The sequence below is a fragment of the Balaenoptera musculus genome, chromosome 15, assembly GCF_009873245.2.
Source record: "Balaenoptera musculus isolate JJ_BM4_2016_0621 chromosome 15, mBalMus1.pri.v3, whole genome shotgun sequence".
Classification (NCBI taxonomy): Eukaryota; Metazoa; Chordata; class Mammalia; order Artiodactyla; family Balaenopteridae; genus Balaenoptera; species Balaenoptera musculus.
Genome location: NC_045799.1, coordinates 73,486,913 through 73,602,113, shown reverse-complemented (window position 1 = coordinate 73,602,113; position 115,201 = coordinate 73,486,913). Strand labels below are relative to the sequence as shown.

At 41.3% G+C, this 115,201-nt stretch overlaps 2 protein-coding genes and 1 pseudogene across 9 annotated transcripts; all 3 read right to left on the bottom strand.

The window, feature by feature from the left end:
- Positions 1-20,033: 20,033 nt before the first annotated feature.
- Positions 20,034-110,059, bottom strand: RABGEF1 (RAB guanine nucleotide exchange factor 1). 8 transcript variants are annotated; one of them, XM_036824195.1, is made up of 12 exons: positions 109,701-110,057; positions 107,105-107,274; positions 103,513-103,691; positions 102,699-103,071; positions 56,777-56,962; positions 53,974-54,140; positions 41,110-41,276; positions 32,332-32,413; positions 31,311-31,443; positions 29,913-30,004; positions 24,908-25,164; positions 20,034-22,348 (listed from the first exon to the last, which is right to left on the bottom strand). In XM_036824195.1, exons 1-12 carry the CDS (start codon positions 109,842-109,844, stop codon positions 21,950-21,952), a joined length of 2,349 nt encoding a protein of 782 aa, XP_036680090.1. In that variant the 5' UTR covers positions 109,845-110,057; the 3' UTR covers positions 20,034-21,949. The 8 variants fall into 8 exon arrangements, with proteins under 8 accessions (XP_036680090.1, XP_036680095.1, XP_036680089.1 ...); XM_036824194.1 differs by having other exon boundaries at positions 21,462-22,348; positions 41,110-41,279; positions 109,701-110,058; XM_036824196.1 differs by lacking the exon at positions 20,034-22,348 and adding an exon at positions 22,366-23,094 and having other exon boundaries at positions 41,110-41,279; positions 109,701-110,059.
- On the bottom strand, positions 32,926-38,428 carry LOC118880551 (annotated as a pseudogene).
- Positions 88,589-88,968, bottom strand: LOC118880552 (60S ribosomal protein L31-like). Its single transcript, XM_036824203.1, has one exon. The coding sequence runs from the start codon at positions 88,964-88,966 to the stop codon at positions 88,589-88,591; it is 378 nt and encodes a 125-aa protein (XP_036680098.1). The 5' UTR covers positions 88,967-88,968.
- Positions 110,060-115,201: the final 5,142 nt, after the last annotated feature.

The following is a 115,201-nucleotide window of genomic DNA, read 5'->3' as shown; positions in this document are numbered from 1 at the left end:
AAGGCTCATGGGTACACAGCTATTTAATGAATTTAAGTTACTGTTTATATTTTACGTGTAACTTAAAATTTTAATTTTGTATCTACTAGATAGCTAATAAAAACGAAAAACGGGGAGGAGGGATAAATTGGGAGATTGGGATCGACATATACACACTACTATATATAAAATAGATAACTAATAAGGACCTGCTGTATAGCACAGGGAATGCTTCTCAATACTCTGTAATGACGTACATGGGAAAAGAATTTTAAAAAGAGTGGATAAACGTAAATGTATAACTGATTCACTTTGCTGTACAGCAGGAACTAACACAACATTGTAAATCAACTATACTCCAATAAAAATTAATTAAAAATAATTTTAAAAAAGAAAAACATTGATTCACCATTGAACTAGAAATTTGTTGAGTGTCCAGAAGATGGCCTGTCACGTGACAAAGGCAGAAGAAGTTGCTAAGTATCCTAAAATAAGTCAAACTGAGGAGATGTCGATGTGAAGTCATTCAAGAGTCATGAAAGAGAATGACTGTACCCCAAAACATATGTTTTTGACAAAGGTATTAATAGCTTTCAGCTGGCTTTCAACAGAAGCTGCTTAACTTGCAGTAGAAAGTAATTAAACCAAAGATAAAATTTCTATCCTCAAGATTATACCCTCAACCTTAAAGTTGTCGAAGCAAATTATGTGGAGGCTTTGACAAGCATGCCAATACAAGTAGTGAACAACTGCAAGTGGCCAAGGGTCATTTAAATCAGTTGGTGAATATGGATTAAACTTAAACTTGGACTGTGAAGGTGAAGAGCAGTGTGGTGGGTCATTGTGTCAGGATAAATATATGCTGCCATAAATTAAAAATAAGTCTTCTCAATTCTGTGCATCAAAGTCCAAATAGAAATAAAAAGTTTTTGGAATTCCCTGGTGGTCCAGTGGTTAGGACTTCACCCTTCCACTGCAGGGGGCACAGGTTCGATCCCTGGTCAGGGAACTAAGATCCTACAAGGCATGTGGAGCGGCAAAAAAAAAAAAAAGCTAGAAAAGAAATAAAAAATTTTAACTCCGCTATTTTCATGCACACTTATGTAATTTTTTTCTGAAAAGCTGTTATTGAATCAATGAATGTCTTACACTCAATGAAATAAATCAATAAATACTTGTTGAATAAGTGAAAGAACAGTAAACATTTCATAAAAGAAGAAATATGGATTCCAACAGATAGAAAAAGATGTCATTGGTAATAGCGATGAGGGACTCACTGACGATAAGCAGATAGCTTGCTGGGAGGGAGGGTATTCCGCAGCTGAAAGGAGAACAGGAGGCTCTGGTCAGAGGCGGGATTTGGGGTCAGTCCTGGCTTTGCTGCTCACTGTCTGGATGCCCTCGAGCAAGTCACAAACACACTGAACCTCACGCTCTTCATTCCTAAGGTGGAGATGATAATATCAGCTTATTCAGGTTGGTAAAAATCCTCCAAACGCTCTGTACGCTGTAAAGCGCCATCCAAAGATAAGTTACGTGCTGTGAGAGTAGATTGTAGTGGGACCAGAGCTAAGCTGAGCTGTTTTGGAAAGTTCAGGCAGGGTCCCAACCCCTGGTCGTCATACTGATTATAATAGTGTTGCTTTGTAACCCTTGGGTTCAAGGAGCTTCAGAATTGTTTATGTCAGATTTTCAGCATTATTTATTGGTAATAATCAGACTGATGATTTACACCTGGTCTCAGTGAGACCCCCCCCCACAAAGGGCTCTGCAATTGAGGAATGTAGCAGGATTATGCCTATGTGACCAGCAAGATTTTTTTTTAAAGCACTCCACTTTGGGCTCCCTGTTCCAAGGTGTTCCATGCACATGTTGATGGTTCGGGATCTAAGAGAGAAAGTGAGTTCTGCCTTGGCTCTTACAAAAAACGTATAATAGGACCTGGCCTTTCCAGACCTCTTGCTATGAAACAGCCTTTGGCTATGATGCATGTCCTTACTTTAATACTGTTGCTGTGGGGTTTTTCCCTGTAATAAATTGTAGCATTGTCATTTAGGGTCCTGTGAGTTTTTTGAGCAACCCAACCCTGTTAAACCCTTCTTAATTGCCACCATTCCTGCAGCTGGTGTCAGAAGTAGGATTTACTGAAAACCCCCTCACTCATTCTTTACTCAAAATATGGCTAAGGCATTATTTAAAAAGAAAAAGGATGACTCTGATAAAGCGGATGAAAATGAACAAGCTACCCTTGGTTTGAAGTAGCACAGACTGAAATGAGATACTTATTAATAATAAAACTTTCTAGTGAAACCTGGAAATGAAAGAATCTGAACTTCAGGAGCTAGAAAGATGGATTAGAAGGGAAATGCAAACCGACGTCAGGGCAGCTAAAAATTCAGTTCCATGGCTGCTGCTTCGAGCAGTAGCAAAATGTGAGCAAGTTCAGAATCTCCACGGGTTGAGCTATGCCCTCTCTGGCTGGCACTATAATTTTTGATAATAAGCGAAGCCTGTGACACCCATGACAACTAAGAAGATAATTCAAGTGGGGCAAGATGACGATGGAGGGCAGGAAACCATGGAAATAAGGGATTATTCAGGGAAGGAATGGAGTCATTTTGTAGATCATTACAGACATCATCCTGATAAACCTTTGTTGAAACGACTCCTGAGAAATTTAGAACAAGGGGCATTGTCTCTGCTTTGAACACTGCTGACCAGAGGGGGAATATCTGGGCCACCCCCGATTCTCTGTTGGCTAAAACCTTTGTGAGGATGGTTCATGGGGAAGCCCCATAGATTAGCAGAATAGCATAAGAGAAGGGTCCATCATACATATCCAAAGACGGACAATTTTACTGCCCCTCCTTTTGTCCACACATACTGAAGCTGCAGAAGCACTGCAGGTGCAGGCAGGATTGGGCTATCTATATAATTGTAGACCAAGTCACCCGGGCTAAGACCAAAACCATAATGGAAGGAATCCCACTGGCATTGGCACCATGTATGACTTTGCTATTGAGACCACAAGAGAAGGTAAAAGAGGCAACCTCAAATCCTTTATCCCAATGACCACATAGGGAATTTCAAAATTAAAAAAAAAAAAAAGTTAGATGGTGTAGGCACTTTGGAAAACAGACTGGCAGTTCCTCAAAATGTTAAACATAGAGTTCATATCTGACCCTGCAATTCCACTCCTAGAGACTCAGCAGAACGGAAAACCTGTCTGTGACACAAAAATGTGACACAAATGTTCACAACAGCATCATCATAGCCCAAAAGTGGAAACAGCCCAATGTTCACCAGCTGATGAATGGATAAACAAAATGTGCTATCTCCATGTAATGGAACATTATTCACCCATAAAGGATTAAGAAGTGTAGATACATGCCATAATACGGGTGAATCTTGAAAACATATTAAGTGAAAGAAGCCAGTAACAAAAGACCACATATTATATGATTCCATTGACATGAAATGTCCAGAACAAGCAAATCTATGGAGACAGAAACTAGATTAAAAGCTGCCTAAGGTGGGAGGCAACTGGAGGGTGATAACTAAAGGGGAGTTCCTTTGGGGGCAATGAAAATGTTCAAAAATTAACTGTGGTAATGGTTGCGCAACTCTGTGAATATACTGAAAACCACTGAACTGTACACTTTAATTGGATGATTGTATGGTATATGAACTATATCTCCCTAAAACTGTTTTTAAAAAGATTAGCACTGGACTTCCCTGGTGGTGCAGTGGTTAAGAATCTGCTTGCCAACGCAGGGGATACGGGTTCGAGCCCTGGTCCGGGAAGATCCCACATGCCGCGGAGCAATTAAGCCCATGTGCCACAACTACTGAACCTGCGCTCTAGAGCCCACATGCCACAACTATTGAGCCCACGTGCCACAACTACTGAAGCCCGTGTGCCTAGAGCCCGCGCTCTGCAACAAGAGAAGCCACGACAATGAGAAGCCCATGCACCTCAACAAAGAGTAGCCCCTGCTCGCCACAACTAGAGAAAGCCCGTGTGCAGCAACGAAGACCCAACTCAGCCAAAAATAATAAATAAATAAATAATAAATAAATAAAAAAATAATAAAAAGATTAGGACTTTACAAAAGAAAGAAAATCAAAACACGAAAGGGAGTAATTTTCAGGCTCTAATCATGTGAAAATCTTTAGACAGTTAATGTTTAAATGAAAATGAAATAGGAGGAAATTGACAGAGTGCCATCGAAACCTGGAGAGAAATTTTATGGGAATCTGAGGTTCCCACAACTGTCTCCTCAAAGCCCCTAGGATGTAAAATCCCAAGGCTTAGAGAAATTTCAGAAAGAAAAAGTTTCCAATGAACCTACAGCATTGAGTTCTATACCCATTTTTAATATAAAGGCAGTAGTTCTTTGTCCCGTACTTGCAAATTTTCCTTAAGATCGAGATTATTTCAAATTTTAAAATAATTGACATTTCTTATTTAAAAAACAAAATCAAGGCCATGATGGAGGAAGAAGATTGACATAAAGGCTGGGGTCTCTTAACTCCCTGTGGGGTTCCTAAGGCCTTTACCCATGTGTGGGTGAAATGACCAGGGGTGGAAGAATAAGTCTTCTAATTCTATTGGGCACAGGAGCAGCTCCAGTACTGCCTAGGCCTGCTCATGAGCCCCTTAGGGGCAACAGAATTCATCTAGGGGGCTACGGGGATGCTACTGAGAGGGATCAAAATTGAAGTCTAGGGGCTTCCCTGGTGGCGCAGTGGTTGAGAGTCTGCCTGCCAATGCAGGGGACACGGGTTCGAGCCCTGGTCTGGGAAGATCCCACATGCCACGGAGCAACTAGGCCCGTGAGCCACAATTGCTGAGCTTGCGTGTCTGGAGCCTGTGCTCCACAACAAAAGAGGCCGCGATAGTGAGAGGCCCGCGCACCGTGATGAGGAGTGGCCCCCGCTTGCCACAACTGGAGAAAGCCCTCGCACAGAAACGAAGACCCAACACAGCCATAAATAAATAAATAAATAAATAAATAAACAAATAATTTAAAAAAAAAATTGAAGTCTGGTTAAAAGTAGAATATGTGATTTTTTTTTTAAATGTACACTGTGGCGGTGTCTCCCTTACCCGCTATGCTCTTATAGTGGAACTGGGGTGGGGGGAGCCATGATAGAGAAATCTTCATAGGAGTCTTCCCTGCTGTACCCAGTTTTCTTTATCAATATTAGACCTGGTAGTCTTTGCACTTAGAACTACGGTTAAGGGCTCCAGAGGCTGGAATATTTCCTGACAAGATACCACATCTATTAATTTGGACCTAACTGCAGGAATTCCAAAGGGATTGATGGGACTGATGGTCCGTTCCCCACACCCTGCCATGTTGGAGATGACTGTCGAAAATGTTTTGTTGCCTAGTGGATGGGATAGTTGTATTTCTCTGCATTTATCCAATCAGAACCTCAAGATGACAAGAAGCGGAGGCCCTTCCGTGTCTCGTCCTGTTGCTACCACCCATACAACTTGCCCAGTGGGAAACCAGAGGGTCCTGCTTCAGAGGGGGAAAAAAAATGGATTGAAATTAATGATATATGGAAGATGATGAGATTGCTGCTGAGGGAGAGGGAGAGAATAAATTGTTGTTAATCTGATGACTTGTGAGAAGCTTAGAGCAAGAGAATAAATATGGTCTCTTAGTTCTCACTCACAAGATCCTTGGGGCAAAGTACCTGTTTACCAAAACCTCTTCCAACAAGCGATCTGACCGCTGTGGAAAACAGTTTGGCCTCAGAGAGTTAAACATAGAATTATCGTATGATCCAGCAATTCTCTTCCTAGGTACACATCCAGAAGAATTAAAAGCAGGAATTAAACAGATACTTGTATATCAATGTTCATCACACCATTATCTGCAAGAGCCAAAATGCAGGAACAACCTAAATGTCTACCAACAGATGAATAAAGAAAATGATATATACATACAATGGAATATAATCTTAAAAAGGAATGAAGCGCTGGTACATGCTACAACACGATGAGCCGTGAAAACATTATGATCAATGAAATAAGCCAGACACACAAGAATACATATTGTATGATTTCACTTACACGAAGCCACTAGAATAGGCAAATTCGTTAAGACAGAAAGTAGAATAGAGGTCACTGGGGGCTCCCGCGGGGGTGGGGAGTGAGGAGTTACTGTTTGATGGGTACAGAGTTTCTGCTCGAGATGATGAACAAGTTCTAGAAATGGGTAGTGGTGACGGCTGCACACCATTGTGAATGTACTTTAATGCCACTGAATTATACACTTGAAAATGGTCAATTTTATGTTATGTATACATCCCACCAAATTAAAAAAACAAGTGAGCTTACAGCATGGTACCTCGCGAACTTCGGGGGTGGCCTGTGTCCTCACAACGGATGCACAGGTGGGAGGCCTGACTGTGTGACCATCTGGACCAGGACAAGTGTGGCTATGCCTGTGAGTTCCCATTTCCTCTATATGTGTTAGTATACTGGATCTGTGTTGGGAAGCAGCCTGTGGGAACATTTCCCTGGTTAAACTCAGAGTATACCAATCAATCATGATCTGAACGAACACTACATGGTCACTCTGTAAACCTAAAACTGTCCTTTAAAAAAGTTTATTTAAAAAATTGTGTGGGTATTGGGACTTCCCTGGTGGTCCAGTGGCTAAGACTCCGTGCTCCCAATGCAGGGGGCATGGGTTCAATCCCTGGTCAGGGAACTGGATCCCACATGCCGCAACTAAGAGTTCGCATGCCGCAACTAAAGATCCTGCATGCTGCAACTAAGACCTGGCGCAGCCAAATAAATAAATAAGTATTTCAAAAATAAAAATAAAAATTTGTGTGGGTATTAATTGTGTTGATGAAGGTTTAAGAAAAGTACCAAAATATAAAGGTAGAAGGTTATCCGCTACAGGACCCATCTGTCATTATGTGTAAAAATAGCTCTCTCGTTGTGGGTGGAAAAAACATAAGGAAGTGGAGGGGCAATTGGGACATTTGAATCATTGACAAAAGGAAAAGAATTAGGTATAATTTGGTGGGCCTATCTTCCTGAGAATGAAAAGCCAGAAATGCACACGGATGGTTATGAGGAACACTGCCTCATATGCAAACCAAAGTGTATTTAGGAATATAGTCAATAACTATGTAATATCTTTGTATGGTGACAGAGGACAGCTAGACTTACCATGGTGATCATTTTGAAATGTATAGAAACATCGAATCACTATGTTGTGTGCCAGGCACTAACATAGTGTCGTAGGTCAATTATACTTCAAAAACAAACTCATAGAAAAAGGGATCAGATTTGTGGCTACCAGAGGCAAGGGTTGGGGGAGGGGCATGAAGATGAAGGTGGTCAAAAGGTACAAACTGGGCTTCCCTGGTGGCGCAGTGGTTGAGAATCCGCCTGCCAATGCAGGGGACACGGGTTCGAGCCCTGGTCTGGGAGGATCCCACATGCCGCGGAGCAACTGGGCCCGTGAGTCACACCCACTGAGCCTGCGCGTCTGGAGCCTGTGCTCCGCAACAAGAGAGGCCGCGATAGTGAGAGGCCCGCGCACCGCAATGAAGAGTGGCCTCCGCTCGCCGCAACTAGAGAAAGCCCTCGCACAGAAACGAAGACCCAACACAGCCAAAAATGGATAAATAAATAAATTTAAAAAAAAAAAAAAATTTAAAAATTAAAAAAAAAAAAAAAAAGGTACAAACTTCCAGATATAAGATAAGTAAGTACTAGGGATATAATGCACAATATGATAAATATAATTAACACAGCTGGATGTTATATATGACTATTGAGAGTAAATCCTAAGAGTTCTCATCACAAGGAAAAGAAATCACTTTTTTCTATTTCTTTAATGTTGTATCTATACCAGATGATGGCTGTTTGCTAAACTTATTGTGGTATCATTTCATGATGTGTGTATGTCAAATCAGTATGCTGTACACCTTGAACTTATACAGCACCATATGTCAATTATAATTCAATAAAACTGGAAGAAGAAAACGAAGTCTGTTTAGGAGGGACTGCTCCGTTGATCTTACCCTGGGGGGACTCCACATTTTCGAGTTTCATGTTTATTTCCTAAATGTACTAAAGCGATTAGTGCTCAATGGCTACCACATGTCTGAGGGTTGAAAGAGCCCTGGGAGTATAAGCAGCTGGGCTAGGCGTAGCTGGCCAGGTGGAAATCGCTTTGAATGAGGATTCAAACGCACCGATGAAAAAGGTCTCGGAACACACGTTGCCTCAAAGGCATCCTATTCCAGGAGGAAGGACAGGGGTGTGCGAGCTTCCCACAGTGGGAACAGCTGGCACATCAACACAGCTGGGTCGGTCCCTGGGTCAGGGCGACCCAGGCACAATGGCCAGGAATTCTCGTAGCAGCAGCCCAGGCTCTGCACTTACAGGAGAGGCATCTCAGCGGATGGAATTTTTACTGGCAAATGCAACCTATCAGAGTGCCACGACTTTGGTCCCACAGCTGAGCGCTAACCATTTTTTCCCTAAAAATCCAAGTCACAGGTATTGGATAGATTTTAACCAGACCAGAGTGCTCCCCACTGCAAACACCTGGGCCCTGTCGAGGGATTCCTCCTACTGGGAACCAATATCTGTCAAAGCACATGACCCAAGGAAAGGAGTTTGGTTACATCCTCAAAATGCCTGGAACCTGAAATAACAAGAGACAAAGCCTCTAACCTATACTCCCATGAGAAATAATATACGGTACATGAGAAAAGGTAGATTTTGTTGGGAGGGGCAAAAAAAATCAATGATAGATCGTCACGGATCAGGGAGGAAAAGAACAGTCAAGTATAAAAAAGTTTGTGCTGGTATTACTGGATGGAGCAGCTGTCTAAGTGAATACCAACCCCTCAAATGATTGCAAACATTGGGAATCTGTGTGCACATTTGGACTCTACATGAACAGGGTCCCTGTTCCCAGGTGTTCTGTACTCATAGGGTGACAGCCTTTGGCTGTGATACCTTTCCTTACATTAATAGCTGTTGCTATCTTGTACCCTTTTCCTGAGATAAACTCTAGATTTGTAAGCATTGCCATTTTGAGTCCTGCCATTTTGGGTCTTTAGCAATTCAAACCTGTTTAACTACCACCGTTGGGGCAGTTTTCCTGCACTAAAAATCACAGTCTCCTGATGGGTGCGTATCCCCTCTCTGGTATTCCCAAATGCTAAAACCCGAATCTAGTCACCAGGAAATGATCAAACAAATCCAGGATGAGGGACGTTCTGTAAAACATCAAGCCCACACTCTTCAAATATATCAATGTCATGAAAAACAAAAAACAGTCCTTTCACAATGTTTATGTACGTTGAATCATCCTGATGTACACGTTAAACATCTTACAATTTTATGTGTCAATTACACCTCAATAAAGCTGGAAAAACAAACCCAAACAAATAAGGCTGCGCAATTGTTTAAAGGAGACTAGAGACATGACTGCTAAATGAGTGATTAATCCTGCACAGGAAACTGGATTAAAAAAAAATCTATTAAAGACATTATTTGGAGAATTTGGAGTTGGTCTGTTTATTGCCTCAAGGTTAAATTTCTGTTGTTATGTAAAAGACTGTCCTTATTCTTAGGAGATATGTATCTAATGTATTTAGGGATATTAAATTATTATACCTGCACCTAACTCTCAAATACTGTAGCCAGAGAGTGATTACATGCGCATGGTGGGGGGACGGGCATCAGGGGAGAAAGAGAAAGAGGAAAAGAGAGAGGGAGATGGGGAGAGAGGGAGGGAGGGAGGGAGAGAGAGAGGAGCGCGCACAAATGAGGCAAAATGTTAAGGACTGAATCAAGGAGAAGGGCACGTAGGTTGTTTATTATAGTATTCTTGCAATATTTCTGTAGATTTGACATTTTTCAAAATAAAAAATTTAGGAGGAAAAATAACAATTACTGTACTACATTAGGCCAGAGGTCAACAAACTTTTTAGCAAAAAATATTTTAGGCTTTACGGGCCATGGGGTCTCTCTTGTAACTGTTCATCTCTGCCATGCAGCATGAAAGCAACAGAATGAATGGGAGCAGCTGTGTTCTAATAAAACTTTATTTACAAAAGCAGGTGGTGGGCCAGATTTGGCTGCCGGCCATATTTTCTGACCCCTGCTTTAGGCTGTGAGAAACTCAAGGCTGCATCCCATGGTCGACTGGAAATTCATGGCTGAAAGTGACAAATTCTCTTAAAACATGAATCAAATATTACAGCTTGAAATGCTGTAATCCTAATTGCCTAATAACTAAGAACCTCTCAGCCATGTCTCACTTAAAAAATTCTCTCCTCTTGTTCAACTTTTCTCTAACAAAAACTCTTCAAATCTCATTATCTTCCTGAAGTCCAAGGTCTAAAGCACCAATGCCTACCATCCTCTCCCTTCTCAGTTCTCTGGGGAGAGTTGGTATAAAACGGTGCTTTGAAGTGGGAACTCTGTGCGGGTGTAAAACGGGGTGGCTGCTATGAAAAACAGTACGGTGGTTGCAAAGAATTAAAAAGAGACCCACCATATGATCCAGCACTTCTGGGTATACATATTAAAAAAATAGAATCAGGATATTGAAGAGATATCTGCACTGCCGTGTTCACTGCAGCACTATTCACAATCGCTGAGACGTGGAAACAACCTAAATGTCCACCGACGAATGAATAAAGAAAATGTGTATACAAATGATGGAATGCTACTCAGCCTTAAAAAAATAAGGAAATTCTGTGCAAGCTATTATATATAAAACAGATAAACTGCAAGGTCCTACTATATAGCCCGGGCAACTATATTCAATATCCTGTGATAAACCATAATGGAAAAGAATATGAAAAAGAATGTATATATATGTATAACTGAATCGCTTTGCTGTATAGTAGAAATTAACACAACATTGTAAATCAACTATACTTCAATTAAATGAATTAAAAATAAAAAAGATTTTTTAAAAAAAAGGGAAGTTCTGCAATATGGGACATGGATGGACCTTAAGGACATTATGCTAAATGAAATAAGCCAGACACAGAAAGACATGTACTGCCTGATTCTACCTCCATGTGGTACCTAAAAGAGCCAAATTCATAAAATCAAAGATGGGAAGCAGAGGTTACCAGGGGCTGGGGAAATGGGAGATAGGGAGTTATTCATCAATAGGCGTAAAGTTTCAGTTAAGCAAGATGAAGAATAAGCTCCAGAGATCTGCTGTGCAACACTACCTAGAGTCAACAATCACGTACAAAATTTAACAAAAAATTGTTCGGAGGATAAATCTCACGTTAAAAGGATAGATCTCACGTTAAGTGTTGTTACCACAATAAAAAGTAAAAAAAAAACACCTAAGAAGAGTGGGGCTGGAGCTAGAGGCCTGGATTTGAATCCTGGCTTCCCACTTCAGCTCTGTGACCTTGGGCAAGACACTCACATCTCTGTGCGTCAGCTTCCTTTACGTGCCTCAGGGTAATAGTAATACTTCCCCGCAGGGTACCTGAGATTAAATGTATTGCTCTAGGTGAAGCACTTAGCACAGTGCCTAGCACGTATTAAGCACTAATTAAGGCTACCTATTATTATTCCCGCTAGACTAGGTTTATTAGACACATTCAAGAAGTAATACATTTTACAGGCTTGCTTAAGGGTACCTTGTACATAACAGCTGAATACATGGGAGATGCTATAATTACTCCACTGGGCAGTTAAATCCACATTTGGTGCTTTTGTCACTTTCGTTGTATCTTACACTCATTTAAGTCTTGAGCTATTTGACTTTTCATATTTTTACAGCTTCCTATTTCTACTGGATTGTAAATAGGCTGAAGGCACTGTCCAGGACATGTGCCTTTTTACAGTCCCACCAGCACTGCTCTATATATGTAGCCTGGACTCCGCCTATATTTAGGGCAGAGAATTCATATGGTTTAAAGGAAGACCCTTCCACAGACCACCTCGTCCAGCCCCCTGCTGACTGGTTCACTTAAACACACAGAAAGGGCTCATTTCAGAATGAGTCACTCTTATTTACAAAGTACTAAGAGAAAGTTTCCACTTGAAATGGTGACCGTGTGCATCACCCCCTCACTTTCCAAATCAGGAGAAAATGACCAGACTCCTCCCGCACCCCGCCTGTCCACCACCCAGAGCAGATGCCACCAGAATTTCAGGTTATTTCTGACGACAGACTCTTCTTAGTGCTTAGAGGAGATTCCTCTATATTTAAGAATGCTTACCAGTCTTCTGGCTGCCACTCCACATCCAAGAAACTAGGTTTCTTTCAGCTTCAGTGACTTTTTATTAAGGGAACAAGCAATTTTCTTCTGGCAGGGAAACCATGGAGCAGGTGTGTACTTCTGTAGAAGAAATTTAAACCAGATACCTATCCCTGCAGACAACTCATTATTCTTTTAAAGAGGGGCAGGCCTCAGAACCTTCCAAGAGGGTGATGCCATCCCTAGAGGTGGCATTCTGTATTGGCAACCACCGAGAGGTTGCCTGGGAAACCCTGTTCAGAGACAGTTGTGTCACTTTTAAAACAAACTTCTCCCTTTAAGAGCTAATGTGTATTATTACAGTTCTGTGTCATGCAGTGGTTTGGAGCTTTTGTTTTTATATTCTGAGAATAATTTTTTCCTGTTTTCTGATGACTAAACAACCATGGTATTGTATAAAGTTAGGAAAACTTAGAAAACATTAAAAAGGAAAATTAAAACCATCTGTAATCCCCTAACCCAATGGTAACTACTGATGAGATTTTGCTGTATTTCTTTTTTTTCCTCTAGCATTGCTTGGGATTTTAAAACAAATTTGGAACTATGCTTAATATTATGCAAGGATAGCTATCTTCATAATTACTCTTTAATTAAAACATTCCCCTCTACACACTTTAAACACTGAATTTTTTAACTTCTGTACTTAATATTTTTATATAAATTTTTGTTTTTTTATTATTTTCTTAGCATAGCTTTATAGAAATAGGATTATTGCACCAAAAGAGTAAAAAGATTTTTAAGGCTCTTGACATGCAGCCCTGATCTGCTCTCGGCAAATGTTATAATTTGTGCTTTCATCAATGAGGTACATTTCTCTGGACATTCATAGTCATAAAATGCTATATTTGCCATAAGATGTTCACCTTTGCCGATTTGACAAGAAAAACATTACTTTTGTTATTGAATTATTTTCTATTTCTTTGATTATTAATGAGGTTGAATATTTTTCATCTGTTGTCCGTTTTTAAGTCTAAATGGTGAATTTTTCATGTCCTTTGTTGTATTTTTAAATGTTTGAATTTTCTTACATTTTCTTATTTGAAAAAGTACTTAATTTTTTTTTCATATTGGTATTGGTAATTTGTCTTTCTTTTTCTCCCCCAGCTTCATGGTGATATAATTGACATATCACATTGTGTAAGTTTAAGGTGTACAACATGATGATTTGATACAATATGAATATTGTGAAATGATTACCACAATACAGTTAGTTAACACATCCATCACTTCACATAATGACCCTGTTTTTTTTGGTGAGAATATTTAAGATCTACTCTCTCGGCAACTTTCAAGTATACAATACAGCATTGTTAACTATAATCACTAAACTGTACGTTAGATCCTCAGAACTTATTCATCTTATAACTGGGAGTTTGTACCCTTTGACTGACATCTCCCCATTTCCCCCAGCTCTCAGCCTCTGGCAGCCACTGACTCTTTCTATGAATTCAGCTGTTTTAGATTCAAATATAAGTGAGATCATACAGTATCTGTCTTTCTGTCTGACTTATTTCACTTAGTATAATACTCTCAAGTTTCGTCCATGTTGTTGCAAATGACAGGATTTCCTTTTTTTAAAAAAAAAAATTTTATTTATGTGGCTGTGCCGGTCTTAGTTGCGGCCCGCAGGATCTAGTTCCCTGACCAGGGATCGAACCTGGGCCCCTTGCACTGGGAACGCGAGTCTAAACCACTGCACGGCCAGGGAAGTCCCAGGATTTCCTTTTTATGGCCAAATAACATTCCATTGTGTATATGTGCCACATTTTCTTTATCCATTGATCCTTTGTTGGCCACTTACCTTGTTTACATGTATTGGCTATTGTGAATAATGCTGCAATGAACACAGGAGTACAGGTATCTCTTCAAGATGCTAATTTCATTTCCTTCACATCTATACCCAGAAGTGGAATTGCTGGATCATAAAGTAGTTGTATTTTTAATTCTTTGAGGAACCCCATACTATTTTCCATGGTGACTGAACCAATTTACATTCCCTCCAGCAGTGCACAGGGTTCCCTTTTCTGCACATACTTGCCAACACTTATTTGTCTTTTTAATAACAGTCATTCTAACAGGTATAAGGTGAAAGCTCATTGTGGTTTTGACTTGCATTTCCCCAATGATTAATGATGTTGAGTACCTTTATGTATCTTTTGGCCATTTGTATGTCCGCTTTTGAAAAATGTCTATTCAGGTTCTCTGCCCATTTTTGTTGTTGTTGTTGAATTGTTTGGTTCTTCTTTTTTTTTTTTTTTGCAATTGAGCTGTATGAACTTTTTATGTATTTTGGATATTAACTCTTTATCAAATATATGATTTACAAATATTTTCTCCTATTCCATAGGTTGCTTTTAATTTTCTTGATGGTTTCCTTTGCTGTGTACACGCTTCTTCATTTGAGGTAGTCCCTCTTGTTCATTTTTGCTTTAGTTGCCTTTGCTTTTGGTGCCAAATTCAAAAAATCATCACCAAGACCAATGTCAAAAAGCTTACCCCTATGTTTTCTTCTGGGAGTTTTATGGTTTCAGCGCTATGTTCTTTCCCCATTGAATGGCCTTGTATATATCTTCTTTGGTTAAGTTTCTTTTCAAGACTTTTGCCCATTTTCTAACTGAATTCTTTTTAAAACTGTTGAGTTCAGAGTGTTCTTTATATATTTACCATGGATATTAGTTATTTGTTGAATATGTAATTTGCAAATATTTTTCTTTCAGTCTCTAGCTAGTCCTTTAATTCTATTAACAGGGTCTTTCATACAGCCAAAGTTTTAGATTTTGATTAAGTTTTATTGATTTTTTTCTTTTATGGATTATGATTCTCTTGGCCTCGCCCTAAGGTTCCAAAGATTTTCTTCTGTTTTCTTCTAAAAGTATTATAGAAATTATAACGTATATTTAGGTGGAAGTTCTTTTTTTTTTGCCGATGGATGTCCAATTGCTACAGCACCATTTGTTGAAAGCCTATCCTTCTTCCATTTAATTGCTCTTACACCTCTGTCAAATATCAGTTGGAAAAAATCAACTGGTCATACTTGTATGTGTCCATTTTGTGTTCTTTATTCTTTTCTATTGATCTATGTGTCTATCCACTAATATTGTACTGTCTAGATTACTATAAATATATAGCAAATCTTAAAATTGGATAGAGTGATTCCTCCCACTTTATTCTTCTTTTTCAAATTTCTTTTAGCTGTTCCAGTTCATTTGCCATTTCATTTGAATTTTAGAATAAGCTCATCTATATCTATAAAAAATTTTTGCTAGAATTTGATAGGAATTACATTAAACCTATAGAAGTTTGGGGAGAATTGCTATCTTTACTATGTTGAGTATTCCAATGTATGAACACAGTATGTCTCTCCATTTATTTAGCTCTTTTTTGATTTCTTCATCAGCATTTTGCAGTTTTCAGCATTGATGTCCAGAACATGTATTATTATATTTATACCTTAATAAATTGTTTTTTGAACATTTATAAATAGTAGTGTATTTTATACTTGATTCTACCTGTTCACTGCTGGCATATATACATATATTTTTTGTATCTGCATAACTTAATTTTTATTTAAGCAAAAGAAATCAACTTTTAGCATCCACTTTCACTGCAAAGCGCCTATTTACCTTCTATTTATGTTTGTATTCTTTGCTAACATATTTCTTTTTTCAGCAAATATTTATTCCTATAAATATCTTAGCAAAATCACCAGGGGAACTTTAAGAAAACAAAAGGAAAGCTGCTAAAATTATGCTCAGTGTATTTTCCTTAAAGCACATCAACTTTTAGTATCCCGAAGTCAAGACAGAAATCTTAAAGTAAACGCCACAATTCAGCCTGGAGGATTTGTCAGAAAAAAATTTTAGATGCTAACAATGAGGTCCACAGCTGCCATTCTGATATTTTAAAGCTTTGAGAAAACACAACTCACCATAAAATTCATCCTTTTAAAGTGTACAATTCAATATTTTGAGTATATTCACAAAGTTGTGGGAAACCCTTATCACTATCTAATTCCAGATCATTTTCATCACCCCCAAAAGAAACCTTGTACCTCTTAGCAGTCACTCCCATTCTCCCCTCCACCCAGCCCCCGACAACCTAATCTCTTTTCTGTCTCTATGAATTTGCCTATTCTGGACATTTCATATAAATGGAATCATACAATATGTGGTATTTTATGTCTGGCTTCTTTCCCTCACCATAATGTTTTCAAAGTTTATCAATGCTGTAGAATGTATCAGTATTTCATTCTTTTTTTATGGCCGAATAGTATTCCATTGAATGGATATACCATTTTTGTTTGTCCATGCATCACCTGATGGGCATTTAGCTTTTTTCTACGTGATTTTAGATTTTAAAAATTAAACTTTTTATTTTGAGATCATCATTGATTCACATGTAGGAGTAAGAAATAATAGATCCCTCCAATGGTAACGTCTTGCATAACTATGGTACAATACCGCAACCAGGAAATTTACACTGCAACAATACACTGGTTTTTTACAGATTTCACCAGTTTTGCCTAACATTGTGGTTTAGCTCTAGGCAATTTTATCCCATGTGTACATTTGTGTAATCACCCCCGCAGACACGGCACAGATCGATTCCACACCAAAGAATCCATTGTGCTGCTCTCTTATGACATTCAGCTCCCTTCTCACCCTATTCTGAATCCCTGTAAACCACTAATCTGTTCTCCATCTCTATAACTGTCATTTTAAGTTATATATTTTAAAAATTATGTGTATAAATGGACTCATACAATATGTAACCCTCTGAGATTGTTTTTTTTCCACTCAGTATATATCCTTTGAGATCCATCCAAGCAGTTTTATCGGTAGTTCATTCTTTTTATTACTGAATAGTGTTCCATTGTATGAATGTACCACACTTTGTTTAATCATTCATCTGTTGAAGGATATTTGGATTGTTTCCAGTTTGGAGTTAACATGAATAAAGGCACGATGAGCATTTGTGTATATGCCTTTGTGTAAATGTAAGTTTTCACTTCTCTGGGATAAAAGTCCAACAATGCAGTTGGTGGGTTGTATGATAATTACATGTTTGGTTTACAAGAAGTTAACTATTTTCCAGAGTGGTTTTACCATATTAAATTTCCATCACGATTGTATGAGCGATTCACTTTCTCCACATCGTTGTCAGCATTTCCTTCTAGGCACCATGGTTTCTGATGAGAAATCCAATGTCATGCAAGTCATTGCTCCATTACAGGTAATGTGTCCTTACTACCTACTTTTAAGTTTTGCCTTTAATTTGGAGAAGTTTGTGATGTGTCTTTGCATGGATTTCTTTGGGTTATCTTGTTTGTGGTTCACTCAGCTTCTTGAATCTATAGGTTTATGCCTTTGGCCAAATTTGGTGAACTTTCAGACACTATTTATTTTAATATTTTTTTAGCCATAGACTTTTTCTTCTCTCCTTCTGGGACTCCGATGACAAGAATGCTAGATTTCTCATTATTGTCCCAGAGGCCCCCAAGGCTATCACTTTTTAATTTCAGTCTATTTTGTGTTTAGCAGATTGCGTAACTTCTATTGATCTATCTTCAGTTCGCAAATTCATTTCACTGTCATCTCCTCTCTGATATGTAGCCCATCAGTGAGGTTTTATTTTTTAAATTTCAGTTGTTGTAGTTTTCAGTTCTAACATTTCCATTTGTTCTTTTTTTTTTTTTAAGATTTTATTTATTTATTTATTTATTTATTTGCTCTGGGTCTTAGTTGAGGCAGGCAGGCTCCTTAGTTGCGGCTTGCCAGCTCTTTAGTTGCGGCAGGCGGGCTCCTTAGTTGTGGCATGCAAACTCTTAGTTGCGGCATGCATGTGGGATCTAGCTCCCTGACCAGGGATCGAACCCGGGCCCCCTGTATTGGGAGTGCGGAGTCTTATCCACTGCACCACCAGGGAAGTCCCCTTGTTTCTTCCTCGTATCTTTGTTTTGCTGGGACTTGCTCATTTGTTTCTTTCCTTCCCCAGTCCTGGATTCAGGCTTTTCTCCAAGGAGCATGCTGAATTGGGGTGGCCGAGAGGTTTGTCCTCACCACCAACCCCCTCCCAAATGGCCAGCTAGCTAACAGCCAGATGCACCTTCATGCCCTGGCCCAAGACACCACAGGCATGCACACCCAGCCCCAACCTTTCCTGAGTGCCCAGGCCTTGGCTAGAGTGTCCTCAGGGTGGGAGCAGGGAGATCAAGAACCTAGCCTGGGGTTTGAGGAGGGGGAGACAGGACTGTGCATGAGTTGGACTCCAAGCCCCCGTCAGGCTCCACTGTCCCATCAGGCTCCACTGTCCCATCAGGCTTCACTTGAAAACACAAATCCAAAGATAAAATCAAGAATTCCAAAACGGCAAAGATAGAGCATTAAAGTCCAAGTGCAGGGAACTTCTGGGCACAAGCCCTGTGTATGTTTATTCTTTTGTTTCTCACTCAGTTTTGTAATTTTGTTTCATATAAATGCTAAAAGCTCTTGTTACTTACAGGTGATTTACATTTGTTTCTATTGTGAATAAAATTCCCATTATAATTTGCTAACTGGCTAGTAATGAGAATATAGAAAAGTCATTTTTTAGTTACTTTTGATGGCTATTTTAGTATTTCTTATCTCACCATTTTAGTAAAATTTAATAAAAGTTTTAGTATCAGTTCTTAGGTCTTCTACATATAAAAGTCATGTACAGGGGCTTCCCTGGTGGCGCAGTGGTTGAGAATCTGCCTGCCAATGCAGGGGACACGGGTTCGAGCCCTGGTCTGGGAAGATCCCACATGCCGCGGAGCAACTAGCCCCGTGAGCCACAATTACTGAGCCTGCGCGTCTGGAGCCTGTGCTCCGCAACAAGAGAGGCCGCGATAGTGAGAGGCCCGCGCACCGCGATGAAGAGTGGCCCCCGCTCTCCGCAGCTAGAGAAAGCCCTCGCACAGAAATGAAGACCCAGCACAGCCAAAAATAAATAAATAAATAAATAAATAAAAAAAAAAAAAAAAAAAAAAAGTCATGTACAAGTAACAGCTATCACTTGAGCACTTAGCATTGCTAGGTACTGTTCTAAGTCATTTAATCCTCACAACCCTTTGAAGCAGGTACCATTATTACCCCCATTTCACAGATGAGGAATGCGAAACATCAGAGGCTTGCCCACGGCCAAAGAGCTAATAAGTAAGTGGCAGAGTCTAAATTCAAAACCAAATCCAAGCTTTTTAGCTGGAGTCCATGTCCTCAAACACCATGCTACAATAACTGTATATTGATTAGATTAACCCCCTTTACTTCTGTCTGAAGACTGAGTGCCTTGGGTAAAACTGTCAGAAAAAGGCTAATTGTAGTGACAGCAAACATCCTTCTCTTGTTCTTAATTTTAATTAATTTAATGTCTGTTTCATTTTTAAGTATGATAATGATGGCTGTGGCTTAAAAGGGAAACCTTTATAACATGAGAATATTAATAATGTATATTTTCCTAAGATGAAGAACCAAGAATTAACCTATTTGGAAGAGGAATGGATCAGGAAACTTTATTGATAAGGACTTCTGTTCCAAAAGTTTATTCTAATCACATTTATAGTACATAAAATATCAATACTTTCTTGTTGAGAAAACAGAAACTCTGGCCATAGTACTGATGCTAACTTAAGAGAAATATAAGAGTCCAAATATGAAGAACTCAACCAATATGAGATATATACAAAAAAACCAATTCAACAATTTACTTTAAACATAGGCAAGAAGTCAAAAGAAGACAGCTTTTTGGGGAGGCTGATATGCATTTTATTTAACAAACATAATGTACAACGACTAAAAGAACGGTATATTCCCAGGAGAATTAAGAGTGTGTATACCTGGATTAGCACCTAGAAAGTACATAGAAAAGAAAAAAGAGGAAAGCTTTCTACGAAGACCATCTGGGCCCAGGTTTCTGTGAGCAGATTCTCCCCTTATTTGATGGTAACTCATTACATTCCAAGTCAGCTTGGCAATCAGCTGACTCAGTTAACTGCTTCATGTCTTCAGTGCTTTAGGACAATAGATGTGTCAACGTGATGGATTTTATACGTTAATTTAAGTAAAGGGTAAAAAGTTTTATACCCACCCCCAGTTTTATTCCAAAACTACTGCACTACAGATTTGTGGTACACCATTAGAAAGATATTGGAAAAGCAAAGGAAGCTTTCTTAACTGCTTGTGTGATGTGATCTTGTTCAAAAATGGTGCCCTGGGAATTACAATTTCACAGGTACACTGACAATTTGTAGAAATCACTGAATGCAAGGAGGATCATAATGGTGTATTTAGGTTATGAAAGGTTCCATTAGGATTAGAAAAGGTTCCACGCTGCCAGGGGCTGTAGAGCCTCACTGAATGAGCTATCAGTTCACGTTATACTGTGCATTTGGTGCAATATTCTTTGGTTACATCATATTACCCACCAGGAGGAAAACTCCTTTGCTTACAAAGTAGATCAGTAGTTCCTAACTGGGGGCAATTCTGTCCCCCAGGAGACATTTGGCAATGTCTGGAGACGATTTTTCACAACTGGGGGGGTTGCTACTAGCGTCTAGTGGGTGTAGAGGCCAGGGACACCGCTAAACACAACGCATGGGGCGGCACTCAAACAAAAAAGTCCTCAGGCTCCAAGTAGTACTGAGGTTGAGAAATCCTGAAAGAGGCTTATATGATGTGTGTCTGGGTTGTCCATAAAATCAAAATTACACCATGGAGGCAGAAAGGCCCCCCTGCACTGTAAAGCTCAGAGGGATTCCCCATCAGCTCTCATCTGCAGAGACCTATTCAGTCCTGTCTTCTGACCCAGACCCAGGGCCACCTCCCTTACCAAGAGCTCAGTAAATATTTGCTGAATGAAAGGAGCAAAGAGGTGCCGAAAGCACGGTTCAACCTTCAATTGACAAGTTACTTCAGTAACTTTATATGACCTAAAAAGTGTCCTCAACCTCAACAGTGTCACATTCTCTGTACAGGACCTCAAAGTTAGGGCTAACGCATTGTAACGATGGAGTTAACATTTTAGGGGAGTATGTCTAAATATTTCTAGATTCATTTTAGTGGGGCAAACCAAATAAAATGGTGTTAAAGGCAAACATTCAAAATACTTCATTTTAAACTAAAAAAAAAAAAATTAACACATGACATGCCATGCACAGCAGACACCATTCCTTTTTTTTTTTTACATATTTACAATTTTACATATTTACTTAGCAATATATCTTCTATCTTTACAATTATAAAATTATTTCAAACTGTAGAACAGTGGTACCGTTGTATTTTCTTAAACATACATTTTTGTAGCATTCATTTGTTTTATCCTTTAAAAGGCAATTATTTAACCAAATCCAAAACACACTGAATGCCACAGAGAAAGCACGTAGGAAAATCATGGAGAAAAAACAGATTTACAGACAAAACTTTCAAACAAGTCTTAAATGAATCTATTCAGTGACTCAAATAAATAGTACTTTTTTACTAAGTCTCCCCAGACAGGAAAAACAAAACAAAATGAACAAAACAATCCCCACAAACTGTACCTTTAAAAATGCTCCGATATTTATAAGCAATTAAGTTATACTCTAGACCCCAATCAGTGGACTGTAGTAAGGGCTGGCTATAATTTAGGCTCAAATAAATACTATCCATGTAAATTTTCATCATCCTGCATAAACCTGAGGTTGCAACGGTGGAGGAAGTTTATCATTTTCAACATTTTCAGAGTCAATAGATGCTAAAGACTGATTTGGGGGCCTAATTTCAAGCGGGTATTTCTCAACAATGTCTTGAACCTCTTTTGCGATTCCATCCGTCCAATCTATTAGGTCTTTCTCAAGCTTCTTGGCTTCATTCATAATCCTTTCCTGCCGTTCATTCAATTGAGACAGGAGATCCAAATTCTTATACATCTGCTTAACACCTAAACAAGCATCAGGAGACCAATTCTCAGATTCCTGCTTCCTGGGAGAAGTCTGGCCAGACATGTATCGATCAAAATCTTCCTGACTTAAATTCAAAGATTGAGCATCTAATTTCTCAATGAAAGCCACGGCACAACACTATAAATATAAAGAAGAGAATGTTATTTATTATAGTTGTATGAGGAAAGCTACAAATATTCAAATAGAATGTTAAAAATCCTTTTATTATGGAGAATTTAAAACAGAATCAAAAGTTGACAAAATAATCTCATGAGCCTCCATGGACTTGAGCTTCAAAAATTACCAACTCATAGCCACTCATGTTGTTTCCTTTATACTCCCATCTGCAATAATACATTTCTTCCTTAAAAAAAAAAAAATTAAATCTAATTGTCATCTTCATCGAGTCTGTCAGAAACTCCATCCTCTCCTTGGGTTGTTTGCAGGTCCTAGGGTCTTGTACAGAGTGAAATATTTGAAGAGGCACCTTCAGTATTTGTTCTGCAATGGTTATCACAGGGTTTCCTGTGTGGTTCCTTGAGGTCAGAGGCTCTCTGCTTCCCTGCCGTGCTGCAGGGCAGAGGAATCCCTGTTGTGGCCAGGAGCTCCAGGGCCAAGGATCTGGGGGCCATGCCCCGTAAGGCCCTTCGCTGGCCGTGCCAGCTCCACAAGGCCCACCCAGTGCACGGCCAGCCACTGAGCATGCCCTCAGGTACTGGTGTGGCACACAGATCTCTGGTCCTCAGAGATATTTTAACAACAAACGGTTAAAAGAATAAGCTTAGAAATCAGACAGCCTGAGTGAATTGCCACCTCTGTCACTTTGACAGCCCAGAGTTGTGTGACCCTAGAAAAGTTACCTTAGCCCTCTGTGGTTTCTGCATCTGTAAAATGGGGGAAATACCACCCAGATTTATTGTGAGAATTAAACAACATAACACATGTAACATGCTTAGCTCATAGGTCTGTAGTAAGCAATGAATAAATGGTAGCAATTATTAGTACAACAAATACAAATGTTGAGTGACACAGACATGGTAGTTATACTTTCTTATACTAATTAAATTTTTCTACAAGGAGCACATACCATTTACACACTTTTTTTCAAAAAGCTATTTTCATAAGAAAAACATGCACTATAAACAGGAGAAAATAGGCAGCTCTCAGAACTTCTTCTGAGAAACTCATTCATGGGATCTTACCTTATTATTCATAAAAAAGCAAATCACCTCCTTAAAGAATATTTAGCAAATCTATTTCAACAGACTCATCTGATGAGAATGTGCCCGTGTGACCCTGCCCCATGGGCTCACACTATGTGTGTGGAATCGCTGCAGCCTGTTATCTGGAAAGAGGAGGCATCGAAGACGATTCTAACATTCCTGGCTTAGGGGAGCAGATGTGCGGTACTGCCACTAATGGAGATAGTGTATATTGGAAAAGAAAGAAACATTTGATGGGAAAGCAGTTTCAGTTTTGAACAAATTAAATCTGAGGCACGATAAACAGCTGGGAGTGGAGCTCAGTGTGAGGTCAAAACAGGTGACCTGCGGGTCCTCACTGTACAGGTGACCGGCAGAATTACGACCAGAGGAGACAGTCTAGGGAGAGAGATGCACAGAGGACAGAACCCCAGGGAATAACACATTCGAGGGGAAGTGGAGGACACGAGGCCTAAGAAGAGCCCAGGAAAATGGAGTGGAATTGTGGAAGCCAAGGCACATGAGAAGTTCCAGAAGGAAGGAGTCATAAGGAGTGTTAAAGAAGTGAAGTGAAACTGAGAGTTCCCATGGGATTTGGCAACTGGCAGATTTTTTTACTTTTGCCACAGCAGTTTCATTGGGGCAGTGGGAGCAGAAGCCAGACTCTGAGTCAGGCAAGAAAAGGATGAAGAAAGAAGATGCAAACACAGTTAAGGCTGTAGGTCAGGGGGCTGGGAAGCTGCAGAGTGTAGGTGATTCAAGTACCCATCTTTTTTAGACAATTCACCAGAAATGCTTCCTTATGTAACCTGGCCTCCCCTGCCTACCTATCAGCCTGTACAACTTCCAGCACAGGAAACAGAGAACACAGGGTGTCTCGAGGCTCAAATTCACTGGCTGGACAATAAATCTAGTCTAAAGCAAACAGGCAGGAATCCAGCGGTCAGTAAAAGGAAGTATTCTGCCTTATGACTTAGCTGTGCATACTTTACTACTGTTCTGCCTAGAGTTAATTAGCACTGTAAAAAAACAATAGCTGAAAATCATTTCACATCCTCTAACCTGATGCTTTCTTAAAATATCTCAGTATTCAGTTTTAAGATGTAACTTGTAAAAATAAAACAAAAAATAAATATTAAGTCTTTTAATAAAGGAATCAGTCCAAGATCTGACTTATTCATGGCTGAAACAACCAACTAAGTGAATGGCTCTGACACCCAGGAGCCCAGAGAGCAAATGCCCAGCAGCAGCAGAGACTCCTCAGTGTGGCCGTCATGTGTCCTGTAGGGGAACCACAATGGCCAAGTCCCAGGAGGTGGCATGTGTGCATGGCCTGGTCACATGTGCTCTGTGACACCAAGCAAGCATCCTCAGCTATGCTGACCCCTCAACTCAGGAGCACTAATGTGTCACAGGCCTGTGAGTGACCTGTCACATCCTTAAAATAAATACCTTCTTGGTTCTTCTCTGCAACACCAAGAAACCAAATACTCACCAGGTTGGTGAAATAGTAGCCATCCTCTCCGGTCATCAATCGGCTTGGGTTGCAGAAGCGGGTGATATACTGGATATTGGACTGAAGGCGTGGGGGGTTGCCCTTCAAAACAATGTAGATGAGAGTGGGTAAGAAGTCATCAGCTGAAGCTGGCTCGTTCTTGGTGATCTTGATGGCATTGAAGATGTGCTTGCTGCACTTGGTGATGCAGGCCAACTTATCCCGGGGCACACGCTTCGAATCCATTTCAATGATATCTGTAGAGGAGAAAAGATGCTGCTTCCAGTGAGAAAGTCCTTACATCAAAGAGGCATCAGAATAATCATATCTTATCTATTAAGTTACAGAGGTACCCTCGCTAACCCCTTCTCCACCAGTTAACTTAGTGTATGAAACACTTAGACTGTAACAACAGTAGACACTAGCTCACACTTAGGGAATACATGACGATGAGCCAGGCCCTACTCACTGTGCTCTACAAGCGTATTTCTCTCCATCCCCAGATTATGCATGTGCACTATTATTATTAAGGGAACTGAGGTTCAGAAAGGTTCAGTGATTTGCCCAAGATCATACAATGAAAAGGGACATAGGGGGGATTTGAAGCCAAGTCTATCTGACTCTAAAGCCCATTCTTTTAATCATGATGGTAAAGTGTTTATGAGCTCCACAGAGAAATAAGCAGAGTCTCTTTACTGTTTTTTTTCCTCTTAATACATTGTAAAACGCAGTTTAGAAGGCCTCATTTACATAATGCTTTTTAGAAATGTGGCTATTATATTGATACAAGGCATCTCTGTACTGGATATCAAAGTGCAAGCAGCTGAAATCCATCACATGGAGGTCCATGGAGGCCAGTCCTCGCGGCATGTAAATCTCCACTAGCAACGAATATCTACAACACCTTTATGACACTTATAACCTGCTGGTTAGCAGAGAGGATGAGCATGGGTATACACTTAACCTCATAAACAATATTTTATTTCTCTCAGAAAAAAATTATTTCAGTGCCCTTAACTACCATTAAGTCCAAATGGTGGGCTCTTATAAGTTCATTCTTTGTCACAAAGTCTAGGAGGCCATGAGGAATGATCAAGTACAAACTCAGCACCGTCAGCACAACACAAGAGGAGGGCAGGTGCGTGCCTCTGAGACGGACACGTCTGTCGCAGTCCAGAACATCACGAAAGAAAAGAGCTGAGGCAGCTTAATTTGACACCAATTGCTTGCCATTAGCAGGAATGTAAGTCGCAGATTTACGTGGGATGGTGGTGCACGCCAGAGTTCTTTCTGCTCTTAGCTCTCATCCCCGAGGTCAGCTACCTGGGGAAACCCTCACAGGACCACCAGCCATGGAAGACTAATGTGTGTGGGACAGGAACACGGGACAGTGCAGAGGCCTTATTGTAACTTATTAATATCTCTATTCCCCCACTTACCTGTCTACTGTATGAATGATACAATTTTTGTTTGTTTTATTGTTTAGTTCCTTTAATCTTTTAATTCTGGGCTGTAATTATTGTTACTATGTCTCAGTCTATTTCTTTTTCTTTTTCTATTTAAATAGAACTTATTACCAAAAAGATCTGGGGAAATGCATATTTTTTATACCATTTTCACCCTATTTAGCCTTCTGCCTTTTACTGTTGGTTTTCATTCTCTATTTCAAACATTTCACCATTTTCTCATTAATCTTTATTCTTTAAGTTTTAAAATGAATGAAATGTGAATTACAGGCATACGTCATGTTATTGCGCTTCACAGATATTGTGTTTTTTTACAGATTGAAGGTTTGTGGCAACCTGCGTCAAGCACGCCTCTCAGCACCATTTTTCCAACAGCATTTGCTCACTTCATGTCTCTGTGTCACATTTTGGTAATTCTTGCATATTTCGAACCTTTTCATTACTATTATATTTGCTATCATGATCTATGATCTTTGATGTTATCATAGTAACTGCTTTGGCATTTTTAGCAATAAAGTATTTTTTAATTAAGGTATGTATATTGTTTTTTAAGACATAATGCTATTGCACACTGAACAGACTACAGTATAGTGTAAACCTAACTTTTATTTTATGCACTGGGAAACCAAAAAATTCGTGTGACTCACTTTATTGCGATATTTGCTTTATTGCAGTGGTCGGGAACCGAACCCGCAGTATCTCCGAGGCCTATCTGTACTTTTTATCTGGATGCATGTGTAGCTGCCACTGCCAAGGAGCAGGGCCAGTAGTGTAAAAAGGAAGAGAAAAGAAGGAAAAGGAAGGAGAATAAAGGGGAAAACCCAAGGGATTTCTCCCACACTCTTCATCTTGTAGTGAACACCACCCTTCCTAAGTATCCTTTAGTCTGAGAGAAGTTTCTTTTTGTTTTTGGATCGCCCACCCCAATGAGCAGTTCCATGATTTGCACTGCGCTGAAGTCTAAACTAGGAGACATGGAAAGAAAAGTAAACATAACAGGAAACTCACCACTGTATTAGTTGTTCCTCTAGTAATGACCTTCCCTTCCCAATCTACCTGCTATTATTTACTTTTCAGAGTCCTCAGATACTGCTTTGCACCTTCTGTTCAGGGCTTTTAATTAGTAGGAAAGACAGGGTTGAGTGTGGGTACTCTATCTTAGCAGATGTCCAGGCTTATCTTTAATGGGGCTTTGAAAACGAAGTAGGCTGTACTTCTAGGTCAGTCAACCTGGGCACTACTGACATCTGGGCTGGATAATTCTGTTGTAGTGGACTGTCCTGTGCACTGCAGGATATTTAGTAGCATCCGGGGGTTCTACCCACTAGAAGACAGAGGTCAACAGAAATGGCAAAGGCCTCAGCTCAGTGTATTTATAAACAAAACTGACAGTCCTGATTAGTAGCACACAGGACAATTTGGAGAAATTTCACTGATTATCTCCATATTTAAGACCGTTGTTACAGACTGTCCTTTCTAAGGCTGACAAGTTTAGAGTAGGAGGAAAGTGATCATATAAACTTTGGTCCTCAGAGACAGAATGTGTCTGCACTTGGACTGGCAAGAAGAGGGGGCTAAGATGAGAGAGTAAGAAGGCTTTTAAAATTTTGTGGCTGTATTTTTACTATCAAAAGATCTCTTGAAACACCATCTTAGATGCCTCAAGAGAAAAGTTCCACCTCTCAAATTCTTTTTTTTAACATCCTTATTGGAGTATAGTTGCTTTACAATGGTGTGTTAGTTTCTGCTGTACAACAAAGTGAATCAGCTATATGTGTACATATATCCCCATATCTCCTTCCTCTTGCGTCTCCCACCCCCCCTCCCTATCTCCCTCCCACCCTCCATGCTTTGTGACCACCTAGAGGGGTCACAAAGCACGGAGCTGATCTCCCTGTGCTATGCAGCTGCTTCCCACTAACTATCTATTTTACATTTGGTAGTGTATACATGTCAGTGCTACTCTCTCACTTCATCCCAGCTTACCCTTCCCCCTCCCCGTGTCCTCAAGTCCATTCTTTACGTCTGTGTCTTTATTCCTGTCCTGCCCCTAGGTTCTTTAGAACCATTTTTTGGGGAAAACTTAAGTACAAGTTTCAGGCTTCATCTCTGATCTCTTATGGATGTTCCCTGAGCAAAAGGTGGGGTTGGAGGTGGGTCTTGACCCAAAGTAGTCATTCATGGGACCCATGAGTAGCCTAGAAGAAAAGCTCTGAACAACAAAGTGGACAGTATTTAGTGAGGCCAATTAAACCCTACACAGGGAAATACAGAAAATAATTCATTTCTTAATGAGAGCTGAAATGCAAAGACGTACAAAGAGAAGCAGAACCTGAGAAAGTGGAAGAATCATGTTAACCAGAGATAATTCAGTCCCTAAAGGGGCCTTGAAGCTAAGTTTCTGTGACAGCCTCACCTCCCTTCCAACCCTGAGAGTATGTTAAGCAAACCCCCATTTCTTCCCGTAACTTGAGTCTCTGGTTCTGAAAACCAGCGGAGCCTACTTAATGGCGCGCCTCCAGCACGGCTAACATCAGCTGGCCCGCTCTCCTTCCCAGCAGGATTTCATTAACAGTCTCTAAAGCAGCAAGTCTTTCCAACTCTTCTCCTTAATTAAGAAGTTGGGCAAGTTGGATGTCTTCTCCATTAGGAGGTTTTTTTTTTGTTTTTTTGTTTTCTTTTTTTTAAACTTTTGTATTGCACTTCTGCTGGATTATTCTTATGAATAAGAAACAGAAGCCTTATTAGATGCCTGGACCTGTCCAGAATGTCAGAGCCACATCGATTTCGGGCACTTCATTTACTTCTTGAACAAACCAGAAAAGTAATTCAAAGCACATCTCTGATGAACCAATTAGAGGCATCATTTTTTTTTTAAACTTTATGATCTTGTCATAAACAAAGATTTCTTAGATTTCTTTAAAAATATATATATATATATATATTTTATTTTATTTTATTTATTTAGTTGTGCCGGGTCTTAGTTGCGGCACATGGGCTCCTTAGTGGCGGCTTGAGGGCTCCTTAGTTGTGGCATGCGAACTCTTAGCTGCAGCATGCATGTGGCATCTAGTTCCCCGACCAGGGATCGAACCTGGGCCCCCTGCATTGGGAGGCCAGAGTCTTAACCACTGCGCCACCAGGGAAGTCCCTAGAGGCATCATTTTAATATATAGCTCTAGCTTGGGGATGACCCTACCTCACCAAGTCCACCTCTCAAAATTATTTTGAATATATAAATGCAACTGGTTTTAAGAAATTTACCCTAGCTGTATTTGACTTTAGTTCAATGCTCAAGAAATAAGTCATGGAAAATGAAGGGGGAAAGTGGTTTACCTGCCAATCTGCATGCTTCAAATTCATAAAACTAACACTCTTAAATCACTTTTACCACATTCCAACATAGCTTTGGCAGTTTGTATTTTAAAAGTACTTTAGGAACACTGTCTTTTTACTCACTGAAATAAGTATAGATTTATAAAGCCAAATGCTAACTTCAAGGGAAAAGCATCCAAATATAAAAGCTCTGTTTCACTGACCTGTAATTGCTTTCACCACCATATCAGACACTTCTGGAATTTCTTCATTAACAGGGACACAAAGCATCTGAGGTGTAACCCAGTGCAGGGCTCTACCAAGAGAGAGAGAGAGAGAGAGAGAGAGAGAGAGAGAGAGGGAGACAGTGAAAACAAGTTCCAAGGATGGACTGTAAGCAATTATCTTGCCATTTCCTCAGTTAAGGGAATGGGGATGGGGCACCGCTGACTAACCAGGCAATCCTAGGCGCACGCACATACTAGGAGCTCAGCTGATGGGCCGAAGTAACTGGAATCCTAAAACGAGGCTTCTCTTCTGCACTTATCACAAGGAAGCAGAAGACAATTTTACCAGTTGAAATGAGATTACCCTATGACTGCAAAGCACCTGATACTGGAGAATGAGGGTCTGAGAAGACTCTGCTGCTCTCTGTCCTAACTGCTGCCTTTTCGGCTCTGCCCTCGACTTCTGAGGCACACCAGAGCCTGAGCAAGAGGTCAACAAGCATGTGTCACTTCTGCCTGAATCACTGAGGTTCCTGGCCACATGGTACCTTTGCTCCAGAGATTCTGCTGCTGACCCTCACCACTTGCTTGACTAACACTCTCACCCTGCACCTCAGTCCAAAGCCCACCTAGTTACTTCTGGCTCTGCCTTCCATCTTCCCAAGATCAACTCCTCACTTCTGGTGAGACACCATCAAGTCCAAAGCTACCAACTACCAGCCCCGCTGTCTGGGAACCCCATTTGCGATTGCTAGGCCCCTCTCCTCCAGAAGCACCTCATCATGCTCAGGCTTGGCCCTGTTCCCACATGTAGATGGCCTCTTTCCTCAGTGTTTTGCTGCCATTGGAATGCAGAGCACTGGGGCTCACTCTTCTGGCCATGGAAGAGTGGGTGCTTTGCAAAGTGTTAGCAACCCAGTGGTAGAGGAAAGATGCGACTGGAGGAATGGCTGAATCAAATCAGAATGTCACATTCTGGTAAAAATCCGTGGTAGGAATGAGGAAAAACGACACACACTGCCTTGATAGGGATACTCACAGCTTCCTGCCTGACAAGGTAGTTAGTGCAGTGAAATGAGAAAACAATGAAATTTCCTCCGGTTCCTTGTAGATTTTGGAGATGTAAACAGTCTCACATATCAAACATGATTCTTATCTAAAGCTGCCTGGATTCAAATGAATAAGCAAGATGGTGACTTGAGCCTTTTCATCCTGTCAATTTACCACATTCCTTTTCTTTCTGACGCCACAAAGGAGTTTATATGCTAAGGATGGCAGGTACCTAAGCTGTTACTTGCTCTGAAGGTTTGAAACTCAAGTGTCCTGTTTTCCTGCAATGTGTTCTTCCAACAGGAGGTAGTAAATATAACAAGAAAAAGCAGAACAATCAGCTACCTGATCCTTTTTTGAATAGCGAGATCTTTCTTCTCATCATCAGTAGTTTCTGGACAGAACACATATTTATAGAGACGAGTCATGATGTACTTTTCAATCTGATCCATTATCTTCTCAACTCTTTCCGGAGGCACTGAAATACCCCAATGGATATTTGAATGAAGGATGAACATTTAAAATTAAGAGTATGTTTTCACAGTACTTTCAATGTAGCAGAAAACTAATTTACCAGAAATACATTAAATATACTCAGAAACAAAAGTATAAGATGTTACATTAAAAAGTACCCTTTAAAAAATTACCTCAACTTTTGGGGCTGCCTTTTATAGAATCCCTACTTCTAACTTAAGCTGTTTGGCGGGACCTAACAGCTGTACACCCTGCCAAGTGGGCAGACCTCAGCATGGGTCATTCCCTACTGCTACATCGGAAAAGCACATGAAATTCCCAAGACTGATGAATGCTGGCAAGACTCACCCTTTCATTTTTCTGAGGTTTCCTATGAAACCTTAGGGGTTGCTCTGAGGTATACATATAGGGCAGATTTCTCAGATATACATGTACGCTAAGTACACCCTAAAATCTACATCAATGCAAGTCAAATTCAAGAATCCCTAAAAACCTAAAGCATGGCCAGTGGTTCGCAATTTCTTTCCTGCCCCAACTCACACGAGGAATACATGGTCATGAATAATGACTCACCAAGATGGCAATTCCAAGATGGGGGTTTCATTTAGAAGCCTCCCAAGGGGTTTTAATCTGTCCCTACCCCTAATGAAATTATTAAACATTGCTCAAGAAATTATCCAATTGCTTAATTATCTTGGAATGATATACATGGTGGTATTCAAAGACACTGCTAGTATAACACCAGCTACCTGAATGTCAGTGGAGTAATTTACAGAACAGAGCAGGCAAACCAACCAAGGCTTTTGAGAAAGAGGGAAACTGCTAAGAGACTCAGCAGCAGGCCCTATGCGACTACCAGCAATCCCTCAAAGGCAGGCCAACAAGGTATCACCTTTCCCACGAGTCTGCATTCTCTCAGCCACATTCTGGTAAAAATCCTGAGTACACTCTGACTGCTCCTCAATGCTGAAATCCTGAAACAAAGGGACAAAGAGTCTGCTTAGTAGCTGAAGAAAGATCACGAGGAAAGCTCTAAATTTTACAAAACCCACTCCTTGAACTAATCTCAAAAGTACTTACAAATTAAATTAATGCTGCAGGGGAGAAAAGCCTGTCCATTAATATTATTTACAACATTCCATGACCTCTCACTTCTTTTTGCTGTATATACACATTCTTATATGGGTACAATGCATATTTTGATAATTTGCATGTTTATGTACCTTTTTTTTTACAATTATTTATTTATTTATTTATTTTTGGCTGCGTTGGGTCTTCGTTTCTGTGCCAGGGCTTTCTCCAGTTGCGGCAAGTGGGGGCCACTCTTCATCGCGGTGCGCGGGCCTCTCACCATCGTGGCCTCTCTTGTTGCGGAGCACAGGCTCCAGACGTGCAGGCTCAGTAATTGTGGCTCACGGGCCTAGTCGCTCTGCGGCATGTGGGATCCTCCCAGACCAGGGCTCGAACCCGTGTCCCCTGTATTGGCAGGCAGACTCTCAACCACTGCGCCACCAGGGAAGCCCCTGTATATTTTGATTTATCTAATCTACTTAACTATCTGACGGCTTTATAATATTCCATTATATTAACCGATTTATTTAACCACTTCTATCACTGTGTATTAGGGTTCTTTCCCTTTTTTCACTAATTACATATTGCAGCTATAAACAACTATGCGAAGACTGTTTCTTTTAGGTTATTTCTTTGTGATTCATTTTCAAAAGCGGCATTAACAGCTTAATAAGTCTGGACAACTTTACAGCTCTAAATATCCATTGCTAGATATATAACCCTCAGAAACTCCAAGTACAGTCATTAGCTACATAGGTGTGCTTGTTTCTCCACAGCCCCTCTAACACTGGGCTTTATCATTTTTATTTGGTTTTACTGATTTTATACGTGTAACACAAATATATATATTCACATATACTTTCTTCCAAAGAATATCTGAAGTCTATATAAAAGATAAACACAGTTCAGCGCAATAAGCTAGAAAATGATAAACAAAACAAAACACGGAGAGAAACAGAAACAGAAAGTAGAGCCAGGAAAGATAACACAAAAATGTATTCCTTGAAGATACAGAAGTTAGCAAAAAGTCAGCCCATAAATTTGTCTCTAACTAAACTTTCTAGCAATCATCACTAAGATGAGAAGAGTCACATAACTGAGTGTCCAAAATGTAAAAGCAAACTAATTCTTCAGGTGAAATTCTGACACCAAAATCAGGAATTTCTCCAAGGGTTCTCATAAAGATTTCATCACAGATGGGCATGAATACCGCCCAAGACAAATTCCACAGGACTGCATCTCACAGACCACCTCTGCACAGGCCAATGACACGGGCCAATAAAGCCCTGATGAAGCACGCAGACCCTGATGCTTTGGCTACCTTAGAAAAGATGCCTTGGGGTGAGGGACAGTGACCAAACCTTGCCTATCTGCCTTCACAGTGTCTCTCCCGTCAATCCTTCCCTGGTTTGGGTCCTCATTATCTCTCACCTGGAGTTCAGCTGCTCTCCCCATGTTTGATCTTTCTCTTCTCAACTGATCGTCTTATCTTATGATCTGGTCCCCACTTACCTTGCCAGGTTACCTATTGTTGAGAATCTGCATTTAGTTTTCCCGCCTCTCTAACACTGTGAAATTATTCTCTGTCCAGATGACTTTTACTCCTCTCCAATCCTCCAACAGCTGCCCAAGGAAGTTCCACAGTTATCTCCTTGAAGGCTCAGTCCACATCTTGCCTCCTCTAAGAAGGTGCCCTCCATTCCTTCGGTCAAAATAACTTTGCAGGCCTCACGGCACTCAGAGCGCTCTGTGACCACCTTGACTGCACACTTGTTACTGCCTGAATGTTTTTTTAATACCGTTATACCTTTCTCTGGTCATTAAGAACAATTCTTCAACAGCTGAATTTAGCTCCTCTCTGTAGGTGAAACAAATCTTAATCTGCTTTCTTCTAAGTTTTTTCCTGCTTAGCTCTTTTATTTGGCTGGCATGTAAGGTTCATAGTATGAAAAACAGACCTTAAATAATCTGCATACAAACTTCCCTTTTTCAGCGGCAATTAGTAAAAAGCAATCCTGTTCCCCTTTGTTTTCCAATTCTCATATAATTTGCTCCTGAGAAACTGAATTTATTTCTGGAATCCCTAGTTTATTTCACTGCTCTCTTTCTCTTCTCTATCTCTCTACATATTGAATATATATATATATATATATATATGAAAATCATATCTAGTTGTGGTAACTTTCAGTTTAGTATATTTTGAAGTCTGCTACATTTAGAAACCTTCCCTCACAAACCCCTGCTTCCTTCTTTTTCTAGAATAAACAGTGTAACATTGTGATTTAATATTTTAAGTGTTCATATTGACCTGCAAAGTACTTGTAAATTTATCTTTTTGTTTTCCTCAGCTAGATCCAGGATATTATACTTCCTCAGCTAAATCCAAGATAAAATCCAGAAACAGTCTTTTAATTCTTTGAATGAGCCTCTAACTTTCTATATTAGATTAAGTTATTATTTAATATTTAATCTTTTTATTGCTATTGTCTTTAAAAATTGCTATTTTTAAAAAAATGTGCTAGGCTCTTTAGCTTTTTATCTCTGGCATCTTGTACTATAACTAAATTTTGTGGATTTATCTCACCCATGTTGCTAAATTTATACCTCTATTAGTATTCTGTTCTCCCTCGGATTTTCTGGTAAGATTATTTTTCCCCAATTTCTGGAAAATGATATTTCTATCCATTTTAAAAACATTTACTACATGGTTAATAGACTTGCCAGCCACTGTACAAGACAATAATATAAAAAATATTAAAATTCTCAGAGGGCATTCAGGTTAAACAGGAAGACTGAATGCACATAATTCAGTACTTTCTGCAATGGATTATCTACTTAGGTAGCTTACACATGGCTACCTTTCATTTGCACCAAATCGTAACACTAAGAACACACTTCATTCTTGTGATTATTACTAGTACTTACTTCTAACCAGAAACCGTGACCTCCTTTTAAAGGCCTAAATGGCCTGTTTTACAGGTGGCAATGGATCACCTATTCCTACACCAGTTCCACACAATCACTAATTTTGTTACAATTCAGAAAACTCCTTTTTATATTTCTATTTCTCTTGCACAGATTTACACTTCAGTACAGTGTTTAATTCGTAATGTGAACTCCCTTGCCACTCTGTCCTCTTTTCCTGCTTTAGATTATTTGGAGGACTTACCACTGTTATATATCATAAATTAGTTTATTGTCTATCTCCTCCACTAAAATGCCAGCTCCATGAGGGCACTGTTCACTACCGCATCCTTGGTGCCTACAACAGAGCCAGGCACAGTGCTCAACACTAGTTGAATGAAAGAAAGAATGAAAGTGGCCATGTACTATTGTTCCACCCTTTATAATATTGTAAAGATGTGGGGAGACAATTCTACATAGACCTCTCCTATTTCTACACATCTTGTGAGGAGAGACACTGACTGCCTTTGTTCTGCACCCTTTTCAAGGATAGCTGTATAGCAGACAGGCCTGGAAGACAGAGGTAGAGCCTCCCTTAAGTGAAAAGGGTAGATTGTTTACTGTCTAGTATAATAATGTTTCCCTCTGGGGCAAAGGTCAGGCAAGCTCATGGCCCTATAAAAGATCCTCTTCTCTATCATAACTTACTGCATGTGCAGGCATTACCTGGTCTTCTTTGCACTGCCCTGTGGAAACTGATACGTAGGGAATTGGTACAAATGCTGATATACTCTCGTTACTGCTAGTGCTGCAATAAACTGGCCTCTTTTTTTTCTGACCCAGGAGGCTTGTGTCTTCTGCCTATATCCATGAAACTATGGCAGGCTAACTTTTAACTTGCAAGGAGAGTACCTCTCAGATCCTTCAAAGTTCTTGCCAAAGGAGCTAAGTGATATGATTGCAGGTTTGTGCTGGTAAATTCTTTTAAAGGTTTTTTCATAGTTTTCTAAGAAAAAACACCGTCTAGCAGTGTAAATGAACGCTTTTCTTTAAGTATTCTCTAGCCAATGCCTGGGATCATCTTTTCTATAATGTCTGTGTAAAGCCACTTTATTTTTTTTCCTAAAAAACTTTTTCTTTGTAGTGTAAAAGTTTGACAAGTGGGTATATTCCTTTCAATATTCCGAGAGGTTCTCTGTATTCTTTCTTAACTGTCTGGCTGAAATCTTTTTTCTTTTTTTCCACCCCCATTTTGAAAATCTTTGACTATTTCCTTAATTACGTTTGCTGTGTATTTCATCTTTAAAAACTGGATCTCCATGATCTGTTTTCCGGATTAATTTTCTTTTGTACTACAGTTAACTGTTTGATCTATTTAGGTTTTAACTTTAATGTTCATTTTTTTTTTTTTTTTTTTTTTTTACTTTCTGCTGCCTTCAATAATTCTTTTTAGGAAACTAAACATATTAGGGCTTTACTCCTCCTAAATAAAACTTAAAATTAAACATTAACATTTAAAGTACAACAACCATGCAGTCCTCAGATTTTAAGATAGTCCACCTTATCAGGGAATGTAGCTAGTCATGTAGCTAGTTGAATACAGATTGAAACATTTCTACCTTTAGATGAACAAAACAGAGCAAAAGTAATTGATTTTTGTCAAATTCAATTATTGGCAAAATGAAGGTGGTAAGAAGTGTTAAGGTACGTATGTTCATTTCATATCTCTAAGGAAGAGCCTGCAGTCTATCACTTTCAGGAGCTAGATAGTTACAAATTACAAATGAACTCAAATATGCTCTGTATAAACATCATCATATCATTTTTCAGCAACAGAAATGTTTAAACTTGTGCCTTTCCTTCAATGAATGAAATGTGTAGGGGGCTAAGTGTTCCAGTAACTCTCATTTTACAGTGAGATGCAGAAGAATCAGTGCAGTTGGTGCAGTCAGGTAGCCAAACTGCAGAATTCCCAAAGACGCTGCATTCATTTAAAACACTCTGATGTTACCAGAGTTCGAGCAGATACAGCGTTATTCATGACACTCTAGAGGCCCAATAGTGTCCTGTTGGCCTCTTCTGCAAGTACGTGACATTACTAAACATGTAGTCCTAAAAATCAGTGAACAGACTCCCGAATTAGAGCTCCTTAATGCAATTGTGTGTTTAGCCATTGGTTACTTGAGTTTTCCAACAAGGTTTAGGAAAAGATCAAAAGTACTCATAGATGAGTAAAGTGAACCAGGCTTTCAAGGAGTATAGCAGCTAGTTTTAAAAAATCTCTTCAGGAGGCTGCTACATTTCTTTCACCACCCGCAGCAGGGTGGGCCTTTGGGTGTGCCCGTGCAGTTGTACCCCACACTAGCACCACTGAGCCCGGTTCCTTCCCCTCAACCAGCACGTGGAACAAGGTCTCACGCCTGTAAGAGTCAAAACTTGGCTAGATCTGAACCATAACTGGTTCAAGTTAAGTAAGCCATGCTTCATGAACACCTTCTGAATGTGGACTTTAGTCCTTACGAGGCCCTCATAGAGGCTCTTCAGGTGAGGGTTATCGTCTTTTACTTCTTCACTGTGTTGCCTTCTCCAAAATGTCTGCAGCCTCTCACAAGCCCTTGCAGAAGCTCTGAAAACCATTTCCCATGGTCTCTTCCAGCTGCTCTTCTAGCTTGACCTTCCTATCCATGAGGATCTTCTCTGCAGAAGGAGTATCTCTCTTCTGGTCCACTTTGACCCACATCCTCTTCCATCCTGGCCACTGTTCTTTTGTTTTGCAGCTGTGCACAATAGGAAAGGGCCTGAGAAACAATGTCAAAGCTGGGAGACTATATCGCACCAGCCTCACCCACTGAGCCATCAAGGCTGCCTTGTATGACATGTTCTTGATTATTTTTCTTCATTCATTACTTTTAACATAGTTATCAACTCAATCTTTTACCTAGTTTTCTTTCTTATGATGTACACATTCCATCACCTCAGATGTTTTCCCATTGTCCCGCTGCCTCACTTCTCACCCTTAATGCCTCTAATTTTAAAATTAACCCCGAACCGGGCTTCCCTGGTGGCGCAGTGGTTGAGAATCTGCCTGCCAATGCAGGGGACACGGGTTCGAGCCCTGGTCTGGGAGGATCCCACATGCCGCGGAGCAGCTGGGCCCGTGAGCCACAATTACTGAGCCTGCGTGTCTGGAGCCTGTGCTCCGCAACAAGAGAGGCCGCGATAGTGAGAGGCCCGCGCACCGCGATGAAGAGTGGCCCCCGCTCGCCGCAACTAGAGAAAGCCCTCACACAGAAACGAAGACCCAACACAGCCAAAAATAAATTAATTAATTAATTAAAAAAAACAACAACAACAACAACAACAAAAAAAAAAAAAAAAAAAAAAATTAACCCCGAACCATTAGGTCCTGGGTTACTTCCCCCAACCCCCTGATTTTCTTACCATAATTAAAGCCTACTTTGTTGATTAAAGTTTCTTTGTTTTGAATACATGCTTCTGCTCTCCTAACAGTAATTACATAGCAGGGCAAACTACTCCTTGCACACACATATGGTTTAGAATTGTAAAGCTATTTTAAAATATAGGAGAACACCTATCTTTTTACTTATTTTGGGGAAGAGAAGATCTAGCCATATTTTAAATTATTATATTTTCTTTCTCCTCATTCAGGTTTAGAAAACAGTTTTTCAGGAGAATTAATATCAGAAAAACTTTAAGTATATAATATAATCAATACCAGACTTTTACAGAATGAATGGCTGGGAAAAGAACACTGAAATCAGCAAAAGGTCTTAATATTGTGCTTGACCGCTTCCTTCGCAAGGAAAAAGAGCATATTTGAACTACTACTAATAAAGAAATCGTGTTTTAAAAACAGCATTGAAAAACCCAGAAAGTTCATTTATTAAAAAGCTTTAAGGCAATATCCAATAAATTAAAGGGTCTAAATTTTGAGGTAGCAGAGGGTTACAAAGGTTATACTTTTAAAAATGGGGCAAGCTACACTTTCAGAACAGGGGAAAATGTATGTGAGGGATTTATCAACAATTAGCAAGGGCAGGATTTAAACAGTTTGGGCAGCAAAACAGTTTCTCTAGGAGTCTTATTTACTTTGATTTAACTGTGGTCTGTGTGTTTCGAAAATATTTTCATATGAATAAATTTGTGGAAAAAATTTTTTTACCAAGTCAGGGAGCTCATTAAGTTAGAAAATATGGTTTCCAAGTTATGATGGGAAAGGTGAACATCTAGCTGGGTCTATATAATGCTTTAAAATTACCCTGGGCACATACAGTTTTTCATCCAAATGACAAAGAAATCTAGACATTCTTCATTTCACTGGCGACCATATACAACCTTGAGTCCATGGCCACTCTTAAACCTATTTGAAGCTTGGTTCTCACAGTGAGATTCTTAAATTCTAGTTATGTAAACTAAATATGTAACAATAATAAGTTTAAAAAACTAAACCTTGTAAATTCTTCTTTAGCTTCTTCTTAGCACCCCACTCCCTCCCCCACCTTCCCATTTTCTCAATAAAATTTAAATTCTTGCTGTGGTGACTTCGAAGAAGAAAAAAGTAGCTGATGACAACTGTATGTTCAACATAAATGAATTCTGTGTTAATCATGTCACTGCCTGTCTCGTGTGTAATAGAAATATCTCTTAAAGAATGTGAAAAGGGACTACAAGGGACTATTAAGTAGCTAATGAGATTAATCAAAAAGAAAAAAGAGTAAAAAAATAAACCCTTCAGCTTCCAAAGAGTCTTAGCAAACAACATTTGTTGAAAAGTCAAGCGTTACATTGCAATACTGCAATGTGTGTGGATTATGTAGGTGCTGAATGAAATTTCAGCCAAAAGAGATGTCTTCTGGGAATGAGGAAATTAAAAAAAAAAAAAACTCAGTAGAGACATTAAATGCTTCCTGATAAAGACAAAATGGCTGAAAAAAATTTAATGCAATTCTGAAAATACTTAATTTTCTAGACTTGACCCATATGTGGTAAAAAGGTTGCTCACCACTGGGCATACACTAGGACTGGAGAAAATAGGAATGAAGAGGAAAAAGATGTGGGCAAGAGTGGTTCATTGTTGAAATTATGGGTTAGAAAGTACAGGTCAAAGACACATGTGTGGAAGACACAAGGTGTTATCCAAGTGACCTTGGACAAGTCACTTATCCTCTCTGGCTCTCAACTTCCCCACCTGTAAAATAAAGGGACGGTAACTTAGTTGCTAAGGTCCCTTTCAATGTTTAAATTTTAGCTTTCCCTTCTCTACCTGAGCAAGGAGAGGAAAATTAAAAATCAATACAAAACTAAAAAAACCTAAAATGACTACTATTGGTCTAATGATTGTTACTTAGAGTTCAAGGTCTACTATGGCTCTCTTGGCAGTTTACACTATTTACAAGGCGACAAGTTAGGAAGGCTTATTACTAAAGTACACAACACAAGTAGCTCTGATGCCAGACGTTCCATGCGAAGATGATCCAAACACCATTAAGTTGCAGAGGAAAAGTATTAGCCTGGGAGGCGTGTTTAACTTGGTTCAGTGACATTTCTCAGGTAAGTCACTTAACATTTCTGGTTCTTTATTTTCTCAGTTGTAAAGTGACAAAGTTGCACTACATTATCTCTGAGACCTTTCCTAAAACCAAAACTCTATGTTTCTAAGTGGTTCTCAACCTACCCTTTTGTAATGCATTGCTTCCAAAAACAGCTTCGTCTGCTTATAGATTTCTTGGCCTGTCTTGTGGAAGGTCTTGAGAAATTCTATGAACTCTTTAGACACTCTATCCGTTTCAATGCTGGTTTGCCGGTTTATAGAAGGACTGGGAGCTTTTGGTTCCTGAATTTCTGCTGGGAAAATTAAACATAGTAAGTTTCATTACACAGAAGAGCCATGCATGGAATTACTTTCAGTATCTAATTTAAGATTATTTAAATTATGCTAAATCAAAGTTAAACTTGAATTTAAATTATTTTATGTTTAAATATTTGGATTTTCCTTAAAGTAAGCTAAATCTATTTTATGAGTAGGAAGTACAATTAGATAAAACTGCATATCTACAAGATACTCCTATTCAAATAAAGGTGCTCTATCAGTATCTTCTTAGCCAAAATATGTCATGCTTTGATCTATATATTTAATCATTAACACTGAAATGGCACTGCTATCTTGAACAACTCTCTCAAAGACTGCATGAATTTACAAAACCAGTCAACATATAAAATAACAATCAGTAGAAGCACAAAAATTATAGATGACTTATGCTAGACAACCTTCCCAAATCCACTTGATTTGCCAAAAAGGCAAAGGCTAATTTATTTATGTGGAGATGAACAATTATTTACCCACCATTCAAACTTCAAGTCATACTGCTCAAAGTGAAAGTATGCATCCCAAGTAGCACAGTGACCATGACAGAGCAGAGGCAAGAGAAGCAAAAAAAAAAAACTGTCTAATCAGTTGGCCACACAACTCTTTGCCCTCTTCAAATAAATACACTGAAAGGAAAATAAGACCTTTACACACAGAGATAAGGGTGTTGTAATAGGGTAAGTGCTCTCAGAAAACATGAAATATCACTTGGTCTCTGATCACCTTCTAAGCCTCCTGATTTTGAATTGTGCTCTCTAATGCAATACCTGAAAGGAATTAAAGTATCTCATATACCCATGATCCTTTTCTATACACACACAAAAAAAGATAATTAGGAAGAAAAAGTACCTTTTGTAGGTATTAAAATTTAAAATCAACCTATTACATGCTTTCTCAGAGCAATTTCTTTTTTTTTAACTGAAGTATAGTTGATTTACAATGCTGTGTTAGTTTCTTGTGTACAGCAAAGTGATTCAGTTATATATACATATAAATATATTCTTTTTCATATTCTTTTCCATTATGGTTTATTACAGGATATTGAATATAGTTCCCTGTGCTATACAGTAGGACCTTGTTGTTTATTTTATATACAATAGTTTGTATCTGCTAATCCCAAACTCCTAATTTATTCCTCCCTTACCCCCTTTCTCCTTTGGTAACCGTAAGTTTGTTCCTATGTCTGTGAATCTGTTTCAGAGTAATTTCTTACAATCTTATTTTTTGAACTTTAGTATCTGAAATACATTTTAATGATGTAGTGGCAATAAAGTTTTAAGATAATAAAAGCATTACCCCTATTAGAGTGACTGGTTTATTCAAGTGAGACAAACACACACAGATCATGTAAAAATATACCTTAACTACATAGGTCAAACTAAAGATTCCACCTCTCACTTCAAAAAAAACCTTTTTCCAACGTACACAAATCAATGTGATACACCACATCAACAAAAGAAAAGACAAAACCACATGATCATCTCAACAGATGCAGAAAAAGCATTTGATAAAATTCAACATCTATTCACAATAAAAACTTTTACCAAAATGGCTATACAGGCAACATATCTCAACATAATAAAGCTATTTATGACAAACCCACAACCAACATAATACTCAACGGTGAAATGCTGAAAGCCTTCCTGCTAAAATCTGTAACAAGACAAGGATACCCATTCTTACCACTTCTATTCAACATAGTATTGGAAGTCCTAGCCACAGAAATCAGACAAGAAAAAGAAATAAAAGGTACCCAAACTGAAAGAGGTAAAATTGTCATTATATGCAGACGACATAATACTATACACAGAAAACCCTGAAGACTCCACACAAAAACTACTAGAACTGATAAACAAATTCAGCATGGTAGCAGGATACAGGATTAACATAAAGGAATCTGTTGCATTTCTTTACACTAACAATGAAATATCAGAAAAGTAAAAACAAACAAACAAAACCCTTTAAAATCACATAAAAAAAAAGAAAACTTAGGCATAAACCTGACCAAGGAAGTAAAAGACTTACATGCTGAGAACTATAAAACACTGATAAAGAAAACTGAAGATAATTCAAATAAATGGAAAGACATCCCATGCTCTTGGATTGGAAGAATTAATATTGTTAAAATGGCCATACTACCCAAAGCAATCTACAGAGTTAATGTGATCCCTATCAAATTATCCAAGACATTTTTCACAGAACTAGAATAAAAATCCTAAAATTTATATGGAACTATAAAAGACCCAGAATTGCCAAAGCAATCCTAAGTAAAAAGAACAAAGCTGAGGCATAACCCTCTGAGACTTCAGACAATACTACAAAGCTACAGTAATCAAAACAGTGTGGTACGGGCACAAAAACAGACATATGGATCAATGGCACAGAATAGAGAGCCCAGAAATAAACCCACACACCTACAGTCAATTAATCTTCGACAAAGGAGGCAAGAGGGACTTCCCTGGTGGTTCAGTGGTTAAGACTTCACGCTTCCACTGCAGGGGGTGCGGGTTCAATCCCTGGTTAGGGAACTAAGATCCCACATGCCAAGCAGTGCAGCCACAAAACAAACAAAACAAAAACAAACACACACACACACACACAAAAAACAAAACAAAGACAAAGGAGGCAAGAATATACAATGGAGAAAAGATAGTCTCTTCAGCAAGTGGTGTTGGGAAAGCTGGACAGCTACACGCAAATCATGAAGTTAGAACACATTCTCACACCAGACACAAAAATAACTCAAAATGGCTTTAAGACTTAAGTGTAAGACATGACACCATAAAACTCCTAGAAGAGAACATAGGGAAAACATTCTCTGACATAAATCGCACCCATGTTTTCCTGGGTCAGTCTCCCAAGGCAATAGAAATAAAAGCAAAAATAAACAAATGGAACCTAATCAAACCCATAATATTTTGCACAGCAAAGGAAACCAAAAGGCACAAAATGACAACCTACGGACTGGGAGAAAATATTTGCAAACAAAGCAACTGACAAGAGCTTAATTTCCAAAATATACAAACAGCTCATACAACTCAGTAACAAAAAACAAACAACCCCAATCAAAAAATGGGGAAAAGACCTAAACAGACATTTCTCCAAAGAAGACAAACAGATGGCCAAAAGGCACATGAAAAGATGCTCACCATTGCTAATTATTAGAGAAATGCAAATCAAAACTACAATGAGGTACCACCTCACACTGGTCAGAATGGCCATCATTAAAAAGTCTACAGGAATTCCCTGGCAGTCCTGTGGTTAGGATTCCATGCTTCCACTGCAGGGAGCACAGGTTCAATCCCTGGTCAGGAAACTAAGATCCTGCATGCAGCACTGTGCAGCCAAAAAAAAAAAAAAATTCAATTAAAAAGTCTACAAATAACAAATGCTGGAGAGGGTGTGGAGAAAAGGGAACCCTCCTACACTGTTGGTGGAAATGTAAATTCGTGCAGCCACTATGGAAAACAGTATGGAGGTTCCTCCAGAAACTAAAAATAGAGTTGCCATATGATCCAGCAATCCCACTCCTGGGCATATATCCAGACAAAACTGTAATTCAAAAAGATACATGCACCACAATGTTCACAGCAGCACTATGTACAATAGCCAAGACATGGAAGCAACCTAAATGTCCATCAAACAGATGAGTGGATAAAGAAGTGGTGTATATACACAATGGAATACTATTCAGCCATGAAAAAGAAAGAAAGAATGCCATTTGCAGCAACATGGATGGACCTAGAGATTATTATACTAAGTGAAGTAAGTCAGAAAGAGTAAGACAAATACCATATGATATCACTTATATGTGGAACCTAAAATATGACACAAATAAGCTTATTTACCAAACAGAAACAGACTCACAGACATGGAAAACAAACTTATGGTTACCAAAGGGGGGAGAGGGTGAGGGAGGGATGAAGTGGGAGTTTGGGATTAGCAGATACAAACTACCATATATAAAAATAAACAACAAGGATATAATGTATAGCACAGGGAACGAAATTCAATATCCTGTAATAAACCGTAATGGACAAGAATATGAAAAAATAAACAAACAAAAAACCCCCTTTTCCCCTCTAAACTGCATATTGATATTAAGTAGTTAGCAGATCAAAATTGCACTTTATAGTTATCTTTCCAAATCACATATTTGCCTATCTTCTAAAGTATCAGGTGCTTCCTAACTATGATGCAGAATGGAGAAGCCCTGGGACTTCCCTGGTGGTCCAGTGGTTAAACCCATGCTCCCAATGCAGGGGGCTCAGGTTCGATCCCTGATCAGGGAACTAGATCCCACATGTCGCAACTAAGAGCCCGCATGCCACAAATGAAGATTCTGCATGCCGCAACTAAAAGATCCTGAGTGCCGCAACTAAAAGATCCCGAGTGCCACAACTAAGACCTGGCGCAGCCGAATGAATGAATAAATAAATTAATTAATTAAATAAAATTAAAGAAAAAAATTTTTTTAAGTTATGAAAAAAAATGTAGACGCCCTAAAAGAATTCATCATATTAAAAGAAACATGAAGAAGAGAAGAAGGGCACATAAAACACCCTATATGTATGGCTAAAAATACTGTCAAAAGTCAGACAACAAACTGGAAAAAATGTCTGTAAGCTACATCACAAAGGGCTGCTCTCCCTAATATACAAGGACTCCTATAAATACAGAGAAGAAAAATCAAACGGTTCAATTGAAAAATGCGTGAATAATACTAACACTGCACAGAAGGGAAACATAGATGGATCTTAAGCATAGGATATACTCAATCTCACACACGGTAACAATGTGCAATTAAACCTACTAGTATTGTTGTATGGCAGAAACTAACACATTGTAAAGTAATTATACTCCAATAAGATTAAAAAAAAAAAGACAAAGAAAACAAACTATTATTAGATGCCATTTTAAAAATTAACAAGTCGACAAAAATCTGAAGTTTGATGTTGATGAGGATATAGGGGAAAAGGCACTTATATTATGGAGGTGGGAATGTAAAATGATATACCTGCAATGGAATGCAATTGGCAATATCATCAAAATTAAAAATACATTTATCCTATGACCCAACAATTGCATTCTGAGAAATTTTCCTCTGACATAACTGCACATGTACAAAAATGAAATATGTACAAGGCTACTCATTTTAGTACTTGTAAAAGCAGAGGTCTGAAGATGGCATAAATGGCCACTATGAAGGGACTAAATAAACTTTGGCTTATCCATAAAGTGGAATATTACGTAGCTTAAATTTTAAAAGTATCCTTTTTATGTACGGATAAGGAAAGAGTTCTTAAATATATTGCTAAGCTAAAAAAGCAGGGTATGCGTAGTGTGCTTTTATGTAAAATAGGAGGATTGGGATAAGAACAAATGTGTTTATAAATGAAAACAAAAGCAAAGAATGATACACAAACTAGCAACAAAAGTTGTCTGAATATGGGGGAAGAATGGTGGTAGTGGCTGGGAACTAGACGGGTGAGGGACCATATATACCTTTTATTTTTGAGCCATTTGGATGTACTACTTTTTTTTTTTTAAGCAAATAAGGCACAATTTAACTCAAAACAAAAACTGGCACATCTTTTCTGAAACATTTTTTTATCAATATGGAAAACCTAAAATTATATTTGACACCCTGTACAATTAGAAAAAATTCTTTAATACTTGGAATTTAATCTTTCACTCAATCTGATAAATTCCACTCCTAGTCGTGATGGAACAACAGGGATTAGGTTTACCCTACTGCCTTAACAACTAGAAAAATCAGACAAAACATATGAAAAAATGGTTTTCAGACACAGGCCAACAGGCAACGGGGAGAGTAACCCCTGAGAGAAGGGGACAAACATGGTAAATCCTACAAGTGCCTCAGCTCACTGCAGGTAGAGTTTTTAGGCCTTGGCACAGGGAGAGGCAACTCAAACAGAGACTAGCAGACTTGCTGAATTGGGGAAACAATATTTAGAGCTCAAGAAGGCCAAAGTTTGCGTGGCAAAACACATAGAGGATGGGCTGTAAAGAAAAAACTCCAGATAACTGCAGAGGGGTTCCCTTGAATCTCTGACTGAGTACTGCACATGCACGTGAGGAAACAACCCACAACTGGGTAAAGGAGTGGGCAGAACAATCTCCTGAGCACACATGACAGGAAATAATTCATTTTTCCTACTAGCCACAAACAAAGAGTATCAGCAATGGCAAATATGTGGGCAACTATAAAAGACATTTTCTCATTCAAAAATTTACTTAAGGGCTTCCCTGGTGGCGCAGTGGTTAAGAATCCACCTGCCAATGCAGGGGACACGGGTTCAAGCCCTGGTCCGGGAAGATCCCACATGCCGCGGAGCAACTAAGACCATGCACCACAACTACTGAGCCTGTGCCCTAGAGCCTGTGAGCCACAACTACTGAGCCCACGCGCCTAGAGCCTGTGCTCCACAACAAAAGAAGCCACCGCAATGAGAAGCCTGCACACCGCAACGAAGAGTAGCCCCCGCTCTCCGCAACTACAGGAAAGCCTGCACGCAGCAACGAAGACCCAACACAGCCAAAAATAAATAAATAAATTTATAAAAAAAAAACACACACAAAACACAAAAAGAAGGCAAGAAAAGAGGAGAGAAAGAATTATATCCAGATGGGATAAATAGAAAACAGAGCAAAATGGTAGGTTTAAGCTCCATCTTATCAAACATTTCATTAAATATAAGTAGTCTAAATAGCCCTGTGTTTTTAATATAGAAGCAAAGCTTGTATTTCAAGTATAGCCAGTCTGTTATGATTATCAAGCTTTCCATTTTCCAATCCAAACACTGTTTTAAAAAGTCTTGCCAGCAGAACAAAATGTGCTCTTGAATTATAATGATAATGTTTAAGCTATCATTCAATGACAATTTTCTACATGGCAGACACTGTGCTTTACTCCACATTCTCATCAACCCTTAACAATTTTGTTATATTCCTGAAACCATATGAAATAATAAATGTACACACCAATAAAATTTTTTTGTTAGGTAGGTGGAATTATCACTTTACACATGAATATAATGAGGTTAGAGGTTAAGTAATTTACGTGAGACATGTTACACAGGTTAAGAAGAAAAGCTGGGACTTAAATCCAGATCTGTTTGACTCCCAAGCCCAAGTTCTTCACAGTCACACCATAATTCCCTCCTATCATTACAGCATATTTATTCCTGTTTAAATTAAGCAACGAGTATCAACTGAGCACCTACTACGTAAGGCTGTCTGCAAGCCAGATGACATATTAAATCGAATTAAATCTTCAATAAAGTAAACCTATAAAAGCAAAATCTTCAAGAGGCTTCCCTGGTGGTGCAGTGGTTAAGAATCCACCTGCCAATGCAGGGGACAGGGGTTCGAGCCCTGGTCCGGGAAGATCCCACATGCCGCAGAGCAACTACGCCCGTGCACCACAACTACTGAGCCTGCGCTCTAGAGCCCACGAGCCATAACTACTGAGTCCGCATGCCACAACCACTGAAGCCCACGCGCCTAGAGAAGCCACTGCAATGAGAAGCCCGCGCACCGTTCGCAGTTGTGCAAAGAGTAGCCCCCTCTCGCCGCAACTAGAGAAAGCCCACGTGCAGCAACAAGGATCCAACGCAGCCAAAAGTAAATAAATAAATTTATAAAAGCAAAATCTTCAACAAAAAGGCTATTTGAAGGATAGCTGTGAAAGAGTAAACACAACCCAAAAATGTCAATATCAAAATAGAGCATGATCATGTAGTAAAGATGATTAACACCATTTTAGTACTAAAAACATATTTTGTATCTCAATGTTAAAAAAATTTACTGAAAATCCCACGTTTCTCAGATTATCCAAATAGAATAAGGACAGTTCAGTAGAATATTATAGTTCTTCTGACTTTTTCAGCTGTTTTGACCATAGATGTATAATATGGACTAAAAGGCAGATAGTCTGTAGTATAATAAAAAAAATATATATTAGGTTTTTGGCCCAGGGATGGATATTTTTGATCACCAATGGCCAATGATTTGATCAGCCATGCCTACAAAATGAAACCTCCATAAAAACCCTTATATGACAAGGTTTGGGGAGCTTCCACATTGATGAACGCATCGAGGTGCTGGGAGCAAATGCCCAGAGGGCATGGAAGCTTGGTGCCCCCCTCCCCTACCTTGCCCTATGCATCTCTCTTCCATGTGGCTGTTCCTGAGTTGTATTCTTTAATAAACCCATAAGCATAAACAAACTGTCTTCCTGAGTTCTGTGAGTCGTTCTAACAAATTATCAAACCTAAGGAGAAGGTTGTGGGAACCCCTGATTTACAGCTGGTCGGTCAGAAGTACGGGTGTCCCCACTCCTGGGGATTGCAACTGGCATCTGAGGTGGGGGCAGTCTTGTGGGGTCCAGCCCTTAACCTATGGACTCTGTGCTGACTCTGCGTAGTTAGGGTCAGAACAGGACTGACTTGCTGGATATCCAGTTGGTATTGTAAAATAAAAGAAACCACGTACTTGGTTCAGGGAAAAAATTTCTCATTGTCCTTATCAATGAAAGTCAGAAGCTGATCATGTTCCAAATACATTATATTCAAAACATGATAAAAGATGATTTTACAAGATAAAAAACTTTCTGGAGTAGACAAGAAAAGGCCATGGAGCTGAGTTAGCTGAGAACTGACTGCGACAGCAGGCACAGCTGTAAAACCGGTTCCAAATTCAACCGGGGGAATCGTTACTTCAGTTTCATCTAAGTACCAAAGAGGCCCTCGTGATTAAAGTAGCAATTCATTAGTAATTCTTCAAATGATGTAATTAACACTATGCTTCAACTTAATTAACATCTGAAGTTCGGGTCTTGGGATAGCACTGAATGTAAGAGGATTATAGTTTTGTTTTTTAAATCTTATTTTGAAATAACTTCAAATTTACAGAAAATCTGCAAGATTGTTACAAAGAATTCCTTTATACCCTTTCTCCAGATTTACAAAATTTTAACATTTTGTTCCATGTCTGTGTGTATTATTTTTCTAAATTTTTTCAGAGTAGATTGTATGTTTCATGCGCTTTACCCCTTAGTATGAGTATTTCTCAGCAACAAGGATATTCTGTTGCTAACTGTAGTTATTGAAAAAAAGTATTTGTTTTCTACACAGGATCAAATTGAGGGTCACAGGTTCATTTAGTGGTCATGTATACTTAGTCTCCTCTCATTTGGAAATGTTCCCCAGACTGCCTTTGTTTTTTTATGACACTGACAATTTTGAAGAATACAGGCTAGTTTATTTTATTCAATGCACTTCAATTTGGGCTTCTCTACTATTTCCTCATGACTGGATTTCAGGTTATAAATTTTCAGCTTAAATATTACACAATTCATGTTGTGTTCTTCTCAAAGTATCATATCTAGAGGCACAGGATGTCCATTTCCCCCCATCGTTATGTAGCTGCCATTTCTCTACTTGGAATTAATAAATAAGTTGTGGGAGTTAATTTGAAATCATGTTCATAACTTGTTCCTCAGGAAACTCCCTCCTCTCATCCCAGACTTAGCATCCACACTGAGGAAACTTGTCTGAACCAATTCTTATTAGGATGACTACAAAATGGTGATTTTCTATCTCCATCACTCCTATATTTATTAGTCAAGATTCTATGGTAAGGTTCTCCTCTTCTTTATTTAATTATTTATCTGTTTTATTAGTTGGACGGACTAATGGATTATTGTTTTATTCATTTACACTCCATTTATTGTCTTTATTTATTTTAATACCCAAATTTGGCCAGTGGGAACCCATTCAAGCTGACTTCTGGGCCTTTGACCTGTCCCCAACATTTCTGAGGGGCCCTTCTTTCCCAGCTCAAGTTCCAGAATCAGTCATTTCTCCAAGGAACCTTAATTCACTTCAGTGAAGAATAGTATTTAGACTCTAAGGTCTGAGTAGAAAGATTGGTATTTTAATTCTAAAAAAAAGAAAAGATATTCCTCCTTAGAGCACTGCTTTTAGATTAGTTTGTAAAAGATGTACAAAAGAGTCTACTCTGGGTGACAACATCTATTTGAGCTCCAAAAGAAAAGGGCATTTTGGAACACATGAGCAAGTATTTTGACCTGGCTGACCCCCTATTATTTACTCTAAACTATAGCTCACTCAACCTTACTTTGGAGAGTAAAGAACTAAAAGTAAATTCTCTGAGTCTTTACAGTCAAGCTGTTCCATTTACCTCCTCTGGAGGGACAGCCAATTCTAACAGGAAGTTAAAATAGTTTTCAAATCCCTTAGAAGGTTATTTGTCTTCTATATACTACCAACCTGCCCTGGCTTAAGAGGTTTCTTTCATGCTATCAATAGAAGCAAGTAAAATATTAAGAGCAAGGACATCTTGGATTAACAAAGTGAAATAAAGAATACAGAACACAAAAGGTTTATTGTAGTCTAGAGTCAATAAATTAAGACTGCATTTAGTATAGGCTAACTTTATCCACATGCAAAGACCAAACAAATAATCAGCCTGAAATGCAAAGTTCGCCTGGCAGAGTTACATAAGCAATCTGTGAAACAAAGATCCAACAGCATCCTCTTTTCTAATGCACACACATCAATTTTTTCCCCAACACTTTGAGGTCTTTCTCACCATATGCTTTCTATAGACAAAAAAAACAGCTAAAGATCAAAAAAATATAAAGTAAAAACCTATCATTCTAAAGAGAAGAAAAAAGGTAAGAACTATTCCACATAAAAGTTTTTAAGATAAAAATCACTTGAAATTTTTCTTTTAAAGTACAAATCTTCTCTCCGTAATATAATGCATACTGTACAGAAGGTCTTAGGACATGATCTTTTTAAATTGCCAAGTATTAGTCAATGAATGTATGTGACTATTAAGCACTTCAGTAATAGAAACTTCATTATCTATCTATCTATGTAGATACAGACACAGATACAGTTATAGATAAACACACATATTTCAAGGTCAAGGGATATAATGGAAAAAAGCTTAACCAGGAGTTAGGAGACCTGAGGTCTAATACATCAACTCATTATATGACCCTGGGTAAATTAGTTAACCTTTATGGGCTTTCATACTGTCATCTGTAAAATGTGGCAGTTAGACTGATGGTTTTACAATTTCTTTACTATTTCATCTGTTGTCATAAACCATTTCACCATACATCTATAAATTCATAAGGTTAATGAGACTTTCTCAAAGCAGGAAACAGAATTTAAGCTAAATAGGAATCAACGGCTTTGATCAATACCTTTGAGCCCCTTACCAGCAGAGATTATTTTGTCAGAAAAACAACAGGCATTTTAAAATAGCTAACACTTACTGGAGATTAACTATGTGTGCCAGGTACTACTGCACTGAACTCTGTACACACATTGGCTCATTTAATCCTCAAGACATGCCTATGATAGGTATTACTGTCCCTCAGAATAGACAGGGCTTAAAGAGATTAGCTTGTTTAAGGTCACACAGCCAGCAAACTGCAAAGCTGAGACTCAAACCAGGGTGACTCCAAAGCTTACAGTTTTAATCACCCTACTACACTATCTTCTAATAAATAAATCATGAGCCAAATACATTCTTATCAAATACATTTAATCTCTAGCAGGTACTGATTATTTCCCTTCTTACTACTGTAGAGAAAACTGCTGAGTGACAGCCAACCAAGAACAACTCCAAATTAATCACGTGAACAAAAAGATTGTTTAAAGGTTTGTCTCTATTAAAGAGAAGTGCTGTGTTTTTAGATAAGCAATTGTTCCTTTTAATAAAACAAAAAACAATAGTCATTAAATCTGAAAGACCAGAAAAGATCTTAAGGTGTGATATTATTATTATTAATTTTTTTTTAAGGTGTGATATTATGCCCCTTCCTTTAAGCAGACCAAAAATCTCATGACAATTACTCCAGGTTGGGGGGCAGGGGGTGAGGGGGTGCAAGGGAGTGTCTAAGAGAACAGCTCTACTGACAGCATCAGTGTTGGTTCCCAGTATCCCTCACCATTTCAAATTTACTGCATAGCTCTGATTACCAACATAAAGGTTCAGAGACTAAGCCCTAACAACAGACATTCTTTCTTGCTTCCTGCTAGGCCACTTCAACTAGCCTATCTGCTCACTAGTGAGAATCTTCCTGCTTGTTTAATATGGAATCTTAAGAAGTAGGATGAGTAAGGTCAAGTACATACAAAAGTGGGCCTTTTCCTACATGTTCTCTACATAGTATTTCCTCAACACACAGGTGGTCTCTCTAATAAGCTCTCAGAAAACTTTTTTAGACAACTTTAAGCCTAGAAACAGTCATTTCTGATAAGGTATGGATAGCGAGGATATTAAACAAAGGAGAATAAACCAATATCCAAAAATTAAAGGCACAAAAAATAAAACATCCAAACAGATGGGATGGGAATGAATTTTATAAACAAAACTACATATTTTAATTATCTTTATTCCTCCTATTAGAGTAAATAAGTTCTCTAAAACACAATGTCCTCCAACCAAAGAGATTTCATATGTCATCTGCACCTCAAACCCAACATCTCAAGTCTGCGTTGATATTCTCTGAACGCTTACAGAAGTTAAAAAGCTGAGCCCACGTACACCGTGGATCTACTCTATATCTCTTTGGGCACAAAAGAAAAAAGAGAATCAGAAAATTACCCTTCTTTGATCCAACCCTGGATGAAGCACTGAAGAATTTCTTCACTGTGGTAACCTTGCGGGTCTTCTCATTGGTTTTCTTTTCTTCAAACTTGGAAAATGTGAGGGATTGGGCCCCTTGGCTGCTCTGACTGCTGGCAAAGGCCTCTTCTTCCTCCCGCTGTAGTCTGTAATTCAAGAAGAGGTTAAGTTTAACCCTGATATTCTCCAAGTTCTCCTTGTATCTAAAGGTAATAACTCAATGAATTGGGGATCTAAAATTTGTAGAACTAGAGGCTAAATACACCAAACAGGTCTGAGGTCTCTGATAGGAAGCTCTCCTATGTGCTACTACAAACTTCAAAAGGGACCTTCTCCGTGGATCATGTTCATTCAGCAATTGTACCAGTGTTACCTAAAGCAAATAAAGTCTAGTCCTTTTCCCTGACAACCTCAAGGTTGGAAGAGAGAAAAAGACAAGTAAATAATTACCACGTAATGTAACAGTGCCTATAGTAGAGAGCAAAACCCAAGTGCTATGAGAACATAGGAAAAAATAAACTAAATCTGGTTGTATAACGGTGGTTTTATAAAGGTTTTATAATGGTGACATTTAGGCCAGTCTTAGAAGGATCAAGAGGATTCCGCCAAATAAAAGGGCATTCCGGGCTTCCCTGGTGGCGCAGTGGTTGAGAATCTGCCTGCCAATGCAGGGGACACGGGTTCGAGTCCTGGTCTGGGAAGATCCCACATGCCGCGGAGCAACTAGGCCCGTGAGCCACAATTACTGAGCCTGCGCGTCTGGAGCCTGTGCTCCGCAACAAGAGAGGCCGCGATGGTGAGAGGCCCGCGCACCGCGATGAAGAGTGGCCCCCACTTGCCGCAACTGGAGAAAGCCCTCGCACAGAAGACCCAACGCAGCCATAAATAAATAAATAAATAAATAAAAATTAAAAAAAAAAAAGAAAGGGCATTCCAGGAAGAAGGTACTACAAATGTGAAGGACGTGGCTTTTGTTGTGGACCAAGTTCGTTTAGCGTAGTCAGATCACTGGCGGTGGGATGGACTATGATGCTGGATGTACAGTTAGGCACCAGGTGGTAAGAAACCTTGACTGCCAAGCCTGCTATAATCCTGGATTTCATCACGTGGTGGGGAACCAAGAAAGACTACAATCCAGTAAGTTACCATTATCTGATGTGTGTTTTAAAGGTAATGCAGGTCGCTGTGTGACAACTTGAGGGGCAGAGAGACTAGGGACAGAGACAATAATTAAGAATATATTACAAAGATTTAAGTGAGAGAAATAAGAACCTGGAAAATAGGAGAGGATGAAATTCAAAACACTTCTCTTAGCTAGAATAAGCAGAACTTGCTTAATTAGTTGTAAACAGTGTGGGAGGTGAAGGAGAAATTAAGAATGACTAATGTTTTTTAGCCAACTGAATAAATAGTGATGTCGTTAATTGATACAGGAGGAGGTTCAGGAGGAACTGCTGGGAGTGGGGATTAGAGTAAATAAAAGCAAGAAATCTGGCCTTGGACCAGCTGAATTTGAGGTATTTATAGTAAATCTCAAAGGCTATCTATAGAACTATGGTTCTCAAAGTGGATTCCCCCGACAGCAGCATCAACATCACCTGGGAACTTGTTAAAAATGCAAATTCTCAGGCCTCACTCCCAACCTATGAGAGTCAGAGATTCTGAGGGTGAGGTTCAGTGACCATCGTTTTTACAAGCTTTCCAGGTGATTCTCATGCCTGTTCAAATATGAGAAAGTGCTGTAGGAAATCTCAAGCAAGGTCGCAATTGGAAGCAGTAAGAAACAGCAACAAAATCAAAGGTAGAGGTGTTGGTATGAGAATGGAATAGGGACACATCTTTCACTGAGACAAAACAGAAGTTAATATAAAGACACTAATACAGTTTGATAACAGGGGAGAAAGCTAAGGGAATTCATGCCTAGTGGCCTCTACTTTCTTTCTAAAATAGGATCAGCTACAGAGAATATCCGGAATGCAATGGGAAACCCGAGGAAATAGTTAATGTTCTATGTCTATATTTTCTCTCTGACTGACTATGGAGTCACTGAAAGCAGCAAGTGTACTTTATAATACTGAGTTCGTCACAGATGGTAGCAAAGTAATCACTCAACAAATACCTGATTAAATATTAAAAAAACCAGCAAAAGCTGTCAGAGATCAGTCTTTCTTTTATTGAGAAGCTTCACAGTTTCTAGGATGCTTTGGTAAAGGATTAACATTATTCATGGTATTTTATTAGTTCCTATGCTCACCAGACATTCTATGTTTTAATTTTTATCATAATCATATTTCTGCATAATACTAACAAATGCCATTTTTTTAAAGAAAAGTTAAATTTCCATAATGTAAGGATTATATATACAAATCAACAGGTTTCTGTTATTATGTGCTCATCACTGTGCCAGATGCCATGCTGGACATATTAAAAGAAGGAGGAAAATAATGCTTGATGAAAGTCATGTGCAATAACCTCATTTAATCTTCACCACGAAATATGTTTATCTCCATTCTTCCACTCCAAGGAGCTTACTGTCTTTATTAGAGAACTAAGACTCACGCATCCCAAACACAGAACAATTAAAAGTTAAGACAAAGACAAAATAAAGAAATCACTGAAAGCTACTCATTAAACGCTGAATGAGGGGAAAAAATTCATTTCTCTTAATATTAAACTGACTTGCTGACAGATCAAAACAGAAGAAAAAATTGTATTCTGACAATGACAGAGCTATGTATCCAGTTATACCACTGTTAAACCACCCCTAGTTAAGTCCTTTTACCGCTCTGCTAGTTCCCAATCCTCCTGAATCTGCTTTTGCCTGGCTTTGTGGTACTCCTCCCTCCAGCACTTGGAGCAGAAACCCTGCCAAGCAGGGTTGCCGTAATAACCACATCCTTTCTTGCATAGGAGCTCTGATTGATCCACATGAATTCCTCGGCGTTCAGACTTAAGGCTCATCTTCTTCCTGTTAATCAAAGAGCAAACAAGAAAGTTTTGTTGAAAATGAATTCACTATCATTCTACTCACAGCAAAGCAATTAAGAAAAAAAAATGAATGAGTCTATCATCTTCAAGCTATAATGGAAGAAAGGAGAGAGGGAGGGAAGGAGGGAAAAAGAAAGTTTAAATATTGCAAATTACTGTCATACTAAAGAAGAAACTTCTTATTCCTGCCCAATAATATAAAGAACACTTTAAGAAGGACTAATATTGGATTAAAGACCTAAACAGAAGACATGAAACTATAAAACTCCTAGAAGAAAACATAGGGAAAAACTTCATAACATTAGATTTGGAGACAATTTCTTGGATATGACACCAAAAGTACAAGCATCAAGAGCAAAAATAGACAAATGGGACTACATCAAACTTAAAAACTCCTACACAGGAAAGGAATCAACAGAGTGAAAAGGCAACCTATAGAATGGGATAAAATATCTGCAAACCACATATCTGATGAGAGGTTAATATCCAGAATATGTAAAGAACTCCTAAAACTCAACAACAACAAAAATCCAATTAAAAATTAGCAAAGGCCATGAATAGACAATTCTCCAAAGAAGATGTACAAATAGCCAACATGTGAAAAGATGCTTAATGTCACTAATCATCAGGTAAATGCAAATCAAAACCACAAGGAGATATCACCACACACCTGATAGAATGACTATCATCAAAAAGAACACAAATAACAAGTGTTGGCAAGGATGTGGAAAAATTGGAACCCTTGTGTACAGTTGGTGGGAATGTAAAATGGCACAGCCACTGGGGAAAACAGTATGGTGGTTCCTCAAAAAATTAGAAATAGAATTATCATATGATCCAGTAATCTCACTTCTGGGTATACACCCAAAAGAACTGAAAACAGGATCTTGAAGAGATACCTGCACACTCATGTTCACTGAGCATTATTCACAACAGCCAAGAGTTGTTATTCACAACATTCAAGCATTATTCACAACAGCCAAGCAATCTAAATATCCATGAAAGGATGAATGTATAAACACAGGATGAATGGATGAAGAAAACATGGTATATACAATGGAATATTATATAGCCTTAAAAAAGAAGGAAATCCTATCACATGCTACAACATGGACGAACCTTGAGAACATTATGTCAAGTAGCCAATCACGAAAAGGCAAATCAAAGACATTATTCCACCTACATGAGGTATCTAAATTAGTCAAACTCTCAGAACCAGAAAGTAGAATGATGGTTGTCAGGGGCTGGGGGAAGGGAGGCAAAGAGGAGTTGCTGTTCAATGGGTATAGGGTTTCAGTTTTGCCAGACAAAAAAGTTCTAGAGATCTGTTGTACAAGGTGCACATAGTTAACACTACTGTACACTTTATTTTTTATTTGTTAATTAATTAATTAATTTATTTATTTATGGCTGCATTGGATCTTCATTGCTGCGCGCAGGCTTTCTCTAGTTGTGGCGAGCAGGGGCTACTCTTCGTTGCGGTGCGCGGGCTTCTCACTGCGGTGGCTTCTCTTGTTGCGGAGCACGGGCTCTAGGGCGCACAGGCTTCAGTGGTTGTGGCACGTGGGCTCAGTAGCTGTGGCTCGTGAGCTCTCGAGTGCAGGCTCAGTAGTTGTGGCACACGGGCTTAGTTGTTCCGTGTCATGTGGGATCTTCCCGGACCAAGGCTCGAACCTGTGTCCCCTGCATTGGCAGGCAGATTCTCAACCACTGCACCACCAGGGAAGCCCCTGTACACTTTAAAAATGGTTAAGATGGTAAATTTTATGTTATGTGTTTTTTACCACAATAAAAAAAAGATTTTAATATTAAAAAAAGGGAGACTAATAGAGCCTTCTTATTTGCTACCATTTTAAACCTGAGGGACAAAGTACAATCTTCTTGAAATACTCTGTGTTCTTACTACATTATGTCATTTGGCTCAAAAAGACAACTTCATTTCAACGATATAAAAGTGAATACTTTGTCCCAAATGAGATAATTTAACATTCACCAAGAAAACAAGTGTAATTAAAGCATCAGAATAGAATCTGAACTCCTTGAGATGGCATTCAAGGCCCTACTGTTTGCCACCACTCACTACATGCCTAATATTGTGACAGGTACTCAGTATAATTATTTCTCACAAAAACCAAGGTAGATATTATCTCCATTTTATTAGATGTGAAAATTCATAAACAAAAACACAGGCAACATGAACAATGAAGAAAAAGAGAAAAGTGCTATGAAACCGAGGGGCGGCGGGAGAAGGTGAGGTCATTCTGACTTAGGGAGCATGGAGAGACCACCTGGGCCAGGGAGTGAAGGGTGGGGGATGTAGACCTTCAAGAGCCTTGAGTTGAGGCTTAGAGGGTCTTTGAGCGATGACACAAAAGAGGGAAGACATTCCGGACAGGAAGAACATCTTTTGCAAAACACTCAGAGACAGGACAGCAAACGCAGAACATGAATGATGTGGTATAAGTAGGAGGTAAACAGAAGCAATTACGTGTGAAGTTCAATTATGATGGCTTTTTAAAACTTCAGGCAAGAGCTGGGTTACAGCACTGTTGTTTCAGTGAAAAGGGGAAATCAGGATAGGTGTCTATTTTAAGACATAAAACTTGAGAGGTGGAGTTCTGTCTTCCAGTATGATGAAGTGAAGAGGACAATAAATCCTCTCCACCAAAATCAACTACAAAGACAGACAAAACTTCCTCTCTGCTGATGGATCAAAGTGTGAACCAAGGAATGCATTCAAACTTCAAGCCACCGACCGGCTCTCTCGCGTCTCCTGTGTGTATGCACAGTCTTTGTTGGCCAGACAATGGAAGCCTTGCTGGCTAGAGATGTTTGTGCACAAATTCAGTCTTTGAACAAACAACAATCTTTGGCTGAACATTAAGGTATGCAGGCAGACGGGTGACCCGAGAAGGAAATCAAGGATAAAAATAAATATAAGAAAAAAAAATGAAGACAGACATGAGCAGCCGCAGGGTGTGGGGAAGAGAGACTTCACAGGTGTAGTCCAGCTATAAAGCCTAGATGGCATGAGCTAAGCACTATTTTTGAGGATTCTCAAAGGCGAAAGGGAGGAGAAGAATTAAGGAAGAAGACCAGAATTCAGTGTATCACTGAACCCTCGGTGAGTTTACCCTTTTTTCCCCTCCAGTATCACCAAGCCAACCCAGAAATGGACACCAGGGCCAGAGAGAGCTCCTCTAGCTCTGGCTCAAAGAATGAGAAAGGGAACTCCTAACACTAAGAGGAAATATGAAAATCCCTCCATTTTCTTGTCTTTTTTTTCCCTCCTTCTCTTGAGCCATGAGCAATCACATGGTGTCCACAGAAGCGGCTGGAATGAGAGACTGCAGGAGCTAAACTCGGAGGAAGGGGAACTATCCATTCTTCCCACTCTCTAGTCTCCTAGACAGTGATGGGAGTACAAGACAGAGTGGGGTAACTAATTCCACACCTTTCCACCCAGAGGAGAGAAGATGAGCCCCGAGAGAACTTTAAAAATACAGGAGGAATCAATGAGGAGAACTCAAGAAAGCAAGCTGAAAATGTGTGCATGGGTCTCATGCTATTCAGGATCAGAGACTAAAATTCACACTAATAGAGACCACTGCACAGGTTTCAGACTGACACACGCAGGAAACAGATCAAAATAGCACTGCGAAGCCTCTGAAAAATGAACCAACGTGGGAACCACAGCTCACAGAAGTAGGCTTGGAACCTGCGGCCCAAACTTGGCAGCAAAACTAAAAACTTTTGCTTCTCCAATGACACTGCATGGAAAATGAAAAGACAAACTACAGACTGGGAGAAAATACTCGCAAATCATGTATCTGACAAAGGACTTGCATCCAGAACATATAAAGAATTCTCAAAACTCAACAGAAAGAAAAACCACCCAATTAAAAAAATGGGCAAAAGACTTGAACAGACTTATCCAAAGAAGATATACACATTGGGAGACAATTCTCCACGGGTGTCTCACATTTCTGTACAAGAGACCTTCGTAACAGACTACATCTTCAAGGATGTTTGCATATCTAACATTCTCAGGAGGAACAGATCACTGTCTCCCTCCAGAGAAAGGGCAAGTTTGTTTACTGTCAAGTAAAATAGATATAATGTTTCCCTCCAGGTCAAAAGTCAGGTGGGTTTGTTAGCTGCCCATTATAAAGGATTTGGGTTCCTTAAGCTTAGGTTCCTCAGCTGTGACACCAGCCCCATGGGACTTGGGGACAAGGGTAGCCCACGTGAGATGAAGCTTGTTTTACTGATGTCCTATGAATAATAAAGTCCTTTGTCTCTGACTCCGGAGTCTCATGACTTCTTCCAGCATCCATGAAACTGGCAGGCTAACTTGTTACGTTTAAGAGGGTAAAAACCGGGCTTCCCTGGTGGCGCAGTGGTTGAGAGTCTGCCTGCCAATGCAGGGGACACGGGTTCGGGCCCTGGTCTGGGAGGATCCCACATGCCACGGAGCAGCTGGGCCCGTGAGCCACAATTGCTGAGCCTGCGCGTCTGGAGCCTGTGCTCCGCAACAGGGGAGGCCGCGATAGTGAGAGGCCCGCGCACCGCGATGAGGAGTGGCCCCCGCTCGCCGCGGCTGGAGGGAGCCCTCGCACAGAGGCGAGGACCCAGCACAGCCAAAAATAAATAAATTAATTAAAAAAAAAAAAAAAAAAAGGGTAAAAACCCATGTCAGTCATAGTTCTTGACAACATGGCAAATAAGCACATGAAAAGTTGTTCAACATCATCATCCATTAGAGAAATGTAAATTAAATCACCATGAGATTTCACTACAAACCTATTAGAATAATTAAATTAAGAACAATACCAAGTGGTAGCAAGGAGGCAGAGCAACTAGAACCCTCCTAGTGGGATGCAAATGGTACAACCACCATGGAAAACAATTTGGTAGTTTCATAAAAAGTTAAATACACTTACCATACAACCCAGCAATCCTATTCCCAGTTATTTCCTCCAGAGAAATAAAACTGATGTTCACTCAAAAATCTATACAAGGGCTTCCCTGGTGGCGCATTGGTTGAGAATCTGCCTGCCAATGCAGGGGACACGGGTTCGAGCCCTGGTCTGGGAGGATCCCACATGCCGTGGAGCAACTAAGCCCGTGAGCCACAACTACTGAGCCTGCGCGTCTGGAGCCTGTGCTCCACAACAAGAGAGGACTCGACAGTGAGAGGCCGGCGCACTGCGATGAAGAATGGCCCCCGCTCGCCGCAACTAGAGAAAGCCCTCGCACAGAAACGAAAGACTCAACACAGCCAAAAATAAATAAATAAATAAATAAGTCTTAAAAAAAAAAAAATCTATACAAGGGCTTCCCTGGTGGTGCAGTGGTTGAGAATCTGCCTGCCAATGCAGGGGACACAGCTTCGAGCCCTGGTCTGGGAGGATCCCACATGCCGCGGAGCAATTAGGCCCGTGAGCCACAACTACTGAGCCTGTGCGTCTGGAGCTTGTGCTCCGCAACAAGAGAGGCCGCGACAGTGAGAGGCCCGCGCACCGCGATGAAGAGTGGCCCCCACTCGCTGCAACTAGAGAAAGCCCTGGCACAGAAACGAAGACCCAACACAGCCAAAATAAATAAATAAATAAATAGCGTTCCCTTTAAAAAAAAAAATCTATACAAAAATGTTTCTAGTAACATTATTTATGATCATCAAAAAATGGAAACAACCAAAATATCCTTCAATAGATGAATGAATAAACAAACTGTGTGGTACATCCATGCAATGGAATGCTACTCAGCAAAAACAACAACAAAAAAACATACCCAACAACTTGGATGAAATCTCAAAGGCTTTATGATGAGTGAATGAAGCCAGTTTTAACAGTTTACACACTGTAGGGACTTCCCTGGTGGTCCAGTGGGTAATACTCCACACTCCCAATGCAGGGGGCTCAGGTTCAATCCCTGGTCGGGGAACTAGATCCCGCATGCATGCTGCAACTAAGAAGCCCGCGTGCTGCAACTAAAGATCCTGCACGCTGCAATGAAGATCCCACATACTGCAACTAAGACCCAGCGCAGCCAAAATAAATAAATAAATAACGTAAATAAAATAAATATTTTTGAAAAAAGTTTACATACTGTATAATCAGGGTTTGTTAGGAATTAGGGTTGGAGAGAGGATGTCTATAAAGGAATAGCACAAGAACTTTTTTAGAGGTGATAGAACTGTTCTGTATTCTGATTATGGAGGTGTTTACATATATCTATACATGTTTTTATATTCATAGAACTGTATACTCCCCCAAAATTCAACTTTACTGTATGATTTTTTTTTTTTTTAATTTGAGAGGCAATTTCTAGTTTGGATTGGGGAAAAGTGCAGAACAGGAGACAGGGATAATGATCAAGAGACAAATACAGTAAGAGGTTATAATAATAGAGGTAATACAGTGGGAATGGAAAGGGGAGGGATGGCAACACACTCTGGCAGTAGGGTCTGTAAGAGTTAACTAATGAGACATGGCAGGGAGACCTGCACGTTTACAAATACTCTTCATTGCCTCTATGAGATTAAAGCCCTCCAAGGACAGGATTTAGATCTATCGCACTTATCATTTAGTAAATGAGGCTGAGGTAGAAAGGAAGAATAACAAAATATAGCCAGAGTCTAGAATGATAAGTTAAGAAACTTAAGACCGTCTACTTTCTCCTATTATAATACAGATAAAGACACTGAGACTGAGAAATTATGATTTGTTCAATCAAAAAGGTAGTAAGTGGCAGGGACATCACAAGAGCCTACACTTGTACTAAGTCCTGAGTGCCATCAAACTATTTTGAGAGTCTGAGCTAATCTCACCATCAACATCCTGTGGTCCCTTTCTTCAATTCCAAGAGGAGTAGGCAAAAAGAAATATCTGTTTTTTCCTTATACCAATTCAGTAAGTTTAAAGTTTTTTACACTACAAAGACTATAGCACAGGTCTGTTACTAAAATGAACACATTTTAGGGAGTCTACGTAACAAATGTGTCAGCAACTTCCCTTTCCTCAGGGAACTGTTCCCCAAATCTACAAAGGTCAGCTGCCCTGTTTGTATATGGTGCAGTCCCCCCTCCCCCACCACTGCAGGGCCACAACTGATTGATCCAGAGGTGGACACTTGACCCAAAATGAAGTTTTGGAAATGGGACTAAGTCTGGGCTGTTCTCTTGAATGATGGAGAAGCTGTGGCATGACCACCTTCCAACAAGTGGTCTGAGTAACCAGTCTGCAGATACAACAGACTGGTATACAACAAGATATACAACAAGAAGCAGAGAAAAGTGGCAGAAGAAAAATACTCTCTAGGTCCTGAGGGGTTTCCATTTCTCAGTTCCAATCCTTTGCTAAGGTTTAGCTGCTTGCCTACCCTCAGATTCTGAAACACACCCCTTGATCCCTGACTGTTTTTTTCTTATGCCAGCTCCAGTAGAGCCTATTACCTGCACTAGAGACTTGCCCAGGTACTATGTGAGAGCTAGAAAAACATAGTAGAATTGCTGTGAGGACTTAGCATATACTAAGAACTCAACAGGTTGAGATGAAAACTTAAAAATAATAGCTATGCATCTATGAAGACCAATTTGATGTGCACATGAGAACATGGAGATCGGTCAAATCTGCATTCAAATGCCAGCTCTGAAATGTAACTACGGACAAATTATTTCTGAAACTTCCATTCATACCCCTCTATCCAACTTCTGCTCCTACCTTTTCACAAATCTAAGCCTCATAGGCTTTGTGCCCCCATGACCTTCACTCTGTTTTACACCTGTGATTATCTCACATGGCCAAAAAAAGACTTTCCAGACAAGATTACTAATCAGTTGACCTTAAAATAGAGAGATTATCCTGATTTTCCAGGTGGGACCAATATAAGCACATGAATCCTAAATGCAGAAGAGGACAGGAACCCAGAATAGTCAAAACAATCTTGAAAAAGAATGTAGGAGCACTTACAGTTACCAATTTCAAAACTTACTACGAACCTATGATAATCAAAACGGTGTGGAACTGGCACAAGGACAGACATGTGGAGCAATGGAATAGAACTATGAGTCCAGAAATAAACCCACACATCTATGGTCACAACTATCAAATGGAAGAGTCTTTTCAACAAATCGTGCTGGGACAATGGGATCACTACATGCAGAAGAATAAGGTCAGACCCTTGTCTCACACCACGTATAAAAGTTAACTAAAAATGGATTAAAGACCTAAATGTAAAAGCTAAAACTATAAAAACTCTTGGCCAAAAACACAGGTAAAACGTCATGATCTTGGATTTCATAAAGGATTCTTAGATATGACACCAAAAGCATAAACAACAAAAGAAAAGATAGATAAATTGTACTTCATCAGAATTAAAAACTTTTGTGCTTCCAAGGATCCCATCAAGAAAGTGAAAAGACAACCCACAGAATGGGAGAAAATATTTGCAAATCATGTATCTAATAAAGAACTCGTATACAGAATGTGTAATGAACTATTATAACTCAATATTTTTAAAGATAAACGACCCAATTTCTAAAATGGGTAAAAGATCTGAATAGACACTTCTCCAAGGAAGATATGCCAATGGTCAATAAGCACGTTAAATGACTTTTGACATCATTAGTCATTAGGGAAATAAAAATCAAAACCACAATGAGATACCACTTCACATTCAGTTGGATGGCTAGTATTAAAAAGTCAGATAGGACTTCCCTGGTGGCGCAGTGGTTAAGAATCCGCCTGCCAATGCAGGGGACACGGGTTCGAGCCCTGGTCCAGGAAGATCCCACATGCCATGGAGCAACTAAGCCTGTGTGCCACAACTACTGAGCTTGCGCTCTAGAGCCCGCGAGCCACAACTACTGAGCCCACACGCCACAACTACTGAAGCCCACGCGCCTAGAGCCCGTACTCCGCAACAAGACAAGCCACCACAGTGAGAAGCCCGTGCACTGCAACAAAGTGTAGCTCCCACTCGCCACTAGAGAAAGCCCACGTGCAGCAACGAAGACCCAACACAGCCAAAAAAAAAAAAGATGTCAGATAATAACAAGTGTTGACAAAGATGTGGAGAAACTGAAACACTCATACACTGCTGATGGGAATGTAAAATGGTGCAGATGCTTTTGGAAACCATCTGACGGTTCCTCAAATGATTTTTTTTTTTTTAATATTTTTGGCTGCGTTGGGTCTTCGTTGCTGTGCATGGACTTTCTCTAGTTGCAGCGAGCGGGGGCTACTCTTCAATGCAGTGCGCAGGCTTCTCATTGCGGTGGCTTCTCTTGTTGCGGAGCACAGGCTCTAGGCACACGGGCTTCAGTAGTTGTGGCACGTGGGCTCAGTAGTTGCGGCTCGCAGGCTCTAGAGCGCAGGCTCAGTAGTTGTGGCTCGCGGGCTCTAGAGTGCAGGCTCAGTAGTTGCGGCGCACGGGCTTAGCTGCTCTGCGGCATGTGAGATCTTCCAGGACCAGGGCTCAAACCCGTGTCCCCTGCACTGGCAGGTGGATTCTTAACCACTGCGCCACCAGGGAAGTCCTGAATTGTGCCCTTTAAATAGGTGAATTCTGTGGTATGTGAATTATACCTCAATAAAATTGTTTTTAAAATATAAAGCAGAAGAGGAGGGCAGAATGGGGAGTCAAAGAGATTCAAAGAACCGTTGCTGGCTTTGAAGGTGGAGAAATGTAAGAAATGTGGGTGGCTTCTAGAAGCTGAGAATGACCCCTGGCTGACAGCCAGCAAAGAAATGAAGACCTCAGTTGCATAACTTCATTAAACTCATTTCCACCAACATTTAAGTATGTCTGGAAGCAGATTCTCCCCATAGCCTCCAGATAAGAGCCCAGATTGGATGACATCTTAATTTGGACCTCTTGAGAGCCTTAACAGAGTACCTGGCTGAGCTGGCCAGGAGTGCTGACTTAAAATACTTACAATACTCTGGGTGTTGTTTAAACTGATAGGTTTGTGGTAACTTGCTACGGCAACAACAGAAAACTAATATAGGCCTCCTTTCAATTTCTCTCTTTGGGGGGACTTTGCACAAGTGTTCTAATGCCTAAATGCTGTGACCCTTGCTGTTTATATGCTGATTTCCCTCTCCTCATTTAGGTCTCAGCTTTCATGTCATACTTTCAGAAAGGCCTTCCCTGGCCACTCTATCTAAAGTAGTACCTACCCCAACCTGCCCAACCCTCACCTCCACTGTGGGCCCAGAATTGTTTCTCCATATCCAGGAAGAGTTAACCAAGCAGGCCTGAGTTGCTCAAATCGTGCACATTCTCGACTTCAGAAGGGCCTGCTTCTGTGGCTGACTCCTGGCCAGCTCCTGGGAACTGAGGTCTTAAGAGTATCTTTATGTACTAACTGATAAGGGTGTTTTGTATGCTTGGAGTCTTGATCCACACTGTACCAACTTGTCTAGACAGTTTGTGCAGACTGTGTGATGTATGGTGAATACTGCTTTCCTTCGGGGGGGGGGGGTGGTCAATCATGAGGGTGCTTGTGCCTATGTGACCAGCCTCCAATAAAAACCCTGGAATCTTAGGCTTAAGTGAACTTCCCCAACAGAAAACACTTCACACATGTTGCTAGAGTTTGTTGCTGAGGGATTAAATGCACCCTGTCAACTCCACTGGGAGAAGACTCTTGGAAACTCATGCTTGGTATCCTCCAAATTCTGCTCAATGCACTGTTTTCCTTCACTGATCCTGTTTAATATCCTTTCACTGTAATAAAACACAGCCAGGAGTACATGAGTTCTGCAAGTCCTTCTAGTGAATTACCAGACCTGGGGGCAGTCTTGGGGTCTGCCCACAGGACGTGATTATAAAGGGGTGGTATAAGGGAGATCTTAGTGGCAATTGTTCTGTATCTTGACTATGTTGGTGGTTACAGGAATCTACATATGTGATAAAATGGCACAGAACTATAATACACATCGTAGAGATGTCAACTTATTGGTTTTAACATTATACTATAGTTAACATAAGACATAGCCATTGGGCAAACTAGGTGAAGAGTACACAGGACCTTTCTGTATTATCTTTGCAACTTCCTGTTAATCTGTAATTTCAAATTAAAAGTGTTTTTAAAAAATTCCACTTAAAATTTATTAAATAAAAACACCTATGACTGAATTAACGTGTATCAGACAGTTGTACATACCATTCAGATAATTTCTGTTCCTAAGTATGGAAAACAAAGTGACCAAGTGAGCAACCAAAAAAAAAGTACACGCCCTGATCTGAAAGGCTATGCAGTGGCGATGAAGCTGTTTTGGTGAGGCAAAGCAGGTACAGTCAGCCCATCCAGATTAGACATCAGAGTATACAGACACCATACCCTCCTCAGTTAAGGAGAAACATGGGGGAATCAATTCTGAGACTCAATTCTGTCTTTCCGGGCAGAAAGACCTATCCCTAGCCACAATCTAGAGGCAACTACCATCACTATTGCACCCAGGGTGGACATCAGAAGGGCCACACCCAGCTCCTATTTGAGCTCTGCACTCCAGTAAGTAGGCTTTTACTGAGCAACCTGGGCACAAAGATTGCATAATTCAATTGGCCCACTCACATTAGGGAGGACAGAGTAAAAATGATCTCTACTGCTGAGATAGCTGAGATTCCTGTGAATTCTGCCTCAGGGCTAGGTACCCTAAAAAGGGCCAGAGGAGCACAAAGCCCACAGAGTTGTGTATGTTCTTCCTTAAAGCTCTGCATGCAAACCACGTTCATTTCATAAAACAAAAAACAAAAAATACTTTTTAGATTTGAGTAGCTTCCCACTATCTTCCTTGTAAGAGTCCTGCTTCTTATTCTTAGGTTTGATGTCACGTCCTCATAGATCATTCCTCTGGGCAACGCACCTGGGATTTATAGAAAACATCCAATCAACTCTACTAAAATGATAAACTATCCTTGAACCTCAGTTAAGAAACAGAATTTAAAGTTAAGCTTTTTCCCTACATTTGTTTTTTTTTCCAGTTATAGAAGTAAAAGATGGTTGCTCTAAAAAACCTGAGACATAAGTAGAAAATAAAGAAAACATCACCCAGAGGCAGTCATTATATTCTCATAGTGCTTTCTCTACTCATCATGATCTCATTCATTTATTCAACAAATATTTATATACTGATTTACACTACATGACAGGCACTTAGGATACAAATTTAAGTAATAATAAAGTTTCAGTCCTCATAGAGCTTACTGTCAAGTATGGAAGATGTGACTATATATCTAGAAGGCCTGAAAGAAGAAATTAAAGCACTATGAACACTGAGGAATTAATTTTAAAATTACTGAATTTCATAAAAGAATTTATGTTTATATGAAACAAGTTAAATATGTGTACATGAAATCTATGAAACTCTTATAATAGCCTGACAATAAGAAGTTAGGAAATATAAATAGAGATCTCATTCCCAATAGTATCGAAATGTAAAAACATCTAGGTACTATTTTAATAAGAAAATTATGTCATCTACATAAAAATACTGAGATATAAAGACGGCTTAAATAGTTGGCAACACATACCAGGACACAGTATGAGAAAGTTAAATATTTTATAAATGGCAAATGTTTCAAAATTTTTAAGTTTACTATAAATGACAAAAAAATTCCAAAAGACTCTTTTGGAACTTGACAAAATTATTCCATATTTTATCAGCAATAATAAACGGGCAAGAATTTTTAAAAATACTCTAAATTAATTTATTGAACTTTAATTTTCTGCAAACTAGTTAAAACAGTGTGAACTTAGCAAAAGAACTGGCAAATCACTTCAGAATGGATTAACCCCAAAATGAATTGCTAATACATAAAATAATTTATTATTAGAGGAAGGAGGAGAAGGGAAGAATTTTCAATAAACAATGCAGGGATAACTGGTCAGCAATCTGGTACCCCCAAATTAATTACAGGAATCTTAAACAGGAATCTTAAAGAGTTAAAGTTTTTAAAAGACTAATGAAAAAATAGAAAGGACTAAAATTAAGTATTTATGAAACTTCTAAAGAGGTGAGGGCTATCTAAGCTCACAGGCTGCAGGAGAAATCAGAAAGGAAACCGATTTGAATAAGTACATTGAAACTTCTACCTAGTTTTTAAAAGGCCTCACTTAGAACCAAAATAGAAAGGCAAATAAGAGACTAGGCAGAATATTTTAAGTAAACAGGACGAGAGTGTTTTACCATATTTAGAAATTACACTAATAAGATTTGTAAAACTCTGGTATGCAGTACAAGGATATGAGCAGACCATTCGCAAAATGGAAATAGCTTCCTAGGAACAGACATAGAATGTCAGAGGGTTTGTGCCTTGTGAACTCTGATTTATATCACCAAATTGGCCTCACAAAAAGGTTATACCTATTTACATTCCCACCTACAGTGATCTACTTTCCCACAAACTCGTAAAAACTGCATTATTAGTCTTTAATTTTTGCCAATCTGCAAGGCAAAAAAAAGAAGCATTTCTTGTTTTAATACCCATGTCCTTAAATTAACCATCTTTATAGATATTTATTGGCCATTAGCATATTTTCTTTGAAGAATTAAACTGTTCCTGTTCTTTGCTCACTTTTCTATGACATCTTTTTTCTTTTTATAGGTGCTCTTTTTATGTTATCTTTTAGCCTTTGGCTGTGTATGTTAAGATACTATAGTTTTAATCAAAGACTGTATCCAGGTTTCACTGACTTTCATCGCGTTAAATACATTGCCTCCAAAATGAATGTGAATGTCACACAGATAATCAGTGGCAGAGTTCCAATGTTAAATATAACAATACAAAGTATCCAAACACTAGCCTGCCCAAATAATTCCAAATGGTAATCAAACCCATGGAATATAATGTAGAGTTTATGCTGCTGGAATGAGCAGAGCCAGCAGAGCAGCATTCTTAAGGAATGAATTCTAGACAACAATCTTCTATTGTATTATGTCACACCCTCTTCAGCAAAGTGAAATTATGGCTCCAATCGGAGCATGCCATTCCCCAGGCAAATAACTCAAAATTACATGCAAAACAACCTGGCTGCTCGAGTCTACTTCTACCATGCTCTATCCTCTCTCTTCCACAGAAGCAGCCAATTCCTCAACTGGTCTATTTATTCAAGAAGTAACTGACCAAAAATTATGTCTCTTAACTTAGAGTAACAGCAAACTGCAATATATAAGGTGATTTCAATGATCAAAGGTTTTTGGTTTTGTTTCTGCAAACTTACAGCTTAGTTTTAGCTTTGCTGCAGCCATTTCAACCTTAGCCAGTTGCTGTGGCTGGGCTAGACATACACGTATCTATGAGATAAGAGAAATACAAAAAGCAGTTGCCTGGATAGAAATGTATTTATTCTGACTTGTTAGAGGGCTCAATCAAATAAATATTTGTATTATAGTCTAAGTTTTTGAGAAGTGCCTTGTATATAACAAAAAAATTAAATTAAACTGCAGAAACTTTCAAAAGCTACTAAAAACATCCCATCTGCAGAAACTTTCAAAAGCTACTAAAACCATCCCATCTGTTGTAGGTTGAATTGTGTCCCCCCAAAAGATAGGTTGGACCCCAATATTGTAAATGTGACCTGATGTGGAAATAAGGTCTTTGCAGATGTAATTAGTTAAAATGAAGTCATACTGGATTAGGGTGGGCCCTAAATTGAATGACTGGTGTCCTCATAAGAAGGCCCTGAGAGACCCAGAGACACACATAGAGGTCGTGTGGCCACAGAAGCAGAGATTGGAAGGATGAAGCTACAAGCCAAGAACTCCAAGGACTGCCAGCAATCATCTTCCCTACAGCCTTCATGGCCCTGCTGACACCTTGATTTCAGACTTCCAGCCTCCAGAACTCCAAAAAAATTAATTTCTGTTGTTTTAAGAACCTAGTTTGTGGTAATTTGTTACAGGAGCCCTAGGAAACTAGTAAACCATCCAATAAAAATTGTTGTAAATTCTAGAAATAATTTAAAGAAATGAGTTTTCCACCAGTTGACAGAACTGTGGATTCACAGCATTACTTGCTCTTTACAAATAGGATGATCATATATCTCAGTTAATGAGAACAGTCCTGGCTTATGCCTGTTGTCCTGGTATAAAAGCATCCCTTTGGTTCTCAAAAGTGACCTGTTCTCGATAATAAATTACATGCTCATCTTATGTATGAACAAGCCTAGAATACACGTCTGTTTGTCTGCCTTCAAATCCCACCTATTCAAATAACGTCAAATGCCCCTTCCCCACCCTCAGAATAATTCCATCTCTCTGGTTTCTATAGTATTTTATAAATACAGCTATTATAATACTCATGTTTTATTACAATTACTTGCTTACTTGTCTACTCCATGTTCGTAGACAACACAGTGCCAGGAACAGAATGCGTACTCAATAGGTATCTTCTAAATGTATTAAATGATTTATTCAGAAGACTAACAAAGTACCTGCAGAGACAGTTTTCTTTCACTTTTGTCCCTTGTGAAAACTAAAAAAAGAAAATCTCAACTAGAACTGGTGACGGGAAGGCCTGTAAAGGGAGCTCTCACGCCCTTCCACTACACTCATCATCCTCAGCGTCAGTTACCCCAAACAGGAAGCCATCAATTACCCCAAGAGAAAAAGGTCAGTTACTGACTCCAATGGGAAAACATGTACCTTGCACTCCCAAACAGGAAGTACACTACTTTACTACGTCAGCAAGAGAAAGACTTCCTTCTTTCCCAGCAACCAGCCTAGCCAACAGAAAATGCCATAGTTCAGCCAATGCGAAGCTGGCGTCACCTGAACTTTTACTTGCTTCCAATGAACTTTCTTTTTTTCCTTGCTGATGACTTCCTTTCCTGTCCCCTCTCCTCCCTATAAAAGCCTTCCATGTTGTGTAACCCGTTGGAGTATCTCCCTTTCTGTCAGATGAGATGCTGCCTGATTCATGAATCGTTTAATAAAGCCAATTAGCTCTTCAAATTTACCCAGCTAAATTTTGGTTTTAACACCTTTATACACTCTCTGGGGCGTAGGAGGTAGGAAGAGAAACTTAAACAGCAAAATGACTAGCTTATAAAGCCGTGGTTCTCAAATTTTAGCATGCATAAGTGTCACTTGGAAGACTTGTTAAAACACACAGTATGGGGCCCCAACCCAGACTTGCTGATTCAGGAGGTCTGGGGTAGGTAAGGCCTGAGAATTTGCATTTCTAACAGGTTTCCAGGTGATGCGGCTAGGCGCTACTCTTTGAGAACCACTGCTATAACGTAAGCACCACAATTACTATAAGATTAATTTCTTCTTATAACTTCATTCCTAGCGGGAAACTCTCTTTTCTGAATACGACAGAGTAGCTTGAGGCAGACCAACACTCCTGCTGAGAATTAGGAAAGCCAGATACATTTTAAAAACCAATGTTTAAAGGCATGAGAAAGCAGCTGAAGCAACCAAGACTAGAAGGGTCTAGGTTCTGGAAAAAGAGAGGAACTGTAGAGAAACAAAATGACATTCTGCAGCCACTTTTCCCCCAAGTGCATTTGCTGATTCTGGGGCAGAAAGCCGAGAATCCAGACTTTCCTTCAGCAGAGGAACCAAGAGAGCTTTTGGAAGAGGTGAAAAGCAAGACTCAAGCAGTCAAGATCCCAGTGAAAGAGGAAAGTCGAAGAACTGGGCCTAACAAAAGGCTGGCTTTCCGCTGAAGACATTTACCAAATTCTGCAGTTGCACAAAGAGGGCTTCAAAACAAAACTAAAAAATCAAGAGTAGAATTTTCAACAATCTCATTGTTCTCAGGAGACAAAGATTACAGTATAGAAGATACAAGGAGGAGGGACCCCTGTGAATTCACGAAACTATCGGTTGGAAGCCCTGGATGCCTGGCTACTTGCTAGCACTAAAGGCAAACTAGAGGGAAACACTGCCTTACCAAACCGGCAACACAACCTCAACCAACAACTCAGTCCCTAATAGGATTAGGTGATGAGCCCCTACTCTACCTGGCTAGCAAAAGGGAGGGGGGATTTCCTCTGAAAAAGAACAGCATCATCTGGAGCTTCATTTTATTCATAACGCTCAGCATTCATATAACTGAAAACCAAAAGGAAAAAATAAAAACAGATGCTCAGATAATCCAGACACTGAAGTTAACAGAAAGACTTTTAAATAATGATGGCTATTTAAATTTCCTATTTTAAAAAACAGGGGAAGTAAGAGGAAACACCATATAAAAAGAAGAACTGCAACTGAGAATTGGAATCTATAAGAATCAAACTGAAATTCTAGATCTGAAAAGTATATTAACTAAAAGAATTCAAAGGGTAGACTTAAGAGCAGGTCAGACACAGTAGAAGAGAGGATTAGTAACTAGAACCCAAGTCAATAAAATATATCCATACTGAAGCAGAGATAAAAACTAACAGAAAATACAAGGGCAGGTGGGAATGTAAAAGGGAATGAGGAACACTGTGAAAAAGTCTACCAGGTGTGTAACTGGAGTCCCAAAAGGAGAGAAGAGAGTAATTAGGTCAGAAGTAATATTAAGAGAAAAGAATGAAATTTTCCAAATTGATGAAGACAACCCATAAATTTAAGAAACTCTGTGAACCCCAAGCAGAACAAAGACAAAGAAAACCACACAAAAACATAGCATAATTAAACTGATCATCAAAAACAAAGAAACTCTTAAAAGTGACCAGTGGAAAAAAGACACATTACTTTCTCAAGAGCAACAATAAAACTAACAGCTAAATTCTCAAAAGAAATAATAAAAGACAAAAGACAATGGAGAGACTTCCCTGGTGGCACAGTGGTTAAGAATCCACTTGCCAATGCAGGGGACACGGGTTCAAGCCCTGGTCCGGGAAGATCCCACATGCCGCGGAGCAACTAAGCCTGTGCACCACAACTACTGAGCCTGCGCGCTCTAGAGCCCATGAGTCACAACTACTGAAGCCCACACGCCACAACTACTGAAGCCTGTGCGCCTAGAGCCTGTGCTCCGCAACAAAAGAAGCCACAGGAGTGAGAAACCTGTGCACTGCAACGAAGAGTAACCCCCGCTCGCCACAACTAGAGAAAGCCCACACACAGCAACGAAGACCCAACACAACCAAGATAAATAAATAAATTAATTAATTAAAAAAAAAAAGACAATGGAATGACACCTTAAAAGTGCTGAAAGAAAATAAATTCCCACCTAGAATGCGGTGCTCAGTGATTATTTCCTTTAAAAATGAAGGCAAAATAAAGATATTTTTCAGACAAACAAAAAATGAAAGAATTCATTATTGGCAGGCTTGCATTAGAAGAAATACCAGAGGGAACTCTTCAGATGGAAAGGAAAATTATCCTATCCCAAACAGAAACAAAAATACAGGAAGGGATAAAGAGCAATGGAAAGAGTAAATATGTAAGGAAATATACATGAATATTGATTGTTAAAAAACAATAATTTCTTATGGGTCTTCAAATATATGTCAAATTAAAATGGATAAAACAGAGTAACACAAAAAGACAGGAAAAAGACAAATGGAGTTAGTATCTAAAGTTCTAGGGCAGTGGCTAAGACTCTGCGCTTCCAATGCAGGGGGCCTGGGTTCAATCACCGGTGGGGGAACTAAGATCCCACATGCCTCCTGGCGTGGCCAAAAAATAAAATTAAAAAAATAAATAAAGTTCTAGCATTATTGGAGAAGCGATAAAAGTTATAATTTGGGGCTTCCCTGGTGGTGCAGTGGTTAAGAATCTGCCTGTCAATCAATGCAGGGGACACGGGTTCGAGCCCTGGCCTGGGAAGATCCCACATGCCGCAGAGCAACTAAGCCGGTGCGCCACAGCTACTGAACCTGCACTCTAGAGCCCGTGAGCCACAACTACTGAGCCCGCATGCTGCAACTACTGAAGCCCACGTGCCTAGAGCCTGTGCTCCGCAACAAAGAGAAGACACTGCAATGAGAAGCCTGCGCACCGCAGGGAAGAGTAGCCCCTGCTCACTGCAACTAGATAAAGCCCCCGCACAGCAACGAAGACCCAGTGCAGCCAAAAAAAAAAAAACAAGTTATAATTTGTATTAGACTATAATAAGTCAAGGGTGTATGCTATAATCTCTAGTGTAACCACAAAAGAATAATAAAAGAATGTATAACTAAGAAGTTACTAGAGAGGAAAAATTAAATAATAATTGAATAATAAATAATCCAAAAAGAGATTAAAAAAAGGAAAAAGGAACAAAACAAGTGAGTCGAAAAGATGGTAGATATAATACCAAATATAGTGACAATTACATTAAATGGACTAATGATTCTAATTTAAAGACTAAAATTGTCAGACTAAAGAAAGAAAAAACTAAATCTAACTTCATGGTGCTTTCTTTTTTTTTTTTTTTTTTTAAATTAATTTATTTTATTTATTTTTGGCTCTGTTGGGTCCCCGTTGCTGTGCGCAGGCTTTCTCTAGTTGCGGCGAGCGAGGGCCACTCTTCTTTGCGGTGCACAGGCTTCTCGTTGCGGTGGCTTCTCTTGTTGAGGCACGGGCTCTAGGCGCACAGGCTTCAGTAGTTATGGCTCGCGGGCTCTAGAGTGCAGGCTCAGTAGTTGTGGCGCACGGGCCCAGTTGCTCCGCGGCACGTGGGATCCTCCCGGACCAGGGCTCGAACCCGTGTCCCCCGCACCGGCAGGTGGATTCTCAACCACTGCGCCACCAGGGAAGCCCAATGGTGCTTTCAAGGACAAAGAAAAGTTGGAAAGTATAAGGATGGAAAAAGATATATATAGCATGCAACATTTATCAAGAGAAAGCAAGTAGAGCTATACTGGTATCACACAAAGTAGACTTTAAGGCAAAAAGCACTACTAATGATTTAAGGATAACAGTGTTAATCCACCAAGAAAATTCTAATGTGAGCCAACTGGTTAGAAATTAGTCATCACTGGGAGCTAAGAAGAATACACTGGCTGAAACCAATTCTGATTAGGAAATCTATGGCAGCTCAAAGAAGGGTAGAACTACACAGTAACATAGAGCTTAAATACCGGACTTCTTTGCAATACAGTAAAACTCACATATGTACCTTGTGGTGAGTTCTGAAATGCTTACACAAAATATTAAAACTTTAAAATCAAGAAATAACAGGTAGACAGATTTAGACAACAAAAACATACACATTAATAAAGATCAGAAGTATTCTGGGGTGATGTGTAGTGTTTACTAGACTGGGTAGTTTGGTAAAGCCACTAAAATTCATAACTATAAAAACTAGACTTCCTGAAATTAAATCCTCAGAAAAAGAAAAAAAATTTTTAAAGCATTTTTCAGTACTCAGATTGTTCTCCTCCAAACACAGCTGAAGCGTTCACTGAAGACTGAAATTGAAATCTTTGTATTGCTTTTACCTAAATGGCAGACTCACCATTATAACCATTATTGGTGGTGTTTGGAGCTGGAATTGATTGGACTAAAATCTAACCTCCTGGTCAGTTTTTCTGTCAGAATCTAAGAACTTTAAACTTCAAAACAACCTCAGCTTATTTCTCAAGCATTATTTTGTAAGAAATAAGTTGAGATTATATATATATATTTATATGGGGGGGGCAGTTATTAGACCAACATACTGAAAAGGCAAAAATTCTTCTTTAGGGAAATAGGCTACAACCTCTTATGGGTAACAACAACAAGAAAATCTGCCTGCAATTTGTTCTCAAATATGTGCAAGAATAAAAGTAGGCTCTTGAAAAGAACTTATTTACAAAACAGAAACAGAGTCACAGATGTAGAAAACAAACTTATGGTTACCGGGGGGGAGGGATAAATTGGGGGATTGGGATTGACATATACACACTACTATATATAAAATAGATAACTAATAAGGACTACTGTATAGCACAGGAACTCTACTCAATACTCTGTCATGGGCTGTATGGGAAAAGAATCTGAAAAAGAGTGGATATATGTATATGTATAACTGATTCACTTGCTGTACACCTGAAACATAATCTAACATTGTAAATCAACAATACGTCAATAAAAATAAAATAAAATAAAAATGAAAGTAGGCTCTTGGGAGAAAGCAGTGGTCTACTTCATACAGTTGATATTCAAAGGACTTAATTTCAATTTTGTCTCTCATCAGCCACTCTATTTCCTGGGGCAGGTAACATCACATGATGCTTTGTAAAGGTATCAGCAGCTAGCATGTCATATGAAAATACTTTGCCATCTGATTATTCCTTGTAAGATATTTAAGATGTGTCCATTCATAACTATACAACATTTGAGACCACAAATGAAATCTACACACTTATCCACACTACAACCCCAACTGCAAAGGCTAATTAATTTACACAAATACATAATCCAATTTGCTAAGTAAAAGCCAAGCATATTAACTTCCTGAGACACTAATTATAATGGATTTTAGACATGTTTCATCGGCCTATTTTTGTTTGTTTGTTTTCACATTTTTTAATTTGTATCCTTCTTACAATATCCTATTCAAAACTCAGGTCACTAGTCTAACTAATTTTTCAGGAACCTATTTTAACAATGACAAAAGCTCTGTGGAAATGCAATTAAGGAAACACTATGTCTACATAACTATATTTAGGCAAGGGACAGTTCACCCACTGTTTACTAATTAAGGATGAATAAGGATGTTCTCTACTCTTTAGTTGTGTAGGCTAGGTCACAATTTACAATATACTGTAGGAACTATATTACAATACTTCAAAATAAAATAATCTGGAATAACCTGGAATAGGTCTCATATGAAAACTCACAATAAATAATGGTTTATTTATCTGTACAACTCTATGCATACAATTCCTAATAAAACATGGAATTAAGGTTTAAGAACATATACACCTAGCGATGTCACTACAGAAGTATAACCTTAAATTCATCCCAAATCATAGCAGTGAGATCACCAGCTAAAGTTTTACTCTAAAAATATAAATATAGACCTCTCTTTCCAGAATGGCACACTATCTTTATAAACTATCTTATTGTGGTCTTCCTGATCTGATGAGACAAATTTGTAACAAATAGAAAGAAAAATATATGCATTTCAGATGCAAACAAACACATAAAATAATATTCCCTCTTTTCTAACCCTGATAGATGCCTAGAAGATGTATGGTTCCCCAGCTTTATAAACTATGGCCAAATGCCCTGAACTTGTAGCTCTCAGCTCATCTTCTGGATGGAAGATTCAGAACTGTTCAAGGCCCTTCTGCAGTGGTGGGTTCTAATACTGGCCACTGGGTTTACCTCTATTAATTGTATGGTCTAGCCCCATCTGTGGGCCCAGTCTAGTCCACCTCAAGCAGTATAAAGTCATATGTGCAGACCACTGAGTCTGTCAGACTACCTGAGTTCAAATCTCCATCACCTCTTGTATGACCTGGAACAAGTTACTGCTGTGAACCACATTTCCTTATATTTTTCTTTTAAGAAAGGGAATAAACAAAGATGACAACATTGAGATAATGCATGTAAAGAGCTTATTATTAGCACATGCCTGGCCCATGCTAGCACTTGATAAGTTCTACCTAATTACTTAAAAGGTCAACTTCTTATTTAGCTTGAGCAAAATACAGATACATTAATTTACTGGACACTACATCTAAGATGAGTGGATCTGTTCCCTTCTTAAAAATAAATTACAGGGCTTCCCTGGTGGCGCAGTGGTTAAGAATCTGCCTGCCAATGCAAGGGACACAGGTTCGAGCCCTGGCCAGGGAAGATCTCACATGCCGCAGAGCAACTAAGCCCGTGCGCCACAACTACTGAGCCTGAGCTCTAAAGCCCGCGAGCCACAACTACTGAGCCCATGTGCCACAACAACTGAAGCCTGCGTGCCTAGAGCCCGTGCTCCGCAACAAGAGAAGCCACCGAAATGAAGAGCAGCCCCCACTCACCGCAGCTAGAGAAAGCCCACGCACAGCAACAAAGACCCAACACAGCCAAAAAGAAATAAATAAAATAATTAATATTAATTAATTAATTAATTAATTACATGCCTGGACTTTTCAAGCCAATGCTTTCTGTGCTCGAGCTAACACCTCGAACCTATTTCCAGAAATGAATCTTGGTATTCACTGATATTCCTTCAGCCCATCTGAGTGTGGAGGTGAAGTGACTTTTACTTAAATATTTGTCAGTCTCCATTTTCACACCCCCCACGATAAAGCATGCCTGCTAAAAATATGGCTCTGTGATTAACCAACAACACAAAAAATATATGTACTTAAGGAACTTGTGGGAAGCACAAACACAAACACCACTGCTGATAAATTAATAACAAAAGCTCCACTGAGAAACAAAACATTTATGAAAGGTAACCTGAAAAATGTGTAATCCCCATCTACTTATCTAGATAATGTAAAACAGATCCTTAAATTAAATCAGTCTACAGAGCTAAGTGCTTAGTCCACATTATTTTGCCAACACCATAACTGTTTTTATTGAATTATGTTTTGGTCTTATGTCATCACCCTACACAATGAGGCAATGAGGAATTTTACTAAAAAACAAAGTAAAACACAACACAGCCCTCTGAAATGCATGCTGTATTTATACTTAAGGATGTAGTTGAGGAGTTTCTCAATACAAGGCATCTTTGGGAATCCAAAGGAGAAACTGGTCTTTTATCTTATGGTCACTGAACCATGTAACTGATTATATTTCTTTCTGAACTGGCTACTAAAAAGCAGAGTCAAATTTGTGGCCCTCTAACAAATGCTTAAGACTTCAGTCCAGTTACTTTGTGTACAGATCTCATTTCTGTTTCCATCTTAATTTTTCTCTCACAGTCCTAAATCCATCACCCCTTTATTTCTGTCTGTTACCAAAAGCATGTTGTTTGTATCTTTGCAAGTCATTATGTATCCTTTCTGGAACAAGAGGTGATAGAAGTAAATGGTATGCTCCACTTAAAAAACAGTATAGCTGGGCTTCCCTGGTGGCGCAGTGGTTGAGAATCTGCCTGCCAACGCAGGAGACACGGGTTCGAGCCCTGGTCTGGGAAGATCCCACATGCCGCGGAGCAACTGGGCCCGTGACCCACAACTACTGAGCCTGCGCGTCTGGAGCCTGTGCTCCGCAATGGGAGAGGCCGCGACAGTGAGAGGCCCGCGCACCGCGATGAAGAGTGGGCCCCGCTCGCCGCAACTGGAGAAAGCCCTCGCACAGAAACGAAGACCCAACACAACAAAAAAAAAATAAAAAAAAAAATAAATAAAAAAAAAAAAAACAGTATAGCACAATAAGAAGACATTTTCTTCCATTAATAAACATGTTATGAGTTCAATTTCTAGAGGCATTATCTTTCTTGTGCTCCAAAAGAAAAAAAGAAAGTGTTGTAGCAAACACTATATTTAAAATTAGGAAATTCTAACAACAGAGGAACTACCAAAATAAAACACTTTCATTATGTATTTTTAACTGTGGAGCACACAGAAACTTGTAAATATATCCCATATAAAAATCCCCCAAAAGTCATTTTTATTTTTAAAATACAGACGAAATCACCACAAATGCAGTTGCATTTGAGTATTTATTCTGAATGAGAACTGAATAGGCTAGCTTCAAAAACGATTTATAAAATTTGTGTACAGCTCCTCCTGAGTTGCCCTGTGCCTAGCACAGGGGATGCTGCCAACCATTCCTGACTGGGAGACAGCACAGAATTTAAAGCCCCAAATGCTCTTGCTACATTCCTGCTTCAGGGATTTCAGTAATCTTATTGCTGTCGTCTGAGCAAAACAAAAAGCTTAATATTCTCTTAGTGGGTAAAATTTTACCCTATCATGAACTCATACTTAGCATTCTGATCATAACTTCTAACTTTTAACTACAAATTAATCTAATTAATTGATTATAATTATAGTCCTTCACCCTCCTGGTGACCACAAACAAGTGAGCTATGCTACCAGAGACTTGAAAAACTGTTTTACTACACAATAAAAATTACACTGCCTACCCCACCAACAGTAACTTCAACAGCAACAGGAATCTCCCAGGGTAACTTGAAAGCAGCACCATAAAGTATAGCCTTTTCTTAAAGCATTTTAGGAGCTTTATCCAAATAACAAACAGATAAAATAAGAGCCACATAATATTATGTGGGATAAAGATGAGTCAATTGTTGTTTCTCCTAAGTGTTTATTCAACAAACAATAGTCTAGATTATTTCAAGGCCTTTCAGTCATGTGAAACAACATACATTATGTTCCTACAATGCTTTATGACAGAAATGAACATTTAATATGACTTTCAAAATGTTTGGCCTCTATTGTGAAACTTTTTTTTTAGGGTGACAACTTTATTGCTGGGTTAAGAAGCCACTTAATAGCATTTCTATTCTAAGTCACAGAATAGACAGGTATGTTATGTTAAACAGGTATCTCAATATATTTTAGGGATGGGTCATCTCTGCTAGAAATGTTTACTTTGCAACCAATATAAACACATGCGCCAAAAATTAAACTCACATTGCCAAGATAGAAATTCTCTGTCTCTAGCCAAAGATTGAGAAGAGTAAATGAAACAAGACCTTAGTTCTTCTATACATAGATATTAAAAGAAGTACCGGTCAAGTCTTTTTTCTCACTGAAAACCAACATCAGAAATCAATGATTTCGGGGCTTCCCTGGTGGCACAGTGGTTGAAGGTCTGCCTGCCAATGCAGGGGACACAGGTTCGAGCCCTGGTCTGGGAGGATCCCACATGCCACGGAGCAACTAGGCCCGTGAGCCACAACTACTGAGCCTGCGCGTCTGGAGCCTGTGCTCCGCAACAAGAGAGGCCGCGACAGTGAGAGGCCCGCGCACCGCGATGAAGAGTGGCCCCCGCTTGCCGCAACTGGAGAAAGCCCTCGCACAGAAACGAAGACCCAACACAGCCAAAAATAAAAATAAATAAATAAAAGAGTTCCTCTAAAAAAAAAAAAAAAAAGAAATCAATGATTTCTCATCAAGTCCTCATGAACACTCATGAATGCCTGACTTGGATTGAGATGCAAAGAGATAAAAGCAGAATTCCTGTTTATAGAAGTTTACAAATAAGCAGGGTCACACACTCATACAAACAATTAGTAAATGAATATAAAATTCAATTCAAACATTTAACAAGCAGAAACGATTAAAATACAAGCTAGCACATAATCAAGCACTATACGGGGCACAATCCTCATCAGCCACATAGCAGAGCAGCCCGTGTGTTAAGCAAGCAAATAACATAAAATTCCATGTTAACCAGGCAAATAACCCTCCTTAAAACCCTTCCCTGGTTCTGTCACCATCAGAGAAAAGCCCAAGAATCTCCTGCATCTCTGCCCCTATCTGCCACCCGCCTCTGCCTGCATTTTTTCACTTTTCAAAAACCACCTCCTGGGAGTTACTGGCCTCTTCTCCTTTAGTTGCCCCACGCCCACATTTCCACTACCTCTAAAATTCTCACCCCACCTTGTTAGGCTGAATGTTACTCATTATTCAAGACACTTCCATAAATATTTCCTGGTAACTTCCTCCACCCTCCACGCCCTGCAGTCCCTCAAGACACCTGGGGTGTCCCCCCTCTGTGCTCTGCTGCTCACCACCCATGGCGAGTATCCTCGCTGTCCCTCTCTCCTAAAGTGGCTAACTTCCAGAGAGAAGAAAATGATTGCTTGGAAGGTCAATAAAAATTCAAATCCTTGAACACCTTAATCTTCCACCTAAGAACGAGTAACTCTTAAATTAACGTTATTTATCATTAAAGGGATTAAGTAAAATCAAATCTCCTTGCAACTCCGGCAAGCTTTCTTGGTACAACTATTTTAATTAGTAACCTTGATAGATTTTGGGGGGTTTGTTTTGCAGTTTTAGATTTACTGAAAAAAAAGGTACAACTATTTTTTAAACTCAAACAAAACTCTTCAGATCCAAAAAAAAAAAAACAAACAAACTATTCCCCAGGTGATGCTGTGAACTCATCCTGACAAATTTTCACATCTAATCTCTCGGCAAGGCGAGTCCCGGCGCCCAATGACACATTTCCCAACCACAGGGCTTGGTCACCAGCGCTGAGACACCACCAGCAGGCTCTGACCTATTCTCTGAAGCGCCTGAGTCCTTCCACCCTGTCGACTAAGCTTCCGTGATGGGTATCACCTCTGCTCTCCTCCGAGACGGTTCGGAAGCAGGGACTTCTGCTCCTAAGCCCAGGCCCACAACTTCGCCCTCAACCACGGGGCGAAAGTTAGGACCAGTCTTCCAGTCCCCGCGCTGCGAAAGACAGCATCCTCCCAGCTCCAGGACCTTTCCCTCCCCGAGACCGACGCGGGTCCCTGAGGTCCCGGCGCCCCTGCCCAGGCCGGGCTGCGGCAGGTCCCCGAGGGGCCCGGGGCACGACCCGCCCGGTCACCACCACAGGTGTCCCTCGGCACTCCGCCGTCTGGACAGTCAGGAGGGAGCCGGCTGGAGCGCAGCCATCCCGTGAGGGGTGGACGGGTGGCAGGCGGCGGCCAGGAAACGATACGCGCCTGCCCGTCGGAGCTGGGCCGGGCCTCGGAGAACTTGGCGACGAGCGCCCGAAACGGGCAGGCCGAGCACGCAGAGGATGAGGGGGGCCGGCGACGGCCTGGGACCGGCCAGGGCCGCGCCGCCGGGCCCCGGGCTCAGCTGGAGGGCGGCAGGAGGCACCGGTGCGAGACGGCCCCAGCCGGGTGTACAGCCCGGACCAATGACCCAGTAACCCCCACCGGCACGGCGCCGCCGCCCCACTGCCCTGACGCCGCCCTGGGCCCCCGTCCGTCCGCCCCGTACCTTACCTGCTGCTCCACCGACGTCCGAACTGCCGCTCTCCCCGCGTCGCTCGAGTAGGTCCGAGTGCCAGTCACAACCCGCCCTCACGCCGGCCCTCCCTCTCGCAGCCCCGCCCCCGGCGCCGCGCGCGCACGCCACGCACGCACGGACGTCACTTCCGGGGCCTCTGCGCACCGCCGGGAGGATGCGGGTGCTAGTCGGAGTCCGCCCTGGGTGGAGCGGGGGGCGAGGCTGGCGTGGATGACGGCACCGACAAAGCCGTAGTGCGAAGGGAAGGAGGCGGCCTCGACGCTGGTCCCGGGGCGCTGACCTGGAGCGTTCGGGAGCCGGCGGAGAAGCGGGTGTTTCCTTGTCTTTTCCTCAACCCCTGCTACCGGGATCCCACTAGGAGTAGCCTGAGGGTGACACTGCCCATTCTTAGCTTGGAATGGGAGGCGGTGGCAAAGGCTGCGGCAGAGCGGTGTTTGGGCCAGTGGACGGTTCCAGCCCGTAGGGAATGAGGCTGCCTGCGAAACTAATGAATTCCATCGCTTCACACGGATTTTAGGATTTTAAAAGTTCTTGAGTTAGAGGACTTAAAGAGATTTGTTGATCTATTAGCCGGTTTTACAGCTGAGCATAACTGAGTTCCAGAAGTTAAATACGTTAGCCAGTGTCACACAGTATTAATGGTCTAGTTATAAATGGAATCCAATTCTCCGTGATTCCCATTTCAGGAATGTTGGAGACAGCAGCTGCTTCTGTATTCTGGATGCCATCTATGGCACAAAACGCAGCCACGACTGGAAAATAAATAAAAAAGAGACAGAAAAGAAAATACTATAGTACAGTGTCTGGGAGGGAGCCCTGGGTTGGAATCCCAGGTTTGCTAAATGCTGCCTCTGTGATCTTGGACAGCTTGCCTAATATCTCAGTCTTTGCTCGTTATTTGCAAAATGGAGATTGATTTGTTCCTCAAATTATTCCTAAACGCTGGAAGGTAGCAGAATATGCCACCCCAAAATATGCCTCTTTGACATAAGGCTTATTCTGAGAAAGTAAACACAGAGAAGCCCTGAAAATAAACTAGAAGTTAACCTTTTGTAAGGGAAACGTACATTTATGAAGGAAATCGCTATTTGTAAAAGTGTCTCCCCCTCTGTACCTGGAAGAAAAGGACAACTCTAATAAATCACTAGAGACTCATCAGTGGAGAAGACACTGACTTAAATCTGTATAACAAACTTCTTGTTTATTTTTCTTTCCCTGGTCACCTCCATAACTGGTCTCCACCCTCCCCCCACCCCACCCCCCCAACAGACACATTTCCTTGTTTGTCTTTACCGGAAAATGGTATTTAAGTTGGCATTCTAAGCCTTTTGCCTGGGTATCTCCTATGTATATGTGAGGTATACATATTAGCACATCTCTATTTGTTTTCCTCTTTGTTATTCTTTTATTAAAGGGTTTCAGCCAAGAACTCAGAAGAGCAGAGGGAAAATTATTTTCCCTCCCCTACAGTATCTAATGTATGCTAGGCTGAGGATACCAGACTATTAAAAAAAAAAAAAAAAAAAAAAGTACCTAAGCTGAGAAGCTTACATTCTAGGGAAGAGGTGGAGGAGCCACTAAACAATAAATTATTTACAATAGTACATAGGATAGTGACCATTGCTATGGAAAAGAATAATGCAAGGGAGAGGGATAGCCAGTGCAGCCAAGAAGTTTGATGTTTTAGGGTGGACAGGAAAGCCCTGGCTGAGGAGACGACCAGAGCAAAGGGTTAGGGAGCTAGCTATACTACAATACTATGCAAGTATTTGGGCAAGAGTGTTCTAGGCACAGGGAACAGCCAGTGCAAAGGCCCTCCTGAGGCCAACTTGTGTAGCTGTAGCAGTGAATTGAGGGGAGAAAGGAGAAGAGATCAAAAGGTAATGGGCAAAGCAACTAAGGGGCAAACCCCAAAGTCAAAGTGGGAGGGGCCCAGCAAAAGTGAGGACAAAGTCTGACTCATTGGGGCCATTAATGCAACAAACTACCACAAAACTACCACACTTCCCTCTGGGAGAAGGGGTGGCAGTGGAGGCTATTGGAAAGGGGCACCAAAGGTACAGTCAACTGAGGAGGCAATGTTTTAGTTCTTGAGCTGGGTGATAGGTATATGGCTACTCACTGTATTATTCTTTATTTCAATTTATGTGTTGTTTTGCATATTAACTTATAAAAATCAGTCCCATTGGAAAAAGTGAAGATAAAAGAGGGCTAAGAGTAAATCCTGGAGTGGGTCAAAAGAAAAAGAGCCATCAAAGAGAGAAAAAAAAAAAGAGGAAAACTAAAAAAGAGGACTAATGTGGAGGCTAAGGAGAGAGAGAAAGCCAAGGTATTGATCAGATGAGTCAAATTCTGCAGAAAAGTTAGGTAAGATGAATCTACCAGAGAGAAATGAAAACATACTAATAGAAGTGCTTAAAGTACACATCCTTGTCTTGTTCCCAATCTTACTGAAAAAAACTTTCAGTCTTTCACCATGATATGATGTTACCAGTGGGTTTTTCATACATGGCCTTTATCATGTTGAGGAAATTCCCTGCTATTCCTGGTTTACTGGGTGTTTTTATCATCAAAGGGTATTAATTTTTTAACTTTATTTTTAATTGTAAAATATACATAATATAAAATTTACATGCAAAGGAGTGAAGTTGGACCCTTACCCAACACCGTGTAAAAAAATTAACTCAAAATGGATGAAAGACCTAAATGTAAGAGATAAAATTTAGAAGGAAGCACAGGAGAGAAAAGCTTCATAACACTGGATTTGGCAATAATTTCTTAGATATGACACCAAAGGCACAGGTAATAAAAGAAAAAAATAGACATATTGGACTTACCAAGATTAAAAACTTTTGTGCATCCAAGGCAACAATCAACAGAGTATAAAGGCAACTCACAGAATAGGAAAAAATATTTGCAGATCACCTATCTGTGATAAGGGACTGTTATCCAGAATATATAGAGAACTCCTAAAATTCAACAACAAACCAATTTACATGAGATGTCTTTCCATTTATTTACATCTTCTTTCATTTCTTTCAGCAATGGTTTTGCTGTTTTCAGTGTACAAGTCTTTCACCTCCTTAATTAATTCCTAAGTATTTTATTCTTTTTGATGTTATTGTAGGTGGAACTCTTTTCCTAATTTCCTCTTTGGATTGTTCATTATTAGAAATGCAACTGATTTCTGTGTTGATTCTGTACTACTACATTGCTCAATTCGTCTATTGGTTCTAACAGGTTTGTGTGTGTGTGTGTGTGTAATCCTTAGGGTTTTCTACATATAAGATCATATCAGCTTCAAACAGATAATTTTACTCCTTCCTTTCCAGTTTGGATGGCTTTTCCTTTTCTCGCCTAGTTGCTCTAACTAGAACTTCCAATACTATATTGAATAGAATTGGCAAAAACAGTCATCCTTGTCTTGTTTCTTATTTCAGCAGATAAGCTTTTAATCTTTCACTGCTGAGTACAGTGTTAGCTATGGGTTTTTTATATGTGGCTTTCTGATATCTATATTCCTAGTTTTTTGGAGTGTTTTTATCATGAAAGTGTATTAAATTGTATCACAAGCTTTTTCTGTATCAATTGAGAAGATCGGGTAGTTTTTTCAATATAGTGAATAACATTTGATCAATTTTCATATGTTGAACCATCCTTGTATATTCCGGGAATATATCCCACTTGGTCACAGCATGTAACCTTTTTAATATGCTGCTGAATTCTTCGTTAGTACTTTGTTGAGGAATTTTTTTTTTTTGGCAGTTCTGTAACTTTATTGAACAAGCACAGTTAGTTCTCATCCACATTAACTGTCTGTAGATTTTTGAAAGTGGTGACAGATACATAGGTAACCAACGTATAGAGCTTGTTTGGTGAATCTTCATCTTCATTACGTTTTCTGGACAACCGCACACAGATATGGTATGGGACATTCCTTATTCCTTTGGCCCAGACAGCTTTGTTGATCCTGGTGTCAAGGCATACATCTGGAGTTCCCATCTCCTTCATGGCAAATTTCCAGATTTGTTTGAGTGCCCGAGGGGCACGCTTCTTGAAACCCACTCCATGGATGCGCTTGTGAATGCTGTTGGTGTATTCTCTGGTCACCACCTCGTTGATGGCGGACCGGCCCTCCTTCTTCTCACTGCCCTTCTTTGCTGGAGCCATCCTGCCCGTCCCGGGTTGGAAAGGGAGGATTTTTATATTAATGTTCTTAAGGAGTATTAGTCTGTAGTTTCCTTGTAGTGTCTTTATCTGGCTCAGTATTAGGGCAATGCTGGCCTCACTGAATAAGTTAGAAAGCATTCTCTCCACTTTCAATTTCTTTCTGAAGAATTTGAGAAGGATTGTTATTAGTTCTTTAAACATTTGGTAGAATTCACCAGCAAAGCCATAAAGTCCAGGGCTTTTACTTGTTGGGAAACTTCTGACTACAGATTCAATCTCCTTACTAGTTATAAGTATATTCAGATTTTCTATTCCTTTGTGATTCAGACTTGGTAGGATTTATGTTTCTAGGAATTAGTTCATTACATTTAGTTATTCAATTTGTTGGTGCCCATATATTCATAGAATTCTCATAATCCTTTTCATTTATGTAAAGTCAGTAGTAACGTCCCCTCTTTTATTTCTGATTTTAGCAATTTGTTTTCTCTTTTTCTTAGTCAATCTAGCTAAAGACTTGTCAATTTTGATGATCTTTAAAAAAACCAAGTTTTGGTTTTGTTGATTTTCTGTATTCTCTTGTTTTCCTATTCTCCATTCCATTTGTCTCTACTCTACTTTCCGCCTTCTGCTAGCTTTGGTTCAATTTGCTCTTCATTTTTCTAGTTCCTTTAAGGTGTACAGTTACGTTATTGATTTGAGATCTTTCTTCTTTTTTAATGTAGATGTTTACAGCTACAAATTTCCTTCTGAGCACTGCTTTCATGTCATTCCATAGGTTTTGTAAGTTGTGTTTTCATTTTCATTTGTCTCAAAGTATTTTTTAATTTCCCTTGTGATTTCTTCTTTGACCATTGGTTAAGAGCATGTTTTTTAATTTCTACATTTTTGTGAGTTTCCCTCTGTTACTGATTCTAGTTTCATTCCATTGTGATTAGAAAAGATACTTTGTATGATTTCAACCTTTCAAAATTTACTAAGGCTTTTCTTTGTGGCCCAACATATGTTCTATTCTGGACAATGTTCTATGTGTATCCACTATTGTTGGCTGAAGTATTCTATATATGTCTGTTAGGTCTCATTGGATTATAGTGTCATTCAAGTACTCTCTTTCCTTACTGATCTCGTCTCTGGTTGTTCTATCCATTATTGAAAGCGGGATAGTGAAGTCTCCAACTCTTATTGTAAAACTGTTGATTTCTCCCTTAAATCTGCCTTTTTTTGTTTGTTTGTTTCATATATATTTGGTGCTTGGTTATTAGGTGTATATATGCATAAAATTGTTACATCATCTTGTTGGATTAAATCTTTTTCAGTCTATAAGGTCTTTCTTGTCTCTTATAACCTTCTTTAAAAAATTTACTTATTAATTTTTAAATTTTTGGCTGCATTGGGTCTTCATTGCTGCTCATGGGCTTTCTCTAGTTGTGGTGAGTGGGGGCTACTCTTCGTTGCGGTGTGCGGGCTTCTCATTGTGGTGGCTTCTCTTGTTGCGGAGCACGGGCTGTAGGCGTGCGGGCTTAGTTGCTCCGTGGCATGTGGGATCTTCCCGGACCAGGGCTCGAACCCATGTCCCCTGCATTGGCAGGTGGATTCTTAACCACTGCACCACCCGGGAAGTCCAACCTTTTTTTTAATGTAAAATCTATTCTAACAATATAGCCACCCCAACTCTCCTTTGGTTACTGTTTTCATGGAATATATTTTTCCATCCTTTTACTTCCAGCCTCTTTGTGTTTTTGTATCTAAGGTGAATTTCTTATAGAGAGCAGATAGATGGAACTTTTTGGGAAATACATTCTGCCAATCTTTGACTTTAAATTGGAGAGTGTAACCTATTTACATTTAAAGTAATTGCTAGGATTGACTATATTTAAAAGCAAACAAAAGAAATAAAGTAATTGCTGATAAATAATGACTTACTTCTGCCATTTTGCTTCTTGTTTTCTATATAGCTTAAATTTTTTTTCTCAATTCTTCCATTACCTCATATTTTGGTATTTGTTTTTCTGTAGCCTACCATTTTCATTTTCTGTACATTTTTTTCGTTATTTTCTTAGTGGTTACCTTTGGGATTACAATTGACATTTTGAACTCATAACAACTTAGTTTGAATAATACCAACTTATTTAAAATAGTATATACTCTGCTTCGATTACAACTATGTCCCTCTCATTTTATCCTGTTATTGTCACAGATTTCATCTTTATAAATTGTGTGCCTATCAGTACAGGTTTATAATTAATGTTTTATGCATATATGTCTTTTAAATCATATAGGGGAAAAGAGAGGAGTTATAAACCTTTAGTACAATAATGCTTTTACGTTTACCTAGGTATTTATCTTTACTGGTGTTCTTATTTCTCCATGTGGCTTCTTCCGGTGTCCTTTTTTCTTCAGCCTGAAGAAGTCCTTTTAGCATTTCTCACAGAGCAGGTCCACTAGTAACAATGTCTTAATTTCTCCTTCATTCTTTTTTTTTTTTTTTGATTGATTGATTGATTGATTGCTATGTGGGGTCTTCGTTTCTGTGCTAGGGCTTTCTCTAGTTGCGGCAAGCGGGGGCCACTCTTCATCGCGGTGCGCGGGCCTCTCACTATCGCGGCCTCTCTTGTTGCGGAACATAGGCTCCAGACGCGCAGGCTCAGTAGCTGTGGCTCACAGGCCTAGTTGCTCCGCGGCATGTGGGATCTTCCCAGACCAGGGCTCGAACCCGTGTCCCCTGCATTAGCAGGCAGATTCTCAACCACCGTGCCACCAGGGAAGCCCTCTCCTTCATTCTTGAATAGTTTTGCCAGATACAGAATTCTTGGTTGACAGGTTTTTATTTCAACACTTTAAATATGACATCTGACTCCCTTCTGGCTTCCGTAGTATGTGACGAATTGGTTCTCTCTTGCTGCTTTCAAGATTCTTTTTCTTTGGCTTTCTACAGTTTGATTACAATGTGTTTTGCTGTGGGTCTCTATGAATTTATCTTACGTGGAGTTTTTTGAGCGTCTTGAATTTGTAGATTTGCCCCATTTTCTTTATCATTTGTACCCTCTCTCTCTCTCTCTCACTTGTTTCCTAAAGAATTTAAGACTAACTTGCAAACATCATACTTCTTGATGCCTACATATTTCAGTGTGTATTTCCTAAGAATAAAGATATTCTCTGAGAAAAACCAAAGCAAAATTATCAAAATCAGGAAAATTAACATTGATAAAATCCTATTATTTAATCTATAGCCTTTATTCAATTCTCATCAATTTGTCCCCAAAATGCCCCTTATAGCTATTGTTTTTCCTGATCCCAAATCTAACCCAGGATCACTTAATTGCCATGTCTCTTTAGCCTTCTTTAATCTGGAATAGTTCTTCCATTTCAATTTGTCTTTCATAATCTTGACATTTTTGTAAAGTATAAGAAGGTCATTCTAAAAGATGTCCTTCACTTTGGGTTTCTCTGACTTTTTCTCATGATTAGATTCAGGTTATTCATTTTTTGGCAGAAAAATCACTGGCATAATATTGTATTCTCCTCAAGGTGTTAAGATAGGTGATGTGCATGATGTCTGTTTGTCCCATTTTGGCTAACAACTTTGATTAATGATTAAGGTGGAGTCTTTCAGGTGTCTCCACTGTGAAGTTACTATTTTTACCTTTATAATTAATTAGTAATTTATAGGAAAATACTTTGATGATTGATGATTATTCAGTTATAATTATGATGGTTGCTAAATGGAGGTTTTCTAACCCCATCATTCTTTCTCTATACTTATTAGCTGACATTTTACTCTAAGAACTCTCCTTTCTACCTCTTTTATGTAATTATTCATTTGTGTCAACATGAATTCATGGATTCTTATTTTATTCAATGGGTTATAACCCATTGCTATACTTATTTATTTTCATGTTCAAGTTGTCCTATCATTTCAAATTTTAATAATATGCGCCTAAGACAGGAATTTTGACTTTATATAACATTGAGCCATTATTTCTTGCAGCAATTATATAGTTCCCTGTGCTATACAGTAGGACCTTGTTGTTTATCCATTCTAAATGTTTGCATCTACAAACACCAAATTCTCAGTCCTTCCCTTTCCCTCCCCCTGCCCCTTGGCAACCACAAGTCTGATCTTTATGTCTGTGACTCTGTTTCTGTTTTGTAGGTAAGTTCATTTGTACCATATTTTAGATTCCACATATAAGTGATATCATATAGTATTTGTCTTTCTCTAACTGACTAACTTCACTTAGTATGATACTCTCTAGTTGCATCCATGTTGCTGTAAATGGCATTTTTTTTGTTCTTTTTTTATGGCTGAGTAGTATTCCATTGTATATATGTACCACATCTTCTTTATCCATTCATCTGTCAATGGACATTTAGGTTGTTTCCATGTTTTGGCTATTGTGAATAGTGCTGCTATGAACATAGGGGTGCATGTATCTTTCTGAATTATAGCTTTGTCCAGGTATATGCCCAAGAGTGGAATTGCTGGAACATATGGTAATTCTATTTTTAGTTTTCTGAGGAACCTACATACTATTCTCCATAGTGGCCACACCAACTTACATTCCCACCAACAGTGTAGGAGGGTTCCCTTTTCTCCACACCCTCTCCAGCATTTGTTATTTGTAGACTTTTTAATGATGGCCATTCTGACTGGCGTGAGGTGCTATCTCCTTGTAGTTTTGATTTGCATTTCTCTAATAATTAGTGATGTTGAGCATCTTTTCATGTGCTTCTTGGCCATCTGTATGTCTTCTTTGGAGAAATGTCTATTAAAGTCTTCTGCCCATTTTTGATTGGGTTGTTTGATTTTTTGTTGTTGAGTTGTATGAGCTGTTTGTATATTTTGGAGATTAAGCCCTTGTCAGTTGCAACATTTTCTTGCAGCAATTGTATAAAAGAAACAATCTTTCTTAATGAGACTTGCCTGGTTTGCAACAGTAAAATCACATCACTATCATAGAGAAGGAGAATTAAATTTTCTACTTGCTATATGACAGGACACATATCAGTTCATCAAAAACTAATATCAAACCATTTAATATATACATTAAAGAGAAAAGGAGTTAAAACTTGACCCTCTCCCCCTTTTTTTCTACTTCAGCCCACAGAGGAAATTTTTTTTGTTGTTGGTTTTTGCAGAATGCAAGACTTTAAGAAACCATTAACAGCTAGAGATCTGTGCTAAACTCATACGATGTGGCTATGACTAATGTCTGCCAGTGAAAACAGAGGTCCCTATCAGAAGAGAGAAAGAGTATACACTTTTGTAAAACTAGTAGAGGATGTGTGGTTTTTGTCTACCTAGCTTTTTTGGGAGGAACTGCACCTCCCTACATTATTAGTCTACAGAGTTCAGCCATTGATGACCCTATCCCTTGGCTCCAAGAATAGGCATGTGAGCTCTGCCATTCCCCTGGCCTCAACAAATGCGTGAGGATTGCCCATAATTCCTTTCTAGGACTTTCCTAGCTTTCAGGAAAGTGACTCTCTCTCTTCTCTGGTTTTCTGGCAAAGGCGATCTCTGCAGCAGTAGATAAAGGCTGCCTAAGAATGAAGCAACCCAGAGGAAAGCCTCAGGGATAGACTCTGGGAGATAATCAGATTAGTGACAGCGGAAGGGCTCATCAAATTGCCAAGTTCCCAAGTGAGAAGCAATCCAGGAACCACGTAACTTAAGCCATTTTCCATAGGATCCAAAATCAAGGAAAACAGACCATTCACATACGCAAAGGAGTACATTCTCTCTTGCTGAACCATATTGTGGTCAACCATGACTCAAATCTATAAGCATTATAGAATCAATCAGCTAAAAACCCAAGACCTCCATCTTACTTTTTCTTTTTTTTTTTTTTTAACGTTTCTAAGTAGTCTTTATCATATCAAGAACAAGAGAGCTGAGGGCTGTATTTGCTGAAATGTGGGAAAGGCTTATTAATCTGTTGCTAAATAGTTAGAGGCATGTGTATCTCAAAAGGCAGCAGAAACTATTTTTAAATAGTTTTGTGGAACCTACTTTTAATGGAATACTATCAAATTTTTAAAGGGGGGAGGGGCAGCGCTACATGAACTGAAATGAACAGATCTCCAAAAGATAATGTTAAATGAGAATAGTAAGGTGGCAAAACATGTGGTATGCTACCTTTGCACTTCATTATAGATATATATTCTCCTAGGATGTATATAAATCTCTTTCTAGAAGATAGATAGATAGATAGATAGATAGATAGATAGATAGATAGATAGATATACATATCCTGGGATAGATAGACAGATAGATAGATACAGTATATATAGGAAGAGAATTATTTTAAGGGATTGGGTCATGTGATTGTGGAGGCTTGGTGGGTCCAAAATCTGATGGGGGAGGCTGGCAGGCTGGAGGCTCAGGAAAGAATTGCAGTTCAAGTTCAAAGGCAGTCTGCTGATGAACCAGGAAGAGCCGGTGTTGCAGTGAAGTCTGAAGACAGACTGCTGTCAGAATTCCCTCGTGCTTGAGGGAGCCTTTTGTTCTATTCAAGCCTTCAACTGATTGGATGAGGTCCACCCACATTATGGAGGGTAATCTGCTTTACTCCAAGTCCACTGATTTGAATGTAAATCCCATCCAAAAACACCCTTACAGAAACATTCAGAATAATGTTTGACCAAATATTTGGGCACTGTGGCCCAACCAAGTTGACACATACAATTAGCTGTCATAACTCCACCCCCTGTCAACTTGGCACCCATATGCATCTCCTTATATCAAACTTAATCTCCATACTCAACCTCTTTACGTGGTGGGGTGACCCAAACTTTCACTCATGAAAGGTCTGAGCCATTAGTAATCCTGCCTGGATTGGGTTGTTGCAGTTTTCCATTGACTTTAATCACAGGGCATGGTAATACTAAGATGCTCCAAGTGGTCTCCTGTCCATATACTGGACAGACTGTTTAACAGATCTTGACTGTGAGCACCTCTTTTCCAGGCACTGACTGTTCCAAGCATTGGGATATAGGTGTGAACAACAGAGGCAAAATCTATGCCCTCGAGGGGCTTATTTGAAAGAAAATAGAGACATAACAAACAAGACAACTACTATTGGTAATAAATGCTATAAAGAAATAGGGTGACGTGATAGATGGTAATGGGAGGGAGTGTGCTTTAGATGGCATGGTCAGAGAAGGTCTCACTGAGTATGTAACATTTGAGCTGGAACATAAAATATGAAAAGGAGCCAGCCATAAATGAGAAGAGATGGGGGAAGGGCATCCCAGGCAGAGGAAATGTCAATCACAAAAAGCTGAGACAGGAACTGAAAGAAGGCCAGGGTGGAGGATGGGAAACAAGGAGTAGGGTGGTGTGTTGGGGCTGGACGGGTTGGCAGGAACCAGATCAAACATGGTAAGCCTTTCCAATTTCATTTTAAAAGCAAAGGGTTTGAACTTATTTACAAAACAGAAATAGAGTCACAGATGTAGAAAACAAACTTATGGTTACCATGGGAGAAGGGATAAATTGGGAGATTGGGACTGACATATACACACTACTATATATAAAATAGATAACTAATAAGGACCTAATGTATAGCACAGGGAACTCTACTCAATACTCTGTAATGACCTATATGGGAAAAGAATTTTTAAAAGAGTGGATATATGTATATGTATGACTGATTCACTTTGCTGTACACCCGAAACTAACACAACACTGTAAATCAACGATACTCCAATAAAAATTAATTAAAAAAAGAAAAAAGCAAAGGGTTTTAAGTCAGCATAGTGCAGGATCTAATCAACCGTTTCAAAAGACTGTTCTGGAGAATAGGTTAGACGGGGTAATTGAGAGCCAAATTAAGCCAGGAGGCCTTTGTAGTAACTCAGGATGAAAGATGATGGTGAGCCAAACAAGCAAATCTGTGAAAACTCGATACGTCTTGAAGATGTATTCAAGTACTTGGTGATGGATTGCAAGGAGAAGGGGAAGGTGAAGGAGGGGAGTGAAAGGTGATGCCGGTTTTTGTTGACTGGATGCATGGTGGTGCCATTTCCTGAGAGGGAGGAGGTGGAATGAGGATGTTTGGGGTGGGAGAGGAGATCAAGAATTCCATCTGGATGTATTAAGTTTGAGATGGCTAACAGATATTGAAGTAGCAATATTTGGCAGGTTATTGGGTGTGTAATTCGAGGCTGAAGCAAGAAGCCTGGACAGCATACATCTGGGGAGTCATCAGCATATGTAGATGATGTGCCAGGTATTGACTGCCTTTTAGCCCCATATTCATCCGTTGCCTCCGCAAAAATTGGGTTGGGACTTATGAGTATTTTTTGCCTTTGCCGACTAACATGATTCTTTGTTAGTAGAGGGCATTGGTGAGACACTGCAAGGAGGGAGATGTTTCCTTTCTGGTTCGGGTGTGCTTGCTCACAGCTCACACAGCTTCTCCAGCACCCAGCTCCTGCCATGCAGGGTAGTGAGCAGCACAAAGAGGCCCGCAGCTTTCCCCGGCACTCCCCTGGGGTGGTTTTGTCGTGGAGGGCCTCTGGCAAGACACCTCCCAAGGAATGGATTTTTCCAGCATCCCAGAGGGTGGGTTTCCAGCAAGTTCCCCCATGACTTCTCTACCGTTCGGTGAGCCATGGTCATGCCTTCTCCAAAAAAGGTCTGGGTATCAGCTCTGGGGGGAGAGGGGTACTCGTCCTTGGATGCTCTATCTCTGCCCTAGGGGCTGCTTCTTACATCTGCTATTCCTATATTCTTTATAGTTATCTCTACTCTTTATTAGCCAATCCCTCATTACTCCAATCTTCTTATAATTAATAGCTATTTATATTAAAGATATAAATTATTCAAATTACCGTGTGGTTTTTTTCCTCCTGACTAATACAAATGACTCCAAGTGCAAGTCAGGCATGGAGACACACGTAAGGTCCCAAGGAGTCTCTGTGTTACTTTCCATTTTGAATGGGTGGGATGTAAAGGCACATGGTTGGCAAAAGGGTGAGCAGGAGTTCAGTTTCCTCTTCTGGCACGTCAGTCAGCCGCTGTAAGAGAATACTGTCCCTTGCTGTGTCTGCTCTGGGAAGCTCTGGGTTTTGGCTGGTCTCCGCTGCACATGGGCACCTACCTGCAGCTTGCAGCGGCTTCTCTGTCAGCTACAACCACAGCTGCCATGCCTCTGCTGGCCTCTTGGGATCTTGCACATGTAATGCAGCATCTTCTGAAGCCAAAGTGTTTGAAATACCTGCCCTGCCCTCATTGCGTGGACCAAGTTGCCAGTTTCACCTTGACCGCTCCAGGCCGCTGCATGGACAGACACTCACATGGTGCCTCTGGACCTTGAATCTGTTTATTACTGGGTTGGCCAAAAAGTTCGTTTGGGTTTTGTAACATCTTATGGAAAAAGATGTTATTCCAACTCTCATACCTATAAGGATTGCTGGCCTCAGCCAACCCCAGCATCATGGAGATGTAGGAACAAGGAGCAGAGGCTGCCCATGCTGGCGTCCCCCTGGGACCCCTACTGAGGTACTGGAGTGTGTCTTGGAGGTGTAGGGCCAGGACAGGAGAAAAGGCGTACAGGGCTTTCAGCTACTGGAACCCTGGGTCTTCAGTAAGGGATCAGGTGAACCCAGTTCCTAAAAGACAGAATGGTCAAGTGAGGAAGTTGAGGGTCATGAACAAATGGCCAGTACTGCCTATAAACCCCAGAAATCTGGGGGCACAGGTGAGTATGCCTACCGGGACAGAAACCAGGTGAGGGTAACTGCAGAGGAACCTCCAGGGGGCCCGTCTCCCTTTAACTTCAAGTCAGGGCGGAAGTTCAGCCACATGTCTCAGGGAAGAGCCTGTCTGATTTAGTATGGCATCCAAAAACATACCACGTTTTAAGCAGAAATCAACACATATTCGCTGGCAGCGTGGAGGGCGGAGGAGGGAGGACAGTAAGTCTCTAAACAAGAAAGGCACGGCACCCAGGTTCTAATTCTTGACTTTAATGCCAGGTGAGGGTACTGAGGCTCCACGCACCAGAGCGCTCACAGACAGGAAATGAACGAACACAGGCAGCGTTATATTGTGTACACAAACCCCACACTGTACGGAAGGAAGACGACCGACCCCGTGACCTCCCACTCCCAGAGGCAACTGCCTATCCCTCCTCCCCGTCTCTGTTCCCACCTCCTCCAACCCTCTGCCAGCCCACCCTTCCTCCAATTAACATATGTATACATGTATGTTTCTTCCAGAATTCCAAAAAATGCCTCTCCCACCCCAGTTCCCAACACTCTGGCTTCTGATGAATAAAGCCTCCCTCTTTTAAGGATCACGAGGCAGGCGCCACCTTCATGAAAGAGCCCCAGCAAAATGGTACCCGAGAAAGCTTAATCACTTGTAGCACAATCAAATACAGACAGAAGGTATGCAGAAGGATGATATCTGAAATTCTAACTGGGATCAAAATGATTAGTGTGAGTGGTTTTTGTTTTGTTGTTGTTATTTGTCTTAACCATTTCAGGATCCAGCTTAGACCAAGATCACACAGTGAGGCTCACCCCACTCTGTGGCTTGCAGATGTCAATTTCCTAGTCCTCCAATGAGCAACCCAGAACAGGAAGATTACATCACCTGAGCAGCCTGAGGCACAAGGCTCAGACAGCTCCCAGAATATCCCAAGCCCCAGAGAGAAAGAACAGAAACTTTCAGAGCACAGTCGACTGCTTTCCATGTGATAAGCACTAGACAGCCTGGTGAATTCACCAGAGGTAGAATAAGGATGGTGACGATTCCTCTATGTCTTCTATTTAGAGCGTTATCCAAAGAATTCCCCCACCTGGGATGGTGTGCTGGGTTTCACTGTGGTTTTGTTTCAATCTTTTCAAACTTAGTTGCCGTTAAGTTTTTTATTCTTACTGAATTGCAGCTAGCATTGCACCATGCAGTCCTATTTCCTAAAACTTTCACCTTCCCAACCAGTGAATGGAGCACCTGGGAGAAAAGGTACCCGAAGTCAAACATAAGGGAAGCTCCAAAGGCAGGCCCCTTGGTTTGACCCAAGGACGTTACGCACAAGAATTCCATGAAGACAGACTTCCTTTCAATCTGGGAGAAACAGCCGTCCTCTGGAGCCCTCCTTCCTTACCCAACCCTTCTTATGCTCTGGGCTTGGCCGCTGACAGCTGAAAAGGGACCCAACTAGGAGAAGTCACTTCCTCAGAGATGACCTTTATTTGGAGGTGATCACCACAAACCCTCCACATCCAAGAGTGCTTCGCAGCCTGGCCTTGGCTTCTCATCAGACGATGGCCAAACAGGGCCACCGAATTCTATATTTATTTATTTATTTACTTATGGCTGTGTTGGGTCTTCGTTTCTGTGCCAGGGCTTTCTCTAGTTGTGGCAAGTGGGGACCACTCTTCATCGCGGTGCACGGGCCTCTCACTATCGCAGCCTCTCTTGTTGTGGAGCACAGGCTCCAGACGCGCAGGCTCAGTAATTGTGGCTCACGGGCCCAGTTGCTCCACGGCATGTGGGATCTTCCCAGACCAGGGCTCGAACCCATGTCCCCTGCATTGGCAGGCAGATTCTCAACCAGTGCACCACCAGGGAAGCCCAACCACCGAATTCTTTTACTCCATTTAGAAGGAGCTCTAAGCTGGCCGCCGGTGTCCCTGCTCTGCCTGGGCTACTGGCCACAGCCCTGTCTCCCCACGACGGCACAGAGCACCTCCGCGAGGACAACACGGGGGCAGAGGAACGGGGGGGCTCCAGCAAGAGGCGCAGGGACAGCGTTCCTATCCAGCGTCCCTGAAGCCCCAAGCAAGTCTTCAGGGCCTGATTTTGAACTGACTTGAGTTTGCGTGAACCAGTCCCTCCCTGTCTTACGTGTATGGACTCTCAATAACCGAGGGCTGTGATGCTCTGGGCCGGGGAGGGCAAGAGAAGGGGCTGAGGTCGGCTCACTGCGGGCACTGGGCTTACCCATCTGCTCTCTCCTCACACTGGCTCCCTCCTGAATAGCCTGCCTCAGTGTCTGTCAAAAAACGAACCTGTATTAGCGTTCAATCTATTTGCCGATCTGGGCAACTTAAATGAAAGACCCTTCTCTGAGGACAAGGCAAGAGCCGTGCTGTCGGGGTAAGGTCCAAGCAGCGACATCAGCTCCGGAAAAGCGACAAGCCGTTTGCGGATGAGAATAAGGAGAGAACATGTTATCTCGGAACCTGGACCACAGACTGGACTGTCCCCTTAGATGTCAGCCTGGACGCCTGCTCCACGCACATAAGAATACAACGTAAGAGCGGGGGACCATGCCCTGGAATCTTCCCATACAGGGGCCAAGGGGTCACTGCCCTGTGAAGGAATTCAGCCAAGGTCCCAGGGCTTGGCCTTCTCTTCCTCAGCTCCCCCACTACCTTCCTCACCGATCTGGTCTTGTAAGACTGAGACCGATGAGGCTGACAGAAAAAAAATCTCCCTACAACAACACCCAGGAGCAGTCAAGTTCAATCACGATTATAGGGAGAAGCCCTGCACGCAGCAAGGGAACGTCCCGTTCCAGCGACTGGTGCTGCAGAGTATTTCCTCTAGGGGGCGCAGGCCCACACCCCGACTGGCTGCCCCAGCCTGCAGACAGCGCGAGAAGGAGATGCAGTGGAGCAAGAAGCTGGTGGATCTTTTTCTCTCTGAATTTTGCAGAGTCAAACATATCAGAGGCCTGCTGCTGTCTTCCCACAGCTCCTGGGACAGCTGCGCCTCTCCTCCGGCCCTCTCTTTCCTTCCCCAAGATAGACAATCTCCGAGAAGGAGAACGTTGGCAGGAAAAAGCAACAGGGGTTCCCATCCAAGGAGGTTCACCATAAATTGGATCCTACCATGGAATAGCAGCCAAGGATGTACTCTGAGCCTCTAGAAAGGATGTTACATCTCAAAGATAACACAAGATCTAGGCATCTTGCCTGCTTGACTTAGGGAATCTTCAAAAGGAGTCCCTGAAATGTGCATTCCAGCCCCGTGAGAAGGTAACCCTTCAAGCAAGGAAGGTTAGTGGAAGGTAGGAGAAGCCAAGGCCCTGAGGCAGGGCTGTAAACATTGTGCTTTTCTAAGGCCAACCTGGTGCATGGCTTTGGCAACTATGGTTACATTTCCAAAAGGTGGTGAAGAATATGTTTTGGGAGGAAAAGAGTCTTTTCACATCCTAAAACAAAGCGTGGGGCTACTGTTGAGGGAAGAGGGAGAGAAAATGTTCCTTCTTCAGCCAGGGGCTCTGGGGGGCTCCTTGGGTAAATCCCCCATCGTGTTCCACGTTCATTCCGATACACTGAGCACAAGGAAGGGACTCTTGAACAGGGTGGAGGAGTGGTTATGCCTACGTGAGTCTGGTAACGTGGCTCTAAAAAGGGCAGAAACTCTCTTGCAAGGTCAAGAAAGTGACAAAACCTCTCTGGACTTCCCGGTCAAGCCCTCGCTAGCCGGACCCCATCAGCCTCAGGCAGAGACTGCCGTGCCTCGAGGAAAGGCCAGGTGAGCGCAGGCACCAAGTCCCTGTGGGCCACCAGCCCTGAACCTGGCCCCGAGGTACAGCCAAGGAGACTGAGGCTGCACCTCTGTCCGCCTGGAGTTGTGCCTCAGGACCCGTCCTGACCTCAGCAGGTTCTGGGGCAGCCAGCAGCCCTTCCAGGGACCTCGCTCCCAGAGCCGCCAAGGGGAACGGACACCCTCCCTGACAGGACTCTGCTCCCTGCCAGGGCTACTCACCACCACGTGATCTTGAACTCATAGATGGGGCGCTTGCAGTAGTAGTGGTTGATGAGGTGCTTGTCACACACCCCGATGCACTGGTGGTCCACGGTGAGGCCCTGGGCCGAGAGGTCCGTGACCAGGCAGTGCAGCAGGTCATAAACGTCAGCCACGGCCTCCCAGGGCCCGAAGGACACATCCACTTCGCAGTGGTGCTCGAAGAGCTGCCCGTCACTCTCGCTCCGCTCGAAGCGCAGGGAGCTGAGAAGCGGACACTCGTAGGGGGTGATGGGCATCTCCTCCTTGAAGACACAGACCTTGAGCTTGGCAAAGCGGGCCTTCCGCTGGACAGCGCGCAGTCGGGCAATCTCCACAATCCGCTCCAAATGGTCTGCGGGGGTGAACACGTCACCCATCAGTGGGACGGGGGTGGGGAGGGGGGGGCGGGGCACAGAGAGAGCCCCAGTGATGGCGGACCCAAGAGGGAAGAGACAGATCCCTGGGGAAGGGACTCTGGGCCCATGAAGGGCACAAACTTAAACAGGAATCGTGGCTCTGCAGGGCAAAAGGAAACAAAGGGGATGGGATGAGCACCACCCTCCTGAAATGCGATTTGATGACGTTGCAGGCAAGGTGGTCCCTATTTCATCTGCATCTTCCTGCGGGACTGGGAGGGCGGCAGGAAGGGAAGCGGGATCCTCTCCCAGCTTGAGTAGGACAGGTGTCTTGGCGAGCCATGACCCACTTGTTCTGGTGGAGACCTCAGCACCGACAGGTGCCTCGCTACCCTCCCTCCTCACATCCCGACTGCCCCGCACAGTGAACCCCTCACCTTTGTAATAGGGCATGAGTCCCAGAAACGCCTGGCGCACTTTTTCCCCCTTCAGTGGCTGCATGTTCTCCAGCTGCTCCAGGAGGGGCCCGATGGCATAGTACTGGGCCTCTTTGTACACGGCCCGCACGCGCTCCCGGGGCGGCAGGTCCCCCGAGCGCAGGAAATTCAGCACATCTCTGAGCAGGAAGGAAAGAGGGTTGGTGAGAAGGAGTTAACGGATCCACCCAGTGGTTAGAGCTTGGCAAATGTGCCACCCAGTGGTTAGAGCACAGGATCTGGACCCAGACGGCCAGCTGTGTAACCTTGGGTAAGTGAACTTAACCTCTCTGTGCCCTTTCTCCTCTGTAAAATGGGGGGAAATAAGAAAACTACCCCATAATGTTATGAGGGGATTAAGTAAGTTAATACATAAAAAGTGCTTATACACTACCAAACGTAAAATAGATAGCTAGTGGGAAGCAGCCGCATAGCACAGGGAGATCAGCTCGGTGCTTTGTGACCACCTAGAGGGGTGGGATACGAAGGGTGGGAGGGAGGGAGATGCAAGAGGGAAGAGATATGGGAACATATGTATATGTATAACTGATTCACTTTGTTATAAAGCAGAAACTAACACACCATTGTAAAACAATTATACTCCAATAAAGATGTTAAAAAAAAAAGTGCTTAGAAAATACCTGGCACAGAGCAAGCCCTCACTAAGTGTTATAGTTGTTATTGTATCATTATTATTATAATTATTAAGTATATATAGGAAAAATGGAAAGATATGATATCTAGCCCCTTAATTATATTTTGAATTGAGGTACAGATAATAGCCAATAAAGGTACACATGTTAATTGTACAGGTCAATTACTTTTTCACGTATGAATATACCCACACAACCACCACGTACATCAGGATATAGAACGTGTCCATCTAATTAAAGTTTCCCTGTGCCTCTTCCCAGCCAATCACTACAGAGGCAACCACTCTAACTTCTAATTCTGTCAACAAACATTAGTTTTGCCTCTTCTTGAAATGCACGTAAGTGGAATCACACAGTATGTTCTCTTTTGTGCCTGGCTTCTTTCCCTCAACCTAGCGTGTTTGAGATTGATTCCCTACGTCATCGTGTGTAGCAGAAGTTTCCTTCCTTTTATTGCTAAGTAGCATACCGTTGTATGGATGCACTATAAACTATTCACCCATTCTCCCGTTGATGGACATTTGAGTTGTTTCCAGTTTGGGTCTCATAAGAGTAAAGCTGTGATAAACATTCCCTGTAAACTTCTTGTGGACTCAGGCACCGATTCCTCTTGGGTAAACATCAGGAGGAGAATTGTTCGGTCATAAGTGCCTGTTTGACAAAGTGGTTGTAGCATTTTATTCCCACCAGCCACGTGGAAGAGTTCTGCACTCCCCACAAATCCTTGCCATCAGTATCATTCTGTAGCTATACGGAGAAGAGGAATGCCTAACCCTGACACCTGAACAAACTGGCTTCAGGAGTGAACAAAAAAATCACAGACTGCACCTTCTTAAAATAACAATTCAGTCTTTTAATTCTCTCTTCAGATTCTTTAGGGCTAAAAGTAATCAGACCCATCACTGGTAGGTGTGGGAAGGGCTTTTCTGTGAGGATGTATCAGTACACCCCACGACCAAGCTGTTACCTCAGTAGTGAGTCTATGACCATGAAGCAACACCAGCCAACACTCACCAAGTGTTAATCTGTTGTCAGTCACTATTCAGGAGTTATCCCATTTAATCCTTCCAACGACATGGGGTAAGTGCTTTCTTACGTCCATTTTATAAATGAGGAAAAAGTGGGGCTCAGAGAGCTTAAGGAACACCCTTGCTAAAGGAGCCACAGCTAGCCAAAGGCCAGATGCAGACACGGGTGACTCCAAATCCACACCCACAGTGGTCCAGACTTCAGTCCAAGGCGCTGTGCACTGATCACAACAGGAAAGTGTCCCAGGCGGAGGCCCAGGCAGCCTCCACGGTGGCTGCTGGGGCTACGTGAGCTCACCCGCAGGGAAATGCCCTAAACCCCTATTTTATTTTATCCGAATCTTTCAACAGCTTCATAGGCTGCTGACGAATCTTAGGCCACTGGAGTCCAGTAGCCTGCGGATAAACACCACAATATCCTGCTTGCTGCCACGCCCTTGCCTGGCCCTGCCACTCTCCAGCTGTGGCCACCTGGGTATGGGCGCATCAGCCTAGGGACAAACCGGGTTCCCCCTCCCCATCACCCCTTCCAAAATCAGTCCTCTAGGATTGTAAGCAAATCTTGGTGAGTCCTGAAAAACATAACCCCGGGCAAGGCCCAGAGAAGAGTGCTGTGGGAGCTGCCAGCCGGGGCCGAGCACTTTCCTCTCCCAAACAGCCTGCAAACAAAAATCTTTTTATAGCTCTGCAGAGCGATGTGACACTTTGTTTTCTCAGCACAGGAGGCAGCTGACCGCCCAATGGGGAAACCCAGATGCTTCAGAGCAAATTATTTGACGAGGCTCCTTTCTGAGGATGAAAATGACCCTTCTCCCAGTGTGCGCAATCCTACTTGGAGGCCAGCACAGAGACGTAGTGGTTGGAGGGTCTCCTTTTGTTCAAAGTCAAAGACCATGTTAGTTCTCCAGTCATCTCCAAAGTTAGACGGATGGGGCAAAGAGTTTCAGCCATATACTCTGAAAGGACCTGGCCAGGGGTTACACCAAGACTCTTTATTTAATCCACATGACAGGCCTGCAAGGCAGCTATAATTACTTCTCATTTCACAAACAAGGAAACCGAAACATAAAGTCTTTAAATTGTTTATCTGTAAGGTTGTCAGAAGTCCTCTCTTGGGAAGGGCTATCTTTTTTTGAGATTGTGTTGTTCCATGTTTTACTGTTAAAATGACAGTAACAATTTAAAGTGGGGTTTTTTGTGTTTTTGTTGTTGTTGTTTTGTTTTTTGGGGGTTTTTTTTTGGCTGCACGGTGTGGCACACAAGATCTTAGTTCCCCCACCAGGAATTGAACCTGTGCCCTCTGCAGTGGAAGCATGGAGTATTAACCACTGGACCGCCAGGGAAGTCCCTGAAGGTGTTTTTTTTTTTTTTAAAGACTTGGCAAAATTACAGGATGGCAACCCTATGTTGGCCCTTCCCTCACCTTTTTTTGTCCTATTGATTTGTTTTAAACTATTGAAAGAAGTTTGGGAACCACTGCCACACCCCATGTTTCTCCCTAACAGCGATGCCGAGCCCCAGAATCTGGATCTGAGGGTCTTGTCCCAGAAGCTGTGTTGGAACTCCCCTGCCTCTCAGTGCGGTCACACCTATTCCACAGGGATGACAACTTCCCAGTCTTAATTTGCATAGCAGAGAATCAGTTTCATCACATCCAGCCAATGTGTGTTACCTGGGATTTCTCCGGCTGTCCTTGCCTCCTCTGGGAAAGAAACTAAGAATTCTGATCCAATTCAATATGCACATTTATTAAATTCCACCAGCAGGTTATCTCCTCTTCTAGGTGTTATGGAAGACATCAAAGTCCCATGCCCAAGCCCGGGCTGCTCACTTGCTAGGACCCTGCAGTTGATGGCAGAGGGAGGAACGTACCCGAAGTGCGCACCGTCCCGATCAATGAAGTAGCGACCCTCGGCATCCGTGGGGATGTAGTGCCGCCCGCTGAACATGGCCGCCAGCATGGTGTCCTCGTAGCGCCGCAAGGTGGACAGGCGTGTGGTGAAGTGAGCCCCTCCGATGTTAAGGGGGACAACCTCAGGGAACTGGGGAGGAATCACCGGCACTTTCAGTCCCACAGTGGGGAGGCAAGCCGGGGCTGCCCCCTCTGCCACCTTCCTGGGTCTGATAAGCGCCACCTGAGGCCAAAACCCAGGCATCTTTCTGACCGCTTCTCTCTCCTCCCTTTCCCTGCAATCATCAATTACCAAGTCCTCCCCATCCTCCCACAGCTCTTAAATCAGATCTCTCCACCGCAGTCCTACAATCTCTGCTCTAGAGTTCAGAGCTTTCACTGTCCTCCTTCCATTTCCTGAACTTCCCACCTTTGTGCCCTTGCTCATGCTGTCTTCTCCGTCCCCAGTGCTCCTGCCACTCTCCCTCTGTCCATCCAGCGAATGCAATGGCCCCACCTGGCAGTGTGCGCTGTTCACTGCACACGGGCACCCGCGTGAGCGGGGTCTGCCAGCCCAGCTGTACACCCTTTCGCTAATTCACACCGAGGCGCCATATCGGTTAGCAGCATGCACTCATTCTAAGAGCTTCTATTCAAGGTCCCCTACTCCGTGAGCATTTCTGCTCTGTTGTCCTTTGCCTGCCCCAAGATAGGGTTAACTGAACACTCCCGCCATTGTGCCTTCACTGTATCCACATTCTCCACTATAACAGAGCTTTGCACAACGGGCGCCTTGTGCTATTGGTGGTTATTATTGCCCAAGTTTCCCGAGGGCAGAACAGCATCTTGTTCACCTATCCCGAGGCCACCCAGAGCAGGGCCCACAGACGTCTGTTGAATAATGCCAGGCATCCACTCCTCATCCTCTGTACCTCTCCACTTCTCTCCTTAATCTGTGCAGGGAGATTAGTGCTCAGTCCAGCTACGGTTCTGGAGGCAAGGGCAGGGAATGATGGTACCTACATTTGCCCTGAGAAGCTCTAGGGTCTCCCTAAAATGCTCAGGACCTTTATTTATTTATTTTTAATCTCTTTCACTGTTTGTGGTTTTGAAAGAAATGAGGCCAGTTCTCCCTAATTTTCCCACAAACCTCCTCCAGATTAACTAAAATTTTATCCCAGTGCATACTTTTCAATATTACGACATCTCTCTGGCTCTGTGAAAGTCTATGTATATTTATCTAGACAGTCCTTTTTCCCGACTTTCAAATCCTTTGTGAAATAAAGTAGGATACACATACATTACATCAAAGTTGCCCAGCGTCTTGTGCAGTGCCTGGCTCATAGTAAAGCCCCGAATATGCATTGAATGAATGGATGAATGAAACCGACAGGCATTTACAGTTCTGTGAATGTAGGTACTGTTACTCTTCTGCACCCAGAGGACGGGAAATGCCTTCTGCTTATTCTATAGCTAGCTCCTCTAAAACTATTTTATGTGCATACCAAGTACCCCAATATTATTTGGAGATAATAATACTTTACATTACTCACATGGAGCCATGTAATTTGTGGAAGAGCTGGCACTGGAGTGCTTGCCTATAGTCTCTGGGTCCTGTGCTTTTTTCCTCAAGCCACACCATCTCCCCAGTGACAGTGCACAAAAAATGGCACCCTGGGTCTCCAACAGTTCCTTTTTTTTTCCCAATTACAAAGAGTCCTTCTGGAGTTTTGCCCATTTTCACAACTGCCCCACGATGTTTGGAGTACTGGCTCGTAACCCCAAGAGGACACTACAGTTTCCCGAGAGCCTCACCCAGCCCCACCCTGCCCCTCTGGGTCTCAGTCCCTTCATCTAGGACTCCACAGGTCACCTGCTCCCACGTCTGCCACTACCTTAGCCCCTACCTCCTAGCCTCTGTCTTCACTGCCCAGCAGGGCCCCACCTTCCCTCTTTTCCCTCCTCTTGAGGGTCATTTCAAGTGTTCGTATGATAGTGTCACATGCGTTAAGTAAGACCAGTGGAAGCCACCGTGCATCACAGCACAGCAGCTAGGAGGGAAAGCCATGGAGTTGTCAGGTGAGTGAGGCCACATCTATTAACTGGCCTGCTTCTTATCTGCACACAGCCCCTAACCCCACTCTCTGGGCAGCTGGAGACTGGGTTTGGGCAACCACGGAGGCCTCCTCTTGGATTCTCTAGGAGACACTATCATCTCTTGGGGCTCCAAGGGCCTCTTCCCACGGCCTACCCTCCCTCCTCCAGTAGGTAAGGTGGGACATAGGGATGGGAGTACCAACCCTGCAGGCACTGAATCCTGGAAGAAGGGGGATGGGAGGGCCAGGTGCCGCCTGGGGCAGGGAAGACACACCTGGTGCATTTCGGGGCGGGGGGCGGGGGAGGTGGTGGGAGCGGGGTGGGCAGGGGAGCACGGCTCCTCTGGCGCCGCCCTCGGCCCGACCCCCACCCCTGCCTCAGCGCTGCAGCGCTGCTCACATCCCAAGGTCAGCTCTGCCTGCCACCGGCTCCTGCCCCCGCGCCCCTTCCCGCGCCCCCGCACGCCCTCGGTCCAGGTACCTCCTGCGGCAGGAGAGGCAGTGCGTGCCCCGCCTGCGTGGCTGTCGGGGTGGCCGGCTCCAGAAAGTCGTCTTCGGCGTCGGAGCTGGACATGGCACCGTCCGGGCGACGGCTGTCTGGCTCCCGCCCCGTGACTACCACCATCCCTCTGGCTCTGGGCAGTGGGCGCGGCTTCAGGCGGGCGGGAGGGCGGCGGCCCGGGCACTAGCACCCAGCAGCGCCCGGCATGACGCGGCGCGGCCGACGGGCGGGGCCGGAGGGGCGGAAAGCGCAGCGCGCGCGGGCCGGAGGGCCGTCGCTCCCTCAGCGCCGACGGGCTCGCTGACCACCCTGAGGACCGCAGGGCCACCGGCCTGACCCCGTCGCCTCCAGCTATTGGCCGAACCCCCGCTGGCTTCCTTCCCTGATTGGCAGGAAGCTCGCCCAATCGCAGAGCAGGCAGCGCTTTCAGCCAGCGTCTAAGTGGCCACCGGGAGCCGGACCGGCTGGCCTGCCCTGCTCTGATTGGCCCTCTGGCCAGCAGGCGCGTCCGCTCCACCCGCTAACACTGGCTCGGCGCGCGGGGTGCGCGCGAGGTCACCGCGTCTAAGCCAGGCCTTCTACAGGCTTGGGGAGTGGCTCCCGCGTCCAGGTCAACACCCAGAAACCTGAGACGAGAGAGGGCTCGTGACTTAATTGTTCGTACGTTTCCAGGGCAACGGGTCCTGTGCATCCCTGGGCGTCGAAGGCCAGGGAAATCTGGGAGGACCAGGTCACCTCAATGGAGAGCCTGAGCATCCTTTCCTGGAGGATTGTGAGGGAGGACGGCTGAGATCACTGGGGTTGTAGGAGAGGAAGGGCAGCACTGCGACAGGGGCTGGCTCTCCTCTAACCACAAGGGTAAAACCTGGGTCTCCAGTCTTTCCTGATTGACTCAAGCAGCAGTCCGAAAAAGAAAACTAAAAATAGGGGCAGTTGAGTTCAATTAAGAATGACAGTGACTCTCCACCCTCTATGTGTCAGTTCTTCTGCTGGGCACCTGGAGACACAGATGGAAACAGGCCCTGTCCAAAGAAGCTCACAGGCTGCTGAGGCAGAGTCCAGCCTGGTCCAACACATCTGTCTGCAGCCTTGGATGCTGTGTCCCCTGGTACGGCAGGGTCAGCTCAGACACTCTCCTAGGGGGTCAAGGTTTTAGCTCTTCAAACCATTTTTACACCCAGCTCCTCATTTGAATCTCACATTGTTGTGACAGAAAAGGAAACTGAGGCCTAGAAGATTAGAACAGCTTCAGGGAGTTCAGCCGTGAGCAAGAGGCACAGCACTTCCTCTGTTGGACCAATCACACTCCCAGCTGTAGGAGTCTCCTAGGTCAGTGTTTTCTCCAAATATACTTGCATCAAAAGCACTGGAGGGAGAACTTGTTAAAATACAGATTCCCAGCCCTACCTCCAGAGAATCTGATTTAGTCCATCTGGGATGAAGCCCTTGAATTTGCATTCCTAACAAACTCCCAGGTAATTCTTTTTTTTTTTTTTTTAATATTTATTTATTTGGTTGAGCCAGGTCTTACTTGCAGCACGAGGGCCCCTTAGTTGCGGCAGGCAGGCGCCTTAGTTGTAGCATGCAAACTCTTAGTTGTGGCATGTGTGTGGGATCTAGTTCCCTGACCGGGGATCCAACCCGGGCTCCCTGCATTGGGAGCACGGAGTCTTATCCACTGCACCACCAGGGAAGTCCCACTCCAGGTAATTCTGATGCTGCAAGTCCTTGAATCACATTTTGAATAGCACTGCCCTAAAGAAGGCCCCCTGAGGCCATCTCTTAGCTATCACTACCTGCTCCAGCCTTTCTCAACAATATCTATAACAAAATTTCCTCTTTCCATCCTTCGGATGTTTCAGCTGTAATAGAAACTGCAATCAAAGGTGGTTTAAATAATAGGAGAATTTTATTATCTTACTTAACAAGAAGTCTGAGTAGATTCTGGGTTGGTTCATTAAGTAACGCAACAAGGAGTTACCTGGACCAGCTTCCTTCCATTTACCCACTCCGCCAGATGGCCTCTCCTCCTCTAGGAATCCATATGAGGAAACCAGAGAGCTAAGGGCTATCAGAGTGACAGTTATTCCTACACCTTAAAGCAAGGCTGTATAAAGAGAATGGGACAGGAGCCCCAGAGCCTCAGGAGGTAGGAAAATCCATGTGCGATCACGGTTACGTTACTGAATGTGTTGGAGTTTTCATCTTCCACTTCGGCTGAGGATTTCCTTCAGGAATATAGTTTCCCAATTGGTTCTGTTTACGCGGTGGGGAGAAGTCCTAGGGCAGCCGCCTGGAATGAGGACTTGCTGACTGAGTAGGCAGGGGTTGGAACAGGCGTTCTGGGAAAGCAGGGCAGTTTGCTGGCAGTAGCCATCCCCGCCCTGCAGTGAAATGACTTCCAGGCCAGTTCGCTTGAGGGCTGCAGGGGAGGGTCAGTGAGCCTCGGCGGGGGGGATGGGTAGCACTTGGCCGCGCAGAGGTGTGGGCTGCTCTCAGAACACGAGCACTTATAGCCCTGGGATTACTTTTCCTCCAGGAGTCAACCAAAAAAACAGTCCTACAGGCATGGAGTCCTGATTAGTCAATTGGATTCTGTTCTCCATGCCTCACCAAAGAAAAGACCTTTTGAATGGCAACAGATTAACAAAGCGCTGATTCAGCTACTGAATTTTCTCTCCGATTCTAATTTATTGAATAATTTAACAACAGTAAAGGAAATGAAAACGGTAACAAAAGCATCCATCTTCTTTGGAGGAGGTTGTTTGCCAGCAGCTTCCCAAGGCACGGAAGCTTGGCTAAGGGCCCACTTGCTCTCAACCCAACTCGGCTCTCCCCCAGCCTCTGACACACCCCCATTCGTTAACCACTGCTGTTCTGTCGCCTGGACTTCTCTTCGCACAGTGCACGGGGTAAATGTGGCCGATGTTCAGATTGCCTCTCACATCTCTTTTCTGAACCCCTGTCCCCACCACCACCCCAGTGTGCCTCACTGAATGCTAGAAACTTGAAATCTAAAAGCTGCTTGTCCCATGGTACCTTGTATCCTGGGTTCCACAGGTGACCTAACTTCACCAAGCAGATCCCTGCACTTGAGATTTGGAGGGGGAAAGTGAACACTGAGTTGGAGGCCAGGCTTCTTGCTCTTTCGGTGGACAAGTTTGGATATGGAAGTGTTAAAAACGTTTCCTTTTTGCTGTGGCTGTAGCAGAGGTCCCATGTTGGTCTTTGCCTTCCTGGGTGTCAGAAAGCAGGGTGGGGCATCCGTTTTACTGTCTCATTACTCTCTGTAATCAACCTCCAAGGTCCAGCACAATGCCTGGCATATAGTAGCAACTCAATAGATGAATACATGAAAGAAATTTGTGCTGTGATCACATTCAAAGAGTTACCTCTCTATGTAGATTTTTTTCTCATGTATTTTATTGGTATTATTAGTATATAAGGGCATGGATTGTTACCGGTATCATAGAGGTAGGGAATTCCAGGATGCCATCATGCTGGGCCGGTGGGAAGGGGCTCCCCTCAAGTTGTGAGAGGTCCTAGGGGTGTTATTCAGAGCAGAACATTTGGGGGGGCGCTGTTTGGTTTGGAGTACACACTGGTAACCATGGATGTTTTTCACTGTGCAAGACGATATGGGCCCCAAAGTGCTCTCATCCCAAGCTCTTTATAGGTAAGCTTTTGATGAATGTTGTTTTGTATTTTCATTTATTACTTAATTATAATAAAAACAAATAACATAAAATATAGATGCAAAAATAACTCACATCCAACAGCACAAACTAACACAACACTGTAAATCAACTATACTCCAATAAAAATTAATTTTAAAAAATAACTCACATCCAGAATTCGATGAAAATACTGTTTTATTTATGTGGTTTCAGCATCCACAGTTGTCCTACCAACTGCTGCCTATTACTCTCTCATTCCTTGTGTCTCTAAGGGAGCTCTTGTTCCAGGCACCTCTGGAAGCATTATGGTCAAACCCCACTGGTGGCTGGGTGAGTATCTTGGAGCCATATTCCCAATTTTCCCTCCCATCCCCATGGCCCATTTGTGTGGCATTTCCACTGGTCTATCAGTTCAGGTTTAAGCACTTCACAGTTTAAATATCTATTATTCAATATGATTCCATCAAGTGGAAAAAGAATTTAGCTGCAAATATAATCCCCTGTACCCTGACAAGAAGTACCCTATCTCTTAGTGTCCTCATCTCCTGGGGCCTCTCCACCATTCCACAGCCTTTCTTCCCCCAGGTACCCACACCCACTTAGAAACTGCCTTGGATTTGAGGCTGAGAGTGGCCTGCTTCTCTGAGGCAGTAAAAGAGTATCAGAGAAAAACAACTTGCCATTTGGGGGCTTCCTAGCTGCTAATATTTGTTCTGACATTTGTTTGGAACTGCCAGCTAAGAGTCCTTTGGTGAAACATTAAAATATCCTGAGGCAATAAAGAATTAAAATAATCTATAAGAGTAGGGGTCTGAAAACTTTTTTCTTTTCTTTTTTTAAGGCCGTGCTGCGTGGCATGTGGGATCTTAGTTCCCCGACCGGGGATTGAACCCATGACCCCTCCAGTGGAAGGGCAGAGTCTTAACCACTGAACTGCCAGGGAAGTCCCTGAAAACTTTTTTTGTAAAGGGCCAGAGAGTAAATATTTTTAGCTTAGCAGGCCACAGACTTTGTCTCTACTCAACTCTGCTGCTGTTGAGGAAAAGCTGCCATAGACAAGACATAAGTGATGTCATAGGTTATGTCATAAATTATGTCATAAGACATAAATGGTGTGGTCAGATTTGACCCAATGGCTGTAGTTTACCAACCCCTGTACGAGAGAAATAGATCAATTATAAGTGCATTGTGATTTTTTCAAATGTGCTCCATCTGGGCTTCCCTGGTGGCACAGTGGTTGGGAGTCTGCCTGCTAATGCAGGGGACACGGGTTCGCGCCCTGGTCTGGGGGGATCCCGCATGCCGCGGAGCGGCTGGGCCCGTGAGCCACAGCTGCTGAGCCTGCGCGTCTGGAGCCTGTGCTCCGCAACGGGAGAGGCCGCGGTGGTGAGAGGCCCGCGCACTGCGATGAGGAGTGGCCCCCGCTTGCCGCAACTAGAGAAAGCCCTAGCACAGGAACGAAGACCCAACATAGCAATCAAGCAATCAATCAATCAATAAATTAAAACTTTAAAAAAAAAAAATGTGCTCCATCTAAATGTCCTAATAGCTAATACTCAGCTTCATTTCTCCTTTTTTTTTTTTTTAATTTTTCTTCTTCTTTTTTTTTTTAACAAACCTTTGTGTTGAGGGTTGACTTTCAATAGATCTCAGCAAGGGAGCTGCTTTGCTACGTACATAACCCCGCAGCTTCATTCCTAATTCAAGTCTCATTTACTCATTTGTGAAGAACCAATAACCAAGTCTTCAGATTATTAACATTACTAATTTTTCATCAAAAGAAGTAGCTAAATGAGACTTACC

Excerpts from the sequence above, each read along its gene's own strand:
- RABGEF1 (XM_036824194.1), bottom strand. The coding sequence starts at position 109,844 with ATGGTGGTAGTCACGGGGCGGGAGCCAGACAGCCGTCGCCCGGACGGT. Across the intron at positions 32,414-41,109 it reads AAGCAATGCATTACAAAAGG|GATTTCAGCATTGAGGAGCA; the intron begins GTAGGTTGAGAA and ends CCTTTGTTTCAG. Across the intron at positions 30,005-31,310 it reads GCTATTCAAAAAAGGATCAG|AGCCCTGCACTGGGTTACAC; the intron begins GTAGCTGATTGT and ends CTCTCTTGGTAG.
- LOC118880552 (XM_036824203.1), bottom strand. The coding sequence starts at position 88,966 with ATGGCTCCAGCAAAGAAGGGCAGTGAGAAGAAGGAGGGCCGGTCCGCC.